Here is a 144,179-nt window from a genome sequence, read left to right as displayed (position 1 = left end):
TGATTTATGTCTCCTTAATCTACTTAGGCAAAGACCTTTCCTTGTGTTTTAATATCAAATAGGCTTTAGCATAGACCAGTCTAATGGGACTTTGCTGTTGGTGGAGGCTTAATAGGGCATCAGGAGATTGTAAGTAAATTTCATTGCGAAGCTACAATCTCTACCTCAAGAAAGATTACATAGATATACGTGTGTATATATATACATGTATATGTGTGTGTGTATAAATATGTAAAAAAGTCAAACATATATACTTTGTAGGGGGTCAGGATATCCCCAGCTTTGCTAGAGCAATATTCTAGAAATACCCTACAGGGATTACCTGAAGGTGTCTTATATTCCATCTACTGTTCACCTCCAGTTATGAACAAGCTACATAAACTCAGGGCCCAGGATTGCTTGGACAATTGAAGTTTTCCCCTTTCAAGCAAACAGCTGAAAAGATCATGGCTAAATATAATTATTGTTTGGACATTGAATTTGATAGAAAATAAAAGAGCATATTAATCACATTTGACTGGTAGGTAATATTAGTTGCTGGTAAGGAGGGGAATTAGGTGGCTGTATTGGAGTTGCTTTCTGTTTTTTAGAATCCTGAATTTCTGTCTAATTGTTACCAAAGAAGTAAACTATGAGTTATTGCAGAGAAGGGAAGTTTTCCTAATTTGGCAGACTCTAAAACAAATAAAAGAAATCCTCCTTAAGATTAATGCAATTAAAAAACAAATATAGTCAGAGGGTTATGAAGATTTCTGTTCATAAACTTATAGGTATATGCATGTGAATAACCATGAGAATTATTTGAAATTTGTCTTAAAAGCCTTGCTGCTAAGAAGCACCATTCTGAGTCAGGTGGTCAGGGAACTATGAATAGGGTAGGACTCCAAAGAGGGTGGGAGATAGCCCAGAAATAGGTTGATAAAAGAAGAGGCAGCCTAGGATAAGAGCGTTTGTGGCTAGGGGAATTCACAAATTCCACAGAAAAGATATTACATGTAAACAACAGAATCACACATTGCTTGCTTATTTATTTACTTATGAATAGGTAATGAATTAAGATTTCAAAATTCTGATTGCTCAAGAGTATACAGCAATAAATTCTCTTTAATTCCAATACAGCCACCTACTTCTCCTCCTCACAGGCAGCTAATATTACCAAAATCTTATACATCCTTCAATGCCATATGAGCAAATATAAACATACAGTTTTGCCTTTTACACAAGTGATAACATTCTATATACTCTGAAGCTTGTTTTTTTTTCACTAAACTATACTTGGAACTTACTACGTATCCGTAAAACATTTACCCTTCTTTCTTCAGCAGCATCATATTCCATAGAATGGATGCATTATAATTTATTTAATCAACTTCATCTTGATGGATATTTATTTGCAGTCTTTTGCTATTACAAAGAATGCTTCAAAGACTTTTCTAGAACATATGTCATTTTGCATATATGTAACTAATCTGCAGGATAAATTCCTAGAGGTAGAATTACTGATTCAAAGAGTGTATGTGTTTGTAATTTTGACAAATGTTGCCAAATTATCCTACATAGAGGTTGTACCAATTCATGTTTCTAACAGCAATGTATGAAAATGCCTCTTTCACACTCATATTTATGCAGTGTTACCAAGCTTTGTTATATTTTCCAATTTGATGGGCTAACTATAATCTTTCAGTTTATTTTATTTTTATTTTAATTTTTTGAGATGGAGTCTTACTCTGTCTCCCAGGCTGGAGTGCAATGGCATGATCTTGGCTCACTGCAACCTCCTCCTCCCAGGTTCAAGTGATTCTCCTGCCTCAGCCTCCCGAGTAGCTGGGATTACAGGTGCCCGCCACCACACCTGGCTAATTTTTGTATTTTTAGTACAGACAGGTTTTCACCATGTTGTCCATGCTGGTCTCAAACTCCTGACCTCAGGTGATCTACCCTCCTGGGCCTCCCAAAGTGCTGGGATTACAAATGTGAGCCACCACATCTGGCCAGTTTAATTTTAATTTGCATTTCTCACTTTGAATGTGATTCAGCATCTTTTCATATATATTTTAGAGTCCTTTTCATTTCCTTTCATGTAAACCGTTCACATTCTTTGCTCATTTGTCTTCTGGGTTATTGGTCTGTCTATAGTTTTATTTTTTAAAAATTCTTGTAGATAAAAAAGTTGGGACTTTGTGATATGAATTGCAAATGTTTTCCAACTGTTTCCATAGAGTTCATGGATATTAAAAATTTCTTTGCCTTTATCATTTGAATAATAATTTGGATGATATAAAATTTTGGGGTCATGCTTTTTTTTAAATGAAGATTTCAGGGGCATTTCCCTACTGTCTTCTAGAATTGAATATTATTGTAGAGACAGCTTATGTCAGCTTGTTTTGTTTTTACCCTGCATAGATGACTCATTGTTTTTGTCTGATTGTTCAAAGGATTCTTTTTTTATCTTCAAAGTTCAGCAGTTGTATTAGGATATGTCTCAGTGTTGGCCATTATGCGTCAATTTTTCCTGAGACCTGACATTCCCTTTCGAAATGAACATTTTCTTCCACAGTATTTCAGATACTTTTTCTAATTCATTACATAGAGATTTTGAATAACTGTATATTGCATTTCCTTTGCCTGTCTTCCCTACTTATTTACATTTTATCTATCTCGAATTGTTTTAAATTCTATTTATTTTCATTCATTTTGCTTGCTTTTCTCATTGCTAACTTCTATGTTTCTTTTCTGTATTCTCATCAGTATCTAGTTTCCACTGTGCTACTTCTGATTTTGACTCCATTTCTATTTTTAAGCTTTCCTGGTCTCTCCATTTTCCTGAGTCTTTTTTTTTTTTTTTTGAGAGACAGAGTCTCGTTCTGTCATCCAGGCTGCAATGCAGTGGCACAATCATAGCTCGCTGTAGTCTCAAACTTCTAGGCTAAACCGATCCTCCTGCCTCAGCCTCCAGAGTAGCTACGACCACAGGCATGTGCCACCACACCCGGCTACTTCCTGAGTCTTGCATATCTGCTGTATGTTCTTGTCTTTTTTAAAAAATTGGTAAAATATACATGGCATAAAACTTACCATTTTAACCATTTTAAAGTGTACAGTTACGTGGCATTATGCACATTCGCCCCGCTGTGCAACTGTCATTGCCATCCATGTTCAAAACCTTTTGGTCTCCTCCTGTTGAAACTGTACCCGTTAAATGCTAATTCTCATTCTTCCTTCCCCAAAGTCCCTGGTAACCACAAATTTACTTTCGGTCTCTATGAATTTGACCACTCTAGATATCTCATGTAAGTGGAATCATATAGTGTTTGTATTTCTTGTGACTGGTTTATTTCACACAGCACAATGTTTTCAAGATTCATCCACGTTGTAGCATGCGTCAGAGTTTCCTTCCTTTTTAAAGCTGAATAATACTCCATTGTATGTACCTATGTGCTCTTATTTTATACATAGATTTCTCATTAACTGTTAAATCCATGGCAAAATATTTGGTCGAAATTATCATCTGTTCCATGGAAATACTTCTGTGACCAGATTTCACCTGCATTTGCTTTTTTCTGTTCCTTTTCTCTGTGTGTGTGTGTGTGTGTGTGTGTGGTGTATTCTCATCATACTTTTATATATATATATATATATATAGTATATATACACACATAATGAATATATATAATGTGCATATATATACACACATTATATATATTATGAATATATGTATATTCATTCATTCTGGATGGTTTATTCTTGATTTCTCATTTTGGATGAAAGGGCTTTTCTTGACTAGCTACTTGTAAATGCTTCATATGATGGAGATGCTGGAGCTGTGTCCAAGGCTAGCAGCTCTCCTTAGGGTCCCCAGCTAAGTGTGAGAGTCCATTTAACCTCTACCCAGCTGACAGAGATAGGCAGCTCTACGACTTATACCAGGCTCTTTTCTTCAATCCTCTGCCTCATCAACAGATTGTTTCTTAAAATATGGCTTTATCACATGAGTCTGTTCAGTCCTACCACCTCTACTTCTCAGAATCAAATGGTCATGGATGCTTCTGTCACCACCTCACCGTCCCTGTCAGGACACATGAGGATTAGAGCTCTGCAACTTAGGAGTACTCTGCATCTTGGGGTAGTGCCAGTTGTCTCAGGGATTTGCATTCACAGGCATCTCCTTCTGCTTCCTCCCACATCCTGTTTGTTCTTCATTGCTTTTGGCAGCCCTTCTACCTATTTGTGGCTTAAAGTTTCATATGCATCCTAGCTTGTGTTTCTGTTTCTCATTCTTCTTTTGGGTGATTTCCTAGAGCAAAAGGGGGAAATGCCAATTTTACTTCATTATATTCAAACTGGAAATCTGTATTTAATTCTTCTTCCATAGCTTAGGATAAGTGATTCTCAAATAAATGTACTATTGTTTTTATAAACCTTCAAGTTAGAGAAACTTTCAGGTAAGATTATTTATATTTGAACCAAGAAGACCCAGCTGACAATTGCAATCACAAGCATGATGATGAGAGGGCAGCGCAAAAAGCAGCAGCCTCACAAAAGGAGGCTGGCACTGGCTTATTTCTAGTTGTGTATTCTGCATGCGACACCTTTATGTCCTCTGAGTCTATGGTCATAACCATCGATATATTTTCTATCACTCTATCTTTCCTACAAGTTTCAGATTTGAAGGAAAACAGCTGTTACTAGCCAATACTGTGATTGTGATCTAAGAATAGCCCTTGCAGCTGGGCATGGTGGCGCATACCTGTAGTCCCAGGGAATCTAGAGGCTGAGATAGGAGGATCGCTTGAGTCCAGGAGTTTGAGACTAGCTTGAGCAACATAGCAAGAACCCCATCTCTCAAAGAAAGCAAAAATGACCCTCCACTTTCTTCCAACTAAACATATTTATGTATGAAAAACTTGACTTTAGATGGGCACGGTGGCTCACGCCTGTAATCCCAGCACTTTGGGAGGCTGAGACGGGTGGATCACATGAGGTCAGGAGTTCGAGACTGGCCTGGCCAACACAGAGAAACCCTGCCTCTACCAAAAATACAAAAATTAGCCAGGTGTGGTGGCGCAAGCCTGTAATCCCAGCTACTCAGAAGGCTGAGGCAGGAGAATTGCTTAAACCTGGGAGGCAGAGGTCATAGTGAGCCAAGATCATGCCACTGCATACTAGCCTGGGTGACAGAGTGAGACTTGGTATAAAAACAAACAACAACAACAAACAAAAAAACCTCACAAAAACCAAAACAACAACAACAACAAAAACTTAAGTCAAGTTTTTACGTCTATGAGTGTATAGCAGGGGCTTGGTCTACTGTGAAGATAGTGTAGTTTCAAGAAGGCCCTGAAATGTACCTCTGATCTATGTACAATATGTGAAATCTCATCAGTAATAATTTACTGTTTTGTGTTATTAGGGTCTCTTTTAAAATGCCTACATTTCTTTGAAAATAAGCAAGTTGTCATTGACATCTTTATGGAAATTACTTTTAAAACCTGTTTCTAGGGGAAGGAACATTGAGAAAGGAAACAGAGGAAATGGAAATTAAGAAACATCCAAGATAAACATTACCCTCTTAACAATTTGATCTAGCTTGCAAGTCAAGTTGCTACTCACAGTATAATCATACCTGTGGGGAAACCAAATGTAAAATTTGGTAGGTGAGTACTTCTGGGGAGAAGGCAAAAACTTTTAAAATGCCTATAAGTAATGCCTGCATTCTTTCCTTACATTATGGAATTTTTAAGCCTTTCATTCCGCACTAAGTCCAGTTGATTTTATTGTTCTTCCTAGAGCATACCTCTGCTCTATGGAAGCTTAGCTACTGTTCTGTTTATATCCTGTGAAGCAATACTGGCCAGACCAGCTAGTTTAAGGGAAATTAAAAGAAGCTCCACCCTGGGATTTTGCAATATCAACAGCTCTTACTTTATATGAAGAGTGATGTTAGGATTAGAATTAAGCTTTCCTGTACCAGGCTGGCATGGATAGTTGTTGCTCAAAGTCATAATTATCCAGTCATTTCATTTTTAGAAATGGATTTTTAAAAATAAAGTGACAGAGAAATGTAGACGTTCAATATGATCTGAATCCAGCAAGGATTCTAATGTGAAAAATAAGTTTTGTGAATTGGAAACTATCATCTGACAGAAACGCTGTTTTGATTGACAGCCTCATATGGGTATAATATAATCATCCATACATTATGTATAAATTTACCATCATTTCCAAAGCCAAGCAGAACACATTGTTACTCCTTCTCAAAAGTACTCTTAATCCTTTGGCTTATACAACTGGAGTGATACTGCCAAGACAGCTATTTGAATTTCTTGTCCCATAAACAGAAGCACTTAGGCACAAATACTTGCAATAAGAACATATTTTGCAAGGCATTTGATTAATAGTTACGGTTTTGGAAATGATTAGTTAATAAGCATTGCACCTATAATAAATATGGTGTTCTGATAACTTATTTATTCAGTGATCATTCACTTAATTGAGAATTTTTCCAGGATCTGCTACTTTCTTTTTCTTCCCTTTTATTCATTTCACATTTTAGTACTAAGATCAAGAAAAAGGAAAATGATAATAGCCAAAAAGGTAGAAACAATCCAAGTGTCCATCAACTGGAGTGGATAAATAACATATGTATATCCATAAATGAAATATTATTTAGCAAGAAAGAGAAATGTAATACCAATACATGCTATGACATGAATGAACCCTGAAAACATTATGTGAAGTGAAAGAAGCCAGTCATAAAAGACTACTTACTGAACTGTATGCTTCCATTTATATAAAATGTCAGAATAGGCAAATCTACAGAGACAGAAAGTAGCTTAGTGGTTACCTGGGGCTGGGCAGAGGGGAGCAGGATGGAAGTGACTGCTAAAGGATATGAGATTTCTTGTTGGAGTGATAAATATGTTCTAAAATTGATTGTGGTGATGGCTGTACAACTCTGTGAATACACTAAAAATCATTGAAGTATATACTTTAAATGGGTGGCCTATATGGTTATGTGAATTATGTCTAGCTTAATCCATTAAAAAATGAAAAAAGGAAAGTGAGATTCTTATATCAGTCACATTTCTGAGATAACAAGTCATAGGGGAAAAAATCTGGTGGCATTTTGATATGGAGTGTCAATGAAAACTTAACAATACAACAGGAATTCTTACAAACTCTAAAAATGTTGTATCTAGCAAAATATTTTGGCTACTTTAATGCCCAGTTACTGGTCTCAATATCGATACAGATATACACACCCCCACAACCCCCCCACACCTATTAAGACCAATATCAATATAGATATACAAAGACAGAGAGAGAGAGAGAGAGAGAGAGAGAGACATTTATTTTAAGGAATTAGCTGACGTGGTTGTTGGGGCCAGCAAGTCTGAAATCTGCAGGGCAGGCTGGCAGGCTGGAGACCCAGGGAAGGGCTGATGTTGCAGCTTGAGTCCAAAGGCAGACTGAAGGCAGAATTCCCTCTTCCTTGGGATCCTTTTCTCTTTTAAGGCCTTTGACTGACTGGATGAGGCCAACCCACATTATGAAAGGTAATGTGCTTTACTCAAAGTCTGTTGATTTAAATGCCATCTTAAAAATACATTCAAAGTGGCACCTAGACTGGTGTTTAACCCCCCCCAGTCTAGACGTCCCAATCCAAATATATGGATTGCGTGGTCTAGCCAAGTTGACATATAAAATTAACAATTATACCCACTTATGTGGGGAAGTAACGACAGTAATTTTAATTTTTTATTCCAATTTGGCTATAAACTGTTGAGAGCAGAGAAAGAGCAGGCCAACTGTTGAGCAGAGAGAATTTAAAGTAATCAATACAAGCACTATGGTATTTTGCAACTTAATTTCTTTTCAGAAGAAAAATTAATGCCTGTTTATTATTACACATTTTTTAAATGTCAAAAAATAGAATAAACAAAAGAAAACTTACTCTGTCCTCGTAATCCTGAGTTATATTTTTCAATTAGACTTTGTCTAGAATGGCTTCATAAATTGGGAGTTTAAATAAGGAATATTTTAAAATCAAGTTTACAAAATGTATTAAGATAACTTATTATGAAGCAATTAAATACAAACTTTCTACAGTATGCAATAGGTCATTGCCACTTTTTAATACAAACAAGGAAGTGAAGAGAATCAAACAGCAGTGTTCATGGAAGAGGAGCTTTTTATGAGGCCCTGGTCCTTACATTTGCAACTGCTAATCTTGCATTTAACACAAATAATGACAATGTTTTGCCTTTCTTACTGAAAATTTTGCACCCTACTCTATTACCTACAAACATTTTCTCCACAAACTTAAATAAGCTGGCAATGAACTTCTGTAGTGAAAACATTTTATCTTAATTATGAATCAAACCACAGCCTACATTTGCTCTGGGGACCACATGTGTAGAAGATCAATAGTTATTAACTGAGAGTATACTAAGTCACAGCAAGTTATAGTTAATTTATTCTACAACGTTATCCACATGGGAGAAGAGGAAGGGAAGAACAGAAAAATGAATATGAATGTACGCTATGCACCATGTTTGCAGGCCTATCACATGATTTAATACAACAATCCTGCAAGGTAGGTCATGCTTTTCCTGTTTCTAATAGAGTAGCAAACTAAAGCCTGGATAGGTTAACAACATTATTCTAGGTCACACAGCTAATAAACTAGGAAGCCTTTCTTCTTCCCAGAGATTATCTTTGTCTTCAGTAGTCCCAAATAAAAGAAAACAGACGTTTTCTGAGCCTCAGGCCTTGTAACTGGTAATCACTTTCCACTTTCTTAGGATCCTTCAAGCATGTTTGAGCTCCCATGTTTCAACTTACCTAAAAATGCTCTGGTTTCCCAATTGATGCAGTAAAACTTGGATTGTTGTACTTCCCCACACCCCCTGAAGCTGTCTTGGCAATGGTCCAGTGGCCAGCCTGTCTAGCCTACATACAGAATCTGGTTTCTTTCTCAAAGCACAGTCTTTGTGAAGTTCACTGGAGTTTTTGAAACTAGCAGGAGTGTCTGAATTTGGCTCTGTTTCCAGTCTGAGCTTTTTGATAAGGTATGATGAGGTTTACCTGGATTCTTATAATTCCAGACAAGTTCCCACATATCCCAAAAGTTGGGATCAAGCTTTATAATGGATTTGATGAAGAATACAATGAATAAAGTATGAGCCTCAGATTTTCGTTTTGAGGTACTAGGTAAATGATGGTGCAATGAGAGACTGGTAAGACCGAGAAGAACTTTATTGGGGAAGTTGCAAGAAAATGGGCTGTTCTGAACTTTAAGCACTTTCCTCATGCCACATATCCAATCCCTCATCAATTCTGTCTTTTCCACCTTCAAAATACGCCCTCATTCCAAGATTTTTCGCTAATCCATTACCTCCTTTGTACCGGTCCAGGCTAACCCAAGAATACAGAAATCATTTAAAACAGGAGATTTAGTGTACAGAATTAGTTGCACAATGATGAAAGAAGTGAGAAGCCAGAGGGGATGGTAAGATTACCTAGAGATTAACCACAGCGGGAATAGCAGAAGCAAGAGCCCTGGGTCCCTGCCAGAGATGCTGCTTGACTGGGACACACGAGAGAGAGAGAAGAAGGAGGAGGAGGAGGAGGAGGAGGGGGAGGAGGAGGAGGAGGAGGAGGAGAAAGAGAGAGGGAAAGAAAGAAATGAACTTTCTTCTCCTTATTCCTGCTCTTCCATCTCCACACAGTGCCTAAAACCAGCCAGAAGCCAGATGAAATGGACTCTGGAAAATGCAGAATGCAGGGACCAGCTAGCTAAGCAGAGCAAAGGAAAGGAGAAGAATGGGTCTGAAAGCAAATAGGCCCAGCTGGCACAGAACCTAATCCAAGCCACCATCATCTCTCGATGGGTTTATTACAATGGTCTCTTAAGTCATCTCCCTGCCTTTACTCTAACCTCTCCTGCTGTTAGGGTAAGATTAGGCTATGGTGAAAGAGACCTAATGATACGACGGCTTGATGCTTAAATACATTGCTTTCTCTCTCACAGGTTAAAAGGTTGATGGGAGCTCTGCTCTTCAAAACCCCAAGACCAGGGCTGCTTCTGAGTCCTTGCTTCTCATCTCCTTGCGTATTGTCATCATTTGCATATCAACACTAGGTCTCTACTGTGTCTGAGTTGTGGCTTTCAGGAAGGGAAAACACATTCAGGGCAAGGAATTTATTCTTTATCCAGTGACTCAGAAATTTCACAAATCATTTTACTCACACTTCATTCCAGTAGGGCCTATACTTAGGCACATACCCACATGTAACTGCAAGGAAGGCTGAGAAATGTAGCTTTAGCTGAGCAGCTAATTGCACACAAGAAAAAGGAGAGATTTAACTTGGAGGGTACAATCATATCCCCTATAATCTATACTCCGGTTAGCAACCAGGATATTCCTTTTATAACAGGAGTCAGATAATGTTTCTCCTTTGCTCACAACTCTTCAAAGGCTTCCCATTATCCTTATACTTAAATCCACATTCCTCATTGTAGAATACAAGACTTCCTTGAGAGCTTGTTTGGAGGTTCTAGCAGGGGAGAGCAGCTACTCGTATACCCTTGACCGAAGACCGGTCCTCCTCTAGCAGGGATGGTTGTCCTCTTCGAGCGAGTGCGCAGCTTCAGGAGGGACACACATGGAGTGGTGAGGGAGGAAGGGGACACCCGCCTAGCCAGCCAGATCAGCCGAATCAACTCTGGCGATAAATGGGGTGACAGATGTCGCCACCAGATCGCCCACATGGCACATGTATACATATGTAACAAACCTGTACATTGTGCACATGTACCCTAAACTTAAAGTATAATAAAATAATAATAATAATAAACGTTGAAGGGCCCATAAAAAAAAAAAGAATACAAGACTTCCAATTCTGGCATCTCCCTACTTCTTTGACCTCATCCCTACCACCAGCAGCAGGATCCTTGATTTGTAGCATTTGTCAATTTCCAAAGTTATTGGTACTCCTACCATGCCTGATATCAGCTACCAAGGTAACATTACTGATTGCAAGATTAGAAAGAGATGTACAATTTCAGCTCTCGTGAGCTAGCATAAGCTGCCTTCAGTTCACTACTGCCTACCATTCTCTCAGTTACTCAAATTTAGCCACATTAGTTTTTCTCTTGTTCCTCTAAGATAGTACTCCTCAAAGCGTGGTCCCCCAGACCATCAGGATCAGCATTACCTTTCTAGAAATGCAAATTATTGGGCACCATCCCAGACCTACTGATTCAGATGCTCTGTGTGTGGAGCCAGCAATCTGTTTTAACAAGCCCTCCAGTTGATACTGGTGTGAGATCAAGTTGGAGAACCACTGCTCTAATTTAATTTACTAAGCTTCCTCCCAACTTGGGGCCTTTATTCTTTGGTATTCTCTTCTACCTGATATTCTCTTCCTCCAGAGCTTTCATATTATCCAGGTCTCTGTGCAAATATCACTTTCTCAAAGTGGACTTCCCTTCTGCCAATTCCACTCTAGTCCCGTCTAGTCCCCTCACTAGAATGTAAGCTGACATCAGGGAGTTCTAACTTCTGCATGTCCAGTACCAAAAACAGGGCATGACACATGATAGGTAGAAGGAAATATATGTCAGATAAATTATTATATAACCAGTGTTAAAGTTAGTTTTATATTCTAATAAGTACATTGAGAAATGACTAGAAAATAAATATAAGAAAGAGAAAGGAATTATATTCATACTGTTAGAGACCATTTATCCTCCTTCTCTTACTTATTAACCTGAAATTCAACATAGTAGTTCAGGTGTAAGTGATCTAAAATACTTTAAGGGCTAAAAATCACAAAACTAATCCTTCCTTCCTTCTTTTTTTTTTTTTTTTTTTTTTGACAGAGTCTCTCTCTGTCACCCAGGCTGGAGTGTATTGGTACATTCTCAGTTCATTGCAATTTCCACCTCCTGGGTTCCAGCGATTCTTGTGCCTCAGCCTCCTGAGTAGCTGGGAATACAGGCACCTGCCACCACACCTGGCTGATTTTTGTATTTTTGTTAGGGACGGAGTTTTACCATGCTGGCCAGGCTGCTCTAAAACTCCTGGCCTCAAGTGATTTGCCCCCTTTGGCCTCCCAAAGTGCTGGGATTACAGGCTTGAGCCGCCATGCCAGGCCCACACATTACTATTTATCAACTGTTACTGGTCCCTTTTTTGGTAAAATCCTTACAGATACAGAATTCATATACCACACAATTCGCCTGTTTATAATGTTCAATTCTGTAGTGTTTAGTATATTCACAAAGTTATGCATCTATAACCCCATCAGGTTTAGAATATTTCATTATTCCACCAAGAAAGTCCATATCCTTTAGCAGTCAACTGCTCTTGCCCCATTTTTCTCCACTCTACCAGCACCTAAGTAAGCAACGGTTAATCTACTTTCTGGCTCTATGGGCTTGCCTCTTCTAGACATTTCATGTAAATGGAATCATAAAATATGTGTTATTCTGTGACTGGCTTCATTTACTTAGCATAATGTTTTCAGGGTTCATTCATGTTATAGCATCTATCAGTATAGAGGGCCTACAATATCCATGGTTCCACATGTATGAATTAAAACAATAGGAGATTGAAAATAGTTGGAAAAATAACAACAAAGATACTAAAAATAAAAAATACAGTGTAATTCTTTATGTAGCATTTACATTGTATTACAAGTAATCTAGAGATGATTTAAAGTATGAGAGGATGTGCATAGCTTATGTGCAAATACTACACCATTTTATATAAAGAACTTGAGCATCCATGGATTTTGGTATCCTCAGGGGGTACTGGAACCAATCGCTTGCAGATATCGAGGGACAATGGTACTTTGTTTCTTTTTATTGCCAAATAATATTCCATTGTATGGATCTATCACATCTTATTTATCCATTCATCAGTTGATGGGTATTTGGGTCTTTCCACATTTGGCTATAATAAATAATGCTGCTATGTACATTCATATATAAGTGTTTGTGTAGACATGTATTTACATTTATCTTGGTTATATACAGTACCCAGTGGTGGAATTGATGGTACCTATAGTAACCGTATGTTTAAACTTTGAGGAATAACCAAATTGTTTTTCAAAGAAGCTGCACCATTTTGCATTGCTACAAGCAGTGCATGAAAGTTTTAAAGTACCTATACCTTTGTCAACACTTGTTATTGTCTGCATTTTTTATTATCAGCATCCTAGTAGTAATGAAGAGGTATCTCATTGTGGTTTTTCAAATTTTTATTTATTTTAATTTTTTTATCATTTTAAAAAATGTTTTATTTTTAATTTTTATAGGTATAAAGTATCTTATGGTTTTGATTTGCAATTCCCTGATGACTAATGACATCAATTTCCTTTTTATGTTCTATTAGCCATTAGTATATCTTCTTCATAGAAACGTCTATTCAAATCCAGTGCTCATTTTTAAGTTGGGTTATTTGTCTTTTTATTATTGAGTTGTAATAGTTCTTTATATATTTTAGATAGAAGTCCCTTATCAGAAATATGATTTGCAAACTTTTCCCCCATTCTATGGATTGTCTTTTCACTTTCTGGATGGTATGCTTTGAAGCACAAAGTAGTAGGTCTACATTATTTTTTTCTTTTGTTGCTTGTGCTTTTGGCATCGAATCTCAGAGCTATTGCTAAATTACAGGTCATGCAGATGCCTATGTTTTCTTCTACTTCTAAGAATTTTATAGTTTAGCTTTGATTCATTTGAGTTGGTCTTTGATTCATTTAGATCTTTGATCCATTTTTACTTAAAGTTTGTATGTGGCATAAGGTAGGGGTCCAACTTTATTCTTTTACATGTAGATATCCAATTGTCCCAACACCATTTTTTTTTTTTTTTTTTAAAGACTGTTCTTTCCCCATTGAATTGTCTTGGCACACTTGTTAAAAATCAATTGACTGTAAATGTGAGGGTTTATTTCTGATTGTCAATTCTATTTCATTGATCTGTATGTCTATTCTTCTGCCAGTGCTCTGGTCCTTTTAATCAATGTCTGTTTGGTCATATCTTAGGGCCCATTTCACCGCACAAACATATGTTTTATTCCAAAGCAATTTTATCTGCATGTTTTCTTTCACAAATGCAATCAGTTTCCACAAACGTAGTTTGTACATTTAACAAAATGTAGTCAGTTTTACCATCTGAGGGGAGAGAAGGACGGCAAATAATAAAAGACAATGTCTCCTACTTCAAATCAGTGGAAACTCTTCTGAATACCAGAAGAAGGAATTGGATGATTCCAACCAGAAGAACAGTAATATTAAAATTATGATTGCCTCATCTGGATCCCAGATGTGGTAGCTGTCTCCTTCTTATAAAAACAGAGAGAGAGCTAGAGAGAGAAAGAGAGAGAGAGAGGAAATCATAGGCACAGTGTATCTAAAATATTTGGAGACACATATTACTTGGCAATGTTAGTGAAAAGCTTTAATATGTTGATGAAAATTTAGCTGATTAGTTCTCCTGCCTTTCTGACAGAATAAATTATTCTTCCTGGGAAATTGTGGTGCTACATTTCCCCAATACTTCTCCACTCATTCCCACCCCACTACTCTAATGTCTGAGGTCCTAGGGTTACTTCCATGTGAACATTTTATGTTAATGAACATAATTGCTTTCTCTTTTGTCCAGGAAAAAAAAGATTAATTCTACCCCTTGTGAAAATGGAAATACCTAAAAAGTCTCATCAGATGGAGCCTTGGACACTATCCTAAAGCAATCTTATCTCAAAATCAAACATATAAGAGATGCTGTGATCTCTCCAAGAGAACTTCAACCCATAGCACTCTAGAATTTAAATGAAGCTTGCCTCATTTTGGGGAGCACCATTTTTAAAGAGTTTTGATTTAATAATACACAGGACACATTTTTTTCCCAAGTATGTTTTCAGTTTCAAAACCATGTGTTATTTACAGAAAATAGAATTCGTGTGTTTTTGATTCATTTACACTTAACTCATTAAAAAATTCCTGTTAAACTACTTGGTATTCAAGGACTTTCAGTTTTCTAAATAAGTTTCCAAAAGCCTTCTTAAAGATATGAAATGGTGTTAAATAAATATGTACATGAGTTTCCAAACCATGTTCATAATTTTTCTTTGGAATTTTTTGCCTTTAATTAGTAAAATGTGCTTTTCTCCTAGCCAGAAAGAGATTAACGTGTGAAAATTTATCATTTGTCAATGCAAGAAAGCCTAAATCTACAAATAAGAAGTTTTAAATATCACCAATCAACAAATAATTTGATTCACATATATGCTACAAAATAAATGTCAGATAAACGTCAGAGATTTAGGAGGAAGAAAGTGGATTAACAATTATTGAACACTTCTTGGGTGCTATGTACTTAGCACTTTATGTATGTAGAATTTAATTCATAGGAGATGGGTATTTTCATCACACTTTAGCAGATGAGAAAATTGAGGCTCAGACAAGCTAAATAATCTTCTCAAAGCCACATGGTTAATAAGACAGAGCCAGGATTCAAAGGTCTGTATGAATCTTCAGTTCATGTTATTTCTATTTCAGCTACCCATTTTTGAACCCCACTGGATCTGAAATTAAGAGATCTGGTTTTTAATTACTGCACTTTTACCTAATACAAATGTGAATAAGTCTTAGCTTCCTTGACTATAGATTCGGGACAGTAATATCCACCTTATAAAGCTGTTGTTAGAGGAAATGAAATAATGCATATATAAATGCACCTAGATTGAATTGAGTTGGTTCTCTTAACAACAGAGAACCTGTTCTCTTCAGCCTTGTCCCTTGTCATAACCTGTGTTGTATGAGACTTCTATACATTTTTTATGCGCACAGGTTAACACTTTGAAATTGTAGATTGCATGTCTATTGCACCTTGCAAAATTGTCAGATTCTCCTAGACTGTAGAATATAATTAAAAGTTCATACTGATTTTATTCTAAATTTACATATTCATCTCCTTTTGTTTCCCCAATAAAACTTTAATCAGAATAATTTACTCCTACACCCAAAACCCAACATACACACTATACTTTTTAGAAAATTGTGGTAAAATACACATAATGAAATTTATCATTTTAACTATTTTTAAGTTTATAATTCAGTGGAATAAGTTAATAGTACATTCCCATTGTTGTGCAACCATCACCACTATCCCACACTATGCTTTTCCAAGTAGCATTTCATCATTCCCTACGTTGAAAGTTTCTTTCTACTTCTATTTATCAACTCTTAGTCTTCATCCAAGATCTGACTCAAGCCCCCTCATTTACGACTCTTCCTTTAGTGTGCTTGTCTGATTTGTATCAAATGTTGGAAGTCAGTTTTGCATAGTGGTTAAGTGTATAAACTCTGGGTCAGGTTGTTCAAGTTCAAGTTCTTTCTGTGTTACTCCATAATTATATGGCCTTGGACATGTAAATCAACCTCTAAGTGCCCTAGGTATTTATCCAAATGATTTAAAAACTTGTGTCCACACAAAAACCCGCATATGAATGTTTATAGCAGCTTTCTTCATAATTGCAAAAAACTGGAAGCAACCAAGATGTCCTTCAGTAGGTGAATAAATAAATTTTGGTACATCCATGCAATGAAATATTCAGTAATAAGAAGAAATGAGCTGTCAAGCCATGAAAAGACATGGAAAAACTTCAAATGCATGTGGCTAAGTAAAACAAGCCAGTATGAAAAGGCTACATACTGTACAATTCCAACTATATGACACTCTGTAAAAAGCCAAACCATCAATATGATAAAAAGATCAGTGGTCCAGGGGTTTGGGGCGAGTGGTGGGGGTAGGCGAGTGGAGGAGGAATGAATAGGTGGAGCTCAGGGAATTTTAGGGCAGTGAAACTATTCTTTATGATACTATAATGGTAGATACATGACATTGTGCTTTTGTCAAAACCCATATTACTGTACCCTAATGTAAACTATGGAGAATCACAACAAAGGTACTACATTAATGCAATATGTTAACAACAGGGAAAACTGGGGTGGGGAAGGCAAGGGGATGTATGGGAATTCTCTGTAATTTCTGCTCAATTTTTCTGTAAGCCTAAAACTGATCTAAATATATATATATATATAAAAATTTAAAAAGCAAACTAAAAAATTAACAATCAATAACAAAAAGATATCTGGGAAATCGTCAAATATTGGAAAATATATATCATACTTCTAAATAATCTATATGGCAAAGAAAAAATTAAAGGATTTTGAAGTGAATGAAAGTATTTTTAACTGAACAAAAATAAAAGCACAACAAATTAAAATGTATGAGATGCAGCTAAAGCTGTACTTAAAAATTATGGCACTCAATGTTTGTGTTAGAAAATAAGAAAGTTCTCAGGTTTTCTACCTTAAGGAACTAGAGAAAGAAGAAAAAACAAAAACCCAAAATAAGCAGAAGAAAGAAAATGCTACATACCAGAGTAGAAATCAATGAAATAGAAAACAGAAAAACTAGAGAAAATCGGTGAAAACCTGAATCTTTGAGAAGGTTGAATAAATAAATAAGTAAATAAATCTCTAGCCAGACTGATCTAGAAAAAAATGCGAATACACTAATAACAATATCTGAAATGAGAGCAGTAACATAATACAGGTTACACTTCAGATGTCAAAAGGATAAAAAGAATATTATGAACAACTTTATGCCAATAAATCTGACAACTTAGATGAAATGGACAGATTCATTGAAAGATACAAACTGCCAAAGCTTATCCAAGAAGAAATAGATAACATAAATATCTATATATCTATTAAAAGATTGAATTTGTATTTAAAAACTTACCCACAAAAAATCCAGGCCCAGATGCCTTCATTGGTGAATTCTACCAAACATTTGGGGAAGAAAATAATACCAATTCCACATAAACACTTCTAAAAAATTAAAGAGGAGGAAATACTTCCAACTCGTTCTGTGAGGCCAGAATTACTGTGATCCCCAAAAGCAGTCAAATATATTATAAGACAGGAAAACCACAGACAAATCCCCCACATAAAGTTTGATGCAAACATATTTATAAAAATTTAACAAATTGAATCCAACAGTATATAAAAAGAACCAAAAAAGGTCTATCCTAGGAATACCAGGCTGACTTAACATTTGAAAATCAGTCAAAGTAATTCACTATTTTGATGGACTAAAAAAGAAAAAATGATAATCTCAATAGTTACAATAAAAGCATTTGACAAAATCTAGCATCCACTCATGATAAAAACTCTCAGCAAATGAGAAATAGAAGGAAATCTACTCACCTTGATAAAGGACATTGACAAAAAAAACCCTATTGATAAAAAATTAAATGTTTTGTTTCTACCTTCTGAGATCAGAAGCCACAGAAAAATGTACACTGTTGCTGGGCAAGGTGGCTCACACCTGTAATCCCAGCACTTTGGGAGGCCAAGGTGGGTGAATCACGAGGTCAGGATTTCAAGACCAGCCTGGCCAACGAGGTGAAATCCCGTCTGTACTAAAAAAATACAAAAAATTAGCCGGGCATGGTGGCAGGCACCTGTAATCCAAGCTACTGGGGGGCCTGAGGCAGGAGAATTGCTTGAACCCAGGAGGCGGAGGTTGCAGTGAGCCAAGATTGCGCCACTACACTACAGCCTGGGCGACAGTGCGAGACTCCATGTCAAAAAAAGAAAAAGAAAAAGAAAAATGTACACTGTCACTGCTTCTATTCAACATTAGTACAATAATGTAAGGAAATGAAAGAAGGGCATCCAGATTGGGAAGGAAAAACTAAAACTGTATTTGCAGACCATGTGATCATGTATGTAGAGTATCCCATGGACTCTACAAAAAAGCTGGTAGAGCTAGTAAGGGACTTTAGCAAGGTTACAGGTTACAAGGTAAATTTTTTAAAAACTACAATTTTATTTCTACATATTAGCAACAAACAATTGAAATAGAAATTTAAGAAATTACTATTTACAGTGGCATCAAAAACATGACACACAGAAAAAAATCTGACAATGCATGGGTAAGACCTGTCCACTAAAAAGACTAAAATATTGCCACTAGAAATTAATGACCCAAATAAATGAAAAAATAAACCATATTTATGGAAATGAAAGCCCAATATTGTTAAGATGCCAATTATCTCCCAAACTGATCTATAGATTCCATGTAATCTCATTCAAAATCCCAGCAGGCTTTTATTGAATAAATTAACGGTCTGATTTTTTCATTCATATGAAAATACACAGGACCTAGAAGAACTAAAACAACTTTGCCAAAAAGAAAAAAATTGGAAGGCCAACACTCTCTGATTTCAAAACTTTTAGTAAAGCTATTTTAATCAAGAGAGTATGATAAATAAAGCTATTTTAATCAGGAGAGTATGATATTGGTAAAAATATAGACAAATCAACCACACGGAGTAGAGAATCCACAAATAGACCTACACATATATGATCAATTGATTTTTGACAAAGATACAAAGGCACTGCAATGGAGAAAGGTTTTAAGCAAATGATTCTGGAATAATTGGATATCCATATTCAATAAGTATATAAATAAATAAGTATCCTCAATTCATACCTTGTACTATATACAAACATATTCAAAAATTCATCATAGACTTATGTCTAAATAGATCATAGACTTATGTCTAAAACCTAAAACTATAACACTTCTAGAAGAAAACAGGAGAAAATATTTGTGATTTTGGCGTAGGTAAAGACACATCATCACTCAAAGCATGAGTCATTTAAAAATGTGATAAATTATACCACAGAATTAAGGACTTTTGTTCCTTGGAAGACACTGTTCTGAGAAAGAAAAGACAAGCCACAGACCAGAAAAAATAATTTCAAGCCATATATTAGATAAAGGACTTGTATTCATAATATATAGAGATTTCACAAAATCTAAATATTTAAAAATATCCAATAAAAATGGGTAAAACACTTGAACACACACTTTACCAAAGAAGATATATGGATGGCAAATAAACACATGAAAAAATGCTCAGTATCATTAGTCATTAGGAATATGCAAAATTTTAAGCCATATATGCATTTATTAGAATGTCTAAAATTAAAAAAGATTGATCATACTAAGTATTGGTAAGGATGCAGCAGTTTCTTAAAAAGTTAAACATAACACCTGCCATGTGGGCCAGGACTGGAGTGAGATGACTGAGGAGACTGTCTCCTTTAAATTGCATCCTAGGTTCTTCTCTGGTTTCACCCTAGTCCTGGACCTGCATGTAACTTAGCCATTCTGCTCCTTCTCTTGAACTATCATATTTGCCAAGAGTTTCACAAGTTTGTTTTCACAAGTTTGTTTAAAATGGAAAAGTTGAAGTCTGAATCTCCTAGTGCTCTCTTAGCATTTTTCCAGAGCCAATAAAAATTATACAGAACATTAATTCGATTGCTATTTTACTAAGGTTTCTTCCCAATTCCCTTGGGGATGGATGTTGAATTTTATCAAACAATTTTGGCATCTACTAAGATGATCATATGACTTTCTCCTTTAAACTTTTAAGACACTGAATTAAGTTTTATTTAACATGTTTTAAATTAGGAAGCATTTCAAACATACTGAAAAATACAAACAATAATGTAACAGACACATATGCACCCATTACCAGTATTTATAGACATTAGCATTTTGCCATATTTGCTTCAGCTCACTCTCTCTCTCTTTCTTTTTTTTTTCCAAGATGGGGTCTCACTCTGTCACCCAGGCTGGAGTGCAGTGGGATGATCACTGCTTGCTGCAGCCTCCATCTCCCAGGTTTAAGCAATCCTCCCACCTCAGCCTCCTGAGTAGCTGGGCTACAGGCACGTGCCACCATGCCCGGCTAATTTTTTGTATTTTTGGTAGAGATGGGGTTTTGCCATGTTGCCCAGGCTGGTTTCGAACTCATGAACTCAAGTGATCCACCTGCCTCGGCCTCCCAAAATGCTGGGATTACAGGCCTGAGGCACCACACCCAGCCTCACTCTCTCTTTTTAGATAAACAAAATGCATACAATAAAGTTTTCCATTTTCTCCCTTTCATCCTTTCCTTTCTGTTGAACTAGCATTTCTACTGAAGTTGGTATGTGCATTATCATGAATATTTTAATACATTCTATGTGATTTTATGTTTTAAAAATTTTATATAAATGGTATCATACCGAATGTATCATTGTGCAACTTGGATTAATTTCTATTTTATGTTTTTTATTTACCATGCTCTTAGTTTGTGTTTTTTTTGCCTTCTGTGATCAATTTTTCTTCATTCCCTTTTATCTCCTCTCTTCATTTTAAAGTTATGTATTTTATTTCTATTCTGAATCCTCCTGCTGAAAAAACTAAAAAGTTGGAAAAAATACTAATTTTTTTCTCAGAAGCATTGTAGAACTGTCAAAGTAGTAAGGACTTACGGGCCAAAATCTAAGAAAACACTGGAATCTGGAGAAAGAAGCTGAGCATGAATGTACTGAAGATGCCTTTTCTCTGAGGGAACTTGTTGATCTGGACAGATTTGAACCTTGGTTTTAGCAGATGTACACAGGGCCTATCCAAGGAGGGGATCCTACAAGATGACCCGTCCGTAACTGAGCTAGCACCCCAAAGGGGTGTCACCCTCAGAGTAAAAGAAAATCTGAAATATACTGCTATGATTTCAACTGATGTTGAAACTTAATCCTCAAGGAAACACTTTTAAGAAGTTGGCCTTTAATAGGCAGAGCCCTCGTGACTGGATTAGACCATTCATGGATTAATGAGTTAATAGATTAATAAATTAATGAGTTATCTTGGGAATGAGTTAATTATCACCAGAGTAGATCTGTTATTTAAAAAAGCCAGTAGGGCCACCTATCATAAACCCCTTCACCATGTGATGACCTATACTGCCTGAGGACTCTGCAAAGAGTCCCAACCAGCAAAAAGGCCCTCACCAGACGCAGTCCTTCAATCTTGGACTTCCCAGCCTCCAAAACTAAGAAATACATTTCTGGCAGGGCACGGTGGCTCATGCCTGTAATCCTAGCACTTTGGGAGGCTGAGGAGGGCAGATCATGAGGTCAGGAGTTCAAGACCAGCCTGACCAACATGGTGAAACCCTGTCTCTACTAAAAATACAAAAATTAGCTAGGCATGGTGGTGTGAGCCTGTAGTCCCAGCTACTTGGGAGGCTGAGGCAGGAGAATCGCTTGAACCCAGGAGGTGGAGGTTGCAGTGAGCCGAGATCACGCACTCCAGCCTGGGTGACAGAGTGAGACTCTGTCTCAAAAAGAACAAAGAAAAGAAAAGAAACAGACATTTATTTCCTTTATAAATTACCCAATCTCAGATATTTAGTTATACTACCCTCCCATACTCCCAGGGGTAGAAGGGAATATTGCCTTAACACTGAGAAGAACAGATGTAAAAAGAAAAGGAGAGAACTCCTCCCTGAAAAGTTGTCCCCCACCAAGAATTACAGAGCTGGGTTTGGATAGTCAGGGAACATGAAACCATGAAGTTGGATAATGTGGTTCTGACTGGTAGAGGAAAATTCTCACTGAAAGAAGGTAACCTTCATCCTAGGCCTCGAAGAATTCCTTTACATAATATTTTAGGGACAATAATCAGTGCACAGTAAAACATACATGTGCACATGCGCATACACACACAAACAGAAGAGGTCTCATGAGAAAAAATATAGATATGAAATTAGCAGATATATGAATTATCAGAGTCTATTTACAATTTAAAACATCAAAATACTCTAAAAAGCGATCATATTTGAAAAGAACCAATGGTATTGTATAGAAATAAATATAAAAAAGGAAAAAATTAAAAAATCAGTGGACAGGCTGGGCTTGGTGGTGTGTGCCAGTAATCTCAGCTACTTGGGAGGCTGAGGTGGGAGGATTGCCTGAGCCCTAGAGCTTGAGTCCAGTCTGGGCAACATAGTGAGACTCTGTCTCTTAAAAAAAAATCAGTGGATAAATATAACAGCAAATTAGAAGACATATATATTAAGAAATTATGCAGAATGCAGCATAGATAGACAAAAAAGGACATATAGAAGAAAAGTTAGAAGACATAGAGGAGACTGGGGGAATCTAACATTTTTAAATCAGAGTTATAAAGGAAGAGGAAGGAGAGAAATAATGACTAGGGATGTTCCAGAACTAATGAAGAAATTCATTTCAGATGACTTGGCCATCTCACTATAGACCTCAAATGTTTGCAACACAAGCTATTCCATTTTAAAAACACTACTCCACTCATCGTCTACAAATTAGAGGCTTCATTTATGTGTTGCTTATTTAATATGTCATTTAAAATTCCACTTTCATACCTGATAAACTGCAACTGTAGCCATCTTGGGCCAGTATTAAGTTCAAAAAGCAGGCAAGTTTCAGGTGAGCCATTCTATAATAAGAAATTAACACCTTGATGCTCTATGGATATTTTAGTATACAAATTTTATTGTTAAAGGGTGGTGGTGGTATTTAACATACTAACATTATTGCTGCCATCTTTTATGGTGTGGAACTCTGAAACATCGGCAACTCATTTGTCTGTAATTCAGAGGGGACACAAATTACTTTCTGAAGACAATCTCATCCTTACTCCTAGTACTTTATTTCTTTGGCACAACTCCAAGTACCAGGTGGACTGACTTTCTATCCATGCAGCTTTTTTCATGTTTTAATATTCGCCAGAAAATGTCAATGCTACCCCCCAGCTCTGCTGATTATTAAAACATAAGGCTCTGTACTTAATTAGTGACAATGAATAGATGTTTTCTAGGTATTTCTCAGGAGAGTTCATCTCAAATTTAGAGCTGTTCACTGTATTTTAAAAGCTCAGTTGAAAGAAACACTAAGGAGGGCCATTGGAAGGATTTGCAATTCATTCATTTTTCTGGATACAAGAAAATCTACCTCTGGATTAAGACATACCATACATAGAATCTTGCCTACGATGACCCAATAGAGAAATTATTTTCTGGTTTTAATTTAAGCAGTTTTGCTTTTCCAAGAAATTGATTTGCTTTCTGCATTATAGACAACATATCTATTTATGGTCCAGTACCTTACTACTACTGCTTTAGGGCTTAAACTTAGGGAGACAGGATGTACGCGTAGCTTTCAATTCTGTTTTTGACATGGTCACTTTGCTGTAGTTACAGACTCATCAAAATGGCCATGGTTATGACAAAATATAAATTCATTTTTATTGTTTATACCTCATTCCTTATACTCACTTCATTCCTGAGCCTCATCACATTTCTGGTCTTCACCCCAGCTGAGGATGTCAGTAATTGCAGGAGGCTCAGGAATGGGCTGAAAACAGTCATTTTGCACAATGTGTCAAAATAAGAAAAAAAAATGCATAAGAGTTTCTATTTTAGTCTGTACCAAAATGTACCCTAGTCAAAATGATTGCATCAAAATTTTAATTACTCAGGAGACTATTAATATAACGCATGCCAAATTCATTTAACAAACTTTTATTGTGTCTCAGCTATGGGTTAGGCATTTGGTACATGAAAGCGATAATGAGATACTACAAGATAAACCCAAATTGATAGCAAAAGAAATTAATCTAATATTTGAGAGTGAAACTAGAAGAATCCGTACATAATAGAAGTAACCAACTACCTATAAAGAAGTAGAAGGGTCTGTGTGTAAATCAGTAACTAAGGAATTCTGGAAAGAAAGTTAAAATGAAATTCATTGAGCATATTTATTAGGAGCTGGTCCTGTGTTTTTCCCTGAGTGAGGAGTGCCCAAAACTTCAAACAAGATAAAAAGAGAATAGTCTCAGGAAAAGATGAATATATTGCTATGCTATAATTCAATCCAGCTCAATCTAATCAATTTTACCATACTTTGGCAGAAGAAATATTTTAATAAAGACATACTGTTCTGCACGGCTCCTGTAGTGGTGCAATAGACCAAAAAATGCAAAGAATGCTTGCCATTTCTTCCTTGATGTGTTTATGCGTTTGTCAGACATTCACAGAGGCTTGGTGTAGGTTTTGTGATAAGCACTGAAAATGTAAAGACCAATAAGACACAGTCTCCACTCACAACAAACTTACAGTCTAGTAGAGAGCAACAGACCAGAAAACCAATCATTATATTATAGGCTGACTATGACTGTAACTATTAATAATAATTACATGCTGTATTAGTCAGCTATGGACACAATACTGCATAAGAATGCAGTGATTTAAAATAGCAGTTGTATTCTCTAGGTCTGTGGGCTAGATAGGTAATATTCCAACCCCTGGGTTTTGGGCTCTCGGATACAGGTTGGGTTTAGGTCAGCTCCATATGCCCCTCGTCTTTGGACCAGAAGCTGCCTGGGGTATGTGGTCTGTTCCATGTGTCTCACTCAGGGATTAGGCTGAATAATCAGCAGCAACCTGGGAAATACTCTTCACGTAACTGGAACAGGAGGGCAAGCTCAAGCACACAGCCTATGTCAAACCTCTGAATTACAGATGCTGACATCCCATTGGCCAAAACCCAAAACATATAACCAAGACTAATGTCAATAGGATAGGAAAGAAACTATAATTGGAATCTACAGGAGCAAATATTTGCTGAACAATAATCCAAACTCACACATACACAGTGCAATTGGAAAAAATAGAGAAGGATTATGTAAGTCAAAGTTCTTGATTATAACCAGTAGAAACAGACTCTGGAGTATTTAAGCAGAAAAGGTATTTATTAAGGAGCTATTGATTAGTACATAAAGTCTCTTGAAAGGTCTGAAAACCAATCCCAGAGACTATGCAACCAGGTACAACTTCCAAAATCACACAAAACTAGGCTGGAGAAGACACCACTGTTATTGCCAGTAGCACAGACACTCCCACTCTAACTGCCCACACCACTAATACAATACTGTTGCTAGAACTACTGGCACTATTGCCTCTAAAAATGGATTTTAGCTGCCTTTTTTGTTGCTATACATTGTTAGAGTTCTGCAAAAAGATGCTCTTTTTCATGCCATTAGCTTTTAATTCAAAATCTGGAACCTACGTATTTGATTGGCAGATCCTAGATCACATGCACATGCTCTGATTACAGGGGATGTGGGAAAGCAAGCATGTGGCTTTTTCAGTTTTTAAAGAGGGGGAGCCTCCATCTCATAATGGCAACATCTCAAACACAGGGAGGGGACTCAGATGCTGTGTGGCAAGAAATAAGAATGAGGAATATCCATTACAAGCACACAGATGGAGGCAGAGGCATCAGGAAAGTCTTCCCAGAGTAGATTAGGTTCAAGTTGAATCTTAAAGAATAAACAGGAGCTAGAGAGTTGAAAAAGGGTAACAATGGCCTTTGAAATAGAAAGAGTCATGAGAAAATGGCACACTTGTGGATGTGCAATAGTTTAGTACAGCTTAAGTACAACGTATGGGGATGGATGTGTATGGAGCAGTCATGGAAGAGTGTCATGAGATTGTTGGTGAAAGAAATAGGAGATACATCATGAAAGCCTCAATTTTTTGTTTGTTTGTTTTGTTTTTGTTTCTGTTTTTGTTTGAGATGGAGTTTTTGCTCTGTGGCCCAGGCTGGCGTGCAACGGGGCAATCTCGGCTCACTGAAACCTCTGCCTCCTGGGTTCAAGTGATTATCCTGTGTCAGCCTCCTGAGTAGCTGGGATTACAGGCGCCCGCCACCATGCCTGGCTAATTTTTGTATTTTTAGTAGAGACGAGGTTTCACCATGTTGCCCAGGCTGGTCTCGAACTCTTGACCTCAGGTGATCCGCCCGCCTCAGCCTCCCAAAGTGTTAGGATTACAGACATGAGCCATGGTGCCCGGCCAAGCCTTGTGTGTTATGTAATGTTATTTGGTCAGGTTATAATGTAGGAGAAAGAGAAAATCGGTATTTCATATAGAAAGGTATTTAATTCAGGGAAATATAACATTGGTAGAAAAACTGGAAAAATAGAAATCAAGGGGCTGCTATAATTTCATAGCTGAGATCTAGGGTTCAAGAAGTTGCTGCTGCTGTTGCCATTGTGGCTGCATCAGTTGCCTCTCACATCCGTGAAACTGGTGAATAGATATCAGGACTCCAAGTTTAACTACTGCAATTGTCTCTTAACACCAGCATCTTCATAACTTTGCTTGCCAGTATCAACAACAACAGAATATCGCCTCTACCTCATTTTTATCTTCCAAATCTGGTGGTAGTGCATCAAATTGGCAGAATCTACTATATCTAGAGCTCCGGTGGCACTATTGTATGGGGAATATAGGGTTTTTTTGTTTGTTTATTTATTATTTACTTATTTATTTATTTATTTATTTATTTATTTATTTTTAAATTTCCATCATCTCTGATTAGGAGAATGGAGAGAGATTAAAGTAACCAATCCATAGTGTCTAACACACCATGTATGTCATTTTATGTATGAAGTTTATCTCAAGGACTATGAAAACAGTTAATATATATCTAAAGTATGGATATTACACACTTAGATTTGCTTTCTGAAAAGTTGTTTCTGCGACACTAGAAGTAATTAATTACAAGAGTATACAATAAAATATTTTTGTAGTAACTCAAGTGAGATAGGGTAGAATAACTAGGAATTGAGAGTAAAGTAAGTGCTGGGAAAATACAGAGAAGGTAGAATCTTCAGAACATGGTACAGGGTCAATTAGTTATACTGGGTTGGAGAAAGAGAAGATGAGGTTTACTCTCAGTTTTCAGAGTTGGATAACTGAAGAAGTGGTGATATGATTCAACAAAATGGAACAGAGAAAGAAAAAGAGAAAGAAGCATAATTAGTTCTAGAAATGTTGAGCTTTTAAGTCCTGTAGGACAGTTAAAAGGAGCTTTCAAGTTTGTGATAAGATATATGGCTCTGATGCTTTGGAGAGGGATGTGCTTTGAAGGTATAAATTCAGAAATTATGGGCATATATATAAAAGTCAGTATCACAGGAAAATTCAATGACATTGTATTTGGATAACTAACACTAGCTACTAAAACAAATTACCAAAAATTCTTGGTGGCTTAAGATAATAAGGTTTATTTTCTATGCACCTCATGGTTCAGAGTAATCCTATGATTTTGGTGGGGGAGATATTTCTGTTCCATCAACCATTCAGAAACCCCAGGTTACTTCTTTGCAGTAGCTCCCATGTCTTCTAGAGCTCAAAATACTCTGGTTGATCCTCTGCATCTGACTGACCCAAGAACCAAAAAAAGCCTGGGAGAATGTTAACAAGTTTTAGGGGCCAGGCTAGAAGTAATGTTAGAATGGAGCTTCTCCAGCTGGGTGCAGTGGCTCATGCCTGTAATCCCAGCACTTTGGGAGACCAAACCGGGTGGATCACCTGAGATCAGGAGTTTGAGACCAGCCTGGCAAACATGGTGAAACCCCCATTTCTACTAAAAATACAAAAGTTAGCCAGGTGTGGTGGTGCACACCTGTAATCCCAGGTACTTGGGAGGCTGAGGCAGAAGAATTGCTTGAATCTGGGAGGCAGAGGTTGCAGTGAGCCAAGATTGCACCACTGCACTCCAGCTGTGGTGACAACAGCGAAACAACATCTCAAAAAAAAAAAAAAAAAAAAAAAAAAGGAAAAAATGGAGCTTCTCAAACTATCTGTAGGAAAGGACCAATTAAAAAAATTCCAATCTGCTGCAGACCATTACTTTTGTAAAAGACAATAAAAATGTTGTAATGTTGTGAGCATAGAGGGAACATATCTCAAAATAATAAAAGCCACATATGAAAACTCACAGCCAACATTTTACTGAAAAGTTAAAAGTATTCCTCTTAAGAACTGGAACACATGAGGATGCCCACTTTCACCACTCCTATTCAATATAGTACTGAAAATACTAGCTAGTCCAATCAGGCAAGAGAAAGAAATAAAAGGCATCTGAATTGGAAAAGAGAAAGTCAAATTATCTCTGTTTGCTGATAACATGACCTTATATTTAGAAACTCCTAAAGACTCCTCCAAAAGACTGCTAGATTTGATAAATGACTTCAGTAAAGTTTCAAGATACAAAATCAACATATGAAAATCAGTAGCATTTCTATACTCCAATAACAGTCAAGCTGAGAACCGGATCAAGAACTCAATTCCATTTACAATGGCTGCAAAAGGAAAAAAGAAATAAGATACCTAGGAATACATTTAACCATGGAGGTGATATATCTCCACAAGAAGAATTATAAAACACTGATGAAGGAAATTGTGTATGACACAAATGGAAAAACAACCCATGGGTTGGAAGAAACAGTATCACTAAAATGACCATACTGCCTAAAGCAATCTATGAATTCAGTGCAATTCCCATCAAATTACCAATGTCATTTTTCACAGAATTAGAAAAAACAATCTTCAAATTCTTATAGAACCAATGCCGGGCATGGTGGCTCACGCCTATAATCTTAACAGTTTGGGAGGTGGAGGTGCACATTGCTTGATCTCAGGAGTTTGAGAACAGCCTGGGCAATATAGCAAGACCCCACCTCTACAAAGAATTTAAGAAAACTTAGCGGGGTGTGGTGGCATGTGTCTGTAGTTCAGCTACTTGGGAAGCTGAGGTGGGAGGATCACTTGAGTCCTGGAGGTTAGGTTGCAGTGAGCTGTGATTGTGCCACTGCACTCCACCTGAGACTCTGTCTCAAGAAAAAAAACATCTTATGGAATTAAAAAAAAAAAAAAAAAGCCTGAAGAGCCAAAGCAATCCTAAGCAAAAAGAGCAAGGCTGGAGGCATACATTATCTGATGTCAAAATATACTATGAGGTTACAGTAACCAAAACAACAACGTACTACTATAAAAACAGACACATAGATCAATGGAACAGTATAGAGAGCCCAGAAATAAAGCCACATACCTACCACCAATTGACCTTTGACAAAGTCAACAAAAGTACACACTAAGGAAAAGATACCCTATTCAATATATGGTGCTGGGAGCCTCTGTTACAGGACTGAATTGTCACTGCTGGAGTGATGAAAAGTTGCTGGATTCATCATGACAGGAAGATAAAGAAAAAACAGGCAAACAGGAAGGAGCAAAGCCCTTCTTCCTCCTCCAGTCTTCCAGTCTTTCTTTAGTTCCCCCTATTGGCAGAGCCTAACAGCAACTGGAAAAGCACAAAGTTGTTTTGTAGAGTCCTAGCTCCCAGCATCACAAAGCAAGAAGGGTGGCTGTGGAACTGGAATAAATAGTAGTTTAACTTGCCCACAAGCCAAGGATACAGCTGTAGGTAAAAACCCTAGAGAGGGTATATTCAGCTTGATCCTACAGGGAAATTCTGGAGTGTAAGTTATGTGTCTAAGTTGTTCCTACCCAAGACAGGGGGAGCTAAAGTTTCCATACTCCTGTATTTATCAGTCATTGGTTAAGAACTGCGCTTGAGGAATATAATTTCCCAGGGACTTCTAGTCCTTGTGAAAGAAGGCAAAGTAGTTCCAAAAGCCTAAGGACAGTCCTGTGAAAAAGAGTTGCAGATCCCAGCTGTTGAAAATAGAAGCACAGTGAAACTTCAGGTAATGGGAACACTCAAAAAAGGTAGATAAATATCACCTACCTTTAAATACTGAAGCATCAACAGTATTTATTCTGCAGACATAGTTCTAAAAGCTGCCTTATTTTTCTGCTTTTTTGACTAAATTTTTCTCATTTTCAATTTAATGGCCGTTACTTTGAGGCTATCTGAAATAATAGGTGCTATCTGAAACACGTGTAATCTGATCTTTTCCTAAGTGCAAGTCACTTTTTTCAAATTCTACTGGTGCTTCCTTGCTCAAAGTCTTTTAAAGTCACATCTCTGTTTGGAATATAGAAGAAGTAGTGTTTTCCAACCCTGCAAAGTCCCCCATTGGTGGACTCTCTCTATTCCCTTTCATTTCTGTTCGTAATGTCAGGGCTCAGAGAACAACACCTCAAAGTATGGTGCTTTGGGGTGTGCTGAGCACTTCTGAATTAAAGAAAATTGGAAAGGCTTAGAAGTTGCCCCAGAACAAAGGACTTTCTAACATTCTTCTGTCCCCCCAACCCCCAAACACAGGGAGAGGCTCTCCCTGGAAGTTCCCTTATCTTACAGAAGAAAAGTTTTTTCAAAAGAAATGCAATTGTTCTAAAGCCTCCTCCCTAGGAATCTCATCAAATAACCAGCCAAGATTAACCATAAGAAGAGAAAAGACTAAAAGTCATCATCATGCCCAGACAGACTGTTCCTCTTTTCTTCTCAGGGCAACTGAGATTACCTGGGAGACTTTATCTGCATAAGACGACCATCTTTGTTCATTTCTGTTGCTCAAGCTGGAATGTAGTGGCAGGATCATGGCCCACTGTAGCCTTGAACTCCTGAACTAAAAGAATCCTCCTGCCTCAGCCTCCTCAGTAGCTGGGACTACAGGTACACACCACACCTGGCTGCTGTTGTTCTTACAATAGTAACCTGGAGTAACCTGATATTAACCAATCAGTTTTCTTTCTATTCTGTCTCACTGCCCCACCTTACAAGGAGAGTAACTTTGAAGTGACCAACTTGCTTTTTGTTGTTTCTTCTTTCTTCAGCCCTTTTTCTGTCTATAAAGCCAACCACATCTGCTCCATTCATGGGAACACCTATTCTATCGGTGTTCTATTGCCCCTCACCTTCCTTCAACTTTTTGCCACCTCCCCCAGAGCTCGGAGGAACTTTGTCCCAGACCATTGTCTGTTCTTTGAGCTCATTCATGTCTTCTGAAAATAATTTGCTACCCCTCAAAATTGCTTACGTCCTCTATTTTCTTCTCCCCTACGAAGCGAGTACTTGAGTGTCAACTGTCTGGCCCTTCTTTGAGTCTTATGTTTTGTATGACTCTTGTGCACAGTATCATGTTAATACCTTTGTATGCCTTTTCTCCTGTTATTCTCTCTATTGTTGGTAATTTCATCAGACTCAAACCTTCAGATGTGAAAAATTTCCTTTGCCCCCAACAATAAACTGGTTAATTCTGTTCTATGCTAATCTCCTTCTGATAACGTCTTGCTAAAAACATAAAAAATCACCAACATCTACCATTAATATTGCTTTCTGAACTCCTCCCTTAGCTTTACAAGTTATGTAGATACTAATCTGCCTTGTGAGATATTGTAAGCAAGAGTTTAGCCACCGCCTAATGTGAACCTTCAGCTGTCCACCCTCCTACATCTATTTCCTCAATTCCCACCTGATTACTGTGCTAAGCTAATGACACATATTTTAGTTTTTTGTTATTGTAGGCCATCGCTATTGTTAATCCGAGTTAGTGATTTTAGCTATTGCAACAAACCACCCTCAAATCTCAGGGTCATAACCCAATAAAGATTTATTTTTTGCTCCAATCAGTCCAATGAGGATAAGTGTGTTGATACAATTATTAAGAAACCCAGAGTCCTTCTATTTAATGTTTCTGCCATCCCCCAGCTTCTCAGAGTTTTCTGTATCTGGCTGACTGGTGTGTGAAAAACAAACGGGAACTATAAATTACTGGAAGTTTTAAGGTCAGGCTTACATGGGAGGGTCACTGCTTCTGTTTACATTCCACTGTCCAGAATTAGTTACACAGCCCGATATAAAGGTAAGATAGCGGGGAAACATAGGTTTCCTGGGTGCAAAGAGGAAAATAAGATGGTGAATATGTATCATTATCTCTGTCACACTTAACGATGATTTCAGTTGCAGGTAACAGAAAATTCAACTCAAATTGGCTTTGTTGGGGAGGAAAAACTTTTCCTTCTACTTTTTGAGGTTCTATAATTGGGGGCCTATGAATTAAACTGACAAAGGACAAGAGAAGACAGATTTTAATCACATATATATAAGGGAGATCACAAGGAAGTGTGACTCCAGAGGCTGGTTAGAATTTGGGGCTTATAGACTGATACTTCCCTGAAGGGGAGGGGGAGAAAAGCACTTATGGGAAAACAAATGACTTCTTAGAAGGGGAAGGAGCGGAAAGGGCACTTATGGAAACGACTTTCGGGAAAGATAAATGGGCCCTTTGGAGAATAGATGGGAGATATCGTAGTTTTTTGACAATGTCTGTTTAGATGTGGTGACAATTCTCACAGTCTCTGACAGTGACTCAATCTTCCTTGGTTGCTCCCTGGAGGGAATTTATAACAATTGAGTTCTTTTGGGTTCTTTTGAAAGGCTCTGCTTTTAGGTAGATAAGGAATTTCAGGAACTTAAACATATTCAGCTCAAAATAATCTTTATGCCACAATGGCTTATTCTGGATCCCTTCAGCTTAAACAACAAAGGGAATTTATTGGCTCATAAACCAGAGAAGTCTAGAGGTAGTATGGGTTCCGGTGATGTTTTATTTGAAGGTTTATGATTCTCTCAGGGATTGGCTTCCTTTCCCTATGATTGATTCTCCCAACCATTCCTCCTCCACGTGTTGGCTTTATTTTCAGTTGGCTCTACTTAGTAGCAAAGGAAAAAAAAAAAGAGAGAGAGAGAGAGAGAGAATGTAGCTCTTCCAGTATTTACATTTGAATGCTATACTATTCAGAGAAAAAAAATAACTTCTCTGTTCTTTGCTATAAAACAAAAATCCTAGGCTTCCCTCTGATTGGCCTCTGAAACAAAAACTAGTTCAAAGGGTGAGGATAACTCTGATAACTTTTGGCCAGTTGGACAATTCTTGGACCTGTTATGGGGTGTATTACGTCTGTCCAAATTGCATAGATGAACACAAAGTACTTGTGGAATGAGAGCTGGGAGATCACCCATATTCATTGCAGTAATTCAGGTAGGGATATGGAGCATAATCTCACTTAAGGAGAATGAGTACTGTGAGGATATCTATAGCAAGTGTGTAACATGTAAAATAGGCTGAGAACATAAGTCAGAGAAGCTCGTAAAAAACGATGGGAAAGTTCAGACAGTAAGTCAGGAGAACCAAAAGAATGGCGTTCTAGAGGCCAAGGGCGTATGATGTCAGAAGTTTGAAGTACGATGTCAGAATCATCCAAATAACTTCCTGTGTGCTGATTCTATATTCATGAGTCATCTTTTGTAATTTGGCTTCTCATGTAAATGTTCCTTTGAATGAAAATGTTAACCAGCTTTCTGGACTCCATGGCAGTTGTGTTTTTCATGAACAACAACAAAAAACAATTGCAATTCTCGTTTACACATGAGTCTCAGTAAGTCTGGTTGGTATGAATCATCCCGCAGGATTCAAATTAGTTCTGGAGACTGGCAACATGGAGCTTTTGTCTCTACAAAGTGAGGACTAGACTCTAGAATACAGAGTGCAATCTTCTCTTTCACCCTGTTACAAATAAAAATAATAGGATGCCATCATTTTGTTTTATTTTTTATTTTTACTTTTTATTTTCATAGGTTTTTGGGGAACAGGTGGTGTCTGGTTACATGAATACGTTCTTTAGTGGTGATTTCTGAGATTATGGCGCACCCATCACCCGAGCAGTGTACACTCTACCCAATGTATGGTCTTTCATGCCTCACTCCCCTCCCACGCTCTCCGCGGAGTCCCCAAAGTCCACTGTATCATTACTGTGCCTTTGCATCCCTACAACTTAGTTCCCACTTATGAGAACATACAATGTTTGGTTTTCCATTCCTGAGTTACTTCACTTAAAACAATGGTCTCCAATTCCATCCAGGTTGCTGCGACTGCCATTATTTCATTCCTTTTTATGAGGATGCCATTGTTTTGGACCAAACTCCTGCACTAAGCCCCAACAGACTAGACTAAAAATCAACATGGAGTTACCCATGCTCACAAAACTGAAACTGAGTTGTTATGTGGCCTTCTGAGAAATCAGGAGAGAGGTAACAGCCTAATTTCCCAAACAGGCCAGTTTAAACCTTCAATCCCCATAATAATGAAGTTCCCTGTTTTAACTCTTGTTTGTTTGTTTTTGAGACAGAGTCTTGATCTGTTGCTCAGGCTGGACTGCAGCGGCAGGATCATGGCTCATTGCAGCCTTGAACTCCTGAACTGAAGGAATCCTCCTGCCTCAGCCTCCTCAGTAGCTGGGACTACAGGTACACACCACCACACCCGGCTGCTATTGTTCTTACAATAGTAACCTGGAGTAACCTGATATTAACCAATCAGTTTTCTTTCTATTATTCTGTCTCACTGCCCCACCTTACAAGGAAAGTAACTTTGAAGTGACCAACTTGTTTTTTGTTGTTTCTTCTTTCTTCAGCCCTTTTTCTGTCTATAAAGCCAACCACATCTGCTCCATTCAAGGGAACACCTATTCTGTTTTATGGAACGAAGTGATGCCTGAATCTAGAATTACAATAAAGCCAAGTGAGATCTTTAAATTCGTTGTAATTTTGCCTGACACTGTAGCATGCTTTGCTAACCTGTAGGGACTGTATTTGAAAAACGACGTCTTAAGAATATTCCAAGATTTTGGAATTTTTAAACTTTCCATGTTTGCTGTTTTGACTATTTTCTGTCTTTTCCTGTAAAGTTTATTTTCAGGGCCAGCAGGAAAGGGAAAGCTGGGTAGATGATCCCAGGCCCATTTGGGAGAAGGCTAGGTCATGGTTACCTCCAAGTACACAAGATCTGTAGGAGTGATCCAGGTGGCCTTTGGGGAAGATTAATTTGGGGGCAGTAATCAATATGGAGACTACAATAATGATAAACACTTGAGGAAAGCTAGGGAAAGCTGGATGAGAGAGAAGAAACTGAATTCAAATAGGAAGACGAATTAGCAAGATTCAGTGATTGAACAGGGTGTCTGTTAAGGATCCTACCAGGCAAGATTTCAAGTCTTGGTCACTCACAAGCTGCACCAGTAATGCCATTGCTCTTGAGAAGACAATCAGTTTAGGAAACTTTCCTTACAGATCAGAATACAACCTTTAGCAAGTATTTATGCAAGCAGTATCTTGACAAGTGTTCTTCTTGTAAATTCTTATACTTCTCGTTGTCATAACTTTTGAAAATGCTATTACAGGTTAATATCCAGATGGCAGAATTAGGAATTAGAGTGTGAAAGTTAATCATTCGAATTGGGTCACTCTTGTCATAGCCAACTAAAAGAGTGGAGAAGCCAGTGGTGGGGGAAGCCCTCAGGGCACATAACATTGCTCCAAGAATAGAATTCTCTGCAAGCCTGGCTGCTGAAACCACCTGCTGTAACCTGAAATAAGTTTTATCTTCAGGTTTTAGCTTCTGAAAGAACCTGCTGCAGCTGTAGGGCAAGTTTTACCAACCCCCTTTACTCACCAATCAGAACTAACCAGCTGCCCAAAACTTTACTAAATGTCAATGAACTTTCTGGAAAAACAATAGATAACTTTTTTTTTTTTTTAAAAAATAAAACCCCCTAACTCCTCTTTGTTCTTCTCACATACTGAAGACCACCCTGTATTTGTAATAACCTGAACTTGCAATTCCTGTGTCCCAAATGAAATGCTAAATGTAGAGATTCGTCTCTTCGTATTTGACTTCGACAGGGTCGCAAGCAAAACCACACATTTAAAACAGACTTGGTAAAATCAGCCAATTATGAAAAGAAACGGACGATTCCTTTTTCTCTTCTGGTTTAGCCTTCGCCCCGCAGCCTCCGCGATTCTTTCGAACGGCGGTTCTATCCCGTGACCTTTTCACTTTCCAAGTCAACGGACTGGGGGTCGTTACACACGCGGAGGGCCCGGAACGCACGGCTCCTCGCCTGCAAATTCCGAGCAGTCCGGATTTTGGGGCTGCCGCCCGGCCACACCACCGAGCAGCTCGCACCCACATGGTGACCGGGCCCTGGCCCTCGCCCCCGACCGGCGCGTGGGTCTTCGAGGGCCCGCGACGCGGCGCACATGTCGGTGCCCGCCTCCCGCGTCGGCGACAAGACAGGGAGCTCGGACACGGGGAGGCTGACCCGGAGCCTACCCATGAGGCAGCGCGCCGGCTGCACGAGAGCCCCCCCTTTCCACGGCTCGGCTGCCAGCTCCGCAATGGGAGCCGCCGCCGTCGCCGCAGTGTAGTTTTTCGTGCTCCTCCTTTTCCTCCTCCTCTTTCTCCTCCTCCTCAGGGCTCCAGTCAGGCCGATCCGCTCCGCTCACGGTAAGCGCCCCCCGCCCCCGCCCGCCCTGCGCTGCAGCAGGCAGAGGCCCTCCCGCGCGGCCTGCGCCGCCTCACTCCGGGGGCGCTGGACTGGGGGTCTTGAGGCCGGCGCGGGTCGTCGGGAGCGCCCAGGGCGCGGGGGAGGAGACCGGCTGCGCGGCGGCGGCCGGACCGCCATCTTGCGTCGGCCCAGGCGGGGGAGGAGGGATCCCGGCGCGACGCGGCAGCCGCCTCGGCTGCTGCAGGCCTGGGCCGCGCGGGCCGCCGCCTTCTGCTCCTCCGCCACCTCCCCTCCCAGGCCTGTGCGCCTGTTTGTCCCCAGCCTGGTTTTGGCTTTTCTCTCTGGAGGCAACTCCCTTTGGTACATTTTGTGCCGATGTTTGGCCAAGACCCATGCTTCTCACACCACAGCCCACCCCCGTGTCTCTTCAGTCGTAGGAAAGGAGACCAAAAGGGGGTTCGGGATTTGCAGGCACAGGGCCCCTCGTTTGGCCCAGATGACCGGTCGTTCCACGTTTGCACCCTCATTTTTGTCAGAGGGACCTCCCCTGCTCTGCCATAGAATTCCCGTTATTGTCTACAGAAGAAGGGCCCTGAGGAGAAACGTGGAGTTGGAGACACAATTTTCTGAGCTTTGCAAGGTTCACTTACTGAGACGGAAACAATGATCTCACTCTGAGGTTTTAGCCTGCTCCAGCGATGGAAGGAGTTCCTCCCAACTTATCTCAAGTTTTAACGCTTTTAAGGAGAAATCTGCTGGAGAGGAAAAACGTCAAGGTGAACCCGCTTCTGCAAGCACGGGAGACCTTTGGCCAAGAGTCTTTGTTTGCGAAGATTCGTTAGTTTAAAAAAAAAAAATCTGTCATCTTAAATATTTGGCTTTATTGTTTTCAGGTTTGGACAGAATTGGTCTTTTTTAGTGCCATGAAACGTAAAATGGAACGCTGGAAGGAGAGTTTTAAAGCACAAAAGCTGCCTCTTAGCATCTGTAAGGTGTCCTGCTTTGGGGGACTACTGTGCCAACTCCAGCTGTCTCCACGCAGAAACTTAACCAGGGAAGGCGCTGGTTTGCTTATACCATTGTTAGGGCTGTGTGCCTCTGATGTTTTAACATCATTACAAATACCGTTGTCATTGTGTCTTGCTTTTGTTTCTTTCTTTGATAACCCCTGATTTGTATCTCTTAGCAAACCCTTTTGAAGTGGTCTGGGTTGCGGGAATCATTTTGCAGGCAAGGAAACAGCCTCAGGGAGGGGACTTGAATGAGGTCACTAACTAGGAAGAGCCAAGGCCAATTTATATTAATAGAACCGTAGGTCTTCTGACTCCTTTTCCAGTGCTCAACGCTAGTCTATACCATTTTTGTGGGAACGAAGTAGATGAGAATAGGCAAGGAGGCTCACCTAAAGATTTTAAGAAATACTACTCAATTGCCCTTTCATTGATATTTTTATGTTTTACTTTTGAAATGCGGGTGTTACGTTGCCCAGGCTGGTCTCAGACTCCTGGGCTCAAGCTGACCTCTCAGCCTCCGTAGCTGGGATTACAGGTGTGCATCATCTAGCCTGGCTTTTATATTTTTATTTTCGAATGAATTTATTAACTTTGCAACTTGTTATTTTTTTCGAAAATATTGAAAAGTTAAATAGCCCATTTGAATACCATACCTACCACCTAGTTTTAACGCTACCTTTTTGCCATATTTGCGTTTTCCACTTACCTCACATTCTGTTTTCCGAACATTTCAAAGTGCGTTACGGATATGACAGTTCAGCCCTAAATGCTGTATGTGTGTCAGTATGTATTTCGTAAGAGATCAAGGCCATTTTTCTGTGTAACAGTACCACAATCACACCTAAGAAAGTGAAGAATATTCCTTACACTCTAACATGTGATGTAGTATATATTCACATTTCCCCCCATTTCTTCGAAATTCCTTTTCAATCGTTTTTTGTTGTTGTTGTTGAGATAGGTACTTGTTTTGTGTCCCAGGATGGAGTGCTGTGGAGCAGTCTTGGCTCGCTGCATCCTTGACCTTCTTCCTGGGCTCAAGCCATCCTTCCACCTCAGCCTCCTGAGTGGCTGGGACCCCAGGAGCACACCACCACACCCAGCTAATTTTTGTATTTTTTGTAGAGATGGGGTTTTGCAGTGTTGCCTAGCCTGGTCTCAAACTCCTGGGTTCAAGTGATCCACCTGCCCCGGCCTCCCAAAGTGCTGGGATTGCAGATGTGAGCCACAGCACTGGGTGACATTGATCTTTTGGAGAGACCAGGTCTGTAGTCTTATAGAATAACCCATATTCCATGTTTTAGTGATAGTTTCTCCTCATAGTGTTTAAATTTGTTCCCTCTATCCTGTTTTCTGTAAACTTGGAATTGGGTCTAAAGGCTTGAATATATTCAGGTTTAATATTTTTTTTTTGATAGGAATACTTTGTAAGTCATGCAGTATACTTCATTGCATACAACATCCAAAGGCACATAAAGTAGGCTTGTCCTACTAATAATCCTAAATTTGACAGGCTGTCTTTCCATTGTAAGCATTTCCTTCTGCAATTAGCAAGTAATTTGTGGTGTGATATTTTGGCATTAGGGTAAGAATTTACCTGCAGTAATCTGATAAACACAGTTGGGAGCAGTCCTTTAGGTATGGGTTTGGAAGTTAGGAAGAAGGAGGAGTGGAGACAATTCTGGAGGAAATGCTAACCTATCTACTTTAGGGAACTTGGAATGCTACTGTGTGTCGGCATCAGAGCCTAGGGAGACTAGGAGAGAGGAGGCAGAAAGTAGATGTCAGAAAGACTTTGCCTTCTTTGAAAGTTTGCTTAGGACCATTTTAGCAGTAGTAAGCTATGGTAAATAGAAAAGTTCTGAAGTAGTTTGATGTTGAAGGATTGCAAGTGCTTCAACGGGAACATCTGTCCAGTTAGGCTACTAATCCAGTCTTTTTTCATTCCAGTGTTTTATTAATCAGCATTGGCTCACTGAAATAGCAATTTTCACAAATGAAAAGTCAACTGTAGTTTTTAGGTGACAGGAAATTGGAAATTTCTGTTGACAACATATTTTGTATTTTGTTATTCCAGAAGCAAGTTTTGGAAGATGAGGAATGTTTTTGATATATTCACTAATTAAATATATAAATCCTGAATAGTTTTTTTCTTGCTTTAGAGAAGAATTAAAAAACTGTTTGAATTTTCAGTCAGATTTCTTTAAACAGTGATTTAAATAATGACTTGATTTACTTAGTGCCTTGTATCAAAAATTGTATGTTTAGAATTTTAATTCATTTCTCCAAAGCAATTTTAAGGATTCTCTTAACCCTCAGTATAGGAGGAAAAGTATACGATTATCATTATCATCTGGGTCAAAAGGGACTGTTACTTTTTTGCATTTTAAGTTATGTATAATTTATAGGAGTAAAAATATATCATAATGTAAAACAACTTATTGGAGCTTTTAATAAGAATTTAAATATAGCAATTCTCTTTGTATATATACTTAGAAAAATAAAAAACAAAATATCTATTTCATGCATTTAATTACATAACACCCCTACAACAAATATACATCACATTTGAACACTTTATGTAAACATTCTTATTATTTAATAACACCCATTTTTTTCCTTTTTGAGTTTTTGTATCTATACAAAGAACATCTTCCTTTCTTCCCATTTTCAGATATGTGCAAAAATCATTCTGGTTAGACTATAAGACAACATTCCCTTCCTAGTTTCTGCAAGTTATTTTCCTAGTTAGTTGCATGAGGAATTTCTTCTTGGTAACTTACAGTTTTGTAACTGAAGCTTTTCCCATACAATGAAAGTATACTCTGAACTAATACCAGTCATAAGCCATCTTCAAGTCATTCTCTTCCAAGTATTGTTTCTGACCCACTTTTTGAATGTATCACTCCTGTAGTCTTTTTGTAATACAGATCACTTCAGGTTAATTTATGTAAGGATTTAAAATTCATTGATGGTTGAGATGAATTGAGCTGAGAATTCTGGGTAGGTATAGTTTTCCTTAGGACAATAAGAATCATAAAGTATATTTGAAATCCAGATTTTGTGTGATTGACTTCTTTTGCTTTTCCGTTTGTGAAAATTCATAGAAGTTCAATGCTGTTCTTCATAAGAGTGCCAACAAGGAGAGTTTTATGCTGTATGATATTCAGCCAAGTCTAAATTTGTAAAAAATTTGTCAAAAGTTGTATGTCTGACAGAATTTTGAAATTTTTCTGGCATTTCTTATATATCAATCTTGATTCTACTCTCATGCCTTTTCCAAATCTCTGTGTAGATCTACATTGTCCAAGCTTATCATATTTCATTGTCACCTGTTGCTCAGATTTTCATTTCCTGTTTTTCACCTTTGAAGATATTTCTACCTGAAATGGGCAACATCATCTGAATGGAATTAATTATAGATGCTCCTTGAATTATGATAGGTTACATCCTTGATAAACCCATCATTAGTTGAAAGTATCATGAGTTGAAAATGCATTTAATGCACCTAACATACTGAACATCATACCTTGGTTTAGCCTACCTCAAATATGCACAGAACATTCACATTAGTCTACAGTTGGGCAACATCATCTAACTTAAAACTTATAATAATAAAGTGTTGAATATCTCGTGTAATTTATTGAGTACTGTACTGAAAGTGAAAAACAGAATGGTTGTATGAGTACTTGAAGTAATGAATGCACTTTGACACCATGATAGAGTTGAAAAATTGTTTTAAGTTGAACCATCTTAAGTTGGAGACTGTCTGTACTTAGCACCTTTCATACATGACCCTGGAACTATTTGTCTTATGAATACTGATTCTAAATTTCAAATGCTTCCCTAATAGGTTCTTGCTTGTCATTCCTTCTGGGTTGCCTTTTTGCATGTACATCATCAAAATGCGAGACTGGAAGAGTTTCTGAAACCTTTGATAGTTCATAATTTTGTTGAAGACAGTACATCTATCTTCTTTGCTCCACAATTGCAAGATATTTTCAATTTCAGATTTATAAATAACTAATTAGAATGATCAATCCGATGAATTTTTTAAAATGTCTTCATTTTCTGTTTCCTTCCAGTCACCTTTGCATACACCTGCATTCAATACTTGTGCACTTAAGCGTTGTATCAAGGCTGGGTGTGGTGACTTATGCCTATAATCCCAGCACTTTGGGAGGCCAAGGCGGGATTACTTGAGCCTAGGAGTTTAAGACCAGCCAGGGCAACATAAGGAGACCTTGTCTCTACAAAAAATAAAAACTTCGCTGGATGTAGTGGCGTATGCCTGTGGTCCCAGATACTTGGGAGGCTAAGGTGGGAGGATCACTTGAGCCTGGAAGGTCTGGGCTGCAGTGAGCTGCGATTGTGCCACTGTGTTGTAGCCTGGGTGACAGAGTGAGACCCTGTCTCTTAAAAACAAAATTGTATTAAGTAAAATTTTAGCACACACTTGTAAGGGATCAAAGACTGTCACATTTTCTTTGAGCAGAACAGCATGGTCCATATTCTTAATGTAAAAATACTGTGTGATGAAGTTCTTCCCGCTGAATGAGAATGCCATATTTCCTTTTTGTTTTTAGAAATACGTTGTTCTCTCATCGATTAAGTTTGAGAGAATTTGTCTAGAATAACTCATCTGAGGACTCAGTCTGAGATTTCCCTTACAAACTCATTTTCACTACCATCATTAAGAGTCTAAAGTGTGCTATCCATCTTTGTGTTAATCTTCTGGTTCATCTAATAGTTGTGAAGTGCCTTCTTCTGTTAATTTTCTTCTCTTCCATTTCAGTCAGAAAATGAAGTCTGAGTTCTTAAACTGTATTCAGTGAAAACTAAAAACAGATGAAGGGGATCAGAATATGCCACTTAAGCATAAGGATTATTTTGGGTTGAAGGGAAGTGAGAATCAATAGATGCAGGAAGAGTTCTGTGCCCTCCCCTTATTTGCCTAGTAGTAGCAGAGCATTAATTTCTATCTTTTTTCTTTCTTTTTTTTTTTTGAGACGGTGTCTTGCTCTTGTTGTCCAGGCTGGAGTGCAGTGGCATGATCTTGGCTCTCTGCAACCTCCACCTCCCGGGTTCAAGTGATTCTCCTGCCTCAGCCTCCCGAGTAGCTGGAACTACAGGCGTGCACCACCATGCCTGGCTAATTTTGTATTTTTAGTAGAGGAGATTTTGCCATGTTGGCCAGGCTGCTCTCAAGCTCCTGACCTCAGGTGATCTGCCCACCTCGGCCTCCCAAAGTGCTGGGATTACAGGCATGAACCACCACGCCCAGCCAATTTCCTTCTTGCAGCAGGGAGGGAAGAGCAACTCTTTTCCCTTGAGATGGAGAGTCAAGGCAGAGATGAGTTTGTATAAACAAACTTTACTGAAATAACCGTTATCTTCCATTAGTTCTCCCATCTTTTTCTAGCCACTTTTCCATGGTTTATTGTCCCTGATATTCCAAGTTCCCTTTCTTGGGGGAATTAAAATAGTATAAAAGCCCCTACGTCTAACTACTTGTTTGAGTTTCACTTCTTTTTTGTGAACTCCTGTGCATGTAAATACTAATAAAAATTGTATGCTGCTTCTCTTGTGAATCTGTCTTTTCATAGTTTAATTCACAGGCCATGAGGTACTGAACCAAAGATGATAGAGGAATTGTTTTCCCTCCCTGACGTAGACTACAAAAATGTCTTCAGTTTTCCATATGTCTTTGAAAGTTGATGCAATATTTTTGCAAAACTATAAGAAAACTGGAAAATAAATGAGAAAAATGAAGGCCAATGCATTAGTGATGATTTATTTCACTATTATTCTTCTAGGCAGTCCCATTTTCTTATTTTTTTAGCGTAGTTGGGATTAATTGATGAACAATGGTGAAATAATACCTAGAATGATGGAGTTAGCAAAATATTTCAAGATGTAGGAAGAATAAAGTCACTAACATCCCATAACGTATTTTAGATTGATAAAAGGATTCTGTTATAGACCTACATAATAATTATAAGATATAAAGAGTTTTAATCTATTTAAAAGTAGTAAGTAAATTTTCCCCTCTTTGTTTAAAGATCTCTAGGAAACAATGTGAATAATAAAATGTCAGTCTTTCTAAGTAGTAACTGCTGAAGAAAGAAAGTAAAAAGCTAAAATAGTTTCCTTTGGACTCTGATAGTACACTGAACTTCAGTGGTTAATTTGGACAGTTAGAGTTCCACCCCTCTCCAATACACACATTAAACCTACCTGCCTCTTCTACTTCCATAATAGATTTTTTTAGCCCGTTGTACTTTAATACATCTCTAATGAATACAGGCAGTACCTAGAAAGTTATTCCTTGAGGTTTCTTTCTAAAGTTTTTTTGTTGTTACCAGCTTGTTGTTGTTGTTGTTTTTAAACCTTTCTTCCAAGCTTTACCTTCAGAGACCTTTCATAATAAAAAATTATTAATTGGAACCCTGGCACATCAGGTGTTGTATTTAGACTTTTTGGTTAAGTGGATTACACCAAAAGTGTATTTCATTTCAGTCATTTTCTTTGCAAACATTCCTGTTTTTCTGGTTTTGTATAACAGGATGAAGACAGTGATTTTTGGGATGATGTATGCTTTGCTTCTTTGTATTTGTAAATACAATGCCTTACATGTAATTAATGTTCAATAAATACTTTCTCTTAGTGTTTTTTTTTTTTTTTTTTTTTTAATCACCTGAATATTCCCCAACAGTTTAAAATTACTGCTTTACTTTTTGGGTTGTTATGTAACTTACACATTTTTGACCAGCCAGTATAGTAATTTAGCTTTCTTTTTTAAAAGGGGCTTTGACTTGTGTTTCTCTAGTACAGTAGTTATTTAAATGTGGTCTTGGGCTTGAGACACTTTGAAGGATTCTACCAGGTCCTCCCTTTACCACATACTTTTCTTGTGAAGCTGTATTTTCTTCACTTCAATGGAAGAGTGTAGTGCAACAGGTTGAATGCAGAAGGTTGTAAGAGAATCCAGCTGTCTTTATTAAGACATATTAATGCAAAAATGTAGCAAAAATGTAAAATACCACTCTTCTCCAAATTTTTTGTTTTGAGAAATACACTTATTTTTTGTAAAAATATGTAATGCTTTCATTATTATCATCTTTAAGTAAATGAATGCATATTGAAAAAAAGTTCTTAGGTTTGGGGTTTGTGGACTCCCAGGCAAAGATTCCATCCGTAAAGGTTAGTCAACCACACATCTTTTTTTGGTCAGATTTGGGATTTTTTTTTTTTTTTTAACGTTATTAACTGAATGCTGTTCAGTTGATATGCATTTTGACTAGGGCTAGTCACCAAAGCAAAGATGATTAGTCTATGAACTAATTTGCCTCTTGCTTCTAGGCTTCACTCCTGTGCATTCCTTATTTTGTGGGTTACCTTTGGCAAGTCTAAGCTAAGCCTGGAGCGGCTTGGGAGAGGTCTGGGGGTTTTAGGTATAATCCTAATCTCTGTTGTATCTCTTGCTTTGTTTTTTTACTTGCTCTGCTTTTCCTATTCAAGGTTTAAGATTATCTGACTCTCAGCTATACAGGATTGCTTACTGCTGCTAGAAAGGCCCTCATAACCAAAATGCAACATGGAAATAGCTTTCTTACATTCCATGAGAAAAAAAATAGATCTGACAACTTTATTGAATAGAAAAAGGTAAATAAGAAAACTGGCACTACTTTGGTGACACTACATTGTAGTGTCTGTTCATTTGAGAAGTTATACGCAAGAGATGTCTTTCTATTCTTTGATTTCTTTTTTTGTAGTGTTTAAGAGATTATAAAGTATGCTCACAGTTACCATATTCCATCATCAGAACAAATACTTCTTTGGAAAAGGTGGTGTTATCATCATCCATCCTTTACAGATGAAGAAATAAAGTCTTAGAAAAAGTTCATTTTATTCATTGGAATAATACTGGGTGCCAGATACCGTGTATTCATTTTATAAGGTATGGTGCCTTGGTTTTCCCTCACTTCACCCTCAGCCTTTTTATCGCAGAATTACATGTTCTCTTCTATTTGGGCTAGACAGTGCAGGCTAGCCTTACAGGCTGGCAGTGACAACAACTGTTAGAAGTGCTGGCTCCTAAAGCATTTGACCTATTCTGCACCTCACTGCACCTAGAAGCTTTTAGCAGTAGGATAACCTAACCCAGCTCTGTATAGGTTGATGGGAAGTTATTAAAGAATTTGGAATTGGTAAATGACAGAATGAAAGCATTATTTTAGTAAATTGTTAATTTGGGGGCTCTCTATTGAAGAGATGAAAGCAAAAATCTGGATGCGGAGAGACCAAGTACAGATAGTCCCCACCTTAAGATGGTTCAACTTAAAGTTTTTTGACTTTATGATGGTGTGACAGTGGTATACGTTTAGTAGAAACTGTACTTCAGGTTTTGAATTTTGATCTTTTTCCGGGCCAGTGATATGTGGTATGATACCATATTGTGATATTAGGCAGCAACAGCAAGCTGCAGCTACCAGTCACTCACATGATCATGAGGGTAAACAACTGATAACATACGGTATACTATGTTGTCAGATGATTTTGCCCAACCGCAGGCTAATGTAAGGGTTCTGAGCACGTTTAAGGTAAGTTAGACTAAGCTGTGATGTTCGGTATTTTAGGTGTATCGAATGCATTTTCAACTTACGATATTTTCAACTTACGATGGGTTTAATCAGGACATTACCCCATCATAAGCTAAGGAGCAACTGCATAAAGTGAATCTTGTAAATCTGTTTCACTTTAGGTGTGAGGTTCTATGGGCCTGGCCAAGTATTGAGTGGATGGAGAGGCAAGGGTGGTGTGGGAAATATTTTGAAGGAAGTCTATAGGACTGGGGAATTGACTAGATATAATTAAAAGAGGGAGACATTGAAAAAAACCTCCAGGGATTCAAGATCGGAAGGATGGCAGTTTCATTAGTAGAAAAAGGGAAATGCAAAAGTAAAACTAACTTTTATAATTTAAGGTAAGACTCATATAACATAATTTCACCATTTAAAAATGTACAATTCAGTGGCATTTAGTACATTGATAGTGTTGTACTACTGTCAACACTATCTAATTCCATAATATTTTCAGCTCCTCAAAAGGAAACCTGTTACCCATTATTCTGGATATTAGATATAAATAAACAATGTGTGACTGACTTCTTTTACTTTCAAGGCTTCATGTAGCATGTATCAGTGCTTCATTTTAAAAAACTGCTAAATAATGCTACATTGTATTGATATACCACATTTTATTTACTAGTTGAACATTTGGGTTGTTTCTGCTTTTTTTGGCTTTTATGAATAATGCTGTAGAAATAATTTCTATTTTAAGATATTGCCACAGCTATCCCAACCTTCAGCCAAGCAATACCCTGATTAGTCAGCAACCATCAACATGGAGGCAGGACCTTCCTCCAGCAAAAAGATTATGACTCACTGAAGGCTCAAATGAGCTTTATCTTTTTTTTAGTAATAAAGTAGTTTTTATTAAGGTATATATGTTGTTTTTTAGAAAGAATGCTATTGCACATTTAGACTATACTATAGTTGTAAACCTAACTTTTATATTCACTGAGAAACCAAACAATGCGTGTGACTTGCTTTATTGCAATATTCACTTTATTGTGGTGGTGGTGGTCTGGGACAGAGCCCTCAATATCTCCAAGGTGTGCATGTACTGAATTTGAGGTGTTTTTATTATTTTTATATATCTAGATAGCAGTTTTCAGTAGTAAAAGAGGAAGGACTGTGACTTAGATGAGATGTCAGGTTGTCTTTCTCCGTCTGTGTTCTTATAAATAAATAAATCCCTGAGGTTGGGCATTTTATAAAGAAAAAAGGTTTATTTGGCTCATGGTTCTGCAAGCTGTACAAGTAGCATGGTACCAGCATCTGCTTGGCTTCTGGTGAGGGCCTCAGGCTGCATCCATTCATGGAAAAACAAAGAGGAAGCTGTGTGGGTAGCAATTTATAAGGTGAGAGAGAAGAAGCGAGAGAGAGGAGGGAGGTCTCTCAGGCTTTTTTTTTTTTTTTTTTTTTTAAACAACCATTTCTTGTGGGAACTAATAGACTGAGAACTCACTCATTACCGTGAGGACAGCACCAAGCCATTCATGAGGGATTTGTCTCTTCCATCCAAACACGTCTCATTACCCTACCTGCAACATTGGAGATCAAATTTCAACATGAGGTTTGAGAGACAAACATTGAAACTATAGCAGAGGTGATTATTTTCTGATCATATAGGCTGCTGTTGAGAATTGATAGCTGAGACTATGGAATTTATTAGATCTGCTGTGGGGAACAGTTTATGTAGGACTGAGGTCTAAACTTTGTGGAAAACCTGTTTTTACATTATTTAAGGAGGAAGTAATCTGGAGAATCTGTAAAGAGTTAAAAAGGAGTAGGTGAATACACAGGACTGTTGGTGTATAGAAAATTACTGAGCATGATATTTCAAGAAATGGGGTTAAAATAGCTGCGAGATAAACAAGGAAAATGCAAATGAAGAAAAGGTAATTTGATTTGGCTATTGGGAGGGTTTTTGGGATCTTCAGGTGGATACTTGCTTTTAGTAAAGTACTGTAGAGTAGATAATGCTATAGCTGCCCTGCTGTGCTCAGCTCAGTTTTGACTGACAAAGTGGGTAGCAGTAACTAGAGCAGGTGGTTTGCAACCTGGATCAGGTTTGCAGGAGGTTATAGTTGGGTGAAGAGGAAGTGATGAAGAGATTCCCTGTATCCTGTGTGAAAAAGTTTTCGTTCATATCAAAGCTTTTAATAACCGTACTGATTTAGATTCGTTTGTAGATTTAAGTAGTCTGTTGAAGCATAGCCTTTCTATGTATTAATATTATATTAAAAGAACTTTGCATTTACAAAAATGTTAAAATTCTAAAAGGTTGAGTTATCATGATGCTATAATATTTGAGATGTTTGATCTGAATCGGTGTCTGTGAAGCAGGTGATTTCATTGAGAGTTTTGATTTAAGCCATCAAACATCTTTATTAAAATGAAATTAATTTATTGGATGTTACTGTTTTTAAAGAATTTACTTGTTTTGAATAAACTCAAGACTTTTATGCTCAATGTTGAGCTTCAACCTAACCGCTTCATTCATTATATTGTACTTGCAAGGTCCTAGAAAATATTTGGATGTAGCAGGTTGATTACCAAATATTTTATTGCCAATTCAAAAATGAAGTTTCATAATTCAACATGTCTAATTAGAATAATTTTTTTTAGTGAAATAATTAAAAATCTTCCATATCTTTCATTCTAGGCAGAAATTTACATACCTCTACTAGATGGAAATATTTACGGTGTTAGGGTTGGAAGGGTTCTTGAAGGGATCTTGAAAGTGAACATTTTCAATCACATAATGCTTAAATTTTTCATATTTTTCTTTGGTGAGCTTTCTCACCTAGAGTTCGTCTTAGTTTTTGATATTTTAACTGCTAATTGTTTTGTTCTTGTATTGAGATGAAGTTTGCCTCCCTGTAATTTGGTATTCCAAATATTCCAGTATTCCTGGTGGAGGCAAATAGTGTCATATCTGAAATATTCGGCCTTAGAAGTGCCTGGGTTTGAATCCTTGCTCCTTTACTAAGTTTTGTTACTTTGGACAAGGTACTTACCCTGTGTAACTAAATTTCCACAGCTGTAAACAGGGGATGATGATAGTGTCTACCTCATAGGAGTTTTTGAGGATTAGATGAAATAATATATGCATTTAATGTTAGCTAATGTTAATAATTGTGTACTAATTACAATTATTTTATAATTATATATTTATCATTATATTGTATAATTTATAGTGATGGTAACATAGTAGAATGTAAGGAATGAAGTAATGTTAAAGCTCAATACTAGCAATTCTCTAGTTTGCTCAAAACAAGTAAATATTACTATTGTTGTTATTGTTACTTGAGCCACACAAAGATCAGGTCACCTTCTTTCCTTCTTTCTCATGACAAACTTTAAAATTTCCGTAAATAGCTTTTACTTCTCCCACCCTATAGTCTCATGTTTTTTAGGACTTTAGTCCTTTCAACTTGACCTAGACAAAGCTCTAGTTCTGAATTCCTTGTAGTGGACATCTGTTATTTTTGCCACCCAGCATCTATTTACCCTTACTTGGTTTTCCTTTGGAAAACCATTCTTTCCCCCAATCTTTATTCTTGTGCTTTTTGATTAAGACTCTCCCTCTGGTACCAGGGAGAGCATGTGATGTAAGCCCAAACCTATCACAATGCCTTAGCATTCCCTTAGTGATTGGCTTAGTGAAGGGCATGTAATTTTAGCCAAGCAAACCAACTCCAATAATAGCTGGGTCTCTTGTCATTGTCCTGGATTTCAGTTTTGAAGAGTGTTAAACTGGAGCTGTTACAGTCATCCTCAATGGAGATTATGAGGATAGAATCAATACAGAGGAAGCGAAGCCCAGGAATGGAGAAAGAAACCAGATTCTCATGATATTGTTTGAATTATGTCTAGTTATTTTTACAAATGAGCCAATAAATATCCTTTTGCATCAGCCAGTTTGAGTTGGGTTTTTGTTACTTATAGTTGAAAGAATCATGACCAATATGTAGTATTTCAAGTGGGGGTGTTGATTAGTATAGAATAGGGTAAAATGACCTTCTCTCTGATTTAATACTCAAATTCTGTACTTTTGACACTGTGTCACAAATCTGATATCAGTCCCTACTTAAAATCCCTCAATGGTTTTTCATTGTTCTTAGGATAAGGACAGAATTTCTTAACACAGTCCATAGGTGCTTCATTGTTTAACTCTTAACTCTTGTCTATCTCTGTTGTCTTATCTCTTCCCATGTAACTCCTTGCTTTTTTTTTTTTTTTTTTGTCACAGTGGTTTCTTTGCAGCTTTTCATATTTGCTGGCCTTTCTTTTGCCATAGGTCTTTTGCACATGCAGTTCCTTCTTCATGGAATCCTCCCTTCCTTCTCCTGTTTGCCTAGTTAACTCCAACCCTTTCTTCAAATAACAGCTTAATCATCACTTTTTTTTTTTTTTTTTTTTAGCAAAACCAATTTTGATTATACTGGCTGTAATTCCAGATTCATAACCTTCATAGCACTTACCATTGTCATTTTACATCCCTTTGTATGAGTATTTGTCCCTATCTCTAGACTACAGGTTTCATGAATGCAATTAACTATGTATTAATTTTTGTTCATTGTTGTATTCCTACCCGACACACAGTACATGTTCAATCAGTACAGCTGTCCCTTAGTATTCATGAGAGATTGGTTCCAGGACCCCAGTGGATAGCAGAATCTGAGGATGCTCAAGTCCCTTATATAACATGGTGTAGTACTTGGATATAACCTATACACATGCTCTCATATACTTTAAATCATCTCTAGATTACTTATGATACATAATACAAAGTAAATGCTATGTAAATTGTTGTTATATGTTTTTAAATTTGCATTTTTTATTCTGTTGTTACTGTTTATTGGTTTTGTTTCTGAATATTTCAGTCCGTGGTTGGTTGAATCTGTGGATGTGGAACCACGGATAGGGAGGGCCAATTGTATACTTTTGGAATAAATGACCTTCCGTCTTATAGATCTTCTGGTACATATTCAACAGTACATCTTCAATTTGTATTTTTGTTAATTTTTTTGGAGGGGGGCAAATACAAAACTGTTACTACCATTCGTTCTCTTATTGAGATCTTTTAAAACTTCATTCCATTTATTTATTTATTTAACATATTCCTTCATTTGTTTTTCGATCCAGGGACAGACTGGGTAAAGCCTCATTCTGCTTGTTTACATGTATTACACTCTCTACTCATGTATAAATTTAATCTGCACACAGGATAGGCTTTTTTCAAATTATTGCTGTAAATACTGCCCTTAGTTAAGTCATTCAAGGCATTGGAATACCCTTTTTACCCCTTAACCACAACTCTATCTTCAATCACTATTATCTGTTGCATCACACACACACCAAACTACTGAGTGGGATTGGGATAGGGCAGGAGAGGGAATAGATTCTTACTTTGTACTCTATATACTTCTGTATGTTTGAACCGTTTTCAGTAAACATGTTTTATTTTTTGAAAAACAGTGCTAATGAAAATATTTTTACTTTAAGGATTAATGTATATGTTTCTTCCACGATAGGATATTTCCTAACCCCTGGCTAGTGTGATTGCTTTTATTCAAACTCCTAACCTAGAAACTCTTAACTTTTTGGTTCGTAGGCTGTTATGAGAATTTGATGCACTGTCTTATCTTTCCAGAAATTGAGTATTCACAAAATTTTGCTAACTTTTATATTTCTGTGGTGCCCCAAACCTTATCAAGAACCTCTGCTGTACCACTTTTAGTTTTTGTAATTATAGCAACCATATCCTCTTTTATAAGATATTTATGTATTCATCATAATCCCCCTAATAGGTAGCTTTTTGAGATAGGTTCCTTTTCATATCCTATGAAAAAAGTGTTGCGATTTGCACCTTGCATTAGAAAGAAAACAATTAAGGATATTATTTTTCAAATTCTTAATCGTTAATATTATTAAGTATTTTATTGTCCTTTCAAAGTCTGATTGAGCTCACTAACTTGGAGAATTGTTTTGGCTTTAAGGAATCCATCTGGATTTATCTTAATTTCAGAGAATTAAAGTGCTAATTATTTGATAAGTTACCTTCAGAGAATGAAGTTTTTTGTGTAAGTGAGGAGATGGGCAGGGAAAGCTGGCCTTATTGCTGTTTTTTTTCTTGGAAAGAGCAGCCTCTTCCAGGACCTGGATTTTCCCTGTTCTAGTCCTGATCGCCTTGAAGGCCACTTCTTTCAAGACTGAATTCCAACCTTTTCCCTTCTCTTTGCCTGTTCATTGTTAAGATTCTCAAATATGTAATCTTTTAAAAATAACATTTGATATTTTTGGTTTGTTTTAAAAATAAAAACTATGGTGTATCCATATATTCCCTTTTTAAAGATCTTTTCTTCCTTAGAGTGCTTATTATCAGGAGACAACATTCTTCATAAAAATTAGAATCTTTCAGAAACTGAGTAAGATTTATCTTCTGAAGTCTCTTAAGATTCTATAATCATCCAGTGTTTTGTCTCTAGTGTTTTAACTGCTGATCAGGTGTTTTTAATAATGAAGTTTGTGTGGTCCGAATGTGCCCTTTTCAAGAATAAGATTGGTTTTTAACAGTAACAACTGGACTGATTCTGAAAAAGATACTTAGTTTTCTAACACTAAAACATTTGTAAGAAATGCTTGAGGCACAAAAGAAAGTATTGATTTAAATTTCATCTGCTTAAAGGTTGTAAATAAAAAATATAAAAGTTAATTTATTTATAAAATTTCATAGCTAAATCCCTAAATTTTATAAAATCATTTTAATCATAGGTCTCTCTTTTAATTATATTATTATTGCTTATGATTTACATTTTCTATCACACAGATAGTGCCAAAATAGATATCATCATTCACTGCTTTTCTAATCCTGTTACAGTAATTTCCAATTTTCCATAATGGAATCAACAGGCAATGGATAGTAAGGGGATATACAACAGTGGTTTTAAAAATTGCTGTTTTTACTCAAAAGATTTCATATGATTGTAAGGTGATGAACATTAAATAAAAATAAATTTTCAAATACTTTCTTGAGATAGTTGGAAGTGCTTGAGGGATCACAAAATCAGGGTTTGAAATATTAGATTGGTATTCATAGTTGAGAATTCACTTTGTATCCTTTAAGTTCTATTCATTTGAGATTAGAATTCAAAAATGATAGTCCTCCATTTCAGTATGCCATTGGTGACAGAAAGACTAAATAATTGCTTATAAAATGAAATAGAATATAAACAAAAGCTGATTTAAGTAGAATGACTTAATGCCTGATTTCTTGGAAAATTTCTGAGAGTAAAAAATGAAAGATCAAACTTAACCAATAAGCCAGTGTCATCTAAATGATTCCACCGAAAAACTCATTTTAATTATATAAGTAAATTGTTAGTTTTTTTATAGATAGAACATTATCTTGAGCTAACTTTATGAGTTAGTTGAAGTTCATTTTTATGTGCAATACTTATTTTGCATATAAATTTTTGCTATTTGAAATGGTTTTCTTTTTTGTACCTGTTTTTTTTGTTAAGTTGATCATATCGTTTTTTTTGGTGTTGCCAAATTCTTGGTTAGTAATACAATCCCCAATTAAAATATTTTTACGATAGGGGGACAAAAAGAAAGATTAACTTTATAATGTGATTTTTTGGATTATTTCATTGATTATATATCTTGAATTTATGGGATTGGGGAAGACGTAGAAGTTAACCATTCCGCTGGGCATGGTGGCTCACACCTGTAGTGCCAGCGCTTTGGGAGGCCAAAGTGGGCAGATAACTTGAGTTCAGGAGTTTGAGACCAGCCTGGCCAACATGGTGAAACCCTGAATGTACCAAAAATACAAAATTATTCGGGCGTGGTGGTGCGCGCCTACAGTCCCAGCTACTCGGGAGGCTGAGGCAGGAGAATCACTTGAACCTGGGAGGCTGAGGTTGCCGTGAGCTGAGATGGTGCCACTGCACTCCAGCCTGATCAACAGAGCGAGACTCCATCTCAGAAAAAAAAGCTAACCATTCACCATGTTCCTCATAATCTCTTTTGTGTTTTTATTACTAGCTATTTATTTATTTATTTATTTATTTATTTATTAGAAAATAAAATACTAAGATACATGTAGAATGAGTGCTTTTTCTTACCTTTTCTTTCTTTTTTTTTGGAGTGAGGGTCTCACTCTGTCACCCAGGCTGGAGTGCAGTGGCCCAATCTCGGCCTACTGCTGCCTTGACCTCTTGTAGCTGGGACCATGGGCATGTGCCACCACTCCCGGTAATTTTCGTGTATTTTTTGTGGAGATGGGGTTTTGACATGTTGCCCAGGCTGGTCTTGAACTCCTGAACTCAAGCCATCCTCCCACCTTGGCCTCCCAAAGTGCTGGGATTATAGGCATGAGCCACTATGCCCAGCCTGAATGTTTTTTCTTAATAGAAATGGCATAAAGATACCTTATCTAAATGTTAATTTTTATATGTTGGTACTTTTGAATGGGATACTTATTCTATTAGATTAGTAGTATGTAATTTAACAGTGTGTTATGTTTATATGAGGGTAAAATTTTTTTTGGTGTATATTTTAATTAGTTTAGAAATGCTTTTTTTGTATATTTTAATTAGTTTAATAAATGCTTAGCTGATAGCGCACAAATTCCAGTATAATAGAATTGGGATTAGTTCTTTTTTTTTTTTTTTTTTTTTGAGACTGAGTCTTGTTCTTTCGCCCAGACTGGAGTGCAGTGGCACAGTCTCAGCTCACTGCTGCAACCTCTGCCTCCTGGTTAAAGCCATTCTTCTGCTTCAGCCTCCTGAGTAGCTTGGATTACAGGCACGCTCCAACATGCCCGGCTAATGTTTTAATTTTTAGTAGAGGCCGGGTTTCACCATGTTGGCCAGGCTGTTCTTGAACTCCTGACCTCAAGTGATCCTCCTGCCTCGGCCTCCCAAAGTGCTGGAATTACAGGCGTGAGCCACCGTGCCCGGCCTAGAGTTCTTTAAAATGGAATTTATCCCAGAGTTAAAAATAGTTAAACATTATTAAGTGGTTTCTATGTGCCAGGCACTGAGATGTGTTTTATATATATTATCTCATTTAATCTTCATTATAATCCAATGACATAAGTCTATTTTTATTTTATATGTATATGTAAATGGTAAATGTATATATAAAAAGCAGTAAACAAGGCACTAGGTTAACTAACTTGTCCAACATCATATGGGTAGTAAGTGATTGAGTCAGAATTTGAATTTGGCATTCATTCTTCACCATGTTTTACTCTTCATGGTTACTGAATGTTTAAGGTATACAATAGATTTTGAGCTGAATTAAGCCAGAATCTTTTCAGTTGAACTATAGTATAGCCTGAGAGCTAGAATTGAAGATGACTTGGCAGAAAGTTGTGGCCATGCTGGTACTATGACTTGGTTCTCCTGATTTCTAGTGTGGTATTCTTTTTTTAAATGTGCATACACTGTAGTTGTAGTTTGTGAAATTACTTAATTTTTTTCTTATCAGGGAGTAAAGAGGACTATGTCTAGTATATAGCACACCTGTGTTCGTAGTATGTGCTCTGTACTAGATCACATACAGTATTATTTAATACAGCAACATTACATCAGGTGATATCTATCAATGAATGAAAGTGAAAATTTCAGATAGTGAAAATACTTAGACCCACATTTCCATTGATTTCTAATTTTTTTATAGAAAAAGATATTGTTTAATTTTAGATAAAAACTGAAACCAAAAATTTATAAAATAGGAATTCTAATTATTTATGTGGCAGTATCCATAAATGAATGGATTTTATTTTAAGTCAGTTACTTGGAATTCATTTTTCCCCCATACAAACAGTATATTAAATATGGGCATGTAATCTGTACCTGAGTTAGTAGTTGAACTTGAGAGTCCCCCTTTTTTTTTTCCTGGCTATTTTATTTTATTTTATTTTTTTGAGAGTCATAGTCTTGCTCTCTCTATCAGGCTGGAGTACAGTGGTGCAGTCTCAGCTCACTGCAACCTCTGCCTCCTGGGTTCAAGCGATTCTCCTGCCTCAGCTTCCCAAGTAGCTGGGACTACAGGCATGTGCCACCACGCCCAGCTAATTTTTGTATTTTTTCATAGAGACGGGGTTTGACTCTGTGTTGGCCAGGCTGGTCTCGAACTCCTGCCTCAGGTGATGCGCCTGCCTTGTCCTCCCAAAGTGTTGGGATTACAGGTGTGAGCTGCCACGCCCGACCTTTTCTGGCTATCTTAAAGAGCCAACTCTGAGCTGATGCCTTTGACGTCCCCGTTGCATATCTTTGTTGGATATACCACTTCTCTGGCAGCAGATATAATGTTTCATAGAATTCTGTGCTTTACCAACAAAATTCTGAAGCCAGTAGATACTTATGTGGTCACTTAAAAACATTATATATGAGTCCGTAGGATATGTAATTGTGAATCTTAAAAATATTCTGTGTTCCTGGTATTGGTAAGTCCTTAATGTGAAGCAAGAATTATCATGTATTTATCTGAAATAAGCATTATACTGTTGCTAGTGGGACAAGCTACAGCTATTCAAAAATTGAGTTAAAGAGATTTTTAATAGTACAACTTTAGAACTAGGGGATATTAAGTTAAACACAAGATTCACTAGAGTCTCTTGTGATAGTAACTCTGAATAACTGAATTAATAACAATAACTTCTGGAATTAAAGTAATAATTTTTTCCTTTGTGCTATTTCAGTTTACATAATTTGGAAATTGAAAAGTAGGAAAGCTTGCTTTTGTCAGCCTAAGGATAAAGAGGAAAGTGAAGGTTGAATTAGTTGTGTATTCCAGTGTTTTAGATTTCCATTGTTTAATTTTTGACATTTTTTGCTTTATAACTCAGTTTTATAAAAGCCTGTTTATTTTGTAAAATTTATGCTCTTGCGTGTGCATGGAAATTCAAAAAACAGATTCTCAGTTTGAATAAAGCAATTCAAATAGTTTTTTTTTTTTCCAAAAAAATGTGTATTCTAACAGCATTTTTAAAGCCAAATAAATTATTGACATACTAGATTGTAAACTTCTGAAGTCTAGGAATGTGACTTACTCATTTTTGTTTTCCCCTGACCTTAGCACATTACCTTGCATACAGAAGGCCATGAGTAGTTATTTTTTGAATGAATTAATCTATGATGAAATATTTTCTTTTTTTTTTTTTTTTTTTTGAGACGGAGTCTTGGTCTGTCGCCTGCGCTGGAGTGCAGTGGCCGGATCTCAGCTCACTGCAAGCTCCGCCTCCCGGGTTTACGCCATTCTCCTGCCTCAGCCTCCCGAGTAGCTGGGACTACAGGCGCCCGCCACCTCGCCCGGCTAGTTTTTGTATTTTTTAGTAGAGACGGGGTTTCACTGTGTTAGCCAGGATGGTCTCGATCTCCTGACCTCGTGATCCGCCCGTCTCGGCCTCCCAAAGTGCTGGGATTTCAGTGAATGTTCTGTTCCCTTTCAGTTGATAAAAAACCAGAAAGATATAAACTAAAATTTATTTAAAATTGTGTTTTCTTACGGAAATAATTACATGTATTTCTGAAATACAAAGAAAAGATAACAGTTAAAGATTAATGTCACTCAGCATTTGAATAGTTCGATTTCCAATAACAATACGTTGTAAGGTGATTACTCATTTTTACTAAACAATACTTTAAAAAAATTATTTGTAATTTATGAATCATGACATTTCTTCAAGTATTAAGTGCTGAGTATAATAATCATGTTTTTATTAAATTTGGGTTTATTCAGGAATGAACCAGTTATGTAAAATGAACTATATGTGTATATCAAATATATCAAACATAATTGATCTCTGTATAGGAGAAAAGATTAAATATGTATACGTCTAATTTAATGAAGTTCACGCTAATAGTTGGTATCTTTATTTTATAGGAAGGAAAACAGAAATAACTTGCTGCCTTGTCTGGAGTCATATGGTGAGTTTAGAGATTAAAGTTACATCCAATAATTTGTGAATCCCAAGTTTCATGTTTCAATATTTGGTGTTACTTAAAGTGACTCATAAAATTGACTGATGTCATGTGTCAGTACTTAGGTGACAATTTACAGAAAGTCATCTCTGCAGCTTGATGGGCGACAACCCTTTTCAACCAAAAAGTAAGTGTTGCTGCCACGACTAATACTAGTATATGTGACTTTCGTATCACTTTACTTCAGGAGAAAGGATGAAAGTTGGGAGACATTTAAAAAAAAATGCTTAAAATTGTTAAAGTAACAAATGTTCACGTAAAAACAAGTAATATAAATAAAAAAGTGAGTAAAATAGAGGTGTTTTCCCCCATTATCAGAAGAAACTACTTTTACCAATTTGGTACATATAATCTTACATGTTTCTTCTGTACATAGAGAAAAAGTAAATTATTTCTAAAAAAGTTATAAAGCTATTATGCCTTAAAATATTTTTTTCTCAAAAATATATCCTGGGTATATTAACAATGGCAGTGCCCTGTTAAAAAGAACAAGGAAAACCTTTGTATACTATATGAGTTTGCTAGGGCTGCCATAACAAAGTACCACAGACTGGGTGGCTTACACAATGGAAATTTTTCTCATAATTCTTGAGTCTAGAAGTCCAAGATTAAGGTGTTGGTAGGATTGATTTCTTCTGAGGGCCATATGGGAGGGGTTTGAGGCCTCTCTTCTTGACTTGTAGATGGCCATCTTCTCCTTTTTTTTTTTTTTTTTTTTTTTTTTTTTGAGACGTATTCTCACTCTGTCACCCAGGCTGGAGTACAGTGGCGCGATCTCGACTTATTGCAATCTCCTCCTCCTGGGCTCAAGTGATTCTCCTGCCTTAGCCTCCTGAGTAGCTGGGACTACAGGTGCTTGCCACCAATCCTGGCTAATTTTTTTTGTATTTTTAGTAGAGACTGGATTTCACCGTGTTGGCCATGCTGGTATTGAACTCCTGACCTCAGGTGATCCGCCTGCCTCGGCGTCCCAAAGTGTTGTGATTATAGGTGTGAGCCACTGTGTGCATCTTCCATCTTCTTCTTATACCTTCTTGTGATCTCCTTTCCTGCTTGTGTCTGTGTCCTAATCTCCTCTTCTATTAAGGACACCAGTCATACTAGATTAGGGCCCACCCTACTAACCTTATTTTAATTTAATTACTTCTGCGGACCCAGTCTCCAAATATAGTCAGATTCTATGGTGGTGAGGGTTAGCACTTAAACATGTGAATTTTGAGAAAACACAGTTCAGCCTATACATGTAACAACTGGATGTAAATGATACTTTTGTTATTACTATACAACGAGTCTCCCTAATTATTTAAAATTATGCATTTTCTGACTTCGCCTAGTCCATATATTATATATGCTATGTGCCTACTGCCCCTCTAATGTGTAGGGGGGAATGTATTCCTATGTGACCTTGGACGTATAAAATTAACACACATGAAAAAATAGCAGTTTGAGATCATATATGTTAAATCTTGAACTACATGATATTGATTATCAATGTAGTTCAGATTTTGAAGGAAAGTAAAATCTAATGGTTTATAAGGGGAATTATAATTGAACCAAGAGTTAGGAGGGCCAGGGAATTAATATTTTGTTGAATATTCACTTGATGTTAGGTGCTTTATGTGGCATTTTCTTGAATCTATGTGATACTTCTATTAGGTAGATATCATACTTCTATTATAGATGAGGAAAATAGGTTCAAGTAACTTCTCTAGAGTCATATGATTATAAACAGTGGAATACAGATTTGAATTACTCAATTTGATATCAAGTCTCTGCTGTCTTTGCTGTAGACTGGAGTGATACAGACTAGAGCTGAGAAGGAAGGATATTCTAGGTAGAAGAAGTGGTGTAAATAATAGCTCTGAAACACACAATAAGGCTGGTGTTTCAAGTATTTAAAAAATACAAATGCTATGTTATGACTTACCAATGAAAATTAGTATTTTTAATTATTAGATTTGGAGAACTCTGTGTAATTAGTCAAATAGTACAGTTTAGAGAAAAAAAGGTTCATGATATTGATGGCATTTAGGAAAATGGGAAGGCCTTTTTTTTTTGGTAGGTGGACTACACTATAACATTAGACTAGAAAATGATTTGTGACTTTCTTCCTGTGAGAAATATCTACTTTGCCCTTAATTGAATAAGCCTAATTCGTTTTCCATATTCTATTCTAGCGTCTCTTCCCTGCTGTGTTCTGTGCCTGGCATTATTATCATTATTATTATTATTATTATTATTATTATTTTTTTTTTTTAAAGACGTACTCTCACTCTGTCACCTTGGCTGGAATGCAGTGGCATGATCTCAGCTCACTGCAACCTCCACCTCCTAGGTTCAAGCGAGTCTCCTGACTCAGCCTCCCAAGTAGCTGGGATTACAGACTCAGGCCACCACGCCTGGCTAATTTTTCTGTCTTTAGTAGAGATGGAAGTTTCACCATGTTGGCCAGGCTGGTCTCGAACTCCTGACCTCAAGCAATCTGTCTGCCTTGGCTTCCCAAAGTGCTGGGATTACAGGTGTGAGCCACCTCTCCCATCCTGCCTGGTATTCTTGAATCTGCTTTAGTTTATCCTGTTTATCTCCCACCTGTTGCCTCTTATTCTTAGTTTATCTGCCTTTTGTGAATACATTTTTAAAAAGACAGTGGGTATAATCCTTTTTGTAGAGATAATCATATTCTATGTATATGACTGAAACTCACTTTCACTGAATTTGACTATTCCAGATTTTCTGTCTACTGTAAATAACTGCTGTCATCAATGATCTGTTTATCTAAATTTTACTATTTAATATTTTAGAGAGTAAGCTCTGCACTTCTCACTGTTGTTACCACATACTGACTACAAATATCAATTCAGAAATTCCTATTAGGATTATTAAAGTACATCTTAAATTTAATGCTATGTATTACAAAAATGTTTTTATTTTCAAAAATGAGGTTTACTTCTCTCCTTTTGAAAATTAGGTAATTCAAAAATGGCAGAACTGTTTATGGAATGTGAAGAAGAGGAGCTGGAACCATGGCAGAAGAAAGTAAAAGAAGTTGAGGATGATGATGATGATGAGCCAATCTTTGTTGGAGAGATATCAAGTTCAAAACCAGCAATTTCAAGTAAGCATTTACTTTTAGTGAAACCAAACTTTATAAGGTATTACTTCTAATAGAAAAACTTGTGAACTGTTTAATAGGTACTTGGTGTTCATGTTCCACTGTAAAGAGTTAGGTATGAGAGATTGGGTGGGAGGCCAGTAAGAACTTGAGAATCAGGATGGCGATGTGTTTGGGGACTTGAGGAAGGAGGTAAGAGATTAAATATCAGATGTCAGAAAAGAGAAATGGACTGAGATTAGCTGGTGACCCAGGAGGTCTTCTGAGATTAGAAATCGTAATTTTTAATGGAGTTAATTATTAATTAATTGATTTATTTGAGACAGGGTCTAACTCTATCGCTAGACTGGAGTGCAGTGGTGCAATCACGGCTCACTGTAGCCTCAACCTCCTTGGCTCGAGCGATCCTCCCACTTCAGCTTCCCGAGTATCTGGGACTACAGGCATGTGTTACCATGCCTGGCTAATTTTTGTATTTTTTGTAGAGACAGGGTCTCACCATGCTGCCCAGGCTGCTCTCGAACTCCTGAGCTCAAGTGATCCACCTGCCTCATCCTTCCAGAGTGCTAAGATTGTAGGTGTGAGTCACTGCATCTGGCCTCAAGTAATGTATTTATCTGTTTGTTCTTTTTTATTTTTTTCAAACCCAGGAGAAAAGAAAACAAAACATTTGGAATGCTTTGCTTAAAATTTCAGAATCTACTAAGTGGGTTTTTGTTGGTCTCACATGGGACTTCTCACATCCAGTCCTCACTGCAGTGTCATCTATACATGGCCACAAAATGTATAGGTGATGAATGATTGCACAGTCTCTGGCCTGTGTACCAATAGAAGCTGCAGCTTCTGACCATATCCATCTTCCAGTAACTCCTTTTTATATTCATGAAAGATAACGGCGCTGTCTACAGCCACTCTACTTGGATGATGTAGCGTTTAGTACATTTAAATCCTTAAGGTTTTTGGGCAGAACAACTTGGTACCTTTGTGGCTTATTAGCTTTGAATTAGAAAATTGGTCTTGACATTGTTATAATATTAATGTGCAGATACTGTGACATTTGTTAAAATGTCCACTCAAAAATGTATGACAGTGCAGAGAAATAATGTACAAATTTCAGGGAGAAAGAGAAAATAGATCCTTTTGCAATTCATTTACTTGTTTGTTTGAAGCCAGGAGAATTTACCAAAGAATGTTATGTACCCAGTTTACTAGTGTGTGTGTGTTTACTTACCATGGTAGTGCTTCAAAGTGTGATTAAGAGACTAAAATTTTCTGAAAGCCTAGTTCTTGCTTCGCTTACCTCTAAACTCGGATTGGCACCTTTATTCAGTTTTATTAGAGAGAGAGTAATTACACCAATCGGATTTTCAGTACCATTACCTGTGGCACGTTGGTCATCTCTCATGGAATGCTAAGTGGAGTGCCACTTGAATTATAAAATGAATTATGCATGATGGCATTGTTGGTAATAGTGGAACATAATATTCTCTTGATTATTGTTTTATATTGAAATGTTATATTGCAAAATTATTCAAACTCTTACTGAAAACATGTCAGTTAAGATTCAAGTTGAGTTTATACTGATTGTAGATGACTCTTCATGGTATTCAAGTAGAACATTGTACATTAGTTTTAAAATAATTCCATCAAGAAGGGGATTGACCCCAATAGAATTTCTTTTCTACAGTGTTAAGGTGAATAATTTAAATGGTTTTATTGTTATTTTATGTGTAAGCCATAAAATATGTTAACACATGGAACATGAGTTAAATGTTTGTATAAAACTGCAAGAAAGGAGGTCAAAAACTTGTGATCCATAGACTACACCCACTAAAAAGTACGACAGCAATAGTTCTTTCATGGTTTGAGTAAATATTTAATCCTGAATTTCTGAGTGAAAACAGTTTCAAGTTCTTTGAGTAGAACTTTCTGTAATAAGATTTCTGTAGTGTTTAATTACAGAGCACTGCATTGACCTTATCAGAAAACAACCATATTTCTGTTTGAACCATTATTTTATAGAATTACTTAATGGGATCTAATTCCTTTCTACTGTGAGGAAGATAAAATAAATTTTTATGAGAGTTGGTGGGTTTTTTTTTGTTTGTTTGTTTGTTTTTTTGGTGCTTTTTACCTTTTTCTAACCAGCAATTTTAGGCAAATCCTCATGCTTACAAACCACAATTTGATAAGCTAGAAGTTACAGAGTTTATATGCATGCAAGAATGAGGAACTTTAAATTGATCCTCAAAGTCATGGCAGGCTCAGATTGACTTCTGGTGTAGTGGTAGTTTTGAAACTTCTTAACTAATAAAATGCTATGATAAACTTGGTTCACTTTAGTCTGCAATCTCTGATAGTTTTTCTGTTTTAACTCAAAACTAATAGTAGATAATCCAATGAGATTTTCCGTAATGAAACTTCAAGGCTTTTAGAGGAGTGAATGCAGTGTAGAGGTTGGGTAAGGATTTGATTTTGAATCTTAGGAACCTGACTGTATGTACAGCCCTGTCATCATGCAAAGAAAGATATACATTTAAATTATAGGTTGTATATAAATATATTTTTGGAAAATTTTTATTAACTATGTGATGTTTCTTTGCAAGCACAATGTTTTGAGTCACATGTAGTCAGATTTGTCATTCCCTTACTTCTGGCTTTTGGATTTTGAGTTACAATGAGAAAAGATTGTTCTTAGTCTATAAAACAAAGCCTAGTTATCGTGTTTCTTTTGTTTCTTTAGTAGATAAAGATGTATGTATTTAAAATGAACTATATTCTTAAATCAGTGATTAGTTATATACTCTTTCCATAAATCTGTTTAAATGTTTTCAATTGATGATTTCTATTATCTTAATATGTATTTCATTCAAACAATGAATTTTAAAATAAATAAATATAATCTTTTATAGATATTTTGAACAGAGTTAACCCCAGCTCATATTCAAGGGGACTAAAGAATGGTGCACTCAGTCGAGGTACAGTATTATTGTACTATTTTAATTTTAAAGTGAAGTATTTTGACAAAATTGATTATGTACAAATAATTTCAATATATTGTGTTACTTTAAAATACAGGTATTACTGCTGCATTCAAGCCTACAAGTCAACACTACACGAATCCAACATCAAATCCAGTGCCTGCCTCACCAATAAATTTTCATCCTGAGTCTAGATCTTCAGATAGTTCTGTTATTGTTCAGCCTTTTTCTAAACCTGTAAGTGTTTCTAAAACTATACAGCCAGCTCAGGGATCCATTGGATGTTATTTATCAATATCAACAATACCCAGTTAAAATTCTGGACTGTCATGAGTAGTCATCCAGTAGAAGCATAGTTAGCATCAGAAAATGTCACCATATTTTTGGTAACTCTAGCAGTACCCCAAGTAATAACTGAAGGAGCTAACTACCCAACCTGTTAATAACAGGCAGTATGCGTAAATAGGTACAGTAATGAAAACTATACTATCAAAATGTGAATAAAGTTATAATCAGTAATAAATATTGCATAATGACAAATATTTAACATTGCAAACTGGGCCAGGTATTCTTAATTGGGAAAACAGTCAAGAGACCATCATAGCTTTTTATTCTGAAAACATTCCTTTATAGTTCAGTTAGTTAAAAAAAAAAACAAATGTTTTTTCCTATTACAAAATACTCCCACTTTTTTGTTACAAAAAGTAATAGAAAATGGTAATAGGTAACATTCATCGAGCTGTTAATATGTATAAGGCTTTGTGCTGAATGCCATAGGTAAATTCATTTCATTTAGTTCTTAAACATCCCCGTGAAGTAGACACTATAATTATCCTCATTTTTTAGTTGAGGAAACTGAGGCTTATAGAGGTTGAAAGATTTATTCAAAATCCCAAAGTTGGCAGTTGATGGATCTGGGATTTCAGTCCAGCCTAACCCATAGTTTATATGCACACATACATACATATATGTTGTATATAAATGTACACTTTTTTAGTCATGAAAGAATTGCCTTAGTCGAACAGTTCTCAGACTGTATTTTGCAATCCTCTGGGGTTCCCCAAGACCCTTTCAGAGATTTGAGAGTCAACAGTGTTGTCATTATAATCAAAGACTGTTTTCCTTTTCCACTGTGTTGTTATTTGCACTGGTGATGCTGAAGTAATGGTGGGTAAGCTGCTGGTACCTTAGTGTGAATCAAGGTAGTGCCACCAAAGTGTACTTATAGTTTCTGTATTAGTCACCTGCCATGCACTCACAGTAAACTATATTACTCAACTGAGTATTACTCAGTTATACCCAATTTCCCTGATGAAGTATTAAAATGTTATTAGTTTTGTTAACTCTCTACACTTGCATATGTGTTTTTAAAAACATTCTGTGGATGACATGGGTAGTATGCATAAAGTACCTCTGTGTCTGAAGTATGATGGTTGTCTTGAGGAAGAACACTTGTGTGATTGAATTGTGAGGTAAACTACCTGATTTTTGTTGTTGTTGTTGTTAATAGAGCACCATTTTTACATGAAAGAATGACTGACATACCATGGTGTATTAGGTATTTATTTCTGTGTATCAATATTACCACAAACTTACACAGCTTAAAACAACATATACTCTTTATCTCATGGTCTCACAGTTTCTGTGGGTCAGGAATCAAGTCATGGCTTAGGTGGGTTTTCTGCTTAAGGATCTCACAAGGCTGCATTCAAGACATGGTCCCTGAAGTTGCAGTTTCATCTGAAATTCTATTGGGGAAGTATTTGCTTCCAAGTTCACATGGTTGTTGGTAGCATTCAGTTCCTTAAGGGTTGTTGGACTGAGAATCTCAGTATCTTGTTGGCTTTTGGCTGGCTCCTTGGCAGGTAGGTTTTCCCATTAAGACTGCTTGCTTCCTCAAAGCTAGCAGGTGAGAGTGAGTCCTTAGCAAGATGCCCTTACAGTCTTAGGTAACATAATCACGTACACAAAAATCATATATATCCTGTCACCTTTGTTGTATTCTATTGGTTAAAAGCAAGTTAGAGGTCCTGCACACACTCAAAGGGAGGGAATTACACAGAACATGAATACCAGGACCCGGGGTTTATGGGTAATGACATTTACATGGAGGCCAATTTAGAGTCTGTCTGCCACACATTTACTCAATCTTGATTGTTTGGCAAACATTTCCTCAAACCTCTCACTTCAACAAAAACAATTGATAGTAATATTTCTTGCCAATGGTAAAATTTGAACTTTCAAGCAAAAATTAGAATTTTGGAAAACTCATTTGCCACCGTGATCTTGGCAGCTTTTGAATACTTCAAGAGTTTTCTGATGAGTGGTGGTGTTCATAAATAATGATTTTTAAAATATTGTGTAATGAACTATGTCACCATTTGGAAGACCTGTATAATTCAGTGAAACCAGTATTTTCCACATAACTAGTATATATATTACAAAAGTATGCATGGGTAAAACATCCATTTAAAAGCTAAGATAGATCAATGATTTTAATGGAACGGGTGTTCTGGGATACGGTTTCAGATTTCACACTGCAACAAACCTTTAAGAAAGTACCAACTGTTCAGTTTTGGTATAGTATCAAAATAGTATATCCACAGTTAATTAAAACCCTATTAAAACACTCCCTTTTCCAGTTATATATTCCTATGAGGCAGATTTTAATAATATTCTTCAACCAAAACATCATGTCCTAGTAGATTGAAGGCAGAAGCAGATAAGAGGCTAAAACAATTTTTGATTAAGCTAGATAGTTAAGAGCTTTGCAAAGATGTGAAACAATGCCACTTTTCACTAGCTTTTTTTTGTGTTTGCAAGTCAATTTTCATTAAAATGTTATTTATGTTAATCTGTAATGAGTTTGTTATTTTAAAATGAATAAATAAATGTTATAAAATATTCTCTGTTTTAATTTCTAATATGGAAAATATTGATAGACGTAACCAATGTAAACAAAATCTTTTTGGGCTCAACAATTTTAAAGTGCATAAAATGGTTCTGAAGCCAAAGAGTTAGGGCACCACTGTCTCAGAAAAATAGTAGTGAATTTTCCTAAAAATGTATATTCTTTAAATAGTAAGAGTAAGGGAGACTGCTGAGTCTCTGTCCAAGGTTCCACAGGCTATTTCTAATGTTTTAAAAATGTAATAGGTGGCTGGGCGCAGTGGCTCATGCTTGTAGTCCCAGCACTTTGGGAGGCCAAGGTGGGCAGATCACCTGAGGTCAGGTGTTCAAGACCAGCCTGGACAACAGGGCAAAACTCTTATGTCTCTACTAAAAATACAGAAGTTAGCTGGGCGTGGTGGTGGGTGCCTGTAATCCCAGCTACTTGGGAGACTGAGGCAGGAGAATCGCTTGAACCTGGGAGGCAGAGGTTTCAGTGAGCTGAGATCATGCCACTGCACTCCAGCCTGGGTGACAGAGTGAGACTCCATCTCAAAAAAAAAAAAAAAAAAAAAAAAAAAAAAAAAGATAAGGAAAAAAAAGGTGTTCCTGAAGGTAGCTGGAAAGCTACCCAGAATGTAAAAATTCTTTGCTGTTAGTTGGAATCAAATTAACTCAGTGGTTTCTTTCATGCTTATTATAAGCTATTTGGCATTTGAGGACAAAAAAAAAAAAAAAGAAAAAGAAAAAGAAAACATTGTTTAATAGTTTGTTAGGTAAAAATCTTTCCAACATTTGACCGAGGGAGGGGAAAAAAAATAAAAGCAAGAGTTTGTACATTTGGTGTTAAAGGAATTAGGAATTAGATTCTTTTCTGACTCAGAATGTTTTGGACATAGTTTTTAAATGAAAGCACCTCAGTTGATGGTTCCTATACTTGGGTTCTTTTTAAAAATGAGAGGTTTTGCCAGTTGGTCTGGGTGGAACCCAGAAATAATAGCTTCTTAAAAACTCTTCAAGTGTGATTCTACTGTGCAGTTAAAGTTAAGAATGACAGAGGAGTATTCTGGAAGGAATTGAGAATCCTGTTTAAGGGACTTTTCTCTGAATTTTGGAAGTTATTTTAATAAATTATAATTAGTAGTTTTTTATGTCATATTTTGTGTGTGTGTTTTTACTTTTTCATGGAATGTCGTATCTGAACATCGCTTTCAGGTTGGCAGGGATGGGATATATTATTATCACCTAGAAAGTCAATGTGATATAGCTTAAGTGCTTGGGCTTTGTAATCAGTCAGACCTGGATTCTATTTCCAGCTCCATCAGCAACAAGTGGGGCTGTACTGGGAGCCTTATTAGACCACACCTAACCTTAGTTTACCTATTTATAAAATGGGGAATAATATTAGGTCTTTATTAGTATTGTTGTGATAGCTGCTTAATATGATACATGTACCATGAAGAGCAAGTACATTTAAAACAATTGTGATTATTTCAGTTTGAAAGGTGAATAACTTGAAACTCAGAAGTAACTTTCCCATTTTTTCACAAATATTTGGAGAAAATGTTTACTTTGAAGTATATGTTTTATTACTGTTAAATCATAGGGCATTATTGATTAAAAAAAAATACCACATGTTGAGGCCCAAATGCCTACATCTGCCTATTAGGCCTCAAATTCTAGGATTAGTTTGAGTTACATCAATAGCTTGTTTCCATAACTTCTTAACAAACCCGTGTCAATAGAAAAGTTAGTAACAAAGCAAAATTCTTCAAACTTAAATATTCCTTAATTTATAATAAAACCTTTATGTTTCTCTTATGAAATAATATGTATTTGGGGACAGAGTTTAGAACAGTGAAAAGAGTATATCAGGACCCTATAGTATATGCAAATACATATTTCTGTTTTTTCACTGAACATTCTACTTGGAACATTTCCTAAAAAAATGTTAATTTGGCCGGATGCGGTGCCTCACACCTGTAATCCCAACACTTTGGGAGGCTGAGGTGGGCAGATCACAAGGTCAAGAGATGGAGACCATCCTGGCCAACATGGTGAAACCCTGTCTCTACTTGAAACTCAGAAGTAACTTTCCCATTTTTTCACAAATATTTGGAGAAAATGTTTACTGGGCATGGTGGTGTGTGCCTGTAGTCCCAGCTACTCGGGAGACTGAGGCAGGAGAATTGCTTGAACCCAGGAGGTGGAGGTTGCAGTGAGCCGAGATCACGCCACTGCACTCCAGCCTGGTGACAGAGTGAGACTCTGTCACACACACAAAAAAGTTAATTTTTGCACAATAGTTTATTAGTTTAATCATTTCTCCATTGTTAGACATACAGGTTATAATTGCTTTGCTGTTATAACTAATTTTCCCTTAAACATTTTTATTTCATTACCATAAATTCTTAAAAATGGAATAATTAGATAAAAGAGGGTAAACTGGCTGGGCACAGTGGCTCACACCTGTAATCCCAGCACTTTGGGAGGCCAAGGCAGGTGGATCACTGAGGTCAGAAGTTCAAGACCAGCCTGACCAATATGATGAAACTCCGTCTCTACTAAAAATACGAAAATTAGCCAGGTGTGGTGGCATGCGCCTGTAGTCCCAGCTACTCAGGAGGCTGAGACAGGAGAATCACTTGAACTCAGGAGGCAGAGGTTGCAGCGAGTGGAGATCAGTCCATTGCACTCCAGCCTGAGCAACAAAAGTGAAACTCTGTTTCACACACACACACAAAGGAAGTGAACCTTTTAAAGCCTTCAATAGCTACTGCGAAAGCTTTTATGCAGAAAAATTATGCTAAAACATAAGCTCTACTTTGCCAATAATGAATGTTACTACTTTTTAATTCAAACTAATATTAGACACAGAAAAAATAGTACAAACAGTTCCCATATACCTCTTACCCAGTTTCCCTTTATGTTAACATCTTATCACAACTGGGTAATTAACATTAACCCAACTATAGACCTTACTGGAATTTCATCAGTTTTCCCATTAATGTTTTTTTCCTGCCCAGTATCCTGTTCAAGATCCCACCTTGCAGTTATTTCTTTTTAATCTCCTTGTATTTTCTAGTTATTCGTTCGTTCTTTGTCTTCCATGACCTTGACACTTTTAAGAGTAGTGGCTAATGAATTTATTTTGTAGTAGATATTATGGTAACCTGCCAATTCATTAGTTAAATATTGCTATTGTTTTTATTTGCATTTCTTTGGCTAGCAATTTGGAAAAAAGGTATTTCGTATGTGTTGTTCATTAGTATTTGATGTCTGAATTCTCTCAGTTTATGGCCTTTGCCCATATTTTTCCTAAAGTGATAGTCTTTTTTGCTTTAATTTTTAATCATTGTTAATCTTGAAACTTTTGCTTGTTATATATTATGACATGTAGAATGGTCCAAAAGTCACTCTGAGAGCTTACTGTCCACAATGAGTATCTTTTAAATGTATTAATAGTACTGGAATAAATTTGTGTGTGTGTGTGTGTATGTATCATTATATTTAATGTATAATAATATTGGAGTGTGTGTCCCTAAATTATATTGACCATATTTTTCATAATTATGTACACTATATATGTATGCTCATATATGTTATAACTTTATACTGCTTTATACTTGACCACATTATCATGCATCTCATACTTTTCACTCCTCTCTTCTTAAGATCTTCCTTTTAGTTTGGACCACCCTTTCTCCTGATGGAAGGGCTAAAACTTCCTTTGAGTCCCGAGGCCTCCAGGGGCAGGACAGCTGGCCCCAATTATTCCTATAAACAACTTCTATTCTAAACCGTGTCTGCCTGGCATTCTTATTTGTTCACTCTACTGACCGGTTTGCTTTCATATTTGCCTGATGAGACGGAAGATTCCTGGCCTAGCATGGCTTTCTATGGGATGATGGAAAGGGTGTGGGGCCCATTGTTTCTCCTTCTGATGCGTAGCTTATACATTTCTCCAATAAAGATGATTTCAAAATTCATATTATGTGATATATTCATCCTTAACACTGATGCATAATACTACAGATTGATTCTGTTTGTTTGCCCTGATATCTCAGTTGTGAGGTTTTTAGAGGCATAGAAGCTTTTAATTTCTTCGGTCATGTAAATATGGTTTTTATTTTTCTCCTTGCTTATGCCCAAAGATTTTGCTAAGTTCTATTATTTGCCCTTTAATGAGGATACTGCATCTTTAGAAGTCATCTAAAGTGTATCAATCTTATTGATATATAAGTTGATTTATGTTTCTTTTACCTTGAAGAAGTTGAACTAAGAATACGCCCCCCACTTTAGTTTTCTAGTCAGCAGTAAACCAGCTCTAAGTAATAGTTTGCTTTCAGTTTCAGTAGATGATAATTTTGGCAAAGTAGCAATTATCTTTGTGTTTTTAACTTTTTAATAATTGAGTCATCAAAGGATTTCCTTAGAATATTGGGCATACAATTAAGTTTACTTTTGTAAATGTCTATGAAATAAAATTCTTACATAATTATGTAAAATTACATAATATATAATTATATTGAAATAATTATAACTGTTGAATAAATGTATTATTTGTCCTTTGAACTATTTAACAGGGTTATATAACAAACTCATCACGAATTGTGTCTAATAAGTCATCAGAGTTACTATTTGACTTGACCCAGGATACAGGATTATCACATTACCAAGGGGGACCAACACTTTCTATGGCAGGTTGGTTTTAGTATTTTTTTCATAAAGATTATAAAAAGAAACTTGATAAATATGCATATGAGATTGACTTTCTGTTTTGAAGCCCCTACCCTTGTGTGAAGTTTTTCATACATTGTAAGGTGGAACATCACTAGTAGTTCTTGAATACCTTTCTTGGGTAATTTTCTGTAAAATCCTATTTAATGACAGAATATTTTATTTCTTCCTATTAAGTAAGCCAACCAACTTTGAACTCATTCTCACTTGGAGCTAACCATAGCTGAGATACACTAAAATAATCTGTGAGTTAGAGAACTTCTCAGGTAGCCTAAATACTCTGTTTAAAAAAGTGTTAATTAGTTTCTATGGACACTAGTGTGAAAAATATATGGTTATAGTTGATTTCCTAATTAGTGTCTTTCTGTTCTAATTATTTCAGCATGATAGTTCAATATGATTATAAAGTGCTATTATAAACTGCCAACAATAAATAAATAGTGATTTGCACATAGTAAGTACTCATTAATGTATGTTGAAGGATTAATGAACTTTCCCTGTTGAGGAACATTGAAAGTTATTTGATTGTATACTATAACAAAGTTCTTCATTAATCTAAAATAAATTAGTGTACTATAAAGGAATTTTATCTAATTGAAAATTCCCTATAATCAAGACGGTTATTCTTTGTATATTCGCAATTTGTATCTATTCAAATATGTGACTAAACAGACGTATACATGATTTTTTGGAATTTTTAGATTTACTAACAAATCAGTGCAGAGAATTTACCAAACCCTCTCCTAGTTTCTTTTTAATGGTAATACTAAATGTATTATAAACTTAAACTCTTTTTCCATTTTGATAATCCTTGATTTGATATTCACCTCTCTGGGTGTCACTTACATATTTAGTAACAATCTGGTTTGTGAAATAGCTGAGAACCAAAAGAAACAGGGAGAAAAAAAGTTGTCTTAAAGTCTGGTTTCATAAAGCATATAGACTTTATTCATAGAAAAAGTCTAAATTCTTGAAACTTCTTGGGAATAAAGAGAAATAATGACTCCTATTCTTCCTGTAAGTGTTCTACTTCAGCGAGTGGGACTTCAGACTGAGCAGTAAGTAGGATGATTTGATCCTCTATTCTTGAGATTTTTGTAGTCTCTGTTAAGTTACCTAACCACTTTGGTTTTCACAAATTGTTAAAAGGGAGATTTTAATTTTTCTTGTAGAATGCATTCATTCTTCACATCTGGAACCATTCATTTGGACATGTAATTTTAATTCTTGCTCTACTTAGGGATTTTTTAATGCCCAAATCCAAGTGAAATGTGAGAATACATTATAAGCTTTAAAAGACTTGACAACACAGTTATTCTGAATGATAATTCTGAATGGTATGCGCCACATGTTCAGTAACATGATTAACAGACTACCATCTAGGGAGATTATGGGGGTTTGGAGAAGACTGGATTTGAGCTAAATCTTGAATGAGAATAGGATTTTTACCAGCAGAGGGAGAGCTGTTGCAGGTAGGGAGCAGCACAAGCCAAACACAACAGAGAAATAAGTTAAAGCATCAAAATTTAAAACAAATACAGAGTGATTTTATTTAATCTTGAGATTTCTTGTTTTAAAAATTCTTAAAGCAGTCTGTTTCTACTGTCTAGCCTGCTGTATAATCAGATGCTTAATTCAGAATTCCAGCATTCGTTGGTTTTTCAGGTAACTTAAACATCTCACAAGAATGTGAATGTGATTATACAGAATCTTTCCCATGTACCTACAGTATATCTGTCAGTAATCAAGTATTTTGAAGATGGAAAAAAATCATTTTTATGTTATCTGAAAAAGATGAAACAGAGAAGCCAAGTAGTGTAGTACTCTTATTTTGCTGTAATGTTTGCCCTTATTAAAAAGCTGACAAGTGAATCTATTATATTTTTCCCCTTTAAGGTAAGTTAAATATAAAATATTTTGTTAGTAATGATAATAGCTGTAATTTATTACTGAGTGCTTTCTGTGTACCAAATGTTTTGTTGGGTGCTTTAGGTACATTATCTTATTTGGTCCTTAAAGCAGCTCTGTAAAATAGGGTATTACAACTTATTTTATAAAAAAGGAAACTGAGGCTTAGAGAAATTAAGCTAAGCATACGTAACTAGAGAGTGACAAGGTGTGGATTTGAACTTATCTTGTCTGACTTAAAAACCTGGAATATTTCAAAAATAGTTACCTTACCATTTATACTTTTAATGTATAGTTGGGAGGACTAAAATATGATGTAGTTTTAGAATCTCTTTTACAAAGTACAGTTGTGTGTTATTTTCAAAATAAGACTTTTCTGAGCCTTATTATAGCCTGGATATCCTCATTTCTCTTGCGAATGCATTAAATAAAACTAAAATTGTTTAGTCTTAACAAATTGGTTTTCAAATGGGAAAGTGTTTTTAGGAAAGAAATCCTTATATAAACAAAATTTAAATAAAACAAAAAAGAGTTTCTCTGTTAGACATGCTCAATATATTCTCTAAAACGAACCCATTAATTTCTGGGGAACATAGTGTGAAAATCATTATACTTACTACTTCCATTATGTGTCCTTTCATATAAATGAATGAAGTATTATCATTCAAGATTAGTTATTTCCACTTTGTACATAGCGATAAATGAGTAATACCACTCAAAGCCATGAGTAGACCACTCTTACCACTCTTCAGTTTGTTAGGTAGGAAAGAACTAAGTTTCCATTAGACATTTTAAGTTGTTAAATAAAAAAAGGCATCTTAAGGGCATCTCTAAATTTTTGAAACAGGTAATTGTTGTTTGTTTTTTTACAAACTCTAATGTACTCAATGTACTTAAGCGTCTAAAGATAATTCATTTGTCAGAACTTATTCATAGTATACTTTTTTTTTGGCTTGGAGTATTGGTCTGGCTCCCTTTATGATAGTTCTTTATATATTTTTTTATTTGAAGTCATATTTAGAATTTTCTTTCATAGAGGGATTCTTTTAAAAATTATTTAAATATATGTAGTCCATGAAAATATATGTGCAATTTCTTTATACCCTTGAGTTTGGATCATATCAAGTTTTATCATTATTGTCATGATATGATAATTCAATTATATTACCTTTAATTTAGCTCCAAAGTATTTTTACTCATATATAAGTAATATTCTAATTTTTAAAAATATATTTCTCACTGTTTAAATTATTGTAGGTATGAATGAAAGTTCATTTTTATCAAAACGTCCTTCTACTTCTGAAGTAAATAATGCTAATCCAAAGAAGCCTAAGCCCAGTGAAAGTGTTTCTGGAGCAAATTCCTCAACTGTATTACCTTCAGTTAAATCTCCTTCAGTGACGTCTTCCCAGGCTATGCTAGCAAAAGGTAAATATGAAATCTGGTATGTAAAAAGAAGTTATAGTATTTATACATACATTTTAGAAGTGGCTGTAAATTTAAAAAGTATTATTAGTGGTTATTTAAGGTTAAAAAATGATGAATTTTGAGTCATAAAAGTTCTGAATTTATTTTAGGTGCAAATACCTCATCGAATCAATCTAAAAATGGAACACCTTTTCCAAGAGCCTGTCCAAAGTGCAACATTCATTTCAATCTTTTGGATCCTTTGAAAAATCACATGAAGGTGAAACTCTTTCAAAATTTAATTTGTAAAAAGTTTGCACGTTTCTAAAAATACTGATGATTATAGTAATTAACGGTTTGTCCAGAAATAATCTTATTGGTATATCCATTTAAGTAACAATTTACATTCGTAATGATTATATAGATTCTCAAATTCCTTCTAAATCCTCAAATTTTAAAACTTAAATTTGTATATATTATAATGTATGCTTATTGTATTTTAATTTTAAATAAAATAATGTATTAATCAGATTATTTTATTTATCTGGTCATATTCTTCAAACTTCTTATAAAACAGGCATTTTATTACATGTTTACTTTTGCATATAACTTAAAAATTCTGTTACCTTATTTTTGTGTCCATGTTAACATGTACATGTCAGAATGAAAATCTGAGTTTTATATTTTAATTTTTAATATTCAGGTGTAAACTCCAAATGTTGGAGCATTTCATATGAAATAATTGTTTTAAGTCAGTCCAGAATATAGTTCATATAATTGTATAAATTAATTTGAGCTTTTTATTGGTACAGGAAGCCCTTGAATTTAGGTTTTAAGAAATGTCCAAAGTACTAATGAAGTATGAGATTTAGGTAACACTTAAAGTATTTTAGTAGACACTATAGTATCCTGTGTTTGTGTAGAGATGGTCTGTACTCCCCTTGAGTGCCCAGTATAAATGATAAGAAGGGAGAAAAGAGATCAGAAAAAAGGCAGTGTAGATTATATAAGGAAAAGAAAGAAGGAGAGGGGTGCAACGGCAGAGAAGTAACTTAGGAAAAGTTTTTGCTGTTTCAGAGATTGACACATTTTTATTGAAATTGAGCATTTTACAAAAAAAGTAGAAAAAAGGAAACTTAAAAATTATAAATACAGTCTTCTTATTCATGTACACAATCATATTTGGTCTGTCCTTACTCTCAGAGTATAGCCCTGGATAAACTGCACATTATGCTTTGATCTTATAGGAGAATTATCCTGTAGAAGTATTTTCAATTTTCCTCTTCTGTGTAATGTTTTGATGAGATTTCTGATGTTTTTTATGTTTTGCATTATAAATGAAGAAAAAAAAGACTACGTTCTTTATCTCTTTAATTTTTTAAGTAGGTAGCAATACAGTCACATAATTCAAAACTAAAAAGCCTACAGAGATACACATGTGAAGAATCTTACCTCTGTGTCTTTTTTGCCTGGTTCCTAGTATGACTCAAAGAAAATAATTTTTTATTAGTTTGTTTTGAATCCTCTCTGGTTTTTTTCTGGACGTACAAGTAAACCTGAATGTTCTTATTTTCTATTTTGTACAGAAATTATAGCATGTTATATATACCTCTGCACCTGGAGAGAATGGCAACATTCTCCAAAATGTGGCTTTTATGTGTTACTTCATGGTTGTAATTACTTATAGTAGAAACAACCAGAACTTCATAGAATTTTCATATTAATATAATAGAACAATATGACATTTTAAATAAGGAAAGTATCTCTGTCATTCTAAGAAATTGTATTTCTTAAAACTGAACTAAGTTGAAGATAATATGAACAGTGTATGTGTTTGTATCATAAAGAAATCTTGAAAGAATGGTCTCCACATCTGGGAAGGGAAAGTTTGAATCTGTGGGAACTTTTTACTTTCTAGTTTATATATTTTTATGTATCAACTAAAGTTTTAATGTTGTAATAACTTTCATTTTGAAAAGAATGTGATTTTTAAATTATTTGTGAATGATTTTTTGCAGACCAGCATGTAAATAATGTTTTCTTTCAATGGAAAAATATTTAAAATATCAAATATTCTACAATAATAAAAATGTATTTATCTGAGAGCATGTGTCAGACACAGTACTAAGCTTTAAATACATTTTTTCATTATTCCTTAGAAAATTATTTGAGATTTTTTTTTCATTGTTGTATAACCAATTAACTGGCATAACTAGCTTTCAAAACTCAGTTTCTTTAATGGTAAAGCCCAAGCTTTCACAAATACTTTTTTTTGTAAAGTATAGGGGGTATTCAATATTACATGGAAGCTTGAAAATAGGTATATTATTTCTCCTTTGGGGTATGGAATTTGATATTTATCAGCCAAATATAGCTTATTAATTATATTTATATTTCTGTGTCTTCGCTTCCATTTAGTCCACTTGGTCTGTCCTGGATTGACGAACACCAGGTTTCAATCCACATCTTTCACTACCAGTATTTTCTTTCATACATTGCAATTTTGTTTCAAAGTTGTTGCTGTTGTTTATGATATAGAAGAATCTAGCTTTTATAACTGTATTGTGAGGCCAGGAGTCATGGCTCACACCTGTAATCCCAGCACTTTAGGAGGCCCCGAGGCTGGCGGATCACCTGAGGTCAGGACTTTGAGACCAGCCTGGCCAACATGGTGAAACCCCATCTCTATTAAAAATACAAAAAATTAGCCAGCCATGTTGACACGCGCCTGTGGTCCCAGCTACTTGGGAGGCTGAGTTGGGAGAATCGCTTGAACGTGGGAGGCAGAGGTTGCAGTGAGCTGAGATGGCACCATTGCGCTCCAGCCTGGGCGACAGAGTGAGACTCTGTCTCAAAAATAAAATAAAATAAAATAAATAAAATTAAATTAAATTAAAATAAAATAAAATAAACTGTGTTGTGAATGTATCCTTTAGCATTTTAATAAAGCATCCTTTTCTTGGTTTTAATGGTTAGTGCCTTTTAGCCCAAATTCTACTTTGATGTTAGAGTCACAACCCCTGTATGGTTTCCATTTGCCTGGTATATTCTTTGTTTATTCTTTTATTTTCAACTTGTCTGAATTACTTTGTTTTGCTTTGAGCAAAGTTGACTTTTTTTTTGTGATTCTATATGAAAATCTCTTCTTTTAATAGTGGGTTTAGATTTACCAAAATGATAGTTTTTTTGGTCTTAGTTCTGTTAATATTTTTCATTAATCCTTTCTTTCTCTTTTTTTAAAAAGACTTTCACAATGTGGTTGCTTTATGTGTGGTTAGCTTGGGTTTCTAAGAGAGTTGTAGTTGTGTTCTCCTGGTTATTTTTCTAATTTTAATGTATAACTCCACTAGTCTTCTATTCCTTTAGCAATTCTCTACTGTTCTTTTCTACGAGGAAGGATTAAAGTAGCATGAAACTTCCTGTTTTCAACCCACCCGTCTTTCTCTTCTTTTTTGCTACTTGATTTTAGTCAGTATTGTCTGAGCATTTGTTTGCCTTTGCTGTTAAAATGCCTATACCTATATTAGTTTTATTTGGTGGCTCTAACTGATATTCCTTTATGAACTACTACTATATGGGAGGCAGTCTATGAACTTTTGAGATCGTACTCTTTGTCCTTTTATCCTCTTCCAATTTTTATTCATTGTATTATTTTTCCATTGTCAGGGCACATGACATTACATTTGTGGGTTTTTTTGACCTTGTGTCATACTTGTTTTGATCTTTTTCTACAGTAAATATATCCAGTGTTCATCATCAGTGTTTTTGTCATGGTTTATTTGGTTTTCTGTTTAGCTGAAGTTCATTCTGTAGTAATTTCATTTAGGAGGAGTCTGAAAATGTCTTTCTTTGAGGTCGTTCATGTTCAAAGCAATTTCACTATAGTCCATTCTGGAAAGATAGTTTGATTTAATATAAAGTTAATTGAATCCCACTATCAGGATTTTGTTGGTGTAGCTCCCGTTTTCTAGTATTCAATGTTGCTGTTGAGGAATCTGGGACAAGCTGAATTATTTTGCCTTTTATAAGTGGTTTGATCTTTTTCTTTGGCTGTCTATAGCCTTTTGGTTGTCTACATTGTTTTTGTTTTGAAGATGGATAATTTTATAATGATATAACTTGGTGTTGGGAATTTTGGGTGAGTCCTCTCTGGCATACTTCTTGTTCTTTCAACCTGTATATTTGGATTTAGCACAGTTTATTTGAATTGTATTTTTAAATATTTATTCCATACAATTTCATCTCCAATATGAATTTATTTTATCTTCTTTCCCTGGCATATGTCATTTTTTTCTAATCCTTAATTTTTTTTAAATGGACTTTTCTCTTACTAATATGTTTCCTTTATTTTATTTGAAATGTCTGCTCACCACTGTATTCCTTCCTAATTTGTCTTCATGTCTCTGATTTTATTTTTTTTCCTATACTTTCACCCTTGATTTTGCCACTCTTTTTTTTCCTTCTAAATGTCTTGTCTTGGCATCTTTTCTTGCTTTGTGGTCTTCCAAATAGAGACAATTGCTTCATTATGTTTTTAAAGTTTGTGGCTACTGTTTTCATCTGCATCTGCTCCATGGCAGCATATTTCTGATGTTTTTGTTAGAATTTTACATTTTTCTGTTATTTGCCTTCTTTTATTATATGGTAGTTTTGTTTAGATGTGAGTGCTTATCGTGTTTAACAAGTTGGATTTTCTTGGGCCAACTGTTGTCATACAAGCTCCTTTTAGGAGAAAGCATAGGTTGCCAGGATAGTCTCACAGCTTGCTAGCTGGTTTAAACAGCTTTTTGCTGGACGGAAGGCTTCCTGCCATTGTGACTTATGTGTCTGATTCTTTATGTAGCACTGCCTTTCTGCTTCTCTGTACTGAATCAGGTCTGGGGTACTTCTCCTGCCATCCTTCTCGCCTCAGCTTCTGCACCTGTTTTTACAAACAAAGGATATACCCTTGTGATTCAGAATATGTGTTTCGCCTTTAAGATGTATATTTTTACTGACTCTTTAAGATCTGTTACCAGCGGGTCCCCTTTACTTCTCTGGTTTACTTCTAGCTAAATGCCATCTGCCTGATGTTGGCTGCTTTGAATAGTGCTTTCGTGTATTATGGAGTCTGTGGATTTTATCTGACCCTTAGTTTCAGTCATAAACCAATGTGTGGAATTTGCTTGTGTGGTTTTTAGATGACTCTCAGGAGGAAAAGGGGAAAATGTTGACTGATGTCGGATGTTCACATGAGAAGGCCTATTTAACTATAAAAATAGGATCCTTTGCTCTAAAAAACGCACCTAAATTTTTAGGGCACTAACAAAGCAACAGAACATGGTCTGTGTACTGGGAGGAGTAAAGATAAGAATGATACATAGATGATGTCTGGTATTTGTCAAACTATAGTATATGGCATTAAATTACATATTTAATATTTGCAGAATGTTTAACCCACAAAAATAAGGGATAAATGAGGAGTTGCAGTGAAGATCTATTAATAAAACTAAAAGGTACTAGAGCTGAATAAAACATGACCAGTTGATATTGTACCATAGCTCAGCTATGCCCCCCATAGCTTACTCTATCCTCCTATAACACCTAAAATCTAACTTTGGTTCTCATCTCTTAAGGTGCTTATTTGTTTTTTGGATAAGCAAAGGGTACTTTGCTGTTCTCAATGACTAAATCCTTCACCCTAATTCACTACACATTGTTGTCCATTTTTGGTTATCAATGGTTTATTATTCAGCTCTTTTACAGAGATAAGAAATGTTTAAAAGGTACTCTGTGAACAAAGTTTATACGTTTATTTTAAAAATCTGATCCTATCCTACTTTTCTGTTAAAAAAAATAGAAAAACAGCAAGTAATTTATCATCTATTATGGGTATCATAATTTATAGGTATTTTAGGGTAATCTTTAATGTTCATAGAAATTACATTTTACAAATGTAAATTACATTACAATGTTCATAGACATTACATTTTACAAATGTAATTATAAATTACAATGTAATTTGATAATTTTACATTTGGGACAGAAGATTATCCACATTTCTAATTAGTGAGACTATTCTATATTATGTAATTTTTGTATAATTTTTCCCCAACCAGGCTTTATGAAATTTCTAATTAGGGAGACTATTCTATATTATGTAATTTTTGTATATTATAATTTTTCCCCAACCAGGCTTTATGAAATTTTGTATATCACTTGATAATTAAATATATACATCAAGGCATATAAACATTTCCTTTCTATACATCTTGACATGGACATGAGATGAATGATTTTTGGTTAAGGAACAAATTATTATTAAATATTTACATCTAAAAAAGCAAATTGCAAGGGTAAAACTGTTAGAGCTACAGCCATGTCTTGGTTTTAGGGTTTCTCAAATCTTTTTGAATTCTTATATTAAGATAATAGGTGTTTATTATTTGAATTTTTAGACTCTGTATATGCACCACAAATTTTTGGTGACTATTTTTCTAGATATGTTACAAGCATAGTTTTAATGGTCTGGCCTTAGGTGTAAACACACAATCACCTTTTGGTGTATCTTTTTTTTAAAGAATAAGTAAGGCTTATATATTTTTTTTCTCTTTCAGTATTGTTGTCCAGACATGATAAATAACTTTTTGGGACTGGCTAAAACAGAATTTTCAAGTACGGTAAATAAAAACACAACTATTGATTCAGAGAAAGGAAAATTGATCATGTTAGTTAATGACTTTTATTATGGAAAACATGAAGGAGATGTCCAGGAAGAACAGAAGACTCATACAACCTTTAAATGCTTCAGTTGCTTGAAAATTCTAAAAAATAATATTAGGTATGTAAATACTTGTTTTTGTTTCTATTGAAAATTGAAATGCTGCAAATAAAAATGTTACACTTTTATCTTCTGTTTTCTATGCCATTCTAGGTAAGCGATTTTAACACTTTCTACTGAGAATAGAGGCAGATTCTCTTGTTGAAAAGCTTCTGTTCTTTCTTGTGTTGTGGAGTTTGACTCTTGGATCCAGTTAGTTGTATTTCTTTCACATAGCTTAAGAAAGGACAGTTTATTTTAACTTAAGACAAAATGAACTTCTTTTTTCTGTTTTAGTAGTGCTCTTTGAATTTTTATTAGACATTTTTTATTTTCTAGTTACCTTTGAATTTTATATTTCTTCACATTACAAGAAGAACCACTTTATGTTTGTTCAGGTTGAGCTCCTTCATACTAATCTATGTAATGCTCAAATTTTTCAATTTATATTTACAGTTTTTAGAACATTCATCTTGCAGGAAAAGTTATCTGTTTTGGAGATGTATCAGTTATAGGAAACATGTCTGTTTTGATTTTAAAATTTAACACCTTTAGAAATTAGAGATTTAATTCCCAGTGGAATAAATAAATGCTTTAAATATTGGAAATTTGCACTTCTTAATCGTTCAGTTGTAATCTTTGAAACTATTCTATATAAATTAGTAAGAAGAGAAAAGTAATAAGAAATTGAATAATATTATTTGTTGATTATGTAGCCTGATATTCAAAGTGAATAATTGTTAACAGTTAACATTAAATATCTGATATTTATATTAGATAAGGGTTTTTCTATCACTTTACTATAAAAATTTTCAAATATTAAGCAAAGTTTTGAAAATTTCACATTGGACCCTTGTACACTTAACCACCTTGATTCTACCAGTAACATTTTACTATATTTGCTTTATTATGTATCTCTTCATCCTTCTTAGAACTATCTGATTTTTTTGGTGCATTTCAAAGTGATCTGCAATATGTTTGTGCATGTGTGTACAAGCATGTATATATACGTATGCCTTTTGTGTTCTTGTTAACTGTCATCTGTAATTAGCATTTCAAAGCACCTGTAGTTACTTCTGAGTTCAGCATTTATTTGTTTTCCTGTGAGTCCTTGGATCCAAAAAGAAGCATATATTAAAATCCTGAAATACACTGTGATATACACCTATAACAGTTATTAGTGGTTTCTTTATGATAGTGCTTTATAATTTTCAAAGTTTTTTCACTTATTTTATATGAGTTTTCTTACCTCCTTTTATCAAGTTTTAAGGGCCATCAATAGCTAATGGTTGCAGTAGTTTCACAAAAGGGAAAGTGTATTTTGAGATAAAACACTGAAATAGTGTTGCAGTAGAACTCTACCACCTATTTCTGATGTCATGCCAACATCAGGAAATCATGTTAGCAAATATGGTAAAATGCAGAGCAATGTGGTTCACTGACTTAATTTCTTGTACTGAAATATGAGGTTATAAGTTATTTCAGTAGTATTTTTTTGACCTTTCCTTTAAGTTTAGCCCATTTAATATCAAACATGAAAATGAGGCTGGGCATGGTGGTTCATGCCTGTAATCCCAGCACTTTGGGAGGCTGAGGCAGGACGATCGCTTTAGCAAAGGAGTTCGAGACCAGCCTGGGGAACACGGTGAAACCTCATCTCTACAAAAAATACAAAAGTTTGCTGTGCGTGGTCACACGCACCTGTAGTCCCAGCTACTTGGGGAGCGCTGAGGTGGGAGGATCGCTTGAGTCTGGGAGGTTGAGGCTGCGGTGAGCTGTAATCGTGCCTCTGCACTCCAGCCTGGGCAACAGCCCAGGACAATCTCAAAAAGAAAATGAAAAATTCATTTTTTTGGTAATTTTTTATGAAGACTAGCTACATATGTCTAGATTTTCATAATATTTACAGATTTTAAGAAAATTATATCTGATAATATCCAGGAATTGAGTATTTTAAAAAATACCGCTCTTTTATTAAATGTAACCTTAATGGTAAACACCTCATGAACAAAGAAGTTAAAGGTGTTATATAATATTTTACTTTAACAGTAAAAACTGGGAAGGCAACTTGATATTTATAGAGAATGATGAGAAATTGATAGGTCAACATTTCATTTCTGTTCTCTGCCATGTCAACATATTGTGGTATGGTGTTTCTTTCCTGTATTGAGTGTCACTAAAAATATTTAGATTTATCTTGTTCTGTGAACGTCCTTGCAAGAGGTTTTGCTATTTCCCTCATTTCTGTTGGTTTGAGAAGTACGAGCTTCTGATGGGAACTCATATAACTGGGAAAAAGCGAATTGGAACCAGGGAATATTTTATGTTACTAGACTTTAAGCGCCGAAAGCTGTGAGCTGAAAGTTTAATGGCTCATTATCTTTACTCTATATGTAAATATTTAACCAATACCAGGATTTTCTGTAAGCATTTGTAAGCATCCTTTTAAAACCAAAGGAGCAAAAGATATTTCAAGGTGTACCATAGCCCATTCTAAAGAGAAGTAGTGCTGTAAATTTGTGAAAAGACGTGTATATTATAACCTTCATGATGATTGCTATCCAGATTGATGACATTTTCACTTAGTTTCAAGATAATTTCTTTTAGGGATTCAAAGTGAATAATTATTAACAGTTAACCTAGTCTAAAAATTATTGTTTTTATTGAATAACTTTACTCTCAAATTCAGCAAAAAGCTTTAGTAAGCTCTTTTAAATATATTGCCATTTGTATTGCACCTTCTGCCATTGAAGGCCGTAGTTCTTGCTCATAAGAAGCCTTTTAAGGAAGCTGAAGTAGCGGTATGTAAAACTGAAAAATGTATGTTGCCTACAAAGGGCACTGTCTGCAAGTTAAGATGAACAGTCCGTGCTAACAGTAAACCAGTATCATTAAATAAAACAAAAGGTTCTTGTAATTGTAGGCATTAAAACTGCTATTACATGTATTTAGAAACCAAGATACAAGTAAAAATACCAGTAATTTGTCATTTAAGCAGCTGGAATCTACTGCATATTTTCAAGGCCTTAAAAGATTTCCTCCTGACTCTGTAGCTGCCTTTGGTGATAGGGTTTCCTTTCTTTTAGTATTTCATTTTAAAATGTAAATAGGATTTCAAGTATGGATCAGGAACCTGCTCTTTTATCTAAAAAAATTTTTAAAATAATCTGAAATGATTAAGAGTTATATCAAATTGGTGATCTTTCAGATAAATTACATGAATGAATTATTTTAAAGCAAAGATTAAAAAGATGTTTACTTAGCCACTTAAAGAAAGTGATTATTTAAAAGTGCATACTTTCCTAGACAACTTTAAGACTTTTGAGAGTTTAACATCTGTATTTTTAAGATTTAGGTTCAGATTATTGTTTGTGAGATATCCTTTTTGTTTTTAAATCTCAAGTTTTGCACCTGTTGACAACCATTTATAGGTTTATGAACCACATGAAACACCATTTGGAACTTGAGAAGCAGAGCAGTGAGAGCTGGGAAAACCATACCACCTGCCAGCACTGCTACCGTCAGTTTCCCACACCATTTCAGTTGCAGTGCCACATTGAAAGTACACATACCCCCCATGAATTTTCTAGTAAGTTACCAAAACGTTTAAATATTCCATATTATTGATTTCAACAATATAAATTGTGAGAAAACCTTAAGAATTCTGTTAGAAAAATGAGAATAAGAAATAGACTTTGGAATTTGAGGGCACAATTGAAGGGCCAAGTTTTAACTGTGATAAACTTTTAAATAAAATTAGTTATTAATATTAAAATGCCTCTTACAAATGATTCAGTATGGTAATTTCTTTGACATAACCTATGCATTATATGCTGGGGACTAAATTAGGAGCCTAGTATCATAGTTTTAAAATATGAAATAAGTGCTCTTCATTTAAACTTTAATAGGAAAGGGAACTACAGTTGTAGTTAAAAATCACAGGTCGGGTGCAGTGGCTCATGCCTGTAATCCCAGCACTCTGGAAGGCCAATGTGGGCAGATCACTTGAGGCCAGGAGTTCGAGACCAGCCTAGCCAACATGGCAAAACCCCGTCTCTACTAAAAATACAAAAATTAGCCAGGCATGGTGGTGCTGCATGCCTGTAATCCCAGCTATTTGAGAAGCTGAGGCAGGAGAATCACTTGAACCTGGGAAACGGAGGTTGCAGTGAGCCGAGATTGCGCCATTGCACTCCAGCCTGAGTGACAGAGCAAGACACTGTCTCCAAAAAAAAAAAAAGAAAAGAAAAGAAAATTACAGATGTTGGAGCAAGATAGCTTGGTTTTAAATCCCAGATCTGCCTCTTAATATAGCTACAAGATTTTAGCCAAGTTACTTAATACTTGACTAATGCAGATAATAGAAATACCTTCTTTATAGGGTTGTTAATAGAAGTTGAGTTAATGTAGGTGAGGTGATGTGAGTGCTTAGAACTATTCTTTGCACATTGTTAACAAGCTATTTAACTGTTCACAACTGTCTGTACTGCTACTGTTATTGTTGTTGGTATATATGTATAAAATGAATTTTTATATTAATATCTTAAATATTGTAATACTGTTTTTCTCCCACATTTAGCTATTTGTAAAATCTGTGAATTGTCATTTGAAACAGAACATGTTCTTTTACAACACATGAAGGACAATCATAAACCTGGTGAAATGCCATATGTCTGCCAGGTACACATACATTTTATTGTTTTCTTACATGTTTGGTTTGTTTGTTGTTTCGGTTATAAAATTTAAGCCTATTAGACCAGCGGTCAGCAAACTGATGCATAACTTGGCATAACTTATACATTATATGAGGGGTAGGCAGCAAGCTGGGTTTGGTCCACAGGCTTTTGTTTGCTTATCTCTGTGCTGGACAAGGATGAGCCCTGTTGTATGTAGAAAAACAAACATATGGGCTTACTGTGCTATATAGGGAAGAATGTAGGCATACAAGGAAAATACAAAGTGCTGTTAGATACAAAGAACCCTACCAAATGCTTTGGCAGAAGTATTTTTCCAAAGAAGAATTTGAAGGAAGAAGAAAGCAAGGAAAAGATAAATTGCCATTGCCATAAACCTGGAGGTTAACAATCCAAAGGAGAATGCTGTTTCATGTAGCAGAAAAACATTTTATAGGGCAAGAGGTGCCAAAGCTTGAAACTTCAAGTCAAGACAGAAGGTGACAGACAAAAAGATTTGATAAAGAGAAGGAGATCTAGTTGTGTTTTGAGATGTATCCCTTTACTTTGAAAGCTACATTTAATGTCTCAAAGATGGTCTTTTGGTGTTGCCTGAGTGAGATTCTTGGTTGCAAAGGCATCAGAGCTAGATTAGTAGCATATAATGTTCTCCTGACAAATTATCCATCGTTGTTACTTTGTAATTGCATATCAGTTACAAATTTTCAAGTTAAACTAAGCCTTCTTTCTGTTTTTAGGTTTGTAATTATAGATCATCATCATTTTGTGATGTAGAAACTCATTTTAGAACATCCCATGAAAACACGAAGAACTTGCTATGCCCGTTTTGCCTCAAAGTTATTAAAATTGCAACACCATATATGCATCATTATATGAAGCATCAGGTGAGATTTACCAGTTCTTATTTGTTTATGTTGTCTTAGTGAAAAAACTGATTATGACTTGGAGAATCTTTAGATTTGTTCTTCAAGAAAAGCAGAGTTGTTCCAAATGACACTATTAATTTATACTTCATGTTGAATTGCTTGTGTAACTTCCACTTCTTTTCCTTACTTCCTTTCTGGTGATGGTGTGGGTCATAAATTATGAAAATTCTGAAAGATAGCTAGGAATAGGAAGCCTAGGATTGAGAGAAAATAGAAAAAGTGAGTGGAATATCCAAAAGATTGAATATTTCAGGGTCTAAAGGTAGATATGAGAATGATTTTGAAGGGAGTTATCAGGACAAGGGGAAAAATGAGTTTGAACTGAGGAAGAAAAGATTGAGGATTTATAATCATATTTTTCCTTTTGCTCTTCAAACTTTATTTCCACTTTCTAACCTCTTATCATTATGAGAAGACATGTTGTCATTGACCTGGAGTTGTCTTTTATAGTTGTGTGACCATGGGAATAGTAATGACACTTACTGATCAATGTATGAACTCTGGCAGAGAACCATATTTAGATCATCACTTGTTCCCTGGATGGCTTCCACCAGTTTTGCTATATAATTTTGGAACTCAATATTAGTGCTTGTACCCCTCCCTTGAATTCTGATATTATGCTTACTGGCTCTTTTCCTGAAGCAATTAAATCATCTTTTATTTGGGCTAAAAATTTTGATGCAGCACTAGTCTTGTTCTTGAGTGCTTGAAAGAACAACAGTGCCTTTGCCAAAATTAGAAGCCAATGGATTTACTGAATCTGATCATGTAATCAAATTTTGCCAACTCACTACAAAGCTCAATGCATTCTCTTATTATTGATAAAATTGACATGCCAATTTATTCAGCATTGGTGCTCACTTTGCTGTCATTTTCAGTTGTTAGTTAATCATGAAATTGACTTGCTGTTTTTAATTGGAGAAGATCATGAAAGTAGAATTTCCAGATCAATTTGGGATCATCTGTGTTGTGACTGGGATGCCACACATCCTTGAGAGTTACTGGCAAGATCTTTTCTAGGGTTTCTCCAACAGTATTCCATCAGGTGTTAATAGATATTTTCCCCCAAATCGTCACTGGTCAATACATTTATTAAATGCCTGGATTTCTAAAATCAAGCAGTTTCATTTTTTTTAAAAACAGGACTTCTCAGAGCTTTTAATATGCCAGTGGACACTGTAAATCTCCAAGAAAGGATATAGTATGTGTCATTCCCCAAACTTATTTGACCATTGACTTCTTTTTTTGCGTAGTATCTATTAATATTTTTTGATGAACAGAGTTTGGGAAACACTATTCTTGATACCCTGTATTTCATCTTTGGACTTTAATTTTGAAAGGGAGAATGAGGTATAAAGCAGTAGCTCTAGTTCATGATGAGGCTTTTAAACATGATATTTCCCAGGTGCTTTGCCAGACTATAGAGTGAAATCGAGATGTGGGAAGAATAATAACTATGGTAGAGATTTGGGGACCCACTATGTGGGCTGTGGGATTTATAAGCAAGTTGTTACGCCCTGAGTTGTATGTTTTAACTTGCCATGGCTGCCAATTTTCTTTTTTGTTTGGAGTGCCTGGGAGGTAGATAGCCAGCAGTAAAGAGGGGGCAGTCTATTAATAAGAACGGTCATCAGGCATCCTTGAAGGTATTTACAATTTGTGTAATTATTTACAAGGCTGGAAAACCATAGCTGAGTGGGATTTTAAACTTGTAGTTGAGATGACATTATTACGGAAGTATTAGACAATCAGAGTAGTTGACTTCATGCCTCATTTTATTGTCTTTGAAGAACTCAGTTGTAAGTTTTTTTTAAAGATTATCTTACTACGTCTTTAGTGATTTTAGAGTTAATAACCCAGTCTGTGTGACTTTTAAGAAATATTGATAGCAATTCCAGATGTGTTAAATACTCTCATTAGAGCTTTAATAAAACAAGCAGTTAACATACACTAATTACTTACCTTATGGGAGCAGCTGGTACTTTACATGGATTTTCTTGTTTAATCCTCTCAACCACTAGATGTATATTATTATTTCAGTTTTATAGATGAGGAGACAGAGCTTTAGAGAAAGTCACTTGCCTAATGTCACATTGTCTAATAAAGCCAGAGTCAAAATTTGACTTCAGCATCCAAGCTTTTACTGCTCTACCAGAGTTGGATTTCACATTGGCATTAGGTCTAAAGATAGGAATTACATATAGTAAGAATTACTTATAAATCTCTCAAGTATCCCAAACAATATAGTGTACTTATAAAAGAATTTAATACAGATATTTATTTCTTAATGCTTGGAATAGATCACTGTTTCTTTTGTTGAACATAGTGTTATAAAAAAAGTACTCTATCTTCATCACCCTTAGTGCACTGAAATGCATGCATGCATAAAAAAGTTGTAAAGGCGTGAGTCCAACTGAGGGACTAGTAGTTTAATGTATTCTACCTCAGGACTCTGGACAAATATTCATTGAATGAAAAGGCAGATATTTTGAACTAAATTGTACATGCTACTCATGCATTTTCTCTGTTAGTCTCTTTCTTTCTGCCTCACTATTCATTTAAGAAATATTTACTGAGTGCCTTCGTATGTGCCAGGGGTTGCTTTAGGTATCATATAGCAGTGAACAAAAGCAAGTTTGTGCCCTCTGGAATTTACATTATAGTAGAGAAAGATAATGCATTTGTGTATGTGTGTGTTAGAATGTATATGCTGGCAGCAAGTACTGTGGGACGAAAATGTGGAAGATGAGGAGTGCTAAAGATTGGGGAGGTGGTAGGAGTAGAGTAGAGGTCAAAAAAAGGTGTTGTATAAACGCTGTTCAAACATGGCCCTCTCTGAAAGATATAAAGGAGTAAGCCCTGTGAATTACCTGGGAAAGGTAACGTTATATAGGGTTGAGGTGAGTATATACCTAGGATGCTCAAAGAATAGCAAGGAGGCCAGTGTGGCTGGAGTAGAGTAAATTAATAGGAGGAAGAATAATAGGAGATGAGGTTATAGCAATAGAATGCAGACCAATTCATGTGGAGCTTTGTAAGCCACAGCCAAGACTTTGGAAAGCCACTAGACATTTTTAAGCATGTAAAAGATATGCCATGTTTTTATTACTGGCAGCTACGGAAAGAAAAGTCCATAAGGAATAAAGGATATTAGGGGGAGAAGATAGAAAGTTTTTACAGCAGTCCAGGTAAGTGGCTTGGGCCAGTATGGTAGCAATGGTTGAATGAGGTAATGAGAAGTGGAAAGATTATGAATGGTTTTGAAGGTAGAGCTGACAGGTTTTACTAATGTGTTTGACAATGGATGTAAGAGAAAGAGATTAAATTTTTTGTCTTGAGCAGTTGCAAGAATGGAATTTTAATATACTGAGATATGAGGAAGACTGAATAAGGAACAGATTTTTTTGGAGGAAGGGGACAGGGATAAAGGAAGGAAATGTTGAGTTCAATTTGGTTCAGGTTGATTTGGGAAGCATATTAGACATCAAGCAGTAATGTTAAGTAGGCAGTTGCATAGATGGTATTTAAAAACCATGACACTGGATGATGTAACCTACTGAGTGGTTATAGATAGAGAAAAGATTTCTGGGAACGCAACTGTAGTGAACTTTTTAACTGCTCTATTGTTTTGCTATCTATTTCTTGGACTTTCTCTTCTTCCTTGAGCACATATAAGCAAATTTGTTTAAATTGCCTGTACCTATAATGTAATCCGGTGTATCACACTTGTCAAATAGTCTTAAGAGCCCAGGAGGTTGAGGCTGTAGTGAGCCAAGACTGCACCACTGCATTCCAGCCTGGCTGAGAGAGTGAGACCTTGTGTTAAAAAAAAAAAAAAAAAAGTCTTAAGATGCAGCTATTAATAGAATTGTAACACATATTTATATATTGCTTTGAATTTTATAAAGAACTTTCATTTATGAAGTGCTTGCTATATGCCGGTAACTGTGCTAGGTACTTGCCTATATATTACTTCATTTGATTTTTATAAATAATTGGTTGTGCAAAAAAACAAACAAACAAACAAACAAAACCACACACACAAAACTTCAGGCCAATATCCTTGATGAACCTCGACGTAAAAATCTTCACCAAAATACTGGCAAACTGAATCCAGCAGCACATCAAAAAGTTTATCCACCATGATCAAGTAGGCTTTATCCCTAGGATGGAAGGTTGGTTCAACATATGCAAATCAATAAATGTGACTCATCACAAACAGAACTAAAGACAAAAACCGCATGACTATCTCAATAGATGCAGAAAAGGCTTTCGATAAAATTCAGTGTCTCTTCATGTTAAAAACTCTCAATAAACTAGGTGTTGAAGGAACATACCTCAAAACAATAAAAGCCATATATAACAAACTCACAGTCAATAGCATACTGAATGGGCAAAAGCTAGAAGCATTCCCCTTGAAAACCAGCACAAGACAAGGATGCCCTCTCTCACCACTCCTATTCAACATAGTATTGGAAGTTCTGACCAGGGCAGTCAGGCAAGAGAAAGAAATAATGCATATTCAAATAGGAAGAGAGGAAGTCAAACTATCTTTGTTTGCTAATGACATGATCCTATATCTGGAAAACCCCATCATCTCAGCCCAAAAGCTTCTTAAGCTGATAAGCAACTTCAGCAAATCCCAAGATACAAAATCAAGTGCAAAAATCACTAGCTTTTCTATATACCAATAACAGGCAAGCCAAGAGCCAAATCATGAATGAACTCCCATTCACAATTGCCAGAAAAAGAATGAAATACCTAGGAATACAGTTGACAAGGGAAGGGAATGATCCCTGCCATGACCATTATTATACAAGTCACTGCTCAAAGAAATCAGAGATGACACAAACAAATGGAAAAACATTCCATGCTCATGCATAGGAAGAATCAATATCATGAAAATGGCCATACTGCCCAAAGTAATTTATAGATTCAGTGCTATTCCCATTAAACTACCATGGACATGCTTCACAGAACTAGGAAAAACCATTTCAAAATTCATATGGAACCAAAAATAGCCCAAATAGCCAAGGCAATCCTAAGCAAAAAGAACAAAGCTGGAGGCATCACATTACCTGATTTCAAGCTATACTACAGGGCTGTAGTAACCAAAACAGCTTGGTACCGGTATAAGAACAGACCCATAGAACAGTGGAATAGAATAGCAAACCCAGAAATAAAACCACACACCTACAACCATCTGATCTTCAACAAACCTGACAAACACAAGCAATGATTCCCTATTCAATAAATGGTCCTTGGAAAACTGGCTGGCCATAGGCAGAAAATTGAAACTGGACCCTTTCCTTACATCATATACCAAAATTAACCCAAGATGGATTAAAGACTTAAATGTAAAACCTAAAACTCTAAAAACCCTAGAAGAAACCTAGGCAATACCATTCAGGACATAGGCATGGACAAAGATTTCATGATGAAGATGCCAAAAGCAATTGCAACAAAAGCAAAAATTGACAAATGGGATCTAATTAAAGAGCTTGTGCACAGCAAAAGTAAGCAGACAGCTTACAGAATGGGAGAACATTTTTGCAAACTATGCATCTGACAAAGGTCTAATATCTAGCATCTGTAAGGAACTTAAACAGATTTACAAGAAAGAAACCAACCCCATTAGAAAGTGGGCAAAGGATATGAACAGACACTCAGATACCATCTCACACCCGTCAGAATGGCTATCGTTAAAAGATCAAAACGTAATAGATGCTGGCAAGGTTGTGGAGAAAAGGAGTGCTTTTATACTGTTGCTGGGAGTGTAAATTAACCATTGTGGAAGATAGTGTGGTGACTCCTTGAAGACCTAGAGACAGAAATACCATTCCACCCAGCAATCCCATTACTGCATATATACCCAAAAGAATATAAATCGTTCTGTTAAGACATATGCACACATATGTTCTTTTTAGCACTATTCACAATAGCAAAGACATGCAATCTATATGCCCATCAATGGTGGACTGGATGAAAAAATGTGGCACATATACACCATGGACTACTGTGCAGCCATAAAAAGGAATGAGATCATGTCCTTTGCAGGGACATGGATGGAGCTGGAGGCCATTATCCTTAGCAAACTAATGCAGGAACAGAAAAACAAATACCACGTTTTCTCATTTATAAGTGGGAGCTAAATGATGAGAACACAAGACACATAGAGGGGAACAACACATACTTTGGCCTACCAGAGGGCAGAGGGTGGGAGGAGAGAGAGAATCAGGAAAAATAACTAATGAATACCTGGATGATGAAATTATACAAAAAGCCTCCAGGTTACACGTTTACCTGTGTATCAAACCTGTGTAACAAACCTGTACATCCTGCACATGTTCCCTGAGCTTAAAAGTTAAATAAATAAATAAATAAACAAACAAACAGTTGTATTTAATGGACATGGTGATGTATCTGGCAGAGATACAGCTTTAGAGAAGGCATTCCTTTATATGTTGTATAATTATGTGCGTGTGTATATATGTGTATATATATGTAAAACTACATATAACTACAAAGGAGTGATTTCTCTAAATCCATCATATATATATATAAAATATATATATATAAAAAATATATATAAAATATATTAATGAGGGTAAAAGTTGCAGTTGATAATCTGTAATAGAAGGAATACTGGATCAGGGGTCTGCTAATGTCACTAACTAGCTATGGGGAAATGCCTTAGAATTTTTTTGGGTCCCATTTCCCATCTGTAGAATAATGACAGGACTGGGTTTGAGGAGGGACTCAGTCAAGGGGTTCTCAATCAGTAAGTTCAGTTGTTCTGTTTTATGCCTCTTCATCCACATTGTCTAATGTAGTAGCTACTAGCCACATATGGCTTTTTAGATTTAAATTAATTAAAATTAAACAGTATTAAAAATGTACTTCCTTAGTCACAGTAGCTACATTTCAGGTGCTCAATAACCACATGTGGCTAGTGGCTACTGTGTTTGACAGTACAGCTCTAGAATATTTCTTTATCATAGGAGATATTATTGGACAGCATTGGTTTATATAACCATTTCTATAAACTTCTTTGAAATGTCTGTTTAGATTTATTTGGTTTTAGAGAGTTTATTTATTTTACCAACTTTTCAACCAACTAGAAATAGCAAAAATTAGAAATAATTTACTTTTTCTAGGATAAAAACGTAGTACATCTCATTTTCACAGTATCATGTATTTACTTCAAGTTTATAATTGAGATTTCTCACCACACTTAATAGAAGTTTTATTAGAACCTATTGATAGAACTTTCATGTACAGTTCCTACATAGTAGCAAACACTTTTGAAACCCAAATACTAATGTAATGACTTTTAAAAAATGAGGCATTTTGATATTATTTATGATAGGAGATGTTAAACTGCAAGTTTTTACATTATTTAGGTATCATTAAAATTAAGCCAGAGCAGTTTCAGGACACAGGATTTGTAGTTGTTGAAATTATTTTCCCCCCTTTTTCTGTTTTCTTTTCTAAACAGAAAAAAGGAATACATCGTTGTACAAAATGCAGGCTGCAGTTTTTGACATGCAAGGAGAAAATGGATCATAAGACTCAACACCATCGAACATTTATAAAACCTAAACAACTAGAAGGGTTGCCTCCTGGAACAAAAGTGAGTTAAAATATATTGTATTTTAACATTTTGTATGATAATAGAAATTAACTCCTGCCCAGCTTTATCTATTGAATATATTTTTAAATGACTTCAGATTTTTGCTCAGACTTTAATTTTAGGGTTTAATTTTATGCGTAGAAGGAAAAACTTCTAACCATTGTTTTGAGTTCAGTGATAGCTGTTGGGTTATAGTAGTAGTCCTTTCTAAAAAGTACAACTCAGTTAACTTTTCCTGGGTCAGTGGGTTGTTTCAATATTCTATAGGCTTTTTTTGAGCTTTCAGTTGAAAGTATATGTTGACTTTCGTTGCTAAACTATAAGATGCTTGAGATCAGGAATCATGTTTTATTTATCTTTGTGTCCCCAGCATCTGGTATAGTGCCTAGAGTGCCATAGGTTCTCAGATGTTTGTTGCAGTTGTTATTACTGAGTTTACTTTGAGAAGCAAGTTCTGCTGGATAGCATTGTGTTTTAAGTGAGCAAACACATGTCTGACTGCATACTGATGATTGTAATTTACTTTTCCCTTTTTGCCTTATATACATCTGTTTTCTCTGACTTCTTTATATACAGTCAGCTCTTGAATATTTGCTCCAGTGGAGGGAAACAGAGGCATGGATAATCCAAAGTGAATAATCCCCAAAACATTTATTTTTGGCTTTGGGTACTTACCTTTGAATGTGGGTATGTCTGTTATTTGAATTAACTAAAACAATATAAAGCCATGCTCTGAAGACATGATAGCAAGAGAAGCTATCCAGCATCCTTCCCTGCAATCCATTCATTCCATGTTGGGACTAGACATGCAGAACACTAATGTAAGCAGTGCAGTCCTCTCTCATTTTTTCCCTTATTAATAATAATAATATTAATGATAATGATACTAAATGTTTTTATAGCACCTTAGAATTAGACTTTCAGTGTACTTTTTCATACATTTTATTGTCTAATTCATACCACAATCCACGGAGGTTAATAAGGCATGTATTACCCCATGTTATAGATGTGAAGAAGCATAGAGAGGATAAGTTCCTTGTTCAAGGTCACGTGGCTAGGAAGGCCTTTTGATTCCTGGTCCAGTGCTATTGTATGTTACCCAAGCACATGTATGTCATAGGACTTCCTTATTGACTGTTCCTCAAATACAGGAGGGTATAGTCAAATGATTAACCAGAATGTTGGTAGGCACTGTTTTTCATTGTCAACCAACAGATAAAATTAAATGTTTTCTCATTCTGAATACTAAATGATGAACTTTGTGTTAGTTTACTTTAAGAAAATTCTAAATATTATTTAGCCCTCTATGCAGTATAATAACTTGATGTAACTCCTCCTATAACATTTGTAAGCATAAATCTTGGGCACTGAGCCCCTGGAAAGAGGACATCATGTTTACTGTAGATCTGTTTCTTTTATAGTTGTTAAAGGGTAATTTAGGCCTTTCTAGAATTATTTTTCAGGCTTGTGATTTAAATTTTGAGCTCTATGTTTGTGAATTTCTTAAAGTTAAGTCAGGGCATAAAACTAGCTATGGAATGTGCTCTTTGTATATTCATATAATTTGTATTAACTCCTAATTATTCACTGATAACTGTGTTAACATATAACTGATAGCAATACAAGATGTAATATTACAACTTAATATCAAGTTTAATATCATTTAATGGTTTGGACATCTAGAATAAATGGGAGACTTACCTGATTATAGTTTATATGTGCTTTTTTCAAAATTCTTGATTTTTAACTATTTTTGGTACCATGATATTTTAATATTATGTAATGATTAATCTTTTAAAGCAAATCTTCTCTTTATTTTTGTAGGTTACTATTCGAGCTTCAGTTGGACCTCTGCAATCAGGAGCTTCACCTACACCTTCCATTAGTGCAACTGCTTCTACCCTTCAGCTGTCACCTCCAAGGACTAAAAATATAACTGCTAAAAATCCTGCAAAATTTAATACAAGTAAACCTAATACAATCAAATCCAACGCAAGTAAACCTAATACAAGTAAGCCTAATGGAAGTAAATCTAAATACAAACCAAAAATCTCTAATATGCAAAAGAAACAAAGCACATTGGCTAGTAGCAATAAAAAAAGTAAAGTCAATACAGCATTGAGGAATTTAAGGTAATCTTTTATTCCTGATATACAATATAATTTAAACTTAAGTATAAAAACTTGTACTTTAGTTAACAGAACATTAATAAGGCTCTTATTATTTTTGTTTTAAAATATATTTTTATCATTTTTTTATGTCTCCCTAAGGTATCGTCGGGGCATTCACAAGTGCATTGAGTGTTGTTCCGAAATAAAAGATTTTGCAAACCACTTTCCTACGTACGTCCACTGTAGTTTTTGCAGATACAACACTAGCTGTAGCAAAGCCTATGTAAATCATATGATGAGGTAAGATGAATTAAATGTGTAAATTACCAATGAAAATTATAGTTCAGCAAGTTTCTGTTTTGAAAACAAAGTTATCCTATTAGAAGCCAAGGAGCCTATTAGAAGCTCCTCTTCAAGAAGTTGAAAGGATCTAACAGTAAGGAACTTTTAGGGTATTACCTGGTCCTATTTCTCAACATAGTAACTAGAAATTATGGGACTAAAATTGTAAGAAAAAATTAAGCTAATGAAATTGGAATAGGTTTGTTAGAGAAATAGTTTTTCTTTTTCACTTTTTTGAGATGGAGTCTCGCTCTGTTGCCCAGGCTGGAATACAGTGGCATCATCTCAGCTCACTGAAACCTCCGCCTCCCGGGTTCAAACACTTCTCCTGCCTCAGCCTCCTGAGTAGCTGGGACAACAGGTGTGTGCCACCATGCCTGGCTAATTTTTGGATTTTTAGTAGAGACAGGGTTTCACCATGTTGGCTAGGCTGGTCTCAAGCTCCTGACCTCAAGTGATCTGCCCGCCTTGGCCTCCCAAAGTGCTGGGATTACAGGCATGAGCCATTGCACCTGGCTGGGAAATAGTTTTTCCATGAAAGTTTTTATTGCCCTATTGGTGTTTATTTTCCAACAGAATTTTAAATTTTTAAATATATTAACTGGATAAATATTTGTAAAATCATAAGTGTCATCCTCTTTAAAGCAGTCACTTTGAGAGACTTTAAGATTTTCAGTGGAGTCTGTTTCTCTTTCTGTATTCCAACTGTCTTTTTATCCATCTGTCAGGCCATCTATACTTGCATCCATTCAGTGAAAATGAGGCACCATTCTAGTCATGATGCCACTTTTGGAATTCTTTTTCATTAATTCATTCAACTTAGATTATTTGAGTACTTACCATTTACACTATGTTAGGAAAAGCCTTCAGAGTCTGCGTTACTTTCATTTAGATCTCACTGGGGGAATACTTTATTCCTTCAGAATGGGTTTGTATTTTTTTTTAAAGTAGGCAAAAATTGTTTAGATATAAATCTGAGAGTTTGCTTATTCAAAGTAAGTTTGTTCAATTTTTTTAAAATTAGGATTAATGTATTATAAGTGACTTTCTTGCGGATTACACATGACTTCTCTGTTACTTGCTGGTCATTATCAACTACTGCTTTCGAGGATTCTCCTACCGTTCTTGGTGGCTTCAGCACTTCTCTCAGTTTTTCCACATCTTGATGACTGGCCTGACCTCATGGTATCTTGCTTTTTTAGTGCCAGAATTTCACATCAACTTTTAAGTTCATATATTGTCTTTTTTTTTTTTCTTGAAACTACAGTACCATTTAAATCTCTTCCTATAAACTGTGCATTCCTTTTGGATTTCCATTACCCCATGATGTTCAGGGCTTTGACTCCTTTTTGCAGCCTAGTAGCACCCATCTAATTTTGTGTCAACCTCACTCTCAGGATCATCTGTTCTGATTATGGCTTTTTGTCCTAGAATCCTTTACATTTTTAGTCATGCTCACTTGGCATAAAGGCCAAGGTAAGATTTGAACCTCTTCCCTTTTGAACTTTTTCTGTGCTCACTTCTAAACTATCAAACGGTCCTTGATTTAATCAGCTCTGATTTCAAAAACTTTAATTCTGATTAGGTCTTATTTTTTCTTTTAAAAGACCTCTTTATTTTTACCTTCAACATTTGTTTAATCCTTCTTCAGTACCCTAAAGATTTTATTTTAGTTTCTCAGTTGTTAACCTGGTCTATTAATTAGTCAATTGTAGGTCATCCTTTTTATTTTTCCTAAAATTAACTCTTTCAACCCCACATATTTGTCCTGTTACCTTCAATCAGATATTAATCTTAAAAATCTAACATGTCCCATTTCCCCATTAACTGTCCTTTCTCCCCCAGTTCACTGACCATATTCAGTTAATTTGGATCTTCATCTCTTTTTCTCTATATGGTTCCTTCTGCTTACAAACATTTTCAGGTATTTAAAAAATTTTTTGGAAGAGGACAATTTGTCCCAACTACTTACTTTCCTTATTTCTTGTCTTCCTTTTTACTATTAACATATGTAAAAGGTGTTTGCTACCAGCTTTATTGTGATTCATTTACCCTTTGAGTATTTCCCCCACCTACCAACTAACATTCCCCTTTTAAAGATTATCTGTTATGAACATATCACCATATTTACTCACTGTTTTTCATTCTTACTCCTCTGTGACTTCTTTAGAGTACTTGACATTGGTGTCACTCACTTTTTAAAACTTAATTTGTTTAATTTTCCTGACAGCCATGTGAAATTAATTAATTTAAAAATTTTTATAGAGACTAGCTCATACTTGTGGAGTACATGTGATATTTTGTTACAAGAGTACAATGTGTAATAAACCCAGAATAATCATCACTTCCAAGGTTTATCATTTCTTCATTTCTTCTTTTTATTTTTTTGAGATGGGGTCTCACTCTGTTACCCCAGAGTGCTAGGTGGTGCAGTCAAAGCTCACTGCACCCTCAAACTCCTGGGCTCAAGTGATCCTCTTGCGTTACCCTCCTGAGTAGCTATATAGGTGTGTGCCACCATGCCCATCATTTCTTTGTGATGGGAACATTCAAAATATACTCTTCTAATTATTTGGCAGTATACAAGAAATTTTTGTTCATTGTCATCACACACAGCTCTTAGTGTCATATGGAACTAAAAGCTTCCATTGCCACTCTTAGGGTTTCGTAGGTCTTTTTGTCTTTTTCTCAACTTCACTGGTACCCTTGCTTCCCTCATTGCATTAGGTGCATCCCACTGAATGGCAAACTCTTCTCTGCAGTGTTGATTCTTGTTAGAAGCTTGAGGTTTATATATCTAGAAGCCTAATTTTCTCCAAAGCATGAGAACCTTTAATTCCTATCCCGTACTAACTCTGTAGCCTCTCAATTGGTGTTTTTCCCTCTGGTCAAATACCTGCCCCAATCCATCCCTGTAAGTTGGTTAATCTTCCACAGAGTATAGTTTCTTCCATATTAATTTTCTTTCTTTTTTCCTTTTTTTTTTTGAGAAAGGGTCTCACTCCAACCCAGGCTGGAGTGCCGTGGCTCCGTCACAGTTCACTGCAGCCTCAACCTTCTGGGCTCAGGTGATCCTCCCACCTCAGCATCTCGAGTAGGTGGGACTTACAGGCATGCACTACCATGCCCAGATAATTTTTCTGTAGAGATGGGATTCCCCCCGCCACCCCCGCCGCTGTGCCAGACCGCATGTTTGTTTTCTACAGTGACTTTTCTGTATTCCTTGTTAGTTCCCAGAATGCCCTGTTCTTTCCTCTCAGTTTACCTTCTTTTTTCAAGTGTCTGATCACCACAACCATTACTTTCTTTGAATAATTGTGTACTATTCATCTATTTTGCCTTTTTTTTTTTTTTTTTTTTTTTTAGAGACAGAGTCTTGCTCTGTCATCTCTCACCCAGGTAATCCACCTGCCTCAGCCTCCCAAAGTTTTGGATTATAGGCGTGAGCCACCGCGCCTGGCCCTATTTTGCCTTTTATTGTATTTACTTGTGTTTGCATTATCTTCTTGAAAAGAAGGGGGTCTTTGTATTTATCATACCACCTAGCACATTACAAACTGCAGATGATAGTCATCATTTGTTTTAATTATAAAAGGTCCTAAACAAAATCTCAAAAGAAGGTGTTCAAAAATCTTGAAGCAGTTGAAGTATTGTTGGAGTAAGATTCTTTCAAAGAAAAGCATCATTAAATGTGTAATTTTTAATTTTTTTAAGCAGCATTTTTTAGGTTCAGTTGTTTAAATTATTGTACCTTATTTGCTTATAGCTTTTAGGTAGTAATAGAAATTATCTGTAAAAATGCACATAAATTACTCTATAATACTGCTATTATTCCTCAAAATGATGTATAAGAAGCATTTTTTTTTTACATAAAAGAGAATTAAGTTAACATACCTAAGTAGTATCTCTTTTTTGTAGCAGAGTTTTATTTCAACCAGGTTCATGTATTTCATTATGTACCTACTAGGAAGGTATTTAATAAAATTTGCTAAGAAGTATGGCAAGCTAGGGGTGAAGAATCAAACAAGTCTGGATTTGAATCCAACCTTCACTGTGTATGTGTGGAACTTCGAACAAGTTACTTAATCTGACTCTCAGATTGTTTCTTGAAAAGAAAGTTACTGTGATTATTAGAAAAACTGTATTAAAGTGCTTAATAACAATTTGCACTTAGGAGATATTCAAATGATAGCTATTAATTTCTAAGTTGTCATTATTAGGATTGGGGGAGTCCTTGATTGTAATTTTCATAATTTAGAAGGGGAAATAAATTTACCTAGCTTAATGTGATAAACAAATGACTATGAAAGTACAAAGGAGGTAAAGATGAAATCTTTAAACAAGAAGTAAGGGAAGATTTTCTGTAAATTTCACTTAGGCTTTGAGGGATGATTTTTAAAATTTCCAAGGAAAAAGAAAGCTGGTATAAAAATCTGTTTCTTATGCAGTAGGTAAGACAGAGTACTGAATTTTAAAAAGATCTACTTGACTTCATTATAAATTTTACATAAATTTATTGACACTAAATGATAATCATAGGACTAGTTAGACTATTATGATAGCATCATAACTGGTCTTCTGCCTACAGTTTTCCCTCTTTTTTCCAGTTCCTCCTTTCTTTTACCATAGGCAAATCTGGGCAGGTCATTCTTTGGCCTAAAATCCTTTCCTAACATTGATAGAATGAAGTTCAGATTTTCTGGAAAATATAATACCTTTCCATATCAAATTCCTAACTACTTTTCAACTCCTTCAACTCCTTTTATTCTCTTGAAAATCCTTCTGTATCTCCAGTTACTCTTTGCTTTGCCCGGAAGTGAAGCAGTAAGAACCTTCTAACTGCAGTGAACTCCTAATTGTATAGCTGGTTTCTACCTCATTTGTCTGCAGCTTTCCTTCATGCAACCACAAACTCTGTATGTGTCACTATTGATTTTTATCTTGTGTTAATTATTTATGACTATGTATTCATTGATTTAGCAAATATTTATTGGGCATTCATTCTGTGCTGGCACCTCTCTCCCTCAAACACTCCCCCCAACCAACCATAAGCCCTAGGGCAGGCAGCTTGGCTTTGTTATTGTATCATCAGTTTCTAGTCTAGTGTCTTAAAATTGTTACGGAAATTGTTCCTTTTGTGTTTCTTAGAAAGTAAAGTTGTTATTTATATGGAATCAAGATTATGAAGAAAATACGGTTAAAGGAGGTTTTTGACCTCAGTTTTCTTGAGGTGTAATTTATACGCAATACAATTCAACTATTTTTAGAGAATTGCTTAATGAGTTTTGATAATTATATACTGTCAGCTAACCAGGTAAGGGATTTTTAAAAATTAGGTTTTAACATTGTATTTTTACTACATTGTAATAAAAAACATTTCTTAGATTTATTTCTGTATTGCTGTTACCTTTATGGAGAGCTAATAGGAAGAAGGGTGGTATTTGTTTTTCTTTTTATTTGTGAGCTATGAATTCACTTTTCCCTTCCTATGATACACAAAACTGTAAGTATGGAATTAAATAGAGATAAATCAAATAGATGGTAGAAATCCCTTTTTATAGATGAGAAACTCTAAAACAGAATTCAGGTAACTAAAAATTTATAATTATCAACATTATGATCTGGTATAAGTTGTAGACAGATGTAGAGGCTATCAAAAGACCCTATACTGTAATATTTTCGCTCCTCTTATATTTAATAGATAAATAAACCAAAAATAGTCTGCTTATTGAAAGAGAAAGAATGAAGAGCTTTTAAATGTCATTTAAAAATAACTTATTTTGGTTCAATGTTTCAGTAATCAAACAAAATCTTAGACTTATTTCTCTGAGGAGATATAGTTGTGTATACAAGTTTTTGCATATAATTTCAAGGCTTCCCAACTTCCCAATGTACTCTTCTAACAAAACTGTTTTTGTGATACCATCTTAAATTTGTAAACTCTAATAGTAATTACTCCTAGGTGAAAGAAATGACTATTAGAAATCTGAGGATATTTTCTGGGGATTACAGCTAGTGACACATACAGAGTCTGTGATTGCATGAAGGAAAGCTGCACATAGATGGGCAGGAAAACAATATATATATATATATATATTTTTTCAGCTACATCCATGTCCCTATAAAGAACACGAACTCATTCTTTTTTATGGCTGCATAGCATTTCATGCTGTATATGTGCCACATTTTCTTAATCCAGTCTGTCATGGATGGACATTTGGGTTGGTTCCAAGTCTTTGTTATTGTGAATAGTGCCGCAGTAAACATACGTGTGCATGTGTCTTTATAGCAGCATGATTTATAATCCTTTGGGTATATACCCAGTAATGGGATGGCTGGGTCAAATAGTATTTCTAGTTCTAGATCCTTGAGGAATCGCCACACTGGGAAGACTACATTTTGAAATACAGTAGTCCCCCTTATCCGCTGGGGTATATATTCCAAGACCCCCAGTGAAAGCCTGAAACTGTGGATAGTATTAAGCTCTATGTACTTAATACATAGAGATACACTTAATTATACATATACTTTTTTTGTATTAAGTACAAAAAAAGTACTTACTACAAAAAAGTACTATACTTTTTTTCCTATACATACATACATATAATAAAGGCTTCTTTATAAATTACACACAGTAACATAATTAACAACAATAATATAATAATTATAGTAACAATATACTGTAATAAAAGTTATATGAATGTAGTCTGTCTCTTAAAATATCATATTGTGCTGTACGTGGGTAACAGAAGCCACGGAAAGTGAAACATGGGTAATGGTGATGAGGAGGGACAGCTGTAAGCTGTGAGGTGATGTTTACGCTGTTGGTCTAATATTGGCTTTCTAGTACAGGAAACTTTCCTTACTGGAATTAAAAGGGTATATAGAAGCTATTATCATGGGCTACAAAATTCGGTTAGTTTTCTTTTCTGTGCTGAGAGGAAACATTGTTTTAACTCTTGAGTTCCTCTTTTTTTTTTTTTTTTTTTTTTTTTTTTGATTTTTTAAAAATAACCCTGTACTAGAAAGCCAGGCTCAGTGGCCTGCCTCTGTCATTTTGGCTACGGAGGAGACTGAGGCAGAAGGATCACTTGAGCCCAGGAGTTTGATTCCAGCTGGGCAACATAGTGAGATCCATCTCTCAAAAGAAGAAGGAAAAAAGTCTACTAGTAATTACAAGGAACACTGTAAATGTTTGAATTTACAGATGGTAAACAGTGGCATTTAGCTCAAGTTCTGTTTACTTCCCAGATCATTTGGATCCTACCTCCCTCCCCCTACACAAACATGTTAAGATTGGAGAGTAATAAAAAAGAATTATTATTGATAACTGTTCATATTATAGCACACATGTTATTAACAAAAATTTAGAATTGTTTTCAACTCTTAGTAAATCAAAATATTTAATTTGATGCTCTTTACATATTTAGTTTGATGCTCTTCACATTTTCCTAATTCTCAGTATTTCCTTTTTTAATATCATGGTAAGGTACAGTGCTAACCATCTAAGAATATGCCTAGGAAAATAGCGTCATTAGAATATAATAGGTAAGATGGAATATAAGGTAAAATATTGAATTAAATGGAAGTAACGGGCTTCCATTTTGTTACTTACATTATAATCTTTTATTAAAAACTAGAAACTTAAGTATGGACTTGAAATATAAATTAAGACTTACTGTATAATAAAATTCTTACAATCTCTTTTGTTTCTCCAGCTTTCATAGTAACCGTCCAAGCAAAAGATTTTGTATTTTTAAGAAGCATTCAGAAAATCTCAGGTAACTAGTTGATCTTTTTTTACTCTTTCTATTGAAAAATTGTAATGACTTAAATTTTTTTAACACAACAGCTTTATTGAGGTAGAATTAGCATACCATACAATTTACATGTTTATAGGTTTTAGTATATTCACAGAGTTCTGCAGCAATCACCAGTTAGTTTTAGTACTAAAACCCAGTACCTATTAGTGGTCATTCCCATTACTCTCTGGCTCTCCCCATCCTTAAACAACAACTAGTCTACTTTCTGTCTGTTTAATATTTGCCCATTCTGGGCATTTCATATAAAAAATGATTCATGATATGGTCCTCTGTGACTGCCTGCTTTCATTTAGCATAATGTTTTCAAGATTGATCTGTGTTGTAGCATGTATCAGTATTTCGTTGTTAAAAATTGCTGCATAATATTCCATTGTAAAGATATATCATAGTTTCTTGATTTATATTGCCTTCATTTTGAGGCCTTATGAATAATACTACTGTGAACATTTGTGTGCATGTTTTTGTATGGACATGTATTTTATTTCTCTTTTGGAATTGCTGGATTATTGATAACTCCATGCTGAGCCTTTGAGGAACTACCAGACTGTTTTCCAAAGTAGCTCCACTGTTTTACATTCCCACCGGCAGTGTTTGAGGGTTCCAGTTTCTCCACATCTTTGCCAACACTTTTTATTATCTCCTTTTGATTATAGTTACCCTAATGGGTATAAAGTGGTATCTCATTGTGGTTTGCTATAACTTTTTTTAAACCTGATGTTAGGTGCCTAATTTGAAAATATAATTGATTGATACTGGACATTAGAGAGTGGTGTTCATTGTATTCTTAGACCAGAAGTGTGATTAGCCATTGTTCTCTTGCTGAATTTATTTCAGTGGAAAGGTGGTGTCCAGAGGAAACCTTGATGCTTTTGCATTGTAAAATGAGAACAAAAATAAGACTTTCCAACAATATTTGAATATTTAAAAGATAGCTAAGCTATCTAGTAAAGGAATGAATACTTTTTTAGTTTTGAAGTAAATTTCCTTTAACCACTGGAATTCTTGAAATCAGTATATGATTTTTATAATTCTTATATTTTCTTTTGAAAATAATGAGAATTATACAATTTTATTACTATACAGAAAGAACTGTTGATAAAATTTTCTAAAGGCATTGATAGTTATCTTTGGTTATACCACACACTTAGAATCCACTGAGCACTATTGTTTCATATTCTTGTGATTTCTTGGACTTTGTTCATTTTATGTTGCCATTGCTCCTTGAAATGTCAGTGTCTTTGTTCCACCAAGCTGATCTGTAGAGATAAGTTTAGCCAATACTTATTTTGATGCTTTGGATTAGTGGAAAATGTAGAAGAGGGGATGGTATGTCTCAGAACCTTTGCATTTATTATTTCCTATGCCTAGTTTGCTTTTCTCCAGATATTGTATGGTTAGCTCTTTTGTCTCCTTTAGGCCTCTACATTGATTGAGTCTTTCCTTGACTACAAAATTTAAAACTGTATCCTCTTCCCTTTGCTTTATCCCAGCATTCCCTATCTCCTTTTTATGTTTTACTTTTCTCTAGATCATCTAACATACTTTTATTTTACTTGCTTATTGCCTGTGTTCTCTCACTACATTGTGTGTGGTTTGGTTTTTTTGTCTATGCCTGGCACATAGTAGGCACTTAGTAAATATTTCTTGAATAAATTGATGTATATATGAAAAGTGATGTTTGTGGAAAATAGGTCCCATCTGTGATGTTAGACTAGTAGCTCACAGGGAGAGAACATTTCATTCAATTTTTAAAATATATTAGTACTACTTTTAAAATATTTACTGAATCTGGGGAAATAATTAAGGTACATTAGATGTTACCTTTACTAAAAACAGTTACAAGAGTGAATATGGTATTATTGCATGCTAAGAATGAGAGTTTAATTAAATTTTTACCTCATTGTTGTCAAGCTCAGTTGTGTGTTTAGTTTCTCAATGGGGACTATGTGATTTTAAAGATCTGGGATGTTTTTTCTTAACTTAGGTAGTCTCAAATTGAAAACTGTTCAATTTCTGTGAATGGAGCTTAGCATATTTATAATTCTATATGATACTAATTAATGTAATTACTCTTATTGAAATGGACTATTCATACTGTAACTATTTTTTTTGTATCTATCTTGCACATAAAGTAGCAGGTCCTGTAAAGGTAACAGTGATAAAGCAGTGCTGGAACCAACCTTCAGGGAATGTACAGTAGAGTTTATTGGGTAGAAGTTAAGGTCTGAACATAAATAACTATGAATTTTAATAAGTGCAATGAGAGTTATTTCAGAGAGGAAAAAGATTACAGTTCTTGTAGTGATCTGGATAGGTATTAGGCCTACTTGGCTTTAAAGGATGGGTATTGTTTCTACTGGTAGAAGAGGCACGGGGGCATTCTAGTTCAATAGACTAAATTTTTTTCAAGAGTTCTGTTTTATAATTTAAATTACTTTAGGCAACTTAACATCATTTATACATTTAACATAATTGATTTTCTTTTAAATAGCACTTCAAATGCTTGGTGTAACAAACTCCCAAGTGCTTAACTCTTATAAGAAATTAAATACACAGTGGCTAAGCTCTCTGAAGTATTTTACAGGCTTAATATTTTAAAACACCTTTCAGCTAAAAATCACACAAGTCTAAATGCATTTTAAATTAGAATCTTAATGTACTTTATGTCAAGTATATTCAAATACTTCAAATAGCAAATGCTAAACAGTTAGATCCAGTGAGGACAAAAGCTATTCCTATACCCAAAAATAAAGTATTGATAACTAGGGACTTGATTCCTAACTTATTTAAAAATTTATAATAATTACATTTCATTTAAGAATTAGAGCACTCAGGCCAGGCGCGGTGGCTCATGCCTGTAATCCCAGCACTTTGGGAGGCCGAGGAGGGCTGATTACAAGGTCAGAAGTTCAAGACCAGCCTGACCAACATGGTGAAACCCTGTCTCTACTAAAAATACTAAAATTAGCCGGGTGTGGTAGCATGCACCTGTGGTCCCAGCTCCTCAGGGGGCTGAGGCAGGTGAATCGCTTGAACCCAGGAGGTGGAGGTTACAGTGAGCTGAGATCACGCCACTGCACTCCAGCCTGGGTGACAGAGTGAGACTCCCTAGTTCACAGTGCTGAGATGATGAGGAACTCAAGTTTGCGGACTTTAGTATTTTATTAACTACTTTAGCTAGTTCAGTGTTAAATAAGAATAATACCAACCTTGATGGTTATAGCGAGAATCAGATGAAATAATACATGGGAAAACTCTTGACACATAATGTACAGTTGATGGTGGCTATAACATGATCTGTTTTTAGAGCCTTCCCATTTTTCTTCTGATTTTATCTCCAACTAAATAAAACACCAGCTCCTAAGTAAGCTCCATTTGAGCATAGACATTACTATTTTTTTGTTCACCATTATATTCACAATACCTAGTAGTACAGTATGTATAAAAATAGCTCCAGTAAATATCAAGTGAATGAATATGCTATCTTCACTTTGCAGATGATGGAAAAACAAATAGAGTGTGACTTGCCTAAGTTACACAAGTTGGTTGTGGAGCCAAGACTGACTCTAGGTCTTCTGACTCCTAACTTTTAACAATTGGTATGACAGGTAAAAGTATAAAATAAATACTTCCTGTAAATAAATGGTAGCATAATTTTGACATGGCTGTGTCATTTTCCAGAGAATAATTTCAGTTTATATCAAATTTATATAATAAAAATGGGAAGTTATAATTATGTATGACACAGAAAGCAAATTATGGAAAAATAATCATCGAAAATATATGGATTTTCGTAAAAAATAAAAATATTTTTTTAATGCTGTTTTCTTTTTTTTAGGGGCATTACTCTAGTGTGCCTTAATTGTGATTTCCTAAGTGATGTTTCTGGCTTAGATAATATGGCTACACACTTAAGTCAACATAAAACTCATACTTGCCAAGTTGTAATGCAGAAAGGTACGTCATATGTAACCTTGCTACTTTAGATTTTTGATTTTTATTCCAGTATTTTTGGTCATCCACAATATGGTCCCTTTACTAGATCGTTATTCTCACTCATCATATTTCATATGCTGTTGTAAATGTAAAACTTTTCTTCTAATTTCAGTTTCTGTTTGTATCCCAACTTCTGAGCACCTTTCTGAGTAAGTTTATTTTTTATTCAGTGCATTTTACTTTGATGGATTTTAGCACTACTGCATTTTTAAATGTATCATTAATACGAATGAAAAGTATTAAAGTATTTTGTTTTTGTTTTTTTTTTTTTAAAGCTGCTTGTTGAAATAGGTTCCTGCTCTATGGAGCTCGTGACCTGGTGCAAGACAAGTTGGAATTTCCTAAGTTCAAAGTTCTGAGATGTTTTCTTACACAAAGGCAGTTGAGCAGCCAAGTTCATGACACTAGCTCTCATTATTCAGCTCTTTTCAGCTTTCAAAGGGGATTAGATTCTTATTCCACCTTATCTTTGTGTCAGGTTGACATATCTTAACATATTTTTTTCTCCAGTTTGCGCTGTCTAAAAATAACATTTGTTGCTATGGTCTTTTCTTTGCTTACAATAATTTTTGTTTTTCTCTGCTGTACTTGCCTTCAGAATAATAGATTCCAAATTATATGGCTGTTTGTCTTTTTGTCTATTTGTCTGCTTTCTTAATTTCTTATACGTCTTAAGTTTTAGGCCAGATAATTGTCTTTTTCCTCATTCGTTGTCTGTCATTGTGCTGTTTTTCTTATTTTTCAGATGCAGAAGCAGCCCAGAGATTTCAAAAAATGTCCAGGGTATACCTGGACAGTGTCCCCCTTCGATGGACACAACTGATGCCTGTTCTCTCTTTCCAAGGAATGTGAATAATTTGACTGTGGGACCTGCTCTTAGGTTGTGGCCTCAAGAAATCAGATCTTGGGGTGACTCCCTTTCTACATGGCTGGCCTCCCATAAGGCTGATGCTGTTTGGCCAGAGATGGCTTTAAGGCCCACCAAATTGAGCATACTTCCCACTGGGGGCTTTGGCTTATGATCTTAAGCTTATGAGTCGATTATGACCAAGAAAAGCCCATCATATCACTGCTTCAGCATCCAAGTTGAAGTTTAGTCATTTTGGCTGCTGCCTTTAAATCTTTCTGTAGCATGAATGCAGTCCAAGGAATATAAAAACTCTAGTTGTTAGGAAACCATGGCTACTTTCATATCCTTGGAACAACAGGTCTCCACAATTATGTTCCAAAATTGCAGTTATTTTTACTGACATATAAAATCTATTAACCAGTATTTATTCTGTAATTTGTTTAACAGTACCAATTCTTGCATTTTGATTTTTTAAAAATTAATTTAATTTTAATAGCTTGGTTTTATGTTCTCAAAATTTATCAATGTCTATTTTATGATGTCTATTTTTATATTACATTATTTAAAATTTGTTTAGTGTTTGTTTTAAGAACTCCAAGAGATTTATTAGTATTCTCTACAGATTTTGTATAGCTGCCTATTTGTAGATTTTAAATTTGGCTGTTACTCAGCCCATTAGACATTATTAGATACTCTGCCCTATTGGGATTATTATTAATATTACCTTAATTGTGAGTTCTTAGGTGTAAAGAATTGGCAGTACTACTTGCAGACGTTAAGAGCCAGTTTTAAAGTTACATATTTGTGGGTCTAGGATGTAATATCTACTTAGCCGTTAATGTAGCTCCTTTGGGTAAAGATAACATGTTAAAAAACATACTTATGGTAACCAGTAATGCATGTATTTCTTTCCTTTATATATTTTAAATTTGTCATGTGTTTATTTTAGTTACATTGAATATAGATCTGAACACTTTTGATACTATTATTCTTTTAATAAAAATTATATTGTTTAAGTGCCTCAGGAATTATTTACTGATGAATAAAGGGTGTAGATTTTATCTTATAAATAGGAACATTGCTCTAATTGTTAAATGGAAGCCTTGTTACTTGGCTGCAGACAGTGCTATATCTACTTAGTATACCTTGCATTTTTTTTCTTGCAGCACAATAGAAAGGTTACTATACTAATTTCTTAAATTTTAAAGACTAGTAAAGTGCCTTTTGTGATCTTAATAGCCATAAGGATAGGCAGGCCAGTTTAGATGACCAGTTAAAGCCAGTTTAGATGACCACTTATTATATGATGTGTTTCTTGCAATTATCAAAAGAGTTTAATAGTTCTGAATTTCCAAACTAATTTATATTTTAAGTGAAAGGTTTTCCAAAATCTCCACAAGTGGTTTTTTAGTAGTGGACTTAGTGATATACTAGTTTTTTTTTTTTTTTTCCTTATTTGTCTCTAGGAATTTTGGTTATCTACTCTCTCTACCCAGTTTTTAAAAGTTTATCCAGAAACAATAACTTTTTCCATTTTTAACATTAGTTCATTTACAGATATTCACCTTACCTTGGTCATAGGTCGAAAATAGGATAAGCCACATTCTTAATATAGTAATTTAGGAGTACAGTCCATCCTTCATATCCTTGGGTTTTATGTTTACATATTTAGCCAACTATGGATTGAAAGTATTTTGGGAATACTTTCAATACCAGGGAATGACTGTACTGCTTTGTGGTCTTATATAAAATTTTATTTTTTATAGTATATATCAAGTTCATTTTCTTAAAGTATGAACTCTTCAAGTTCTGTCACCAGTAAATTCATTTTTTAAAAAAATTGGTTCAAATAAATCACTTGGCAGTCAGTACAGAGTTTGCTTATTGTAAGCAACTAGTTGAATTTTCAGTTTGGTGCTAATGAGTTTTAGCTTGAGTCTAATCCCTCCTTACCATCATGTTATTCTGGTTTATTCATCTGGTCAGATAGCCATTTCATGCATATGTGCTTTTTGGTTACTGTTGAATAAAATGTGTGATTGGTTCAGTTTGAGTCCGTCACCATTCTTAGAAAAATAATTATTAAACTACAGAGGCTCAGATTCTTGCCCTATTTTTGTCACATTTTGGCAAAACACTTTGCTTCTTTGGGTGTCATATATTCAGCAAATATTTATTGAGCATCTACTTTGTGCCTGGCAGTGTCCTAGGTGCTAGAAATATAGACTGTAATCTCTGCTTTTACGGAACTTACACTGTAGTTGTGAAAGACAATAAAAAGTAAATAAAACATATAATATGTTAGATGGTGATCAATACTATGGACAAATATGAATCAGAGAAGGGGGATAAAGGAGTATAGGGTAGGAGTTGGAAGACTACCATTTTTATTTTAGTGAGGCCTCACTGAGAGATGACATTTGAATGAAGATATGAAATAGGCAAAGTCAAACTCAGTCATGAAATTGTTCTTTTCTGTTTCTCCCTTACTTCCATTTCTCCCCTTCTCTGTTTTCTCCCATATCTACCTGGATGGATGAATTATAACAAAATAGAAGTAAAGGTTTGAGTTTTGTAAGTTTATTTTTCTTGACAAAAAGTTGAGAATAGAATGATAATTTCCTCTAACAGATCTGGAGAGTGTAAGAACCTGTGGTAAATACATAGTGACTCAAGCTTGCTAAACTAGGCTACTTAACTGGTTGCCTATTTTATTGTTGAATCAAATATCCTAAAAGCCACAATTTGAAGAGATTTTAAAAGTTGATTTAGTTCTCTGAGTGACATCCATGTTTGTTCTAAGCAAAGTACAATGGGAAAGACATTGACCGCCAAAATATTAGAGTTAAAGGACCCAGCTGCCTCACTAGCTTTATTTAAGGTAAAGTTACTTCAGTTTCTTTTTCTGTGAAATGGAGTTGAAAATATCTTTGTTTTGAAGATCTTAGAAATATGTAAAATGTGTTTTACAGATGTTAATATGTGTATTTTACTTTATTAAATCCCCCTAATTTAATGAACTTTATACTTAGCACCAGTAGCAACTACATGGCTCATTTACAGTATGATACAGATAACTCTCCCATATATTCGTTGTCACTGAACATTGGTATCCTACTTTTTATGTGTGCAAGATTCTGTGTCAGGTGTTGGAAATGGAAGCATGAATAAAACATGGTTTATAGCACCAAAGCAATTACAGAATAAGGGAATTAGAAATGTAGACACTGAATCCACATTTTTTACAGGGCCTACAGTCAACTGATTTTGTAATCAGTTAAACCATTAATATCACGTATATATTGCATTATGGGATTTTTTGTGAAATGCTATATCAGAAGAGAATCTGGACCTATTCTAAAGGTGAAATATCACTTTATTCTGCCACTCTCAAACCAATAAGTCATTAATTATCTTTCATAAATGTAAGCAGTAAGTAAACTCTTAGGAACAGAATGACAGCCTTTTTCTATAAATCTTATGTTTTAAAATATTATTTCTGTTAAGAGATACTTACTGTCATTGAATCTGTGACCACTGAAGATATATAAGGATTCATTCCATTATTTTCCTGTGAAATTTTGAACTTACATGGAGGAATTATTGGCTCTGGTCATAATCCTAAATTATAACTCTGTAGTTCTTATGTGTTCAAAATTGTCAGGAGTCTTCATTTCATTTATTTAGCAAGATTTTTTTTAAAAAGCAAACTGATCTATTGAGTTCATTTTGGGCTTGTTTCCTTTAAACTTGTGAAATGGGACTGGGATTGTAGCCCCTAGATTCTCTTATCCTACCATGGACATTAATATATCAAACCAGATGTTTAGGAACTGTGAAATAGTTCTTCCTTTTCAAAGTAGACTTCCTGGTATGTAATTGCAAATCAGTAGGTAGGACCTGTGCATCAAGATGTGGTGGTTTCTGGCAGTTTGGACTTCTGCCTTTGATATCTGATAAGCAGGGAGAATTTGAGACCCTATGAGATGGAAAAATAAATGAAACTTTAGTGTAGTCTTTCATTTAGGACAAACTGTGCCAATCTGTACCAGTGATTCTGAGGTTACTACCATTTTTTTCAGTCTCTGGTTCCTGAGGGTTGGTGCTTATAGATTATAAATTAAATATCCAGGGTATAATTCAATATTACCAACAAACCAAAATAATAAAATAGAGTCCTAGACTGTCATTAAAATCTTCTGCCTACATTGATGGTCTTATTTTTTTCTTCACATTTTTACACGTGATTATTTTGGTCTTTTTTATTTCTTGTCTCTCTGTCTTTACCTAGTTCTTTCTTCCATCTATGTAAAATGATTTTTCTGGTCTATCTTTGTTATAATAGCTTTAGATGGCCAAATCATACCCTGGTGTTCTAAGATTAGTAGATCATTTCATACGAGAAAAGATAGAATTAGTCCTAAGGAGAGTAGACCAGCAATCAAAATTATGTCTATTGGGTTGAGGATGAGGTGGAAACATGGGAGTAGAGATATTTAGATGGTATACTAAATTTGTTGTATACTCTCAAGCAGATTCTGAGCAAGAAGATTGATTCAATACTCTACCCATGCCCATGACAATAATAGTTAACATTTCCTGAGCACATACAGTGTGGCAGACACTCTTCTAAGTTTTTTGCATTTATTTAGTCATTTAATTCTCACATATTTGTGAGATATGAGCTGTTACTGTCTGATTTTATGGATGAGACATCTGAGATACAGATATGTTAAATAATTAGCCCAAGGTCACACATACCTGTTAAGTAGATAGCCTCAATTTAAATTCTGTCAGGCTGTCTTCAGAGACTAAACTACTCAGTAGTATCCTCTATTACTTCTCTGCTTCCGCTTGTAGTTTCAGGTGTAAATCCTGCCTTGTTTGTGACTGGCCAAGAAACTGGATAGGACTAAGATTCAGTGTTAAGGTCCTCTTTCTGCAGAAGGGTAGGCAGCAACTGACACAATCATAGGATTGGGACAGTAATCTAGCATACCAGTTTACTCTCCCAATCCTATGTTCTGTTGCTCAAACTTCATAGAAATACTGCCCTAATGATGTTTGGGCAATATAACATTTGAGCAAATAATGGTATAAATTGGTCTTTTAGTAGGATTAATTTGGCAGTGATACTCAGCACGTTTTAGAGTGGAAAACATACAGAGGCAGAGAGATCAGTTAAGGTTTTCAGTTTTCTTGGCATGATCATAAGAGAGCCTGATTCACAGGAGAGGAATGGGCTTGAGGCAGTGCAATGGAAATTTGAAGTAGATCCCACAAATTTAATCCTCATTCTATTGCTTAATGGCTTTATAACTTTAGCTTTTTTAGGCCTCAGATTTTCTCATCTGCAAGATAGGGGCAGTTGAATTATATAATCTCTTAGGACTCAAGTCTAACACTAATACACTGTAATGTGTCTGAACTGAATTGTTAACTGTTTGAAAAATAATAAATTGTATTAAAAATGGAGGAGTCATTCTCTGGATGTTGATTTTGAAGTTGTAAGAGAAGTGATGGTTGGTGGCCAGGTGTGGTAGCTCACACCTGTAATCCCAGCACTTTGGGAGGCCAAGACAGGTGGATTACTTGTGCTTAAGAGTTTGAGACCAGCCTGGGCAACATGGTGAAACCCCATCTCTACAAGAAAGTATAAAAATTAGCCAAGTGTTGTGGTGTGACTGTAATCCCAGTTACTCAGGAGATGGAGATGAGAGGATCACTGCAGCCTGGGATGTGGAGGTTACAGTGGGCCATGATCATACCACTGCACTCCAGCTTGGGCAACAGAGTGAGACCTTGTCCCAAAAAATAAACAAATAAATAGAAGTTGTGGTTGGAATTGTGTATAAGGATGAGATACACAAGAGGCAGGTCTGAGTGGTAAATATTTCCATATGAATGTTCTATAAGCACCAAAATTCCAGTATGTCCAAAATTGAATTTATTTTTCTCTCAAAGAATGCTTTCTGCCTCCTCTGAATTCCGTATCATGAATAATCTCTTACCATCCAGGGCAGGCATTTGAGGGGGTCATATTTGTTCTCCACATTTACCTTTATCTAGTATATACTTACATTCTTTTGGTTTTAACTTGTTCTCATCTCCTTAAACCAACCTTTTCTCCATTGACACTGTTACTGTTTTAACTGAGAAAGTCATTAACTGTCTCTTAACTGGACTCTTAGTTTGTCTTCTACCAATACAGACCTTTGTCCTTCTGATGCGCAAATTTGGTCATACTTTCCTATTAGCATTAAAGTTCTTAGCATGAACACTTTAGCATGGCAATCAAGACCTTCCCTGAAGAGGCTTCATCTTTGACTACTTTGCTTTGTGCCTGACATTTCAGTGATATGAGACCACCAATTCTCATATTATCATCTTGTTTCATACTTCTTTGCTTTTTCATACTTTCTTTGCTTGTTTCATACTTCTTTGCTTTTTCTCTGCCTTGGATCTCCTTACTCTGCTTTGCGAACTCCTGCTCTTTTTGCAAATCCAAGTTCACTGTAGTATCTTCACTGCTTCCTGGCCTCTTTCCCTTTCATAGTGGCTTAATTCTCTGAACAAAGATGTCTCTTCCAAAACTTCATAATGTAAACATTTGCTTCGTTTTGTTTTCTTGACAGTGAACTCCTTGAGAGGAGAGACAGTCTTTTTTAACTTTGGACTGGAACACTTAGTACAATACTGAAATATGTACAACCTGATAGATGTTTTGCTCAGGCATCCTTTCCAAATATAAATGTATTGATAATTATCAGAACAAATGATCAGAAATGGTAGAGTAGATGTTTTACTGTTATTTCTTAGTCTGATGATTACTATATTAAATTTAGTCCCTGAATGTCTCAGTGAATAATCTTTTTATTTTATTCTGCTGTTTTTTGTTTGTTTGTTTTTTGTTTTTTGTTTTTGGGACAGGGTTTTGCTATTTTGCTCAAGCCAGGGGGTTGGTGTGCAGTATGCAGTCATGGCTCACTGCAGCCTCAAAGTCCTGGGCTCAAGCAATTCTCCTGCCTCAGCCTCCTGAGACTGAGATGGGACTCAGGTATGTACAACCATGCCTGGCTAATTTTTAATTTTTTTTTTTTTTTTGGTAGAGATGAGGTCTCTCACTATGTTGCCCAGGCTGGTCTCAAACTCCTGGTCTCAAGTGGTCCTCCCATTTTGGCCTCCCAAAGCATTGGGATTACAGGCATGTACCACCATGCCTGGGATAAGTGGAAGGTCATGATTACTAGCTGACTTTACTACTGGTTGCTTTACAGCCTCTTTTCAACTTTTTTAGTATGCTTACAAATATTCTTAAAGATTACATTTCTAACATTAGCATTGACATTTTTGGCTTTTAAATGTCATCAGAAAGAAAGAATGTGGCCTAGCTGAAATGAATCTGAATATTTTTCCCCTTACAATTCTTCCCCTCACCCCATGGTATGTTATGGTGTGAATGAAACTTCAAAGGAACATACTACTTTAAGTGAGCCAGAATGTTAAATTTTGTATGGATTGGCTGGGCACAGTGGCTCATGCCTGTAATCCCAGCACTTTGGACGGCTGAGGCAGGCGGAACACCTGAGGTCAGGAGTTTGAGACCAGCCTGACCAATATGATGAAACCCTCTGTCTACTAAAAATACAAAAATTAGCCAGGCGTGGTGACATGCTCCTGTAATCCCAGCTTCTTGGGAGGCTGGGACGGGAGAATCGCTTGAACCTGGGAGGTGGAGGTTGCAGTGAGCCAAGATCATGCCATTGCATTCCAACCTGGGCAACAAGAACAAAACTCCGTCTCCATAACAAAACAAAACAAAAATTTTATATGGATTGCTCCTAAGACCTGCAGAAAAATGCAAATAGGGCTATTTTAGTCTTTAGAGGAAAAAGCTTATCCTGTAGAAACACATCAGAAAGATCTATTTCAGCAGGTTTTCATAGAAGGGAAAAATTATTTACTTGCAATCTTGATCACTAATGATGTTGAAATTGATCACCAGTCAGTCCTTCTGTTCTCTTTGCATTTAAATTTTAAATAGTGTTTGCTATAAATACTACACTATGTTTTTCTATTAAAAAATTACTGTAACATTCACAGGTGAAAAGTATAATTACCTAATGGCGGGTCATTAGCTCAGAACTTTGAGCTTAGCAAATTTCACTGTCTTCTACCAAAGTAATTGAATGTCTAAAATAATGACTATTTCAGCAGGTATCTTTAGTAAATAAGAATTATAGGTAAGACAATTTTTCTTTTCTAAAAGTATTAATGATGTGTTAGTAGTTGTATTAAAATTTATTAATCTTAAAGTATACTTTTATAGTTCAAAATTTTAGTGTGCATTTTAGTGATGCATTTTATAATTTAAAATTTACTGTGTGTTTTTCTAAATATTTTTAAGATTTATTTTTCTAAAGGTGTTCACTAGTTATTACGATTCTGTTCCTTAAAGAGAGTACTAATAAGGTAAAAGGCACAAAACAAGATTGAAATCATAGGCCTCTTAATCCAAGTTATGTCAATAACTTACTGTGTTCTCACCTACCAGTTTCTTGCCAGTACAATAAAGAGTAATAAAAACCTCTGTCACCAACCCCCATCGCAAGGATAGCAAGAGGACTGTGTTTCCTCTGTTGAAATGCCAGCAATAATGAACATACTTAATGGGGCTCGTTTTAATAGCTGCATACAATTAATGTATTATAATAGGCATATGCTAAAATGATTAGCATGGTAATATTTCTTTTATAAGAATATAAAAGGTCTTACTTTGATAACATTTACAACGATAAGCTGAGGGAGAAAAATCTTTTATGAAATATTTAAACTGTTCTATGACCAATTTGTTTTTCAAACTGAATTTAAAATGACTAAATGCTTAGAAATAAAAATGAGTTGTAATATACACATTTATTTCAAAACTTCATTAATTTGCTTTTTCATGCTTTTTGCTTTTTTAGACTAATGTTTCATGTTTTCTTACTACTTTATAACTAATTTTATTCTTAAAACTTATTTTCCTTTATACTTCCTTAAACCAGTGAAGTTATACTGTATACCTGATGTGATTTCATCTTTATAAGTATTGTGCACAATTAAGTACTCGAGACAATTACAAAATCTTTAGCCCCCAAAATGATTGACATTTGTGTCTTTTGTCAATTTTTTGTGCAAGTTTTATTCATTTCAGTTGGCTTAACAAGTTGGTTGTAAATTATTGTAGTGCACTGCCAATATAGTGGTTTTACAAAGGACATAATCTATTTTAAGTAGCAGTTTTGCCTAATAACTAAAATATAGATAAGTAATTTCATATAGTTAATTATTAATATTTAGCAAAGTATTAACATTTATAGCCCTAATTTTAAAAACTGTGCCCTCAAAGGATGGATAAAGAAGGAGGGTTTTGCCAAGTCTGTTTCATTAATTAGCCACAAGGGTAGCTTTTAGGATGGCTGACATTTCTATCCTATTAGATATCTTTTTTTTGTCAATGAAATTTAAGATAATATAGTTGTTGCTTATGTTAAATATATTATTCCTTAGGTATAGCTATTAAGCCTTCATAAAATTATGTATCACTTAACTCCTGATTAATGACATTTCACATCAGATAGGTATCCTACTTACACAGATTAAAATTGAGTTTAATATATAATATCACAAATAATATTTAGTCATTTCTGCAGGTTCTAAAACAAAGATCCTTTGGATAAGCTAGCTCCTAGATTAACTTGATTATTTTACAAGATTTTCTGGATGGCATATACCTTTGTTGATGTTTTAATAAGTTATAATTAATATTTTTTGAAATCAATAAGTTTTAATATTTGAGCAGTGCTTATGGAAGTTTTAAAGAGAATATATTCCTCAAAATTCTAATTATTTCTGTGATTTTACTGCCTCCGGAGTAAGTTAATTATAATATATATTTAAGTGGCATTATCTTGTTGAATTTCACAGTAGATAAAATATTTATCTTTTTTCACTTTTTAAGTCCTGTAATCATAAATACTGATGCATATTACTTATAAAGCATATAACCTGCTTTTAATTTTTAAAGAGTAATTCTTTTTTTGAAGCTGTTTTACTAATATGTATGTCTTTTATTTTAAATTGTACTTAGCAAAGAGAACATTTCTTAAGTGCCCTTGTTTTTAGAGAACAAGGAAATATATGTCTTTATTGATTTAGCACATTTATCGAATCTACTATTTAGTCTCATACGTTTAACTTTTACCTTAAGACATTTACAGAGGTCAATTTACTATTAAAGTATAAAATGTACATTAGTTTCGATCTACATTTTAATTATTTTAGGCTGACAGAGAAAGAACTGTTTCATATTTTACCATCGTACGTATAAAATAAAATATTCAATACTTATCTTGTTTTCAAGATTAAAAAAAGAAGCTCCCACAAAGGAACAAGAACCTGTGTCTAAGGTAAAGTTTGTTTTACTTTATACCTTAAAAGTTTATACATTGAAAGTATTATTGGTATGATATAAAATTTGTTTTCAATTTCAGCATGCATACATCAACAATATTTGGGATGTTGTAAGGAAGAAAAAAATTGAGATTTAAAATTTTTCATTACATATAAAAATGTCTAGCCCTAAGTAAAATTTTAAGGTATTCTTGTTTTGACAAAGACATCTTTTATTTCACTTGCCTGTTATTTAGTTCAACTAGTGAGTAATGGAGATAAATTTATGAATTAAAAATCCCCAAATCAATAAAACGTCAGTCATTTGGCACACTGGAAAAATTAATCTTTCCAGGTTTAATTTGCTGGGATAATTTTTAACTGTCAAAAGGTTAAACTAAATTTTAAAATAGAAATATTTTGAATGTATGTTAAATATATTTTAGCTATCTTGAACAAGTACTCTGAATGCAAAACTCAGAATTATCATATAAATGTTATTTACTGGACAGTCTAATAGATGAGTGTAGAAATAGTTTTGCTCAACTACTTGCTTTCTTGATGTCAATTTATGTTGTTATTACTTAATGACTGCCTCTTTTTGAGTGTAATGAAGTGAGGTAGATTTGGCATTTATCTTTTGAATACTTTGTCTTGAATGGTGCATAATATAAGTGAAATCCAGGCAGAAGTATCAGCCAGCCTTCTTCCAAGCAGCTTTCTTTTGTACCATAGGAAGATTTTGTTTAAAAAATTTTTAACTACAAATTTCTTTAACAGATGCAGGGTTTTTTTTTAAATCTATTTCTTCTTGAGGGAGTTTTGGTAGTTTTTTTTTTGAGGAATTGTTTCGTTTTACCTAGTATGTTGAACTCTATAATCTTATGTATTTGTATAATGAGAAAGTTTCTTATAGTATCCCTTATTGTCTTTGTAATCTTTGGAATCTGCAGTGATATCCCCTGATTCCTGATATTGACAATTTGTGTGTTTTTTCTATTCTTACTGTTTATTTTACTTTTAAACATGTTGTAAATACACAGAATGCAGTGTTACAGTTTTTACTTTAGACATTTTTTTTTAGGGCAGTTAAAAGCTTTAAAATTAGCTTTATATTTACCTTTATTTTTACCATTTCCTGTGTTCTTCATTTCTTTATGTAGTCTTCTTTTCTATTTATCACATTTACATTAAAAATTCTGGCCAGGGATATAATGGAGCAAATGTTTCAGGTGTATACAAGGGTATGTTTGCCCCCAAAATAATTATACCAAATTTGTTCCTTGTTTAACTCATCATAATTTAACAGGAAAAAATGCTGTATTCTGTGAATTTAAATATGATCAACTTTTTTAGTATTGTACAAAGGATATTTTAGGGGCAGGGGGATTTGGTGAGCAAACGGGATATTCTTGTCTGGTCTAAAAACGACATTAAAATCATGTATACTTACCTTATGGACATCAAGATAAATGCAGTTGAGACACTTTGCACACAAAGATGATTATCAAATATTAAAAGATATATCAAATGACAAAATACATTATGCTGAAATTGAAAGCATATTGGTACAAACAGATTACAGATTGTTATGCAGATTGTCTGTATGGATATTTTGAGCCAAGTGGAAGAAGCTAAGGCTTTACAGTCAGTAAACATGACTATATATAAAGCTACACACTTAATAAATCCTATCCCTTTGCTTACAATTGAAGGTAATTTTGAAAGCGTATTTGATGAACATAAAACTTGAGCAAGAGATAATGCATATTCTTCTCAAATTTGAAAATAAATGAAAAAAGTAAACAAATGAAAAGTGCATGAATCACTGGGTGAAGAGTATTGATAATTATGAGGGCAGTGCTTATTAAATAGAAATGAAGATTATAAATGCCGTAATTTCATATTTTATATAGAGAAAAAAATTCAGTGAAATGTTTTCAGATTTTGAATTTCTAAATGGAGAAAAGTTGTTTTGTATAAATACATCTGATTTACAAAAACGAGCCACTAAGTTTGCACTTAAATATTCTGACAATTTAAATTCTGTAGAAATTCTATGTGAAATAGTTTAAAGCAGCATTTGATATCAGTAACATGCAATCAAGTTTCTGTTTGGGTCTTCTAAATCTTCTTAACATGTTTTGCTTAGTGCAATCTTAAAGAGATTTGGAAATGGTATTCAAAAATTTTAAACAATTCCAGCCACAGTGGAATCCTGCAAGTGAAGCTTACTGTAAACTGAGGTTAATATAACATTTTTTAATGATTGTCACTTGTTCAAGAGAAATTGTTGTACATGACAGTTTGCTCATTTGAAAACAAAATAAGAAAAGAGTTAGATTTGAAAATGTACTATTGATGCATTTGCTTCCATTAGCCAGGAGAATAAAATAATACTGTTTTTGACATAAATAAAATTTTTAAATTTAAGCTAATGTGAGTTTAATTCTCCCACTTTTAAATTTTTCAATATTTTTCTGACTAGCATTCTAGAAAACAATTTTTTTAAGTACACAAAAACAGGCTGGACACAATGGCACACACCTGTAATCTCATCACTTTGGAGACAGAGGTGGGAGGATTGCTTAAGTCTAGGAGTTAGAGACCAGCCTGGGAAACAAAGTGAGACCCTGTTGCTAAAAACAAAAAACAAAACAAAAACACACTGCACACGAAGCAAAACTTATAGGGGCATTCATTTTTTCTTTTGCCTCAGGCTCCAATATGGCTTGGTATAGCACTGATTGCAAAATAGTTACATCAAAATTTTTGAGACTGTTATGCTGAGCCAGAAAATACCCCATGATTTCTTTTCCTTTTCTATACCTTATTTTATTTTTCTGGAGTTAAAAATACATATCTCTTTTACTTGTTTGTTTAGTTTTCTGTGTACCTAATGCTGTATTTTTTCCTAATGTTGCAATTTCTCTAATATTTGGAAATAGTTTTTCCAGTATTCACACACACACACAAAAAAATTGTTGGGGGGTGAAGGGGTCTGAAGATCTCCTCCCAGACTCCCCACCTCAACTTAAACTAGTTGCTCTCTAAGCCTGTGCTTAGTTTTGTTACGTCAAGATTATCCGTTGCCACTCTATTGTGTTGGATGTCCTGTTTGCTGAACCGTGAATTATTCCTCATTTCTTGGCTTACTCATCATTTTGATGAATTGTGTCCTCTACTAGCTTCCTCAGAAGGTGTGCATCTTTTTTTCAGTCCAAAAATATCTAAAAATATATTTATCCAAATGATAATTTGGCTGAAGTACATAAAAACAATTCTCACGCAGTTTTTAAAATGTTGTTTTTACTATCTTCTTATGTCCGGTATTTTTATTAAGTCTAAAGCATGTCTTGCTCCAGTTTCTTGGTAGTTAGGTTACTTTTTTTATTTTTGGAAACTTTAGTGATTATCTCTGTCACTGGTATTTTGAAATTGCATGCTATGTTCACCCGTCCTTTTTTCATTCATTACATTAGGCATCTGACAAACCTTTGCGGTTTGGAGATTTCTGTTTGGGAGAAGTTTTCTTGTTTTATTTCTTTGGTAAATGCTCACTTTTATTTTCTATGCTCTCTCTTTTTTTTTAAGAAACTCCTATTATTCTGATATTGAGCCTCCTGCATCAACTCCTTTTTTTTTTTTTTTTTTTTTTTAGCTCCTTTAATTATATGTTATTTTCTTTATGGCCTTTCATCTTTTTGTTTTTTTGTTTGAATCTTTTTAAATAATTTTCTAAACTTAATTACTTATTTTAGTTGTCATATTTGTAATTTTGAAGAGCTCTGCAATTTTTTATTTGTTCTTTAGTTCTCTTTTTTACAGTTTTGTTATTATTATTATTACTTATTTTTTAAATTTTTTTTATTTTTTGAGACGGAGTCTCGCTGTATCGCCCAGGCTGGAGTGCAGTGGCGCGATCTCAGCTCACTGCAAGCTTCGCCTCCTGGGTTTATGCCATTCTCCTGCCTCAGCCTCCCGAGTAGCTGGGACTACAGGCGCCCACCACCTCGCCCGGCTAGTTTTTTGTATTTTTTAGTAGAGACGGGGTTTCACCGTGTTAGCCAGGATGGTCTCGATCTTCTGACCTCGTGATCCGCCCATCTCGGCCTCCCAAAGTGCTGGGATTACAGGCTTGAGCCACCGCACCCGGCCAGTTTTGTTATTATTTAATGGATATAATAACATATACCTCTTTGGGGATATTAAATATTTTATATACACTTTTTTCTTTTGTTCCCAGCAATGTATCTGATGTCTCCAAGCCCCTTTCTTTATTCCTTTTTATTTTGGTATTTTTCATGTTAAGGTATATCTTTTGTTATGTGGTGATCCTTGCCCGCCCCTATGTAATTAAAGAATGAGGCTAAAATAATCATTGAAAACCATAAGTGTTTGAATGGGGACAGGGCTCTCTTGCATAACCATTCAGGTTGAAGACTGCAGAACTCCTGCAGATATTATTTACGTACATCCTTTGTAGTCTCAAAAATTACTAATGTTTACCGTATTAGAAATTGAAATAATAGTATTTTAAAACTATTGTCAGAAATAAAAATAATAAATATATGTCCACATACATAACATTTTTTCTGAAAAATAACTATTTTCCAAAACAACAGAAATTTAGTGAGAAAGAATGGCTTTATTTTACACTTTTGCATGTTTCTTTAATGTCAAGCTTTGTAGAAAAAATTGTATTCTCATGTTTCTGAATTCAGTCTGTTGTGATACATTCTTTTGGTTGAAATGTATGAGGAATACCCGGCCTCACCCAGTACTTTAATAATATTTTCCAATAATTGAGATTATTTTCCTTTGATACTACACCAAAAGTAGACAAGTGGAAGTTTTCTTGCTTGTTACACTGTGGAATCTAACTCCGTATCACTGAACTTTTTTGCTTTGTTACATCAAAATCTGTTTGTCTGTTTTATAATTTGAATGGATCTTTTATCCATGCCTAATTTTGTAATATCATGCATTGGTCATTTGGAACATATTGGCTCACTAAGTGCCCTAAATCTTCCAAATGTTGAAATATTTCATTATATAATATCAAGCACTCACAGTAAATATTAGCATTAATCTAATCAGTGGTAGGTAGGAGTTTTTGCTTGATTTTGTTACTGGAAACGAATGCTGTCAGATGTTTTCCTTGATACGACAGGGTCACTTCGTTGATTTTTCAAAAAGAAAAAGTCCACTGAAACTCAAGTCTAAATATTCATAATTTGACAGTCATTCTTTAAAATAAAAATGGTGTTCTATGAAAAAAATGTGGGTAAGTACAACTCACGACTCAATCACAGACCCAAATATTTTCAGTAGGCAACAGTTGTATCTTATGCGTACTTTGCATTTTGTCACACAAAATATTAAAAAGATATGAGCTCAAAGATTGAGATTTAGTAAAATTATTACTTTTTAAAATTTGTGTTGGTGTGGTGTGAAGAATACTATGTGTATGGTGGTGAAGAATGCAATGACTACTGGTACAGGTTGGGTTTGGTGCTCCTGCCTTGAGTTATATTAATTTGCCACCATTTTTACACACTACTGTTTTTATGCCAAAGTTGTGACTTCACATGCCTCCTGAAAGTGGCTTGGAGTCCCCAGGTGTCCATATATCTTACTTTGGGAACAGATGATATGAATTACAGTTTGTTGCCTTCTGGATTTGTGCACTGTACAGTATGCACAATCTGCATGAGAATTACGTAGACTTCAGTGTGGGAAAATTAGGTGCTGAGCTGACTGATTCTTTGTTGAGGAGGATGGTCTCAAAATCATTATGGAGAGGCCAGGTGTGGTGGCTCATGCCTGTAATCCCAACACTTTGGGAAGCTGATGCAAGAGGATCCCTTGGGGCTAGGAGTTTGAGAGTAGCCTGGGCAACACTGGAGACTTCGTCTCTATTAAAAAAAATTTTTTTAACTGACCAGTCATAGTGAGCACATAATGTGTAGTCCTAGCTACTCAGGAGACTGAGGTGGGAGGATTGCTTGAACTCAGGAGTTCGAGGTTGCAGTTGAGCTATGATCATGCCACTACATTCCAGCCTCGGTGATAGAGTGAGACCCTGTCTCTTAAAAAAAAAAAAAAAAAAAAATCATTCTGGAAAATTTTTTCTTTGGGGTTGATCATTTTCTCCAGAGAGACATCTAGCTTCTAGCTGAGGGTGCTAGGTTGGGGAGTGAGTTCTCTGGCTGTTGGCATTCTGGAAGCCAGGCATGGAGAGGGATTGTTAAGTATGTGGACTTCTACGAAATCGTTGCGTTTTCTCAGTATCTCATGCGTGCCTTTTGCTGTTCCTGGTGTTCGTAAGTCTAGACTATCTCCAGTTCAGAAAGTTAACTTTTAGGCCTGGCACGGTGGCTGACCCCTGTAATCCCAGCACTTTGGGAGGCCAAGGTAGGCGGATCATTTGAGGTCAGGAGTTCACAACCAGCCTGACCAACATGGTGAAACCCTATCTCTACTAAAAATAAAAAAATTAGCTGGGTATGGTGGAATATGCCTGTAATCCCAGCACTTTGGGAGGCCGAGGTCGGTGGATCACCTGAGGTCAGGAGTTGGGGACCAGTCTGGCCAACATGGTGAAACTCCATGCCTACTAAAAATACAAAAATTAGCCAGGCATGATGGTGGGTGCCTGTAATCCCAGCTACTGGAGGGGCTGAGACAGGAGAATCGCTTGAACTTTGAAGGTGGAGGTTGCAGTGAGCTAAGATCGCACCACTGCACTCCAGCCTGGGTGACAAGCAAGACTCTGTCAAAAAAAAAAAAAAAAAGGAAGGAAGGAAGTTAAGAAGGATGCTAACTTTTAGCCTCTTTGGTAAGGGAAGGTATAGGTACCTGTTGTGTAAGCTTCAGGGAAGGAGCATTTAGATTTCCCAGCAATGCTTTGTTTTTACTTTTTGTGTACTAAATAGTATACTGACCACCTGCAAATACCAGATATTTTTGGTTCTCTGGGCAAATTGATTCTCTTCTCCTTGCACTCCTCCACTGCAGACATTCATTGTAACTTCCTCCATACTGCTAAGTCAGTACCAACTCTTCCAGTGACTTTCCTATTTCTAAAAAGTTGGTGAAATCTGTTTAGCAATCAGTATACTTTGATGTTTTCTTCATCTTTATAAGTAAAAATATTTTATTTCTTTGCCCTCATTTTAGCAGGGTTTTGAGAGGGTGAGTAGATGAGTGTGTGTGATAAATACACCATTATCAATTTTATAGGCTTGAGTTGATCTACCATAGTGGTTAACAGGTAGATGTAGATTTGAATCTTTACTACTTATTGTGATGTTGCCTTCGTTCTTTACCAGTTATTGTGGTATTGCCTTGGGTTCCCACTCAGTCTTATTTCTCATGTATAAAAATAGTGTTTATAAAATCTAATATGTAAATTAAATGAGATAGTGAATGTAAAGTTCTTAATACACTGCTTCATGCATCATATGTACTGCATAGCTGGTAATTGTTACAAGCTGTTAGGTTGGCCCATGGCTTACTGAGGTTTTACTCTTTTCTTTCTTCCCTGTAAAACATTTGAAATAAGTAGAATATTTCTTCCTTAGTGGACTGTTTCATATTTTTGGTTTGACAGTGGAAGGGTTACCGTGACTCACTATGAAATCATAAATTCAAAAATGTTTTATCTAAATATCTGTGCTTAATATATTTATATAAAATACTATGGAGGCATCTTGTTATTCAAATTCAAGTTGTGTTTTACTAGTTTTCTGTTTAAGTAATTGTAATTATGACCCACATTTGAAATGGCGGTTAAGAAAAGCAGATATTGACATGGGTGGGTAACTGCTTTTTTACCTTGAATCAGAAACTTTTGGTACACTGAAACTTTTATAAGTTTAAAAACATTTTTAAAACCGCATATAATTATGATAATTAATCTAATTATATTTTATATTTAATAAATTATTTTTCTATTTCTGTGTTATATTAAGTTGCACACTTAAGTTTCTTTTATCCAGAAAGTTTAGCGTAGTAAAAATAGTTTTCTTTAAGATTAACTGTGAATGTAAAAGAAAAGTATTATTATTTCAGGAAATTGGAAGACCTAACATGGCTGAAAGAGAAACAGAAACATCAAATTCTGAAAGGTAAATATAAGGAAAAAATGAGTTTCTTAAAATTCAAGTATACAAAATAACACTTAAACTGCATTATTTCACAGTTAACTGGCAAAGGACTATTTAAATTTTTGTATATAGTGCTATTTTCTATAATGGCTCTTAATTAAAATAAAACTTAAAAACTTTAATCCAACAAAAATATTCTCTATATCCTTCGTTTTTAAATATTTTAAACATATAGAGTATATTTTGTGTTGTTAGATTTTTGAAAAACTACTTACTAGCAAGTAAAATGTTGGCAGATTTTCTTTGCCCCTATTAAATGAATACATTCACAAGATGCTACATGTTACTGGACAGGAACAGTTATTGCAAATAGATAATCTTAAGATTTTTTAAAGTATTTTCAAAAAGCTATAAGACTACTTATGTGGTAGGATTTCAATAGTTTCAAAATTCAGGGATTGGCTTTTAAAATTTTCATACTTTGGTAGAATGTTAAAGAACACAAGATATTTCACAGTCTTTTAGCAGAAGAGAATCTGAACATTCCAATTAGAACTTTATTCCAAAGAAGGGTAATTTTATTTTGCCTTTTAAGTAATTTCACCCATTTATATCTGTATGCTATATATTTTACAGTAGGTTGCCTGTTAGTCTGTTGCGATTAATCTTTTGTCCCTAAAAGCAAATTATTAATTAAGTTCCTATGGAGGTGTTTCTTATACTTCATTAGTAAAGTGATCTCGCCATTTCTTCACCTGGCATTTTTTGTAAGTTCCCAGGGGAATGTTAACAAAAAATCAACTAAAGAGTTAGAAAATGCGGACTAGTCATCTCTGTATTATGTAACGTTTTCTGTAAATTGTAGTTAGTCTATTATGATCTGAACAAAAATAAGAATTATACAAACTTGAAATGAGGAAAAAAATAATAGTTTTTCTATATGTAATTAGCCAGTTAAGATTCAAAAAATGAGTTAAGAATGATTGAAATTAATGAGAATACTGATTAAAGTAGCCTGGTGTAAAAATCAGAATCTTTCTAATCTACCACTAACATATGATTACAAAATATAGTGGACAAACTTGCCCAATCATAATGTAACAAAAATGATACAACTGATTGATCACAGCCAGTTGCAGAGTTCTTTGTTCTTTTTCCACTCCCACCGCTTCGCTTGACTAGCCTTAAAAATATCTATGTCTATATATAGAGAGAGAAATGGGGAGGATCCAAATCAAGAAAAGCAAAATTTTACCATGATAAAAAATAATATATTAACTGCATGATAGACTATTTTACAAATTAAATTATGAATTTAATAAACATTTATGGGATTTGTTTTGGAAACTGACAAACTTAAAGATTTATATTTTTCTACTTAGTAATACCATAATGTATTTAATCATTCCTTTCTTGTTGGATAAGATATTAGGTTTTTGGCTGGGCACCGTGGCTCATGCCTGTAATCCCAGCACTTTGGGAGGCCGAGGCGGGTGGATCACGAGGTCAGGAGTTCGAGACCAGCCTGACCAATATGGTGAAACCCCATCTCTACTAAAAATACAAAAATTAGCCGGGCGTGGTGTCATGCGCCTGTAATCCCAGCTACTCGGGAGACTGAGGCAGAAGAATCGCTTGAACCCAGGAGGCAGAGGTTGCAGTGAGCCGAGATCATGCCACTGCACTCCACCCTGGGCGACACAGTGAGACTCTGTCTCAAAAAAAAAAAAAAATTAGATTTTTAATATTCACTATTTTAAACATTGTTTTAATGAGCTTCCTTGATAAATATCTTTTACATTTTTAAAGTATGAAATTTATGGGGAAGAGTTGTAGAATATAGGTGATTTGTTTAGTTCTAAAGTATATTGTTAATCAGTAATTGTTAAAACTGGGTGCTATTGGTTTAGGAATAGTCTAAAGACAAATCAGTAGAATAAAACAAATAGCAGAGAAATAGCCTTATATAAATAACAATTTAGTAAATAATAAATTGCCTTTTGGAAATGTTGCTAGGATATTTGTGCAATTCATTGGGAATACGTCTAAATGTCAGATTGATTAAATGTAAGAAATAAGGTATATGTAATCATTAAATTTATTTTTGTAAAATAAGCATCCTTAGATCTAGATAATGGATTGGTGATCTTCTTTGAAATCTTGTTTCTCGTATTTTATGGTTCACTAGATAGTTTCTGTTAACACATCAGGGCCAGAATAAACACACAGAAGCACACACATATAAATATATATGTGTACAAACATGTTCACACACTTAGATGTGTATGTATGTTATATATTTACATACAGTTTTTCAGGCGTGTGTTTATGTTTTTAAAATTAGGCTATTTAAAATTAGAGAATGTGTTTGAATGATTATCTGATTTTATGTATGGAAAAACATCCTAAACATAAGAGGCTATTTAAATCATAAAGGAGGCTGGACATGGTGACTCACACCTGTAATCCCAGCACCTTGGGAGCCAAGGCAAGAGGATTGCTTGAGCCTAGGAGACCAGCCTGGGTAACATGGAAAGACCTTGTCTCTGTGAAAAATAAAAAAATTAGCTGGGCTTGGTGGTGTGCGCCTATATTCCTAACTACTTGGGAGCCTGAGGTAGGAGGATCACTTGAGTCCAGGAGGTCAAAGCTGCAGTGAGACATTTGCACCACTGTGTTCCAGTCTGGGTGACAGAACAAGACCCCGTCTCAAAAAAGAAAAAAATCATACAAAAATATAGATTTTTTCCAAATATATTTTTTTATTTTAGGTACTTTTGCAAGTTAATAAAAATACTTAAATTTAAACTAGCAACAGGCAAGAGATATGAACAGATGAAAATAATGACAGCCAGGACTAAGACTAGTCGATAGACATCTTTTAGTATGTGACTCCAGAGTTTCTCAGAATCTTGCCTAAGAAAATGGCCTCCTGCTAAATTATACTGGCATAGCAAGGATGGGGAACTTGGACTTGTTTTCCTTTTTGATGGGCAAATGTACCTTGACTTTTTATTTTTTAGAGCATGTCTTTATTTTGATAGTGTTCAAAAACATTGCTTTATGAAGAAATACATAATAAATTACTTTATTTTTCAGTAAACAGGATAAAGCTGCTTCTTCAGAAGAAAAAAATGGATGTAATGCGAATTCATTTGAAGGCTCATCAACAACAAAAAGTGAAGACAGCCTAACAGTTTCAGATAAGGAAAATGAAACCTGCCTTGCAGACCAGGAAACTGGCTCAAAAAACATCTTCAGTTGTGATTCAAATATTGGTGCAGATAAAGTGGAAAAGAAAAGACAAATACAACATGTTTGTCAGGAAATGGAGTTGAAGATGCGCCAAAGTTCAGAAAACATAATCTTATCTGCTCAGATTAAGGATCACAACTCCAGTGAAGCCAGATTTTCTTCAAAGAATATTAAGGATTTGCGGTTAACATCAGATAATGTTAGCATTGATCAGTTTTTGAGAAAAAGAGATGAACCTGAATCTGTTAGTTCTGATGTTAGTGAGCAAGGCAGTATTCATTTGGAACCTCTGACTCCATCAGAGGTACTTGAGTATGAAGCCACAGAGATTCTTCAGAAAGGTAGTGGTGATCCTTCAGCCAAGACTGATGAAGTAGTGTCTGATCAAACAGATGACATTCCTGGAGGAAATAACCCCAGCGCAACAGAGGCAACAGTAGACCTGGCAGATGAAAAAGAAAGAAGTTGAAATTAGTCATTTTAAGTTTCAGTGTACCAATGATAAGGGCATTTGGAACAGTGCTATCAGGTGAGCTCAGTGGTGCTTTTGTAGGTTCAGAAATGGAAATATGTAAGGGAGGTCACACATACACTTTACCTGTATGTTCAACCTATGTCATCAAATCAATTTGCCAATAATAGCATGATTAGTAGGGATTCCCAAGAAGTTATTTAAAACATGAACAAGACTTTAATGGTAGTTACAGTTGCAGTGGAAAGGTCTCGTTTAATGGTTTTCAAGGAAATGGGATTTGGTTGCTGACATGAATTGATGATATTAGTTATATTTATAAAGCCTTTCAAACTTCCATCAGTCCTAAGCTAAAAATCCTTATTACTTATATATCCTTTTCAGTGAACTGAGAGGAAGAGATTTGGAAACCATGTACTTTTTGGGAGTAACTGATTTAAAATAATGGCTGATTGGCATTGTTAATGAAGGCTTTATTTTTTAGGATGATGCTGGTAAATGGAGCATGCTTAGAGTACTAAATTGACCTAATGAGAATTTGGATGAACATAAACTTAATTTTGGATTTAATATAACATTCCAGTCAGACGCATGTAAACAGAATATTTGAATCTTTGTACCTCCATACAAGTGTTAGCCTGCTAGGCTGTAAGCTTACCTTAATTAAACTTTCAGTGAAAGTGGAATTATTAAGATATAAATTTATATTTGTGCTTTTTGTCAGTGTGTAAGCTGTGTAGAAATTCTTTGATGTATTAGTTGTATTAATGTAAAGTAGACACCCATTGTTGAAACTCCTATAGCTATTATGCTTTTAATATTGTTTTAATGATCTGCTTTAGAAATAGGCCCATAAAAATGGTCTGGAAGCCAAACCAAAGTATGGTATAATGTAGATATTGTAAAACAGTAAACTGAAAACATATCCTGGCATGTATTCAGCCATGTTTAAGTGACTTTTCTGTAATTGTAAAATAAAAACTTCAAATGGGACCTAAAACAGTGATGTAAAAAACTGGCTTTGGAGATTTAGCCTAATTTATCTATAAGATGGCTGCTACATTGATTTCTCAGTTTTTTTATCATCTAGAATATAATAGATATAGAAATGAATAATATGAAGAACAGTAGTTTGCTTTGAAGTACTAATAAACTTTTATTTAAAATGCTTCATTTTTACTTCTTAAAATGTGCTTTGGATTCTTAAATTTTGTTTCACTGAATGTTCAATGTTTTAAATGGCGATTAAAACTCTGCTGTATATAGTAGTTTTTGAGTAAATATTTGCAATAAAAATCTGTCCCCAAATAATTCTATTTTTCCAATCACTGCTTGATTCAGATTACCTTTGGTGCCTTTAGAAATTATATACTTGTTTAAGAAATTTAATATCAGTGTTAGCGGTGAAGATTCCATTCTATGTTCTTTAACTGCTGATGCATTATTTTAAATTAGGACTTAAAGTACAGGGGACAATATTGCTAATATTTATTTATTTATTTATTTATTTTTTATTTTTTATTTTTTTTGAGATGGAGTCTTGCTCTGTGCAGTGACCGGATCTCAGCTCACTGCAAGCTCCGCCTCCCAGGTTTATGCCATTCTCCTGCCTCAGCCTCCGGAGTAGCTGGGACTATAGGCGCCCGCCACCTCACCCGGCTAGTTTTTTGTATTTTTTAGTAGAGATGGGGTTTCACCGTGTTAGCCAGGATGGTCTCGATCTCCTGACCTCGTGATCCGCCCGTCTCGGCCTCCCAAAGTGCTAGGTTTACAGGCTTGAGCCACCGAGCCTGGCCAATATTGCTAATATTTATGAGAATAGATTTGCTTTATAAATTCTTTTACTTCCTGATAAATAGAATTTAATATTACACTTTTTTATCTGCTCAACAATTTAAAGAGGCTAAATAGGCAAAATATATTATGAATTATTTTGAGTATTTTGAGGAGGAGAGCTAATATTTTTATCTTTCCTGCTCCCAAGAAAAGATAGGGAGAGAGGGAGCCATTAGCTGTCATCCTTCACCTTGTTAAAATGTAATTCTGTATCATGGATGATTTTTGGAAAATATGAATCTTAGAAGAGCAGAGTGTAGGGAAAAGGCCTGTCTCTATAAGGACCACTTTGTGAGTCTCATTCAGTGTGTTGCCACATTATCACATTATACTACAAAACTCTAGAGCACTATGCCAAAATAAGCCTCTTAAGTGCTCAAAATAAGTCCATAATCCCTTTGGAGCTTTGCTACTCCGGCCCCCATATACCTTTCGAGTTGTGGTGTTCAAAGTAGCAGGTCAATGAACTGTTTGTGCCTATATACTATGAGAAAAGGAACCTATACTGGACTGTAAGTGCTTCATTGAGAAAGCCTGGCAATGAAAAAAAAAATAGTTGAATTAAGAATTGTACTTGGAACCATAGCTGGTTTACATTCTCTCTCAATCTCCTTATCTCCAATCAGGAACAACCAATCCAGGTATGCAGACCAAACCTTTGGTAGCAGTGCTTTAGAGCAGTGGTTAGGAAACTTCCTCTACAGGGCCAGACAGTGAATAATTGTGGGCCATGTAGTACAGTTACCCAACTCTGCCTTGTATCATGAAAGCCAGTGTAGATGATATGTAAATTATGAAACTGTTTGTGTTCCAGTAAAACTTTATTTACAAAAATAGGATGTTGACTGGATTTGGCCCATGGACTATAGTTTGCCTACCCCTGCTTTGTAGTGCTTAAACTCCTTTGATAGAAATTATGAAAGCCAGTGATGCACTCTAGTGACTGTTTGCCTAAGAACCATCAAGACGCCTTACTATGTTATAGTTCCCTGTTAAAACAATAGGATTATGCTGGATTATAAGTACAGTTTAATAATGTCAAGAAGCTTTATTTTATAGGATGCACTGTTAATTTATATTGAAAATCTGAATACCATATTCACATATGCACTTGTTGTTACTACAAGACTACTCTTTGTACTAACTTTAATGAAATAGGAAGTTTGTATGCACTAGAAGAGGATTGCAAGTGTTTTATTTTTACTAGAGTATTATCACACTAAGACTTGTTTACTCAGCTAAGAAGCAAAACACTTGATTTACCTATTTCTAAACTTAAGAGGAAAAACAATTATCTTTTAAGTACAGTTATGTGCCACATAATGACGTACCCCATGTATGATGGTGGTCCAATAAGATTATAATGAAGCTGAAAAATACTCTTGCCTGGTGACATCTTGATGATGCTGACCCCACATAGGCCTAGGCTAATGCGTGTGTGTGTCTTAGTTTTTAACAAAAAAGTTTAAAAAGTAAAAACAGTTTCATAGTAAAAAAAAGTTATAGAATAGGATATAAAGAAAGAAAGTATTTTTGTAGAGCTGTCAAATGTTTGTGTTGTTAGCAAAACATTAATACAAAAGAGTCAAGTAAAAGGCCAGGCACAGTGGCTCATGCCTGTGGTCCTAGCACTTTGGGAGGCCGAGATGGGCAGATTGCTTAAGCCCAGGAGTTTGAGACTAGCCAGGAAAATGTGGTGAAACTGCACCTCTGCAAAAAAAAAATATTAATAAAAAAATTAGTCTTTGGGAGGCTGAGACGGGTGGATCACGAGGTCAGGAGATCGAGACCAACCTGGCTAACACAGTGAAACCCCGTCTCTACTAAAAATACAAAAAATTAGCCGGGTATAGTGGTGGGCACCTGTAGTTCCACCTACGTGGAGGCTGAGTCAGGAGAATGGCGTGAACCCGGGAGGCGGAGCTTGCAGTGAGCCGAGATCGCGCCACTGCACTCCAGCCTGGGCGACAGAGCAAGACTCCGTCTCAAAAAAAAAAAAAAAAAAAAAATTAGTTAGGCATGGTAGCAGTTGCCTGTAGTCCCAGCTACCCAGGAGGCTGAGGTGGGAGGATCACTTGAGCCTAGGAGTTCAAGGCTGCAGTGAGCTGTAATCGAGCCACTATACTCCAGCCTGAAGGACAGAGCAAGACCCTGTGTCAGGAGTCAAGTAAAAAAATTTTAAATATATAAAGTAAAAAAGTTATTGTATGTTAGGGTTTGTTACTGAAGAAACATTTTTAAATTTAGACCAAGTGTACAGTATTGATAAAGTCTACAGTAGTGTACAGTAATGTCCTAGGCCTTCACAGTCACCATTCACTGACTCATCCAGAGCAACTTCCAGACCTGCAAGCTCCGTTGATAGTAAGTACTCATAGGTGTACAATTTTTTATCTTTATACTATATTTTTACTGTACATTTTCTATGTTTAGATACACAAACACCATCGTGTTACACTTGTTTACAGTATTTAGTACAGTAACATGCTGCCCAGGTTTGCAAGCTAGGAGCAATAGACTATGCCGTATAGTCTAGGTGTATAGTAGGCAGTACCATCTAGGTTTGTGTAAGACCACTCCATGATGTTCACACAATGCTGAAACTGCCTAACAATGCACTTCTCAGAATAGATCCCTCTCATTAAGCGATGCATAACTATTTTTTTGACTGAGGCACATCTGCAGATCAATGTAGACAAAATGAATAAACAGATTTTTGAAAGCCATGACAATATTTAATTTTCAACTTAAAAGCTTCAAATTAAAAGATACACTCAGATCATTTGTGAGGAGCTAAACACATCTGTAGCAACAACTATAACATCTTTAAGAAATGACATATGTTGGGTGAAATTGCTTTTTATAGTTAGCTCTAGCGAACTTTTAATTGCTTGTTAAAAGTCCTGTAAAATTGCCTTCATTTTTAACGAATATTTTCCACATAATTTGGACTTCATTGATGGCACAGTGTGCCATTATTATGAAGATTATTGGGCCACATTTTAAGGGAAGCTGTAGCTGCAGAAGTTAATGACTTGAAAGACAGTTGATCACAGAAGTTACCTTGGGTTTTGGTTTCTGGAAAATGCCCCAGGTACATCTAGGATCATTAGACTTAACCAAAAACAGAATAGAAAAATTGACTCTATTGCTGATCCACTCCAACACCTTTTTTAAAATGACTTTTCTCCCCTGAATATTAAAGTAAGGCATGCTGTTTGTGAAGATTTGGAGAAGTATAAAGTATGATTTTAAACTTTTTTTTTCAGATGGAGTTTTTGCTCTTGTTGTCCAGGCTGGAGTGCAGTGGCGCGATCTTGGCTCACCGCAACCTCCGCCTCCCGGGTTCAAGCAATTCTCCTGCCTCAGCCTCCTGAGTAGCTGGGATTACAGGCATGTGCCACCACGCCCGGCTAATTTTGTAGTTTTAGTAGAGACGGGGTTTCTCGATATTGGTCAGGCTGGTCTCGAAGTCCTGACCGGTGATCCACCTGTGTCAGCTTCCAAAGTGCTGGGATTACAGGCGTGAGCCACCGCGCCAGACCGGTTTTAAACTTTTAAAGTATTTCATCTTTATCTGGTACCTTAAAGACATTTTTTTTTTCTTGAGATGGAGTCTCGCTCTGTTGCCCAGGCTGGGGTGCAGTGGTGCAATCTCAGCTTACTGCAACCTCTGCCCCTCAGGTTCAAGCAATTCTCGTGTCTCAGCCTCCCAAGTAGCTGGGATTACAAGTGCCTGCCACCACACCCAGCTAATTTTTCTGTTTTTGGTAGAGATGGGGGTTTCACCAGGTTGGCCAGGCTAGTTTTGAACTCCTGATCTCAAGTGATCCACCTGCCTTGGCCTCCCAAAGTGCTGGGATTACAGGCGTGAGCCACCATGCCTGGCCTCCACTTCCTTGAAAACATTTTAATTCTCTGTGTTAGGGGTTAGCAGACTATGACCCACAGTTGACTACCTATTTTTGTAATCAAAATATTAGAACAGCCATACTATTTAATTACATATTGTCTGTTGTTACTTTTGCACTACAACAGCACAGTTATATGAGACAGAGACCATAGGGCTCACAAGCCTAAGTTGTGTACAATCTGGCCCTTTAAGGAAAAGTTTGCCAGCCCTTACTTTATATTTTCATATAGTCCATATCATACTTTTATAACCGTTCTTTAATTTTCATTATTGTAAACATTACAGTGGAACTTAGTTTATAAATTTGGTCCACATTTCTTACTGTTACCTGTTCTAGAATTACAAGTTTGCAATTTTTTGAAGATTATTCAGTTTTTAAATTAAGAGACTCTCTCTCTCGCCCAGGCTGGAATTCAGTGGCATGATCTCAGTTCACTGCAACTTCCACCTCCTGGGTTCTAGCAATTCTCCTGCCTCAGCCTCCTGAGTAGCTGGGACTTCACAGGCGCACGCTGCCAGGACTCGCTAATTTTTTGTATCTTAGTAAAGATGGGGTTTCACTGTGTTGCCCAGGCTGGTCTCGAACTCCTGAGCTCTGGCAGTCCACCTGCCTCGGCCTCCCAAAGTGCTAGGATTACAGGCGTGAGCCACCATGCCCGGCCTTTTTTTTTTTTTTTTTTTTTTTTGGAGACAGAGTTTCACTCTTGTTGCCCAGGCTGGAGTGCAATGGCACGATCTCGGCTCACTGCAGCCTCCACCTCCTGGGTTCAAGCAATTCTCCTGCCTCAGCCTCCTGAGTAGCTGGGATTACAGGCACCTGCCACCATGCCTGGCTAATTTTTGTATGAGATGGTGTTTCACCATGTTGACCAGGCTGGTCCTGAACTCCTGACCTCAGGTAATCCACCTGCCTTGGACTTCCAAAGTGCTAGGATTACAGGCGTGAGCCACTACGCCCGGCCAAAATATCCGTTATTATATTAACATAATCTTTATAGAAAAATAGTAAAACAATACTTAAGTTTGTAAGGTAAAAATGGAAAATTCTCTTACCACAATATTAGCGGAAAGCTTCTTGTCCTGACATAAACTTCTAAGACTTGATGTTTTCATCTAGATTTTTTTTCTTCAACTCTTCAAAGTCAGTTTTATTTATTAATTTTTAAAAACCTAATGTGATTTTCATTCCTACAATTCACCATATATTTCTAGTGTGGCCGTGTAACTAGTTCCTGGCCAGTGCATTGTGAGTGAAAGTGGCTTCTGGTTTGGAGCATATAATTGTTGATGTGAAACTCTTCAGAATTTTTCTTCCTTTGTTGTGGTGCCTTGTCATATTTGAGATGGTGACTGCTCCATCAGGCTGGGTTACTGAGGGACTACTATGAACAGAGCCTCCCTGTTTATTCCGATGGGCGTGTGAGAGAGAATAAGTATTTTTGTTTTAAGCCTCTATAGTTAGGGAATTTTTGTTTCTGCAACATAACCTGGCCTATCTTGATCAATACAGTCATGAATCCTGGAAGTGTAGTGCTACCATGAAAAAAATAAAATCCAACTTAACTATTACAGTGGCTTAGGTGACAGATGGTGTGGCTACACGAGGTGATCCAAATTCTGATGTGAAAGATTTGGTAAACTATTTCCTATAATACTTGGAAGACAAATAATATTCTTAATAAACTTGTATGTCTATCAGAAGAAGACTTCAGATAACAGAATGTTAAGAGCATGTTTTGATTACTGTATTAGCTGCATTTGACAAGATTATTATTATTATTATTATTATTATTTTTAGATGGAGTCTCGCTCTGTCGCTCAGGCTGGAGTGCAGTGGTGTGATCTCGGCTCACTGCAACCTCTGCCTCCTGGGTTCAAGTGATTCTCCTGCCCCGGCCTCCTGAGTAGCTGGGATTACAGGTATCCATCACCACACCCAGCTAATTTTTGTTTTTTGACTTTTTTTGTATTTTTAGTAGAGATGGGGTTTCACCATGTTGGCCAGGCTGGTCTCAAACTCCTGACCTCAGGTGATCCACCCACCTTGGCCTCCCAAAGTGCTGGGATTGCAGGTGTGAGCCACCACGCCCGGCCTGACAATGTATTTTAAGAAAGAAATTAACTCAGCTGAGAAATAAGAAAAGGCAGGATTGCAAATGAGAACAAAAGAGAACACAGGAACTCTAGAAATTCAGATATATGCAAGGCTGGAGAGGCAACAACTTCTTACCTCCAACCATTAAAAGAAGGCCTTTAAGCAACAAAATTTAATTAAATAAAGAATATGGCCATTACAGTAATTGTTAAAACTTTTAACTAAATTAAAGAGGGGTCCCATAGTGTTTCTATATGGGAACTCCTAACAGCGTATTTTGGGAAATTTATATATTTTCTGTATTTCAAGACAAATCAGTCAAGAAATTGTTGAGACAGAGAAAAGTATTGTAACTCTCCTCTTAGAATTAAAGCTTAATAATCAACTTAGAGCCATTATCCTTTGAAGGAATTCATTGAAGTCACGCCCAAAAGCAAGAGCAGGGAATGCTGACATGTGGAGTTCAAGGGTAAGGTCAACATTTCCCGGAACCAGAATAGGAGCACTTAGAAGGAAAGTGGTCACGATCGAATCACTCAGTGATTGCCATTGCCATATTGTAAGTCTGTGTTCTTGCCTCATCTGCTGCTGAGGGTTAGTCATTCTTGTAAATGTAATAAATATCCATGGGTTTATGTAGATAGTATACTTTATACAAATCCTATCAATGGTGCTCCAAGAAATAGCACAACATAGGAGCAAAATAAGCCCTTAAATTGGCAATTTTGACTGTGCTTCTGTGTAATGCTTTAACCTTGCCAAGAGATCCAAATGTTACGTATTTCAAATACTACCAAATCAATTTGTTGGCACTTCCAGTGTTTACGTATTTGCCAAAGTCTACTGTTCTTTGCAAATACTTTAACGAGAAATGCAAAGAAAAAAAGACATGAATGTTATGGAACATTTTAAAAAGAAATCAGAAATGGATCTAAACTATAAATTTGCAAAAGCAGTATCAGTTTCAACAGCAAAACCAAAATCAGGGCAGACAAAACACTTGCATCATTAAAAAAAGTAAGAGGCCAGTCATGGTTTTTGAACTGGATTAATATCAATGCCAAATAAAAGAAATTTTTATATCTGAAACATTTGTAACCAAATAAAGATAAAGACAATTGGGTAGGGCAATTAATGCCTTATGTGCTTTAAATTTTTCTTTTTTGAATAACTTTTAAACAAATATTTGTAGTCTTCCAGTTTTTAAAATGATTTTTTATTTCAGATTTATGTTACTGTTTCCTTCATTTCTGTTGTCAATGTATCAGGTAGAAATAATGATATTAAAATATATCATCTTGTCACAGTATATTGGCTCATAGTAATAAACCACATTTTAATTTTTTAGCAAAAAATTTCTGAAACAGTATAACTACTACAGAAAAATGATTCCATATTTATTAAGGTCACTCACAATTATTAAAAACTACATTAAGTATAATGTTATGAAAACTGCAGAATGACGATTCTGTATAATTTAGGAATTCCTGAGAATTTTCAGAAATTTTGATTCCTCATTCTCACATCCCAAATATTAGTATGTCAGGAATTGGGAAATACTAATGACCAATATGTCTTTTCAATTAGACAAAATGGCTTAGGAAGCAGGTACTAAAGGGTCAGACTTCCACCAATACCTGATGGTCTCAAGGTAGTCCAGTTAAGTGTGGGGAGGAGCTGGGGGAGACCTATCTTTAAAAATTGTGGTTGCCTCTGAGCTCACTGCTGACTTGAATCATATAAACAAAAAACAAAATTTTTGAGAGAATTGTACCGTTAAAGGAACCATGGGCCTGGATTAAAAGTTTATGACTGTTTGAGACCCAGGAGCCCCCAACTTTCTATAGGAAGCAGCAGAGTGAGAAAGCTCCTTGGGCCCCAAAGAGGACATATTCCTTAATGTCTGCCTCAAATGCGGCCAAGAAGGATAAAACTAAGAGATGGGACCTCCTAGATGATAGGATCAAGAGCCTTGGACACGAATACATTGGGGATTACCTCCTGAGAAACAGAATCAGGCTTGAATCAGGAATTTGTGCACCCCCATTGTAGAGGAAATCGTAGCAGAGAATTGCTTTGGCCCACTAACTGATTTTATGTCTCCCATCTTTCCCTTTCTGAATAGAAGTGTTTATTACAGTTTTTCTATCTCTTTTTCAATCTTGTATGTGTAGGGCATGAACAACTTTTTAGTTCATTAATTAACAGATCAAGAGGAGACTAGGGCACACCATCTACTGATTTAGAGACTACAAGGAGATAGTGGACTTTGAGTTTGATGCCACTGATGCCAATAGGACTTTCGATGCCAATTTTGATGCCATTTGATGGCAATGGGACTTTGGAGTTACCTCTCTTCAGAATAGAGAATGTTTTGGCTGTGAGTCATAGGGCTATCTGCCATATAATAGTGGTTCTCCCTGGAGAACCAGACACAGCAGGATTACACTTTCCTCATGGTTGAGTGGGACCATCTGTCTGGTTTTGGATTGTGAACTGTGGGCAAATATGACATGTCACTTCTAAACTGAAGCATTAAATTACTGATTTGAGACCCTCCAGATTTTTGCCTCTCCTCTGATTTGTTTGCTGATGATGTCTGAGATGGTTGCTCTGTTATCTGAGTTACTGTAATGAACAGAAAAATCACTGAACTTTTAGAATGAATGAGAACTTTGTCAACAGATTCAAATGTTTATAGCTGTGTTTTCAAGAACTTTTGTTTTGAGATTATATTATATGCAGACAAGTTTAGTTTATTTTTTCTGGTGAATTGAACCTTATTTTTTTCTGGTGAGTTGAGCCTTAGATTGATAGCAGATTAAGTCTATCAGTCAGGATAGGTTAGAATGACATTGTAATAATCCCCCAAATCTCAATGACTAAAACCAACAAAAATTTATTTCTCATTCATTCTAAAATTTTTCATGCCGGTGCCTAAGGACTCATCTCAGATTTTCTAACCTTTTTTGATCTATCTCAGCAGCTCCTGTCTTTTACTAATGCAAGCTGTCCTCTGGCATAGTAATTTTACCGTATTAGTCCCTGTAGAGATTTTTCAAAAATTATTTTATTGCATAATTTAAAAAAATAGTTTTAGAACTTTCACTTCTCACCAATTTGGAGTAATAAGGACTGGATTT

General features: G+C 35.5%; 1 protein-coding gene across 7 annotated transcripts; it reads left to right on the top strand.

Annotated features, from left to right (window-relative positions):
- Positions 1 to 36,886: 36,886 nt before the first annotated feature.
- Positions 36,887 to 134,500, top strand: ZNF280D (zinc finger protein 280D). Of its 7 annotated transcripts, none has more exons than XM_008016488.3 (22): positions 37,005 to 37,069; positions 58,612 to 58,655; positions 58,768 to 58,836; positions 61,678 to 61,824; positions 64,734 to 64,799; positions 64,900 to 65,039; positions 72,278 to 72,395; positions 75,597 to 75,767; positions 75,917 to 76,026; positions 82,343 to 82,566; positions 85,977 to 86,134; positions 87,125 to 87,225; positions 87,977 to 88,123; positions 95,664 to 95,798; positions 97,623 to 97,930; positions 98,069 to 98,209; positions 105,970 to 106,032; positions 109,913 to 110,031; positions 110,183 to 110,219; positions 121,326 to 121,371; positions 129,431 to 129,486; positions 132,565 to 134,500. In XM_008016488.3, the coding sequence occupies exons 3-22, from the start codon at positions 58,809 to 58,811 to the stop codon at positions 133,187 to 133,189; spliced, it is 2,940 nt and encodes a 979-aa protein (XP_008014679.3). In that variant the 5' UTR covers positions 37,005 to 37,069; positions 58,612 to 58,655; positions 58,768 to 58,808; the 3' UTR covers positions 133,190 to 134,500. The 7 variants fall into 7 exon arrangements, with proteins under 7 accessions (XP_008014682.2, XP_008014683.2, XP_008014685.2 ...); XM_008016489.3 differs by having other exon boundaries at positions 37,012 to 37,069; positions 58,775 to 58,836; XM_008016485.3 differs by lacking the exon at positions 58,768 to 58,836 and having other exon boundaries at positions 36,890 to 37,069.
- The last annotated feature ends 9,679 nt before the right edge of the window (positions 134,501 to 144,179 follow it).

This window comes from Chlorocebus sabaeus, chromosome 26 (assembly GCF_047675955.1).
Source record: "Chlorocebus sabaeus isolate Y175 chromosome 26, mChlSab1.0.hap1, whole genome shotgun sequence".
Classification (NCBI taxonomy): domain Eukaryota; kingdom Metazoa; phylum Chordata; class Mammalia; order Primates; family Cercopithecidae; genus Chlorocebus; species Chlorocebus sabaeus.
This window is presented reverse-complemented; position numbering and strand designations above follow the sequence as displayed.

Coding starts and splice junctions, on each gene's coding strand:
- ZNF280D (XM_008016488.3), top strand. CDS start 58,809: ATGGGCGACAACCCTTTTCAACCAAAAA. Junction 61,825..64,733: donor TTCAAAACCAGCAATTTCAA/GTAAGCATTTAC, acceptor AATCTTTTATAG/ATATTTTGAACAGAGTTAAC. Junction 110,032..110,182: donor CCAAGTTGTAATGCAGAAAG/GTACGTCATATG, acceptor TTCTAATTTCAG/TTTCTGTTTGTATCCCAACT.